Raw genomic sequence first — 121,252 nt, forward strand, 5'->3', positions numbered from 1 at the left:
ATTTGGATCTTCTCCCTTTTTCTTTTGGTTTGTGACTAAGAGTCCATAAATATTATTTATCTTTTTGAAAAACCAACTCTTTGTTGCATTACCTGTGTATTTTTTATTCTGAATTTCATTAATTCTGGCTCTGATCCTTATGATTTCTTATACTAATTTTGAAATTCTTTTTCTAATGCTTTGAGGTAGAGCATATGCTTATTTATTTGGGATCTATGTTTTTAATGTAGTTAATCAATGCAATGAATTTTCCCCTTAGTCCTGTATTCATATTGTCCCAGAGACTTTGATATGTTGTTTCACTGTTTTCTTTTCTAAGAATTTATTAATTTCTTTCCCCTTTTATTCTTTGATCCATTCTTCACTTAGATAAGAGTATTGTCTTATCTCCAGGTGTTTATATGGTTTTTATTCTTTTTCTTCCTGATGATTTTATTCTATTATGGTCCAATAGGATACATATGATTAATATCTATTTTTTTTCTATTTGCTGAGATTTTTATTGTGAACTAAAATATGGTTGATTTTAGAAAAAGTTTCATGAGCTGCTGAGAATAAGGTGAATTCAGATGTTTTGTGATGAAACATTCTGTAGATGTCTATAGGTCCATTTGATTTATAGCATTATTGAGATTGGGTATATATTTATTGATTATATGCTTTTCTGACCTGTCTATAGGTAATAGGAGTATATTGGAATCACCCAACAATATGTTGCCTTCAAGAGATTCATCTTGCAGGAAAAGACATCCACAGACTGAAGATGAAAGGGTGAGAAAAAATGTATCACTCACATAGACCTCATAAACAAGCAGGGGTTTCCATCCTCATATCAAGATAAAGTGGTTTTCAAACCAAAGCTAGTGAAAAGGGATAAAGAAGGACATTTCATACTGGTCAAGGGATTCATACATCAATAAGACATAAGAGTCATAAATATCTATGCCCCGAACAATGGGACAACTATGTATGTCAAACAAACCCTTCTCAAATACAAGAACCAAATAGACCACAACACAATAATACTGGGTGACTTTAATACACCTCTCTCACTACTGGATAGATTTTCCAAACAAAAACTAAACAAAGAAACAATAAAACTCAATAATACAATCAAGAATTTGGACTTAAAAGACATATTTAGAATACTCCATCCATCAAGAAGAGAATGCATTTTCTTCTCAGCAGCATATAGATCCTTTATCAAAGTAGACCATATGTTATGCCACAAAGCAACTATATGTAAATATCAAAAAATAGAGGCACTACCTTGCATTCTATCTGACCATAAGGGAATGAAATTAGAAATTAATGATAAAATTTTTAAAAGAAACTACTCTACCACCAGGAGACTAAAAAATACACTATTGAACAATGTATGGATAACAGGAGACATCAAGGAGGAGATGAAAAAAATTCTTAAAGGTAAATGAGAACTCCAATACAACTTATCAAAATCTCTGGGACACTATGAAGGCAGTGCTAAGAGGAAAGTTCATTGCATGGAACTCATTCATTAACAGAAGAAAAAGTCAACAAATTAACAAAACAAAATGACATTACAGCTCAAAATCCTAGAAAAAGAACAAACCAAAAGTAGTAGAAGATAAGAAATAATTAAAACCAGGGTAGAAATTAATGAAATTTAAACTAAAGAAACAAGTTAAAACATTGATAAAACTATAAGTTGTTTCTTTCAAATAAATAAATAAAATTGGCAAACACTTAGCCACTCAAACGAGAAGAAGGGGGGAGAAAACTCAAATTACTAAAATTTGTGATGAAAAAGGAAATATCATGGCAGACACTACTGGAATACAAAATACAATTAGAAACTATTTTGAAAATGTATACTCCAACAAAATAGAAAACCTCAAAGACACTGACAAATTTCTAGAGGCATATGATCAGCCCAAACTGAATCAAGATGACATACACAATATAAACAGATCAATTTCAAGCAAGGAAATAGAAGATTCCATCAAAAGCCTACCAACCAAGAAAAGCCCAGGACCAGACAGATTGACAGCTGAGTTCTATAAGACCTACAAGGAAGGATTAATACCAATACTTCTCAAATTATTCCATAAAATAGAAAAGGAAAGAACCCTTCCAAACTTATTCTATGAAGCTAGTATCATCCTGATACCAAAACCAGGCATAAACACATCAAGGAAAGAAAATTTCAGACCAATATCCCTAATGAACATTGATGTAAAAATTCTCAATTAAATTCTGGCAAATTGCATACCAAAACATATTTTTAAAAATAGTGTACCATGATCAAGTGGGGTTCATTCCAGGGATGCAAGGTTGGCTCAACATACAGAAATCAATAAATATAATTCATCACATCAATAGACTTAAAGATAAGGATTATATGATTACATCAATTGATGCAGGAAAGGCATTTGGCAAAATACAGCACCTTTCATATTCAAAACACTAGAAAAACTAGGGATGGTAGGAAGATAACTCAACATAGTAAAAGTTATCTGTGCTAAACCCAAGGCCAACATCATTCTAAAAGGAGAAAAATTGAAAGCATTCCCTCTAAAAACTGGAACAAGATAGGGATTCTCTCTTTCACCACTTCTATTCAACATAGTCCTTGAAACTCTAGCCAGAGAAATTAGACAGATGAAAGGAATTAAAGGATACAAGTAGGAAAAGAAGAACTCAAACTATCATTATTTGCTGATGACATGATTCTAAATCAGAAGATCCAAAAAACTCTACCAGAAAACTTCTAGAATTAATTAATAAATTCAGCAGAGTAGCAGGATATAAAATCAATACCCATAAATTAAATGCATTTCTATACATCAGTGATGAATCCTCTGAAGTACAAATCAGGAAAACTACCCCATTCATAGCCTCAAAAATATAAATAAATAAAATACTTAGGAATCAACAAAAGAGGTGAAAGACCTCTATAATGAAAACTACAGGACACTAAAGAAAGAAATTGAAGAAGACCTTGGAAGATGGAAAGACCTCCCATGTTCTTGGATAGGCAAAATTAATTTGTCAAAATGGCCATACTACCCAAAGTGCTATACAGATTCAATATGATTCCAATTAAAATCCCAATGGAATTCCTCAATGAAATAGAAAACGCAATCAAGAAATTATTTGGAAAAATAAGAGACCCAGAGGAGCCAAAGCAATCCTTAGCAATATGCGTGAAGCAGGAGGCCTCATAATACTAGCCCTTAATCTCTACTACAAAGCTATAGTAACAGAAATGGCATGGTATTGGCACCAAAATAGAAATGTAGACCAAAGGTACAGAATAGAAGACACAAAGACAAACCTACATTAATACAGTTATCTCACACTAGACAAAGGTGCCAAAAACATACATTGGAGAAAAGATAGCCATTCTTCAACAAATGGTGCTGGAAGAACTGGAAATCCACATGCAGCAAAATGAAAATAAACTCCTATCTCTCATCATGCACAAAACTCAACTCAAACTGATCAATTACCTAGGAATTAGACTAGAGACCCTGTGCCTAATAGAGAAAAAAGTAGGCCCAAATCTTCATCACGTGGGAAAAGGCCCTGACTTCCTTAACAAGATTCTTAAAGTGTAAGAAATAAAATCAAGAATTAATAAATGGAATGGACTCAAGCTAAAAAGCTTCTTCTCAGCAAAAGAAACAATCGATGAGGTGAAGAGTGAGCCTACATTTTGGGAGCAAATTTTTGCCACATACATATCAGATAGAGCACTAATCTTTAGGATATATTAAGAACTCAAAAAACTTAACACCAGAAAAACAAACAATCCAATCAACAAATGGGCTAAGAAGCTGAACAGATACTTCTCAGAAGAAGATATATATATTCAATCGACAAATATAAAAGAAGTTCAATATCTCTAGTAATTAGAGAAATTCAAATAAAACTACACTAAGATTTCATCTCATGCCAGTCAGAATGGCAGTTATCAAGAATACAGACAACAATAAATGTGGGCGAGGATGTGGGGAAAAAGGCACATTCATACATTGCTTGTGGGACTGCAAATTGGTGCAACCGATCTGGAAAGAAATATAAAGATTCTTTTAAAAACTTGGAATGGAACCACCATTTGACCCAGCTATCTAACTCCTTTGTCTTACCCAAAGGATTTAAAATCAGCATATTATAATAATGTAGCCACATCGATGATTATAGCAGTTCAATTCACAATAGCTAAACTGTGGAACCAACCTAAATGCCCTTCAATAGATGAATGGATGAAGAAACTGTGGTATATATACACAATGGAATATTATTCAGCATTAAAAGAGAATAAAATTATGGCATTTGCAGGTAAATGGATGGAGTTGGAGAAGATAATGCTAAGTGAAATAAACCAACCAAAAAAACCAAAGGTCAAATATTCTTCTGATAAGTGGATGCTGATCTATAATGCGGGGGGGGGGAGGGGACATGGGAAAAATGGAGAAACTGATTGGGCAGAGGGGAGGGTGGTGTGGGGAAGGGCATGTGGGTAGGAAAGATAGTGGAATGAGATGGACATCATTACCTTGGTACATATATGACTGCGCATATGATGTGATGCTACATCATGTGCAACCATATAATACAATGTAAAGTTGTGCTGCAATTGTGTACAATGAATCAAAATGCATTCTGCTGTCATATATGCTTAATTAAAATAAATTTTAAAAATAAAATGAAGAGAAAGCTAGGGAACAATAGTTATACCCACGATACGGGGCAACTTTAGTCGTGACAGTTGATGACAACTACAATTTGTCGCTTTCCTGGTGACTAAAACACTCAGGGTCACTCCAGGGGGACTGGGCTGTGTGAAATAACCACACAAGAGACAGAGATACCTTTTCCTTTGGTGGTCCTGTGATGGCTTCTCTGATTTTAAGGGTCAGCAGAAAGAGAGAGAGAGGGAGAGAGAGAGGGAGAGAGAGAGAGAGAGAGAGCATGCAGACCCCTTTTTATTGAGGAGAAGCCATTCAAATAAGGCAAGGGATCAGGTTTCAAAGGGCTGAGTCTAGCTGCCTGATGTAGGCTGTTAGCAGATTGACTGACATCTAGGAAGGCCACACCCAAAGGCAGAGCAAGAGAAAGGGACACACAAAGGGCATTTCCATGGAACATTCTATCCCAAACAGGGCAAGGGGGTAATATCATAAAGGAACAGGTGAATGTAGCTCGATCCATGGAGCTGCAGGAACGCACACCTAGTCATGAAGACACATTTTGCTACTTCGAGGGGGCAGCCGTCTGGGGCCACTTTGAATGTGGCCATATCACTGGAAGTGACCAACAGAGCCTCAACCCATCAGGGAAGGAAAATGCTGGTCACTCAGCGCGACAGCCTCCCACAACAATTCTTCCAAAAATTCCTTGCAAAGCCAAAAATCTTGGTATCGTCCTTATCATTATTTTAAAAACATTTACACACATTCATTCTTTCAGACAAATTTACTGGCTGTACTCATAACATATATACAGAGTGTCCACTTCACATTATCTCTATTGCTACTACCCTGGTCTCATTAACCTATGTTTTGTCTGGATTATTGCAGTAGTTTCCCAACTAGTATGACTCTTTCCACTACAGTATAGTCTATTCTGAAGGTATCCAAAGTCATCTTATTAAAACCATAAGTCATATTGTATCTCTCAGCTGCAAAAAAAAAATCTTTCAATAGCTCTCCATTTCATGTAGAATAAAACAAATTCCAGTGGCCTACAAGGCTCTATGTGAATAGCTCCTCATTTTCTTTCTGCTCTCGCCACCAACTGCTCTCTCCCTCATTTACATTGCCTCAGACAAAATATTGTCCTCATGTGTTTTCAGTCACACCAGGCACTGGACTGGAGAGCTTTTCTCTGGCTGTTTCTTTCCTCTGCATGGAATGTTCTTAACACATATCTTCTCAAGGCTAACTCACTTATAAGTTTTTGTTTGAATGTTACCCTCTAGATGAAGCCTATTTATTTAAAGTTACATCCCCTCTCTTTAATCTGTACCTTATACTTCTGTTCCCTAACATGCAATTCTTATCTTTCCAGGGTCCCTTATACCATGTTATTTACTTGCTTATTATGTCTAGAATTTATTTTCTGTTTCTCCTGGATAGAAAGAAACTAGAGATTTTCCGTAGTTTTTTCACCGAAGTATCTAACCACTTAGAGAAATGCCTGGCAGCTAGGAACAATGGTGTATGACTATAATCCTAGCTGTTAGGGAGTCTGAGGCAGGAGGATCACAAGTTTAAGCCTGGCCAACTTGATACCCTGTTACAAAATGAGAAGTAAATAAATAAAAATTGGGATTGAGTTTAGTAATAGAGAGACCTAGGGTTCAATACCCAGTACTGTGGGAAAGAATAACAACAACAAAAACAAACAAAGTGCCTAGCACATAGTACACATTCAGTAAATATTTATTGTTGAATTAGTGGTAATAATAATAATAACAATAATGTCAATGACCATTTAGATTTGCATAGAAATTTATAGTTTTAAAAACATATTATTTTTTAGGAGATTCTAGTCAGTATGGAAATGACTGAGGGAGGGTAACCCAATAAAACCCATTGTCAGCCAGAACAGTAACAGAATTTCCAGGGAAAGCAGAGGCCAAAGGCCTCTTCATTTGATATCTACATTGTATAAGCAATGACCATCCAAAGTTCAATTCACCCAGGCACTTCCGTGAAGAAAAGTCAGTTGGATTAAGCATTTGAAATTGAGACTATAGAGAATAAAAGAATGTTTCCAGAAATGAGATAAAAAAGGCATAAAAAAATTAACATAGCCTAAATCACAATTTCACCTAAACCTGTACCTATTAGGACATTATAATTCAGAGGATATTTTTTAAAAAATACAGAATAGAAAACTTGGTGCACTTTGAAGTCATTCAAAGATTTGAATAGATGTAGTTTATGCATTAAGAATACTAAAGGGAAAAATACCATTTTGTGAACAATTTGAGAATAACAATGAGTACAAATAGACAGATGCAGTGGAAGACTATCACCTTTCATTTCGAATGGCCTCGTTTAGTCTGTGATATATAATCTAATGATTCCTTAGTGGTAACAGAAAGAAAATACCAAACCAATTACATTTTTGAAATATTAGTAAATTTAGCCCAAGAACAATAACATTAAAATATCAGTCTCTAAATACCTTGTGAAAAACAAAGCTGCTTGAACATGCATCAACAAACAAATATTTTATTTCTCCCTAAAAAGATAAAATCTCCAACCAGAGAATAACCATTTACTTTTAGCTCAATAGCTAGAGTAGACTGTGAAGCAACTAGACAACTGGAATAGCTCCCTTGAGCAGAAAAATGGAATGCAATGTTTCATAAATTCTACCTGTGGTTATCTATCACATTTAATCAGTTTAATAAAGGGGAATAAAACCTGATTTTGCAATTGAAATGTGTGTTATGATGTAAGACTAGATATAAAGTAACTAAAATTCAGGATATAGGAATAAGCTACTTTATCTGTGAAGTAAATCTAGATGAAGAAGATTTGCAATTCATTAGAAAGATATTAATTACATCTTTATTCAGCTATAATATGGAAAATATTATAACCTAAAATATATCATCAGATAATGAATTAATTATGCCATTGTTCTTTTCACGCTTACCTTAGACTAAATTTAATTTTGGAAAGCTTTCCTTTCAAAAAATATGCATGACATAAAACTGTTTATACAAGCAATTATAAAAAACTTTATTGCAATTACCTGTATAGCAAATATCTTAAAATAAGAATTAGACATGTAGTGGTTCTTCTCGAGTTTAACAATTTCTACTCTACAAAAGCAGATATTTAAATTACAAGATTATTTTAACATATTCCCTTTAATTTTGACTCTAAAGGTTAATCTAACTGTTCTATTTATAATACCCTTTAAAACTTTATTCTCATTTTTTTCAATGGATCTCTATCCCCAACCAGAGGAACCAGATATTCAATAACTTGATAATTAACTTGGTCATTTTAAAAGAAAAATAGTTCTTTATTCTCAATCACTTAAAAATCACAACTATTGAAGATAATGAAATAAATGGAGAAAACAATATTTAACCTCTTACAATGAAGAGAAATTGTCATCAAGACAGGGTATATTTGCATATCATGATATCTAGGCGGAAATTATCCAGAGAGAAGTATAATTTTAAATGAAAAATGCGTGGCAATTAGTAAATAAACTCTGAATTTTTAAAAGCATGGACATTATAAGGGGGAGGTATTGGGATTTGTGGGCATGTAGTGGTTCTAAAGAAAGGTCATTGCCTCTTCTCCTTCGGCTCAAGTTCAAGGAAAGAGGAGAGAACGACTTGAAGGTTTTGGTGGCTATACAAAAGATTTGCATCTAGTTGGCATCTAGTTTCCTAAGTGATATCTACTCATGTCATTATGTCACTTTTTTGGCAGGGGGAGATTTGCGTATTGAATCTAGGGGCCCTTTGAACCACTAAATGAATCCCCCATCCTTGTTATTTTGTTTATTTTGAGACAGGGTCTCACTGAGTTGCTGAAGCTGTCCTCAAACTTGAGATCCTCCTGCCTGGGCCTTTGGAGTCACTGGGATTACAGGCATGTGCCATTGTACCCAGTGTTACCATCCTTCTTTGAGTTCTTGGCTCCTTTGACAGCATAGATACAAGTGACCAAGGGAGCTCAAAGAAACTATTTGTTTTATTATAAACTTTTTCTATGCTGTCTTAGAATATGTGGTGTGGTTTAATTGATTACTGTGCCCAACATCTCTGAACAGTTATGTGAGACAGAGTTGTAAGAAGTTAGTTGGGATAAAATTTGGTGAATGAACTCTCTACAGCCATTCTTGTTTGTTTATTGTGTTATTGGTATATCAACTGTGGTTGTGTATAGGATAACCATGTGGTTGTAACATCTGTACTGTAGTGCTTGTTTATGTAAGTACACAGGTATTTATGAATTAATTTAGTATTAGTTATGGATTCAAACACTGAAATGGAGTATTTACACTAAAGAATAGCATATTATTTAAAACAAGTAGAGATCATTTGTAAAAGCCAGGCACTAAGGAATTTAAAAGTAGGGAGAAATGGTGCATTTGGTAGGATATTAATGCTTACTGATAAGACTCTAAGATGATTATTTATGGAGTAAGCATTATTTTATGGAACATATATAAACATAAATATCTACATATTTGTTATGAGTCAATGATAAGTTTAGCTTTGATCTTTCTAGCAGTCAATGCAAAGCAGAAGCATATTTCACTCCCTTTGATTTGAACACCCCTGAGCAGGCTATCAGGACTCAGTAAAATTTCTGACTTGAAAATTCTAAAAACAAACAAGCAAACAACAAATAAACAAAACCAAATCATGCTAATTTAGGAATAAAATTTTCAGTAAATAGAAGATAGTAACACCCCCACTCCCGCACACCAACATTAGACTTGACTTTATTCCCAAATATAAGTCCTCCTTTTCTTCTAAGCTAATCTTGTCACCCCTGAAATACCTCTTCACTCTCAATTATAATGTTCCTTCTGGAAGGACCTTTTTACATCTTTTTACTATTTTATGATCCTCTCCTCTGCCGAATGGTCTCTGATTTACTCCTTTTGACCAAGATCAATGCCAAGTGTCATTTAAATTCTTATGGGTTTAATGAAATATTATTTTTATTCTTGGTAATGTTGCTTTGCATTGTTATTATATCTTTCTGGAATTCTTATATTTAGAATTCTTACTGGCTTTTGAATAAAAAACCTCTGTGTTAACTTTCCACTACCAAAACAAAATACCTGAGAAAATTAAGTTTTAAAGAGAAAATGTTTATTTTGATTCATAGTTTTTGAGATTCCAGTCCATAATTGTGTAGTATCACTGTTTGGGGCATGGGGCACAAGGTGGAGTAAAACTACTGATATTCTGAGTCATTAGCAAAAAGATAAAGAGGAAAAGGTTAAAGTCCCATAATCCCTTTCAAGGCTTCCACTGACCTAATGACCTCCTGCTAAGCCTCTCCCTTCAAAGATTTGACTCCCTCCCAATAGTGCCATTTTGGGGCCTTTGATGGACATTTAAGATTCAGACTACAACATTGTCAAAAGTAACTTTTGGGAAAACAAATAAAATGATCAGTCATGTAGGTATTTGGTATTCTAGGATTATTCTAATACTTGGTTAGCAGTAAAATGACTTAGTTTTGCAAGATATACACTAAGTGTATTAAATTAGTCCTCTTGGTTCCTGACCAAGAATTCTGAGAGTTCTAGAGGTTTCTTAAAGATCATTTCATGGTCTATCAGAAAATGTTGCATTTTAAAAGAAATCTAATGAAAGTTTTGCTCTCCTACAGAAAGCCCTTAGGTAGGCTAACTATAAAGTTAGATTTGTTTACTCTTGGCTAAGTTTTATCAATTTATCAGACTAAATTGCATGGTAAATAAAGCTTTTAAACTTTTATTTGCATTTGTGAAGAGAATATAAAATACATCATTGTTGATAGAAGGATTGCTTACCATTCTAATAGACCTCTTTCAGGGCTTTGTTATAGGTAGTATATACATATTGCATCTATGGTAGCTTATATTTTAAAATATGCTTCGACCCAAAGTTGCTTTCCATGAATATATATCATAATAGTAATGTGACTTTAAATTGCTTTCTTTGATAATAAGAATCACACATTTAGTGTCTTCCATATGACAAGAAGTCTCAGAAGGAACACGTTCACAATCTCATTCATCTTTAAAATAATTCCATGAGGTTGTTATTTTTATTTTAATAGTTAAGAGATAGAAGTTGAAAAGAATTGAGTAATGTGTTCAGTGCTGCTTAGTAAGGCAGAAGACTTAGAATTAGAAAGCAGGTCTGTGTAAATCCACAGTGATTACTCATTTGACTATTCTATACTTCCTGTCTATTACAAGTGAATGGAGCTACAAGCTATGATAAAATTTAGAAGGAAACACCACATGCAGGTAGAAGGGCAATCTCATTAGCTTTAAAATTCTGTAGGTTTTTTCATGGCTTAGTTATTAAATATTGCATCTTTCACAAGAAACTTGGTTTGGATTTGTTTCTGGACTCTATATTTTAAAAAATCTTTCCTTCTCTGCCTTTTTCTGGACTGAGAGCTCTTTGATTTATGAGTGATTATTTTAGCCTCATACTCTAATCAGTAATTGATTCTATCTAGAGCTTGTTTATGATAGTCTATTTCTCAGCAATGTTTACAAACTGTGTTGGTTCTGAGTGAAAACAAAGGATAGAAAGGAAACACTATATTTGGCCTCACTCTTTATTGGAGCAAGCTTTCACCACTGTAACTATGTCCTTCCATGAGTTCAGTTATTGGATGACTAACAGACCTGTAGACACATTTACTCACTACTCTGAGCTACAACCACCATTTGTTACACTAACTCTGCCTTTCCTTCTAACACTGAGCCATTATTGCTAAGAAATGAACTTCTATTTTCAAATAGAAGTTTTCATCCTGTTTCTAGCTCAACTGTTTTCAGTGTTGAGCGCGCGCGCATGCGCGCGCACACACACACACACACACACACACACACATTTGCTTTCTTTTCATATATATTAGCTTTCTTTGGGGTGATTTTTTATTATTCCATTTTATGTTCACTTTTGGCACCTTAGTTATTCTACTTTTTACAATTGTAATGATTATTCTAAGACTTAGTATATACTTGTTATTTAAACGATCTGCTTTCCAATTATATAGCACTTTGCTTAGAATACAAGGACTTTAAAGAATGTACCACAGTATTTATTTCCACTTTCCCCTCATGATCTTTTATACATCCTTTGTATATTTTACTTTCACATTTGTTTTAAACCACACAATATATTATTCCTGTTTGTATTTTAAACAACCATGTCTTAAAGTATAAAATGAGAATGAAAGTTCCTTCATATTTGTATATATTTTTACCATTTCTGATACACTTTTTTCCCTAGTATAGATCCAAATTTCCATATAGTGTTGTTTCTCACATCTGAAGAGTTTTCTTAAACAACACTTGTGCAGGTCCTCTAAGTGAATCCTCTCAGATTTTGTTTGTGTGAAAAAAAAATCTGTGTTATATTCTTCATTTTGAAACATATTTTCCTTGGTGAAGAATTTTAGGTTGACAATGTTTTGTCGTTTTGTTTTGTGCCTCAAAGTGTTCTTCCTTGAGTTTTGACTTCCATATTTTTTGATAAATACACTATCATTGTTTTGTTTGTTTCTCTATATATTATGTTGCATTTTTCTCTGGCTGGATTAAAGATTTTCTCCTCCTTCTGGGCTTCAGGGCACATACATATTTTTTGTGTGTTTGTCATTCTTTGAGGTTCCCTGAATTTTTTGGAAGTATTTGTTGATTTTCACTAATTTTTGGTTCTTGGCCATTGTTCCTTCAAATATGTATTCTCCTCCATTCTCTTTCATCCTTCTTTAGTTATACATCCTTCTTTAGTTAATATAGGATATTTGGATTTTGATTCAGAGTTCCTGAATGCTTTGTTGTATTTTTTCTCCACTACTGCATTTTTTTCTACTGTGTGTGTGTGTGTGTGTGTGTGTGTGTGTGTGTGTGTTTCCAATAGGATTTTTGGCTATTTCCAGCTGATTTATGTTTAAGTTCATTGATTTTTTTCTAAAAATGTATTTTTCTAGTATTATCTTAAGTTCATAAACTTGAAAGTTTGGGGTCCTGGATTTTCCATTTCATTTCTTATTTTCTATCTTTCTGATAAAATGTCCCATCTTTTCTTTCCATGCATATTTTCCACTCCTTTGACAAAAATATTTCATATATTAATCATAATTACATTAAACTATTTGTGTTCCTTGTGGTAACTGTTTTCCAGTTCCTATAGACCAGCCTTTGTCTTGGGTTCTATGTGAGTATGCATTAGGAGTGGGGCTTTTTCCATATGCAACTCAATTTGAACAGAGTTGATTTCTTGCCAATGTCCTATCTCCCCTCTTTGAAATTTTAAAATATGGAAATAATCATATTAAATAATCATTTGCATGTGTTTAGTATTTGCAGCTTTACTAAGGATTTAAAGCTCGATTCCAATTTTCATCTTTATATTGAGTCTCAGTCATCCTGAATGACTTCACTTCTATGACTAAACCTAATTCTTCACCTCTTTTATCCTTTGTCTTGCTCCATCTTCCTTTCTTACTATCTTCTTTTTTGAGAAACTTAAGTTGGAATGTTGACCAATAAGAAGAAAAGCCTGGAATGGTGCCACACATTTTATAAATCCCACACTAAAATGGATATGCATTGTGCCTTAGCTTCCTCTACCCAGCTGCCTCTTTCTCTCAGGACTCTCAATATTCCTGTACTCTACTTCACCAACTCCTTCCAGGAATTCTGTGAGGAATGAAGGCTGTGATTAGACACAGTCATTGACTTCATAGTATCTTTGGACCAATGCTGGATATTAATTGATCAGCTTTAACAGTAACAGCTTTTCCATGCCTTGTTTCAGATAGCAGCTCATACTCTTCTCCCATGCAGTCCTTGTGGTCTACTAAGTGTTCTTCCAATTCACAGTCTTTGTTCCCACTATTTTGCTTACTGGCATTTTATTCTCCTTACCTGGTGCAACTCCTCTATGTCCAAATAACAGTGGATGGAGCGGATTTGGGACCGGGGGCGGGGGGGTGTTTTGTAGATGAGAAGAACTTAAGCATATTAATATACTGAAGAGCAGTTGGTAGAGCAGATATAATTTGTGCAAGAACTTTGTGGAGAAGGGAGGAAATGGAGCCTAAGGTCCAGGGAAGAAATCACCTAGTTGGGAGAAGAGTATCTATGAGAAAAATAGAAATGGGAAATAGGGATAGATTTGTAAGTGAATGATAAACATGAATAGGATTTCTCTGATGACATATTATATGGGGAAAAGTCACCTGAGATTTAGAGAATGTTATAGAATGAGGATCCCAGAAATAGTGAGGAATTCTAAATATTAGTCTAGGGAAGTAGGAGACCATTCTGGGTTAAAAGAAAAGATTACTGATCAGTGCTGAGGGATTTGTTGACATTGGAAACCATAATTTTCAGCAGCACCAACTAGTTTCATGTACATTAATCAAAACTGTATGTTCATATATCCAGTTATGACTGCTCTTTTAAGTTGCAGAACCACATTTGCTACACACACACACACACACACACACACACACGGAATTTCCCTGGCTTAACATCTCCCAAAGAATTCATTTTTTCCCTTTCCCTAAACTCCACACTATTTTCTATGTTTCTAATGATGATGAGGGTGATAAAGATTTTATATCCCATCTCTCTATTTAAAAATTATTAGCTCACCTAAATGAATATTTATTTTTGGAAACAGAAATTGAACCCAGAGGGGATTAACCAATGAGCCACATCCCCAGCCCTTTTTATTTTTTATTATTTTTTTTTACTGTAAGACAGCATCTCACTAAGTTACTAAGGCTGGTTTTAAACTTGATATCCTCATGCCTCAGTCTCCTGAGCCACTGGGATTTAAGCCATTGCAATAGGCTTAATTAAATATTTATCAAGCACTGATCTAACCATGATGGGCTTACAAGAAAAAATAATTTTGGATTCCACCTTTAAAAAGCTTGTGACTTGAACAAAAGAACTATTAACAATTATAGCATCACTACTGGTTATTATGTGGGTGACCTCTTAAAATAGAGGTCAGAAAACCATATCCTACGGACCAAACCCCACCCTCTGCCAGTTATTTTATGTACTGGGAACTAAAATCCTCTCCCCACTTTTTAAAAATTAATTAATTTATTTTAATTAGGTATGTATGGCAGCAGAATGCACTTTGATTAATTGTACACAATTGAAGTACAACTTTTCATTTCTATACATCAGTGACAAATCCTCTGAAAGAGAAATTAGGAAAACTACCACATTCACAATAGCCTCAAAAAACAAACAAACAAACTTGGGAATCAACTTGCTCTTCATTTTAAATAAGACAGGAAGCAGAGCAAACTCTTTGCACACATGACAAATGTGTCTGGCATTATTTCCAGCATACCAGGAAGATTCAAAGCATTCCCAAACCCCTCATTTTTTTGTTTGTACCTAGAATTTAAATTGTTATAACTTTTCTTAAAGGTTTTGCATACTATTATAATACAAATGATCCTGAAAACAGATGCCATGTTAGCTGTTTTCAGTTAACAAACTTGTTTATACCTTAGTAGGCAGGAATGGTTAAAGCAACAGAATGAGAGGCTACAATGAGCCTTCTCAACTGCTATAGTTTAAAAATAAGTAATCTGCGAGTCATGGAAGTTAAGTGATTTACCCAGGATCATAAAACTCACTGATACAAGATGGAAGACTAAAATCCAGGTCTCCTACTTCCTACTTCAGAATTCTTCAGGGGTAGATTTGTCCATGGAGCTGAGTAAAGTCGATGCATCTTCATTTGGAAAGACAGTGGTGCTAAAGGCAGTAATGCACTTCAAACACAGGCAAGAATGATTGTTGGGGGACATTTATTTGAAGCTAATCCTGTTTGTGTGTGCTTTCTTATCTCACTAGCAACAGGACATTTTTATTTTCAACTTCTCTCTCTAGTGCATCTCTCAAGATTTTTCCTCCTTAAAATAAAACTTTTTTAAGAAACTCAGAATTCCTCCATTGAGCCTAGATTCTTCTTAATTTCCTACCGTATCTCTCACACCCACTCACAACCAACTCCAAGAAAAAAGACTCTACACTGAATAACCCCTTCTTTCCCTGTTTCATTCACTCTTCAACCTCATGTAAGCAAGTTCCCACTTGTAACTATTTAAGCTCCTCAAGCAAAAGTCATCAATGACCCCCAGAAGATCCAGTGGATATTTTTAGTTTTCTGCATGCTTAATTTCTCCCCAGGATTCAACTACTAAATGTTCCCTCATCATTAGAGAAAACAACCCCACTTGATTTCTGTAACTTTATGCTTTCTGGGTTTCCTATCCCACCATTCAACCCACATCTTCTCAAGACTTTTTCAATTCTTGCCTTTGTTTTGTTTTGTTTTAATTTTGTAGTGGGCTTTGTGTTGTTTTTCTTTTGTTTTGTGTGTGTGTGTGTGTGTGTGTGTGTGTGTGTGTTGTGGGTCAAACCCAGGAACTTGTGCATGTTAATCAAGCGAGCACTATGCCCACTCCACAACTCCTGCTCTTTAAATAGTGGTGCTCCCTAGGGTTCTGTTCTTGGTCCTCCTGTCATCCTGCTTTGCAAATTGTCCCTGAGTAACTTTTTCCCCCTTCTCTTGACTTCAACTACCAACCATGTGTTCATAATATCTCTAACTCCCACCCAGAGATTCTTCCTAGCCTCATTCAATTATTCCAATTCACCTAAATCAAGTGCCTCTTATGTGCAGGATGACTCAAATTATCTAAGGCACAAGTCTGAGCACATCATTTCCCTGATTAGAATTATTCCATGTCCCCCATATTGACAATGAAATACACTTCAAATGCCTTATGATGTAAAATGTATCCTGCACTCAAACCCTTAGCTATGCTCCCATTTTACTTCTTGGCTTGAGCAAGCCTCATCACCTCTTCACAGTCACTCTTCACCCCACCTGTGTCTAACAGCCTGCAGTTTCTTCAGATAATTCAGTCTTCTTTACACCTCCATTCCTTCCATATTTAAAAGATTCTTTGCATCTTGGATACCTGAGCTCCCTACCTGGAACATGCCTAGTAATCCTTCAAAACCAATTAGCATTTCCTCTATGAAGCAATTTCTAAACATCCCAACAAGTAGTGTTTGTAAATCCCCTCTGAACCCTTACAGCATTCTGCACTTCTCTCATAGCATATACAAAAGTCCATTACCTATGTTTTTTTTCCTTCCCATTAACACATGTTTACTTATTTACCTTTCCTTACTAGACAGAGAGCAAATTGACAAAGATGCTAACATAGTTCCCTTTATATTTGCATTGATTTGTACAGTGACACACAATTCTGTAAAATATTTACTAAGCAAAATTAATCAAATGACAAGTTAGACAAAGGATTTTTGCATATGTGATATCTTCATCCAAACAAATACTTCTCAAACACTAAGGCAGCTATGAGGGAATGTTTTGAGACAGAGGTGGGAATACCCTTTAAGTTACACTGGCATTGATGGTGCTCATACTATTCCTGCCTATGGAGCTTCTGCCTTGGCATTATATTAACAACGAAGTAGTAGAGAACTCAACTTGGCACAAAGTTGGTCATACAGATTCTGGCCTCCTCTGTGCATTACTTTATACCTCACTGCAGGTAACAAAGCCTCCTATAATTTTCAGAAATGTTTATAACAAGCCACAGCCTTTTTCTTCAAAATGGGCATGATGACCAAGAGTTGACACCACAACAATGAGTCACCATATTTCTCCAAGACATTGGAGGGTATTAAATTAAAGGAATGAGCTTAGACTTGAATCTGTCTAAATTGATATTTTGATATTTGCTACAAATAACTTTAATATTATCAAGTTTTCTTTAAAAAAACACTCAAATAACAAGAGAAACATAAGCTGAGGATACAACATTGAAACATTTTTTGCTGTTTTCATGTAAGTTATACTTATATCTAATTGGAAAACAGAGCATATGGTACAGAGAATCAAAAAGCAAGGTTTGTTGCATATATAAATAAAAGGATTTTTTCCAACATTCACTTCAAAATTTAAAATTTCCAATAACTATATAGTCAACAATCACTATAGAAATATCCTATATGACTCCTTTAAACTTGTATAATAAAATTTTGAAAATTTTAATGACTCAAACAGTTTCTTTAGGGTGGAGAAACTTTAATCAAGCTCAACAGTTTTCTAAATGCCTGTGTTCAAAATGATTGAAAACACACACCCATAAAAATTCTACTCTACATAAGGAGATATTTCCTTTGTAATCAGCATCATAATCACTGACAATTCAGGTTTATTTTTAAATAGTTGATTAAATGTTTCATTTCTGCCAACATATCCATTTTGAATTATCCTCCGTAATGAGACAGATTTATGCTTTTCAGGTTGATTTTAATTTTTTCACATTCAACTGGAAAGAAACTGAACAAATGTTCTGTGTAGGAGAAAATAGACATTAAAACAAGAGAAGTCCTCCATAGGTTTCTGGTAGAATGGGGAAAATATTATCTCCTACCTCTTTGTATAACAAAATACAGAAAACTGTATTTGAAAAATATTTGTTCAAAATATTTAGGTCAGAAAAAGCATTATGGAAATCATCATATTGATAGGTTAAGTTCTTTTACATAGATGATTTCTTCAAAATGTCAAAGTGTAATGAAATAGACAACATGATATCAATTATATTTTAAATGATTTTTTTTCAGTGTTGCAAATCCAACCCAGGGCCTCATGCATGCTAGATGTGCTAGGCAAGAGCTCACCTCTGAGCTACTTCCATAGCTCCCTGAATCATTTTTTGATGAGTACTATTAGTTATCATTCTTGAGTTCTGGATTTCTTAGACTTTCTAGCCATTTGGAAACCAGATAAACAAGTTTATTTGAAGTTTGGAAGAGGACTTCCTCTGAGGATAATTTTAAAAACTGGATAATTCTCTGCCCTGGAAATTAAATCTCAAGAACATTAGGCCTGATCCTATATCCTTTTCATTTTCTCGTCTAGATTTTCTCTTCAGGTTATCTGTTAATATCAAAGTGTCAGCTGAGGACCAGTGGCATCAGCATTATCTGGGAACTTGTTAGAAATGCTTATTTTCAACATCTTACACCTCAGAGCTTCTAGAAACTCTGGGGATGAGCCCCAGCAAATGGTGTTTTAACAAATCTTCCAGGTGGTTTAAACCCACTGAGCTAATGACTTCTTGTACCTGATAATTATCAACCCTCTTGAAATATTCCTGTTGATGTTTTAATAGTCATTTTACACTTAATATATTTGAAAAGAGATTTGAGCTTTCTCTTCCAAATCTCTCTATTTCAGCAAATGGCACTAGTCTTGATTCAACTGACTCAAGTTCAAAACTACGCCATCCTTGACAACGACTCCTGTTGGCTCACCTTCCTCCACCCTTTCCATTATAAACTCCTGTCTATTTTGCCTCCCAAATGTATTCAAAATCCACTTACTCCTCTATAAACCTTCTCCTCCTACACACTTTTCCAACCTACCTTCTAAATGTTCTTTCTCTTCCTGTTTTCTTCTTCTCTGATCCATTATTCATATGACAGAATAATTTTTAAATTCAAATCATATTATGTATGGTTAAATTCAAATCCCTTAGTAAAAGTTTATATTGTCTTTGGGTTGTTCTTGAGATAAAATTCAATTGCCTTACATAACCTAGAAAGCCTCCTATGATCTGTCTTCTGCCTTCCTCTTCTTTACCTCACAAGACTAAATTCCCACCATGCAACAAAATGTGCCAAGAACTTCTTCCACCTAGAATCCTTGATCTTGCAGTTCCCTGTGCCTAAAATGCTCTTCTCTCAGGTCCTCGAAAGGCTAGCTCATTGTCATCCCTCACTCAGCTAAAGGGATGATTCCACAGATATACCTTTCCTAACCCATTTAAAACAAGCCCCCTCCATTCTATTACACAGGTTCTTTTACAAGATCCTTCAGAGTAAATATCATACTGTATAATCACCTTCTTTTTGTGTTTATTTGCTTGTTATTGTCTGCCTATGCCACTAAACTCTAAGTTCCTCAAGAACAAAATCTTTGTCTGTTTTGCTGCTCTATTTCAGATTCCTAGTATAGTACCTAAAAATTAATACTTAAATAAATAAGGAAGCATTGTTTCTGGCTGAGCTTCTTAATGCAGCATAAATAACAATTTACTTGAAATCACAGGATAAGAAAGACATATTTTTTCACAATTTATACCCAAATGCTTGAAATAAAAATAATAATTTGAATTAACAATTTAAAATATTTGATATTGAAATAAATATGAAAAAATTATGGACTGGAACTGAACATTTACATGATTTTTTAAAACATAAAATCATGTAGGAATGTCAGGTAGCTTCAATATGTACATCTTTAGGCCTTTGTGGCATAATTGACCTTCCTCTGTTCTTAGAGAAATCTGGTAGAAAAGTTTAAAAATCACAAAAGACATGGATCCTTTGAAATCTGCTTAAAATATATCATTTCCCTGCTCCCTGCTTTGTGTAGTCTACCATCTTGTGTTTCTACTCTGGTCCTGACACCATCCTAAGTATATTTAATCCTGTTAAGAAAGCTGCAAAGTATATATCTTTAATTCCAAGAAGCCAAAGTTCAGAGAAGCTGAACAATTTGACCAATGCCAAATAGTTATTAAGTGGATGGTTCTAAAGACTACCCTCTCTAGGACATCAATGTTTCCTGAAATGTATTCTATAAACAAAATGTTCTTAGAATTTTAGAAGGAAAAATATCCAAGGTTAAGTAGCTAAGAAAAGCTCTGTAATCTTTGATTTCAAGTATTGGCAACTCTGTAGTGACACAACTACTTCCCCATACTGACATTTGGGGAATAATTGATAATGTAACTTCAGAAAACAATGCTGACAGTTATCTAATAACTTCCTAGTATCTACCCTAGATACACACTTACAAATGTCTACAAAAATAGCCTTAGGCTACTACCTCAGACCTTTCCTGACCCATCTCTATAACTCATCCCTTCTCCCTTCCTTCCTGTCTTCTTCATGGTCTATATCAAAGTGTAACAATGCCAAATATTTTATGCACTTTTTTATTTTTTTATATTCTATTCTCCAGCCCCCACTAGACTGTGAGCTCCATTGAGGGCAGGTACTTAGTCTAGATTTCTGTGTAACTTGTTCATTGCTGTATCTCCAGTGAGGCACATAGTTAGGTACTCATTAAATGTTTGTTAAATAAATGAGCAAATTATTGTAAAGTGAAGTTGTTTTAAATGTTTTGCTATTGTAAATGATATGTTCATATATTTTTTTTCTTGAATGCTTTTGTCTGTATTGCTGATCATTTTCTTTGGATTAATTTCTTGAAATTGGCATTATTAAATCAAAAAGTTTCATTTAAAAAATAGCATTGTGTACAAGAATGTCAACTGTGGCATTGTTTAGAAAAGAAAAACTATAGTAATCTCAAACCCCATTAGTGGTAAAATGGTTAAATAAACTAAAGACTATCCATGTATGAAAGAATATGTATTAGTAGTACAACAAGTCAGGTAGGCTATCTAGTTATTCTCCACTTTTTTCCCACCCTCAGAGACATTCTCTGTCTCTCTGCCCTGCACTGATCCCTAGGAGATTGCCCTCTATAAACTACATCACCTGAGCCCCACTGCAGGCCGACTTTCCATAACAGCCAATAGGAGACACCAGTAGAAAACAAGAAGTGAGACAACTCAGGCCACTTCTCACCTATTCTCTCCCTGTTTGATACCTCATTTCCGGTCGTTGATGTATTCATAACTTGAATTCCCTATGAACAGATGGCTGTCACTGTCTCGGGTAATATGATCCTCCTCATTCCCCTTCCAGATGAGATCTTCATTAATTCCTGTTTCCAATCTCTTGGTAACTCATTCCACTAAGTTAGTTTCCTCAACCCTTCACATTCCTCAGGCAGACTTTTCACTAAAGTCTCTTGGGCCATTTGAATTAGTTCTACTTCTTGCCCAAACCCTGACTGGCTATGTGTGTGTGGTGTATATAGAACCGTTCTCCAAGATATTTTATTCAGGGAAAAATGCAATTCGCAGCATAATTATGGTATAAATTAACAAAATTATTCCAAATATTTCTAGGTGCATATATGTACTTGTGAATGTACAGAAACATGTCTGGAAAGATATTTTTCAATATAATAAGACTTGGAATGATAAAATATTCACAGGAAATGGGAATGGGTTATCATGTAAGAGAGATTTTACAATATCTTAATTTTTTAAAGTGAATACATCCATGGGCTACATTTTATGTGGTCTAGGAAGTGCTTCCCCAGGACCCCTGGCTCTTAGAACTTTCTGTTTGGATTTTGGTTCCTGAAGTCTTCTAATTCTGTAACACTGTTCATGTATATTTTCTCACTCATTATTCTGTTCTGGGACCACCTCTTCATTAGTGGTCTCTTTCAGGGAGGGAAAGACATTATTTCAGTTTACCATCAAGAATCCCAAAGGGAAACCCTGGGAACATTGTTGGTCCTGTTCTAAGTGTGTCCTACTCAACATCCTAGAGCTATACTGTCCAATATGGTAGCTACTCATCATATGTGGCTCTTAAGCTCTTGAAATGTGGCTAGCTAGTTTGAAATGCACTGTAAGTATAAAATATATAGCATACTTCAAAGATCAAGTACAAAAAAACAAGAATGTAATATAACTAATGATTTTTATATTGGTTACTTGTTGCAATGACAATATATTAATAAAATTATTTTCCCCTGTTCTTTTTAGCCTTTTAATAAGGCTACCAGAAAATGAAACTTGCATCTGTAGCTTTAACTGTATTTCTATTGGAGAGCACTGTCTTAGAGAATGCCCACAGATTTTTACTTTGAGATAATGTACTTCCAGAGGGCAGTCAGGTAACTGGTAGCATAATTTTGACAGATGAACATGTGTCAGTACCTCCAGGAGGCAGTTCTTGCACCCACAGGGTAAGGACACAGCACAATCAGAGCCCTGTGCACCTTTCTTGACATCAACCTTCAGAATCTAGAAAATTAAGCTGAATTTTTTGATTGTGCTCAGACTAAGTATTTCCCCTGTTATAAATCTGGGATACAGGAAAAAGAACTTAAATGTATTGATTGAGTTAGATTTCTATTAACCACAGTTCACAGATGAATAGGACACATGCCTTGAGGAGCCAACAATCTACTAAGAAAGAGATAAATGAGTTAGTTGCCAACGATGTGCAGTGCTCAAATGTCATGATAGGCAGCTACACAGGATATTCTGAGAACAAAAAAGAAGATCACAGTAATTCACGCTGGAAAAGTCAAGGTAAGGTAGTGTGAAGCAATGCCTCATTGAGTTTGGAAGGAGTGAACAGAAATGAGCTGGCCTGAATTGGGAATGGAATTCTAGATGGAAGGAGAAGCAGGTACACACGCCTGGAGGAGAGAGAGTTGCTGGGGGAGCTGTGTAGATCCCAGAATGATTTTAGTAAGGGATTGGAGAAGAACATGGTTTTGAGTAAGAAAGGACACACACAAGACACATTACTGATCACCCTGGAATTAAGACATCATTTTTTTAATTAATAGTATAAAATAGAATAAATAATTTCATCTGATGTGTTTCCAAAAGATAGCATTGGCACATGAAAATTGGCACGGACTTGAGGCAGAGTGGCTATTTGAACTGTTGCAGTCTACACTGTAAGAATAAACTACAGCAGGATGAACCAGGATGACAACAATAAGATGCAAGTTCAATGGTCAGCACTTGGTGATGGATAGGACATTGGGAGTGGGAAGAGTCAAGAATAAAGAGTGGAACAGTGCAAGAAATCAACAAATATTTACTGTGCTCCTTCTACACACCAGGAACTCTACTCCCTTAAAACTCCTAAACAAACTATTAGCAACTTTCCAGGATCAAAACAGAGAATCAAGGGGAAAAAAATCTCAAGAGGCCTATCTTCTATATCTTTAGACACTGTTCTATATTCTACCAGATTCACTGTTGTGCAAATAAAAGTTGGTTTAATTTAATTGTCCAGTGACATTTTCTTATTATTTCAGCATTCATAATGTATAACACAAGTTCTCAATTCTCCCTTTTAGAATTTAGGTTAATGTAATGTATTTTCTGTTCCTATAATGAAAATCCTCATATTGTTTTAAAAATGATTCAATCACAAATAATCATCATGCCTTCTTCTCTGTTAATGTGAAAATTAGTTTAGTCAAAAACATCTGTCAGTTTAATAATAAGAGATTTTTAATAAGCTGCCAACTTTATAACACTTTAAATTGAGACAATAATTAAAATAAGTTGTGAAAGGAACATCTATAAATCAGGTCATATCATACAAGTAAAATTACATAAAATCTAATGCACTATTAAAATTTAATGCACTATTATAGATTATTTTTGGCATTTGTTAAGCTACAGAAAATAAATCATTATAGTATCATATAACTTAGTCAATATGAAACATTAAGAAATACACAAGATAAACATAAAAGATCAAAGTCATTCGATTTATCAAGTACTTTACAGTGTTGAAGACTATCTACTTATATAAAGTAAGTATAATTTAGACAAATTTTATTTAAAATAAGAGTGGATAATTTGCCAAAACGTGAATATAATATTCTTCTCTAAGATGAAAGTCTTTAATGTAATATTGCTTTTTATTAAAGCATTATATTTATACATAGTATCTGGGTCCCTTTTGACATAATTATACATACAAGGAATTTGATTTAAACCCCATCCCCCTCCCTGATCCTTTCCTCCATCGCCCTTTTCTCTCTCTACTGATTTTTCTTTATTAATTTTGATTGGCTCTTTCTATATATACATAAAGGAGATATTTCCTTTGGTACATTTATATATGTATACAATGTAATTCTGTTAGATATATTCCATATTTCCTTCCCGATGCCTTCCTTCCTCCCTCCAATTCTCCTATTTTGACTCCATTGTCTTCTTTATATCTTTGTGATGTTAAATCCCTTGTCTTTTTTTCTTCATTTTGCTTTAGCCTCCATATATGAGGTAAAACATTCATCCCTTGATCTTTTGAGTTTGGCTTATTTCACTTAGCATGAATTTCTCCATTTCCATTCTTTTACAGGCAAATGCCATTATTTCATTCTTCTTTATGGCTGAGTAAAATGCTGTTCTGTCTATATTTGGGTTGATTCCATAACTGTTGTGAATTGTGCTGCTATAAGCATTGAGGTAGCAGTACCACTGTAACATACTGATTTTGGTTCTTTTGAATAAATACTCACAAATGGGATAGTTGGGTCATGTGGTGTTTCCATTCCTAGTGTTTTTTTGAGGAATCTCCATATTGCTTTCCAGGTGGCTGAACTAATTTTCAGTCCCACCAACAATGTATGAATGTAACTTTTTCCCCATATCTTTGCAGCATGCATTATTATTATTTTCTTGCTTACTTGCTAATTGCCATTCTGACTCTCGACTGAGATTAACTCTTACTGTAGTTTAAATTTACATTTCACAAATTCCTGAGGAAACTTTATTTGTATATTTCTTGGCCATTTGTGTTTCTTCTTCTGAGAAGTTTCTGTTTAGTTCTTTTGTCCATTTATTGACTGCATTTTTAAAAAAAATTGGTGTTAAGTTTTTTGAGTTCTTAGTATATTCTGAATATTAATTCCCTGTCAGAGGAATAGCTGGCAAAAAAAAAATGTCTCCCATTCTGTAGGTTCTCTCTTCACTATCTTATTTCACTTGCTGAGGATTGGTATCCCACTGCTTGATTCTTGGGTTTTATTTCTTGTGCTTTGGGCATCTTGTTGAGAAGTCAGTGCCTACACCTATATGATGGAGTGTGGACCCTACATTTTCTTCTAGTAGTTGCAAGCTTTCTGGTATAATTTCTCAGTCTTTCATCCATTTCAATTTGACTTTGGAACTGCTTGAAAAATTACTAAATTCATTCTTCTACACAGGCTATACAGTTTTCCTAGCATCATTTATTGTACAAGCTGTCTCTTATCCAACGTCTATCTTTGGCACTTTTTTCAAATATCAGATGACTGCAAAAAATTTGAATTTGTCTCTGTGTCTTCTATTTTATTCCATTGGTCTTCATGTCTACTATGAGGCAAACCCCATGTTGGTTTTACTACTATAGTTCTGTAGAATATTTTGAGATCAGGTATTGTGATGCCTCTGCATCACTTTTCTTATTCAGAATTGCTTTGGCTGGATCTTGTATCCTGCTGCTTTGCTAAATCTATTATCTGCTTTAGGAATCTTCTGGTGGAACTTTTTGGGTCTTCTAGATATACAATCATGTTACCTTCAACCACTGATAGTTTGACTTCTGTTTTCCTATATGCTTCTCTTTAATTTCCTTCTCTTTCCTGATTATTCTAGCTAGAATTTCAAGGTTGATATTGAACAGAAGTGGTGAGCATGCATATCCTTTTCTTGTTTTCGATTTTAGAGGAAAAGCTTTCAGTCTTTCTCCATTCAGTATGATGTTGGCTTTGAGATTGTGGCATATATCCTTTATAATGTTGAAGTAAGTTCCTTCTATCTATAGTTTTTCCAGTGATTTTAATATAAATTGTTGTCTTTCTCTTTTCTGGTATGGTGAAAATTTTGTTTCAATCTAATAGATTTTAGCTTGTCTCTCCATGGTTTCTTCTACTCCAATTATTCTCAGATTTGGTTTTTTGTTTGTTTGTTTGTTTGTTTTGTTTTCTCAGACTTCTTGTACATTTTAGCCATGTTCTTTTTTTTCTTTTTCCTTACTGTATTCTGTGTTCTCAAATTCATGTATTTTGTCTTCAAGGCCTGAGATTCTGTCAAGGGCTGAAGGTCTATTTTCTATGCAATCTAACCTGTTGGTGGTGCTTTCAAGTGAATTTTTAATTTAATTCATTATGTATTTCATTGTCAAGAGTTCTGATTGTTGTCTTTTCAAGATTTCTGTTTCTTTATTGATGTGGTCTTTTATCTCCCTTATTTGCTCTCTCAATTCATTTAATAAATCCTATTTTAGTTCACTAAACATGTTAATGATCAGGGTTTTGTAATCTTCTTTTGAAACTTCATCCTCTTCAATATCTGTGAAGTTCTTTTCGGGGTGGGGGGGGGAATTGTGAATTTGGAAAGCGGAAGACTTGTTTTCCTGCTTCCCCATGTTTTCAGAGGTCCTGGACTTGTGCATCAATTGAGATAGATTCACAATACTCTTTTATATGCTTGTTCTTTTTAATTCTAGGATTCCTTTCTGGTTTTGGTATAGGAGTAGATGTCAAATTTTATGTTAAAGGACATAAAATTCCCCTTTGCTTGTTCCTTCTTGGGGTAGTTTTTGGTTTGACGTTTTTGTCTCCCCAATTCTTTGAGTTGTTTTGTCTCAGGTGGAGTTAGACCTTGTGTGGGGTGAGATTCACTGTTGTGTGGCTGAGTTCTGAGTATTTCTCAGCAGCAGCATCTCTATATTCTGATCTTGAAGTGTCACAATCACTTCCCTCTGCTCTGTGGGGCATGGTGGTAGGGAGACAGGAGAAGCACTAATGTCACCCACAATGTATAGTTTTGAGATATGTGCCCTGTGTCTACTTTGACATGTATAATACTAATGGTTAGCCTAAGCCTAACCCACTTCCATCATAGAAATGGTGGTGTCTGCATTTAACATAGGTGCCAGAAATACATAACTGTGGACTAGATCAGGCATTCAACATCAGCATCTACTATGTCATCTACTATATTAATAATCACAGCAACATTCCAGATGTGGTGGTGAATGCTTGCAATCCCAGCTGTTCAGAAGGCTGAGGCAGGAGGATAGAGAGTTCAAAGCCAGCCTCAGCAACATATCAAGGACCTAAGCAACTCAGTGAGACTCTGTCTCTAAATAAAATGTAAAAACAGCTGGGGATATGGTTCAGTCATTAAGCACCAGGGGTTCAATCCCCAGAACCAAAATAATAATGATGATAATAATCACAGCAATATAAGCAGGGATTATGAATTACATAATTCTACTATTGAGTGGAATCATGTTTTCTTAAGTACAGAGAAAGTAGGGTGGGAAAGTGAAAGAAAGTTTGAAATATTTTTAAAAAGTGACCAAAGGAGAGGAAAGTGGTAGTTAGCAAATGTCAGCTGTGCAGAAGAAGAAATAAAATATTTACAGCCAGATCCACCCATACCAGCCCACACGGGACCCAGGCTCACAGTAGGCCCAGGTCCACCCCTCCACCTGCAGGGTAGACACCCACCAGAGCCTAGCCTCTTGCATAGGACTGCCCCTTATGACCAGCAGACTACTAAAGGAGGTCAAGCCCAGCGGCCCAGATCCACCCACACCAGCCTGTGTGTGACCCGGCTCACAGTAGGCCTGGGCCCACCTCTCCAGAGGAAGGCACCTGCCAGAGCCCAGCCTCTGGCACAAGATGGCCTCTTCCAACCAGCAGACTACCATCGGAGCCCAGGCCTGGCCCAGATTCATCCACATTGACTTGCAAAGGACCCAGGTCCAAGGTAGGTTCAAGTTTGCCCCCCCACACACACACACCTAGGAGCCTAAGCCTAACCCACTTCCATCTTGGGACATTGCAGTCATCACCATAGCCTTTCCCATGCAGTAGCCCCTAACTTTTTGACAGCATACAGGACCTAGAAGCAGCTGCATCTCAGAGCAGGCATCCCAAAGGGAGTGTGAGGCCCACCCTTTCAGCCCCATCTCTGTAAGTCATTGCTTCCACCTTGGGGCACCTTAACTATTAACTCGAGTTGCCTCAGCTATTGCCGCCACCACCTTTAGATGCAGTAGCATTCATTGAGAGACACCAGGAGGGTCTGGAAGCCCAACATCAAGGTGAGGTACAGACAATCTGCATGGGTACTACAAGAATATAGAAAAGAAACTGTAATATCTCAGATCCATATTGCAAGAAAGGAAGACACATAGACAACATGAAAAAACAAGGGAAGAAAGTGCCCCAAACAAACCAGGATACTACAATAACAGAACCCATGGATAGTGAAGTTGATGAAATGTCAGAGAAGGAGTTCAGAAGGTTCATAATTAAAATGATCTGTGAATTAAGAATGACATAAATGAGCAAATACGGGCAAAAATTGATCACTCCAACAAAGAGATAAGAGAGCATATACAGGTAGCAAAAGATTACTTCAAGAGAGAGATAGAGACTCTGAAAAAAAATCAGAAATCCTTGAAATGAAGGATACAATAAACCAAATAAAAAACTCAATACAAAGCATAACCAACAGACTAGATCACTTGGAAGAAAGAATGTCAGATAATGAAGACAAAGCATACAATCTGGAAAATAACATTGATCACACAGTGAAAATAGTAAGAAACCATGAAGAGAACATCCAAGAATTATGGGTCAACATCAAAAGACCAAATATAAGAGTTATTGGGATAGAAGAAGGCATAGAGTTTCAAACCAAAGGAATGCACACAATCTCTTCAATGAGATAATATCAGAAAATTTCCCAAGCATGAAAAACGAATTGGAAAACTAAATATAAGAGGCTTTCAGGATACCAAATGTACAAAATTACAACAGATCTACACCAAGGTACATTATAATGAAAATTCCTGGCATACAGAATAGAATCTTAAAAGACACAATAGAGAGGAATCAGATCACATATAGGGGGAGACCAATTCATATCTCAGCAGATTTTTCAACCCAGACCGTCAAAGCCAGGAGATTATGGAACAACATATATCAAGCTCTGAAAGAAAATGGATGCCAACCAAGGTTTTATATCCAGCAAAACTAAGGTTTAGATTTGATGATGAAATAAAAAACCTTCCATGGTAAACAAAGTTAAAAGAATATACAACTAGAAAGCCTGCACTACAGAACATCCTCAGCAAAATATTCCAAGAAAAGGAAATGAAAAACAGTGAAGAAAATCAGCAGAGGGAGGTATTACATTAAAGGAAAAACTAATCAGAGGAGAAACCAAGTCACATTAAATACCAAAAATAAACAAAAATGGCTGGGAATACAAATCAAGTCTCAATAGTAACCCTGAATGTTAATGGCCTAAACTCACCAATCAAAAGACAAAGACTAACTTATTGGATTTTTTTTTAAAAAGACCTAATAATATGCTGCCTCCAAGAGAATCATCTCATTGGAAAAATCATTCACAGACCGAAGGTGAAGGTCTGGGAAAAATCATAACACTCAATGGACGGTGGAAGCAAGAAGGGGTTTCCGTCCTCATATCAAATAAAGTAGACTTCAAGCTAAAGTCAATCAAAAAGGATAAAGAAAGACACTACATACTGTTCAAGGGAAACAACCATACACCAACAAGACTTAACAATTATAAATATATATGTCCCAAATAATGGAGGTCTACATTCATCAAACAAACTCTTCTCAAGTTCAAGAGTCAATAGACCACAAAACAATAATTTTGAGTGACTTTAACACACCTCTTTCATTACTAGATAGATCTTCCAATAAAAAGCTATACAAAGAAACTATAGAACTCAATAATACAATCAATAACTTAGACTTAACTGACATATATAGAATATTTCCTCCTTCAACAAGAGAACACATTTTCTTCTCAGCAGAACATGGATCCTTCTCTAAAACAGACCATATACTCTGCCACAAAGCAACTCTCAGCAAATATAAAAAAGTAGAGACACTACCTGCATTCTGTCAGATCATAAGGGAATGAAATTAGAAATCTATGATAAAATAAGAAATAAAAGCCACTCCAATACCTGGAGACTAAACAATATGCAACTGAATGAACAATGGGTGCAGAACATCAAGGAGGAGATTAAAAATTGTAGAGGTGAATGAGAACACAGATAAGACATATCGTAATCTCTGGGACACTATGAAAGCAGTTCTAAGAGGAAAGTTCATTGCATGGAGTTCATTCCTTAAAAGAAGAAAAAATCAACAAATAAATAACTTAACATTACATCTCAAAGCCCTAGAAAAAGAAGAACAACTCTACACCAAAAGAAGTAAAAGACAGGAAATAATTAAAATCAGAGCTGAAATCAATGAAATTGAAACAAAATAAACAATTTTTAAAAATTGACAGAACAAAAAGTTTGTTCTTTGAAAAACTAAATAAAATTGACAGACCCTTAGCTATGCTAATGAAGAGGTGAGAGAAAACTCAAATTACTAACATATGTGATTAAAAAGGAAATATCACAACAGACACTGCAGATATACATAAGATAATTAGAAATTATTTTGAAAACTCATACTCCAATAAAATAAAAAATATTGAAGGCATTGACAAATTTCTAGAGTTATATAATTTGCCCAAATTGAATCAGGCTGATATACACAATTTAAACAGATCAATTTCAAGTGATGAAATACCAGACGCCACCGAAATTCTACCAACCAAGAAATGCCCAGGACTGGATGGATACACAGCCAAGTTCTACAAGACCTTTAAAGAAGAACTAATACCAGTACTCTTCAATTTATTTCAGAAAATAGAAAAAGAGGGTGCACTTCCAAACTCATTCTATGAGGCCAATATCACCCTGATTCCAAAACCAGGCAAAAACAAATTAAAAAAAAAAGATAATTTTAGACCAATATCTCTAATGAACATAGATGCTAAAATTCTGGCAAATCAAATACAAAAACATATCAAAAAGATCGTGTACCACAATCAAGTGGGATTCATCCCAGGGATGCAAGTTTGGTTCAACATACAGAAATCAATAAATGTAATTCACCACATCAATAGACTTAAAGATAAGAATCATATGATCATCTCAATAGATACAGAAAAAGCAGTTGACAAAATACAGCACCACTTTATGTTCAAAACACTAGAAAAATTAGGGATAACAGGAACATATCTCTACATCATAAAGACTATCTATGCTGGCCTAAGGCCCCAGGCCAGCATCATTATAAATGAAGAAAAATTGAACTGGAACAAGCTAGGGATGCCTTCTTTCACCACTTCTACTTAACATAGTTCTTGAAACACTGGCCAGAGCAATTAGACAGATAAAAGAAATTAAAGGAATACACATAGGAAAAGAGGAACTCAAATTGGCACTATTTGTGGATGATATGATTCTATACCTAGAAGATACTAAAAATTCCACCAGAAAACTTCTAGAACTAATAAATGAATTCAGCAAAGTAGCAGGATATAAAATCCACACCCACAAATCAAAGGCATTTCTGTATATCAGTGACAAATACTCAGAAAGAGAAACGAGGAAAACTACCCCATTTACAATAGCCTCAATAAATAAATAAATAAACAAACAAACAAATAAATACAATACAATTATTGGGAATCAACTTAATTAAAGAGGTGAAAGACATCTATAATGAAAATTACAGAACCCTAAAGAAAGAAGTCAAAGAAGACCTTAGAAGATGGAAAGATCTCCCTTGTTCTTGGATAGGCAGAATTAATATTATCAAAATGACCATACTACCAAAAGCACTATACAGATTTAATACAATTCTGATCAAAATCCCAATGATATTCCTCATAGAAATAGAAAAAGCAGTCATGAAATTCATCTGGAAAAATAAGAGACCCAGAATAGTTAAGCAATTCTTAGCAGGAAGAGTGAAGCAGGTGACATCACTATACCAGAACTTAAACTATACTGTAGAGCAATATTAACAAAAACAGCATGATATTGGCACCAAAACAGCCGGGTAGACCAATGATACAGAATAGAGGACACAGAGACTAACCCACAAAATTACAATTATATTAGACAAAGGTGTCGAAACATGCATTGGAGAAAAGATAGCCTCTTCAACAAATGGTGCTGGGGAAACCGGAAATCCATATGCAACAAAATAAATCCCTATCTCTCACCATGCACAAAACTCAACTCAAAATGGATCAAGGACTTAGGAATAAAACCAGGGACCCTGTGTCTAATAGAAAAAAAGTAAGCTCTAATCTCCATCATATGGGATTAGGCCCTGGCTTCCTTAATAAGACTCCTTTGGCACAAGAATTAAAATGAAGAATCAATAAATGGGATGGACTCAAACTAAAAAGTTTCTTCTCAGCAAAAGAAACAATCTGTGAGGTGAATAGAGAGCCTACATCTTGGGAGCAAATCTTTACCCCTCAAACATCAGATAGAGCACTAATCTCTAGGGTACATAGAGAACCCAAAAAGCTGAACACACACACACACACACACACACACACACACACACACACAAATAAATAAATAAACCAGTCAGTAAATGGGCCAAAGACCTGAACAGACACTTCTTAAAAGATGATATATAATTAATTATCAAATATATGAAAAAATGCTCATCATCAGTAGCAATTAGAGAAATGCAAATCAAAATCACTCTAAGATTTCATCTCACTCTAGTCAGAATGGCAGCTATTAAAAATACAAACAACAATAAGTGTTGGCAAGGATGTGGGGGAAAAGGTACATGCATTGCTGGTGGGACTGCAAATTGGTGCAGCCAATATGGAAAGCAGTATGGAGATTTCTTGGAAAATTGGGAATGGAACTACCATTTGACCCAGCTATGCCTCTCCTCAGTCTATACCCAAAGGGCTTTAAAACAGCATACTACAGGTACACAGCTACATCCATGTTTATAGCAGCATAATTCACAATAGCTGAACTGTGGAACCAACCAAGATGCCCTTCAATAGATGAATGGATTTTTTTAAATGTGGCATATATACACAATGGAATATTACTCAGCAATAAAAGAAAATTAAATCATGGCATTTGCTGATTAATGGATGGAGTTAGAGAAGACAATGCTAAGTGAAGTTAGCCAATCCCAAAAAACAAATGCAGAATGTTTTATCTGATATACAGTGGGGTAGGGAGAGGAAGCATGGGAGAAATAGATGAACTCTAGATAGGGCAGATGGGTGGGAAGGGAAGGGAGGGAGCATGGGGTTAGAAATGATGGTGGAATGTGATGGACATTATTATCCAAAGTACATGTATGAAGACACGAGTTAGTATGAATATACTTTGTATACAACAAGAGATATGAAAAATTGTGCTCTATATGAGTAATAGGAATTATAATGCATTCCACTGTCATGTATTTAAAAAAACAAAATCAATTAAAAATGAAATAAAGGATGTGGAAATAGGAAAATTTGGTTGTTAGTGAGGGAAGACAGTGATAAAGTGGAGACAGAGGGCCTAGAACAGAGTATGAACAAACCAGGAACTTTAAGATCAAAACATCCTGAACCCAGGTATAATTATAACCCCACCTCAGACAAGTCAAGGCTAATAATAAGCAGGTACAGAAGGAAGTAATTATTATGAAAGTACAGTTATATGAGTATACATATTTTTTAATCTGTCTATGTAATGAGTACATACATAGCCAGACCCACATACTCACCTACATGCATACAAAATAATAAAGGAAAAGAGTGAAAAGTAATACAATACAATGACATGATGTTTGAAAAAAAAATTAGTAGCTAACAATTTTAAAAAGGAATAAAAAATAGATTTAAAATATGAAGATGAAGAAAAGAACAGAAGAAAAAAATGAGGAGAAAATAAAGAATAAAAAATGAAAAATCTTGCTAAGAAATAAAGTGTTTATTTCTTTTGAGGTAGTCAAAATTGTTGGCATGGATGGATGGTATTTGGTGTTTGCTTTGTAACCCTTGGGTTGAAGAATGGGGGTTATTAAGCCCAACACCATTGTACCCCTCTCTTAATTGCCAGCCTTGAGGCCTAGAAGCAAAGTTGGTTATAGTAGATCATAGCTTCCAGTCTCCTGGGTAGCACCATTTGGGTGTAGACAAATTGTGTTTCTGTGGTGGGGGTGTTGCAGAGTTCTCAACTGAAGCTTCCAGCAATTGGGGTTAGCCTAGATTGAACTTTGAAACTCTGGGGTGGGATGGGGTTGAGAATTGACATACACTCCTTTTAAAGGAGGAATGCTGGTCTCTGCAGGATGTCTGAAACTCTAGGGTAGGTAAAATCCACTTTGGGGGCAGAGGGGCAAAACCTCCACAGGTTTCACCCTCACCACTATGAACTTGGAATGCCAGGTATCTGCCCTGGGGTGCAGATGCTCCTGGGTGTCTGCAGTAGTGCCCGCCACAGCGGGAGCTTTCTCCATTGAGATCCAGATCCTGCAAATGGTTCAGGCTAACTTTTGTGCCTACTTTAGTGTCTCTGGTTCAGGCAACTTCTGGAAATTTTAGTCATCTGCAGGGGTTCCGTTCTCTGGTCTCCTGCTCTCGGCGCTGGAGCCCCAGGAGAATGCAGATGGCAGGGGCGTGGGCGTGACTTCCCCAGCCGCGGGCACTCAGGGGACAGTGCGCAACGGTGGTCACAGTCCGTGGTTGGGCGAGGGAGTGCTTCCCTGGCAGCCAGGAGCACCACCCGGAGCCGGGCAGCTGTTTTACTTGCCCAGCATGTTTTCTTTCCCTCCAGTAGGAGTTATTTGGGGATTTGCTGTCTTTGATTTACCTTCCCGACTTGGTGTCTATTAAATTCAGCCTTCCTCCCTAATCCCCAGGTTACCCAAGTCAGTTGTTCTTTGTTTTTTCTTTTCTCTCTCCTGCAGCCAGGAGTCTCCTCCATTGGTCGGTGCTGCCCCTCCCCTTCTCTACCGCAGGCTGCCCGCAGCCTATCTGACAAATTGTTTCTTCCGCGCGAGTTTCAGACTTCTGTGACTGTCTAGATTTTTTGTTTGTTTGTCCTACAGTTCAGTATTAATTTCCAGTGAGATTCCCCAGTTACCCACCTCACTGACAGGCCTTGTTCCTGCCTTTACGTTGGTGTGGCTGGAACCAGCACCCTTCCTCCAGTGGGCCATCTTCCACTTCTCCAATAGGGCTTCCCCCCGCCCCCGTTGGGGGGCGGGGGCGGTACAGCGCATTGCACTTAGAGGCGCCCGACCTCTGAGCTACACCCCCAGCCCTATTTTGTATTTTTTTTAGAGAGGGGGGTCTTACTGATTTGCTTAGCACCTTGCTTTTGCTGAGGCTGGCTTTGAACTCGTGATCCTTCTGCCTCAGCCTCTGGAGCCTCTGGGATTTCTGGCATGGGCACAGCCTCTGGCCAATATGGCTTTTAGTGGTATTTAATTGCTAGCAAAACCCAGCAGCAAATATATGCACTAATACGAATATTTATTAAACACCTACTGTCTGGAAGATAATTTGGTAGGTACTAAAGATCCAGAGATGCAATATGAATACCTAGCTCAATGATCCTCAATGGAGGTGATTTTTGTCCCTCAGAGGACATTTTTCAGTATCTGGGGACATTTATGATTCTCATGACTGGGGTTGGAGTTGTTACTGGCATTTAGTGGTGGAGACTTGGGATGCTCTAAATATCCTACAAAGGCACAGGACAGCTCCTCACATCAAGTTATTTGATGCTAAATGTCAGTAATGCTGGGGTTGAGAAACCCTGATCATAAGACACACTTTTTCACTTCTCTCAGCTTCAGTTTCTTCCTCTGTAAATTGTGCAAAATAAGTTATACTTGTGTTATAACAGAATGTATAAGTAGTACATATTATCCTTAAAGCAAGTGTCTGTATTTCTATTATTCTTTTACCATTGTGATTCAGGAAGATAAATGGGTTGCCAAAGGACATGCTGCTGGGAAGTGCTGGACTGAAGATTTTTAACCTGTCTATAGTCTGATTCATTCAACCAGTAATTTAAGAAATATGTCCTTGGCTAGGAAATAGTCACTTTATATTATAAAATATATGAACACTGTGATAAAATTTCTCTTTGTTTTATTCCTCTTCACTATTAAATTTCTGTAACTTGGGTAAGAGTCTGATTATGTGCCCTTTTTTTAATTGTAAAAAGAAGGAAACCTCTAAGTGATGCTACTCCTAAAGAAACTGCTTTGACCTTTACTTCTTCCATGTATATTGAACTACTACATTTACAGTAACTATACAGAAGATTCCCCAAATCTCTTTATGGTTTGGGGAAAATAGCAAGCCTTATCTTGCATGATTCATCCAAAACATTACATCACAGAAATACAACATAACTTTTTCTTTTTCTTTTTCTTTCTTTCTTTCTTTCTTTTTTTCTTACTTTCTTTTTTTTTTGCCATGCTGTGCTGAGTGTTGAATCTAGGGCCTCATACACACCACACAAGTGCTCTACCACTGAGCCATACCCAGCTCTTTTTAAATTATTCTTTTTGTAGTGCTAGGGATCTATCCCAGGGCCTTGCACATGCTAGTTAAGCATTCTGCCCCTGAGCTACATCCACAACCCAACACAATTTATTAATTACCTTCCTTTTCCATTGTGTTTGAATACATTGTAAAATTTTTAATCTCTTATTTGTCTTTTTAGGAGTCAGTGAGAGACTCATTGAAAAATTCATAATTTAAAGAGTAACAAAGTTGATAATGATTTCTTTTTGGTTGTTATTTGACTGGACAGTTAGAAATTCTATAATAGCTCCATTTCCAAATGATCAAAGCTTTTAAAGAAAAATTAATCCAGATGCATTATGAACTATGATGTTTCTAGTAATTTCCATCTAGACTTCACATTTTATGCATTTATATCTGAATAGATTAAATAACTTACATTGTGTTTTAGTGGTTATGTTATGTGAATAATGCATGACATTCAGGTTGTAGGTAGAGAGGATACTACTGTCCTCATTTTGTAGTAGGTGAAAATGGTTATTATGAGAACAGATGATTGGTGCAAGGCCCTACACATAGTGAAAAGGCAGAGCCAGGATTTAAATAGATTTCTTCTTAATAGGGCTTTAAATGAAATAGCTAGGATAGTCAGACTTTGTGGTATCTAGTATCTATTCTTTTCCTGATTATCTAACTGTGAAAGTTTTGCCAGTGTAGAATTTATAAGTTCCATGAAGATTGAAGAAGCCAAACTAGGCCTCATGAATAACTTTCTTCCTTCATATTTCTTTTCATAATACTCCCTTGTCACCACCTCTCCAAATAAAAAGCAGAAATCAAATACAGTTATAACCAATGGCCACACTTAGGAACCCTGAAATCCAATGAAAATTTAGCAAACTCAATCCGTAACTTAGATTTTCTGATATTAAGAAAACAGCTCTACTAGGTGCATGCCTGTCATCCCAGTGGCTTGGGAAACTGACACAAGAGGATCACGAGTTCAAAGCCAGCCTCAGCAATAGAGAGATGCTAAGCAACTCAGTGAGACCCTGTCTCTAAATAAAATACAGAATAGGCTGGGGATGTGGCTCAATGGTTGAATACAAAAGAAAAAAAGAAAACTGTTCTCCTTCCCCAGTATTTACCATTTGTCATTTTCCATAGGCTTAAGTTGACAGTGACAATTTTTATCTGTTTCTAATTTTAAGGTTGAATTCAAAGGTCTTCAGTAAAATGAAAGATCCCTAAAAGTTTTTCAACTTACTGAAGCCCTGAGCAACTTAGTGAGACCCTGTTTCAAAACAAAAAATAAAAAGGACTGGGGATGTGGCTAGAAGTTGACTTTTTTTTTTAACTGACATCTTCAGTTCTAACTTCCTTGAACTCATATGTTAAGAAACTTTGGGCATTTTAGTCAATGTTGAAAATACTTAAAATATAATTTACAATGTAACTTTTCAAATAAGAGTTTTTGTTTAGTATACCTAAGGTATGTTTTTTGAAACATAAATTTGCATCTTATTTTCGTAATAATTTTGATATTTTAAAAATATGAGTGGATTTCCAGGAATGGAACCACAATATATGTATGTATAATCTTATGGCTGCTGGAAATAAAGGTTTGAGTTATAAAAATGTGTTCATCAGTTTTCTATTACTGTGACAAAATATCTAAAATAATCAAATTAAAAGGAGGAAGGGTTTATTTTGATTCACAGTTTCAAAGGTTCTAATCTGTGGTCACTTGGCCATGCTACTTTTGGCCTGCAGAGGCATAGTGCATGGGGCATGTAGTGAAGGAGGCTTGTTCACCTCATGTGGCCAAGAAGCAAAAAGAAAGAGACAGCACACCTTCAAGGGCACCTTTCCTATGGCCTAACTTCTCCCTATGGCCGCACCTCCCGAAGGTTCTACTTCCTAATAGCACCACGCTGAAGAGCAAGTCTTTAACACATGAGTCTTTGAGGGACAGTCAAGATCCAAATTACAGCAATGATCTTGATTTCTAACCATCAAGATGTAAAAAAGAGACGACCTATTCAAGTGATTCCAAACATTTGTCTCTGAATTGTTTTCACTAGTTACCTGAGATGGTTGGAGATTTGGTTTATTTTATTTTTTCCATTATCAGGCAATAAATAGCAAGGAACGTGGGCAGAAGCACTAAGAAAGAGCTGCAGTGAAGGATGGCATCTGGCTGTGAGGAGACTTATGAGGTAGAGCAATACCCTGTGTGTAAGTAGTCCTGGAATCATGATGTGACCAATATATGTGGCTTCTCTGTGTCCTGTGCACTCAAAGAATGAGACTGTTTGGGGTCCATTAGGCTAAGGGTGGGAACCTTCTGGCAAATTTCAGAAAAATTCCAGCAATCTAAACCTTGGATCACCATAATGCTACTGCACAGATGTGAATAGCTTTTACAGATACTTTACTTTCCATATTATATGTGAGAATAGACACATACTGGACATATTTCCCAGATCCACCCCTGGTACACCCAGCTGTGTGGACTGGAGAATCTATTCCAGTAATTATACATTTTTGGAGTATCATGGATGTTTTCATATAGGTGTACATTGTGCGATATTTAAATTAAATTAAATCTCCTCAAACATTTATCCTTTATTTATGGTGAAAATATGCAAGGTCTTTTTTTTTAGCTTTCTGAAGTATATAATAAAATTATCATTATCTGTAGTCATCCTACTGTTTAGTAGTATACCAGAACTTCCTTCTCCTATCTAACTGCAAACTACCACCCACTAATCAACTTCTTCTCAATCCTCTATTCCCTCTTACTCTCCCTGACATCTGGTAACTACCCTCCTACTCTACTTTTATGACATCAACTTTTTAAATTCCACATACAAATAAAATCATGTGATACTTGTCTTTCTATTCCTGGCTTATGTCACCTAACATAATGTCCTCCAACTCTATCTATGTTGCTGCAGATAACAGTTTCCTCCTTTTTATGGCTGAGCAGTATCCATTCTGTATATTTATTCCACTTTCTTTATCCATCATCAATTTATGGACTCTTAGGTTATGTGAGAGTGCAGATGACTCTTTGATGTACTGATTTCATTGTTTTGGGATATCCATCTGGAATGGGATTGGTGGATAAGATGGTCAGTCTATTTTTAATTTTTTTTAAAAAACCTCCATACTGTTTTCCATAATGGCTGTACTAATTTGCATTCCACCAACAATATGCAAGGGTTCCTTTTCCTCCACATGCTTACCACCTCTCGTGTTATCTTTTATGTCTTTGATAATAGTCATTCCTTTCTTTTCAACAGTTTACTCAAAAGATTTAGTTATTTCTAGAAAGTCCAACTAAAGAAGAAATAAAATGTTAATGCTGTCATTTAATAATTTGAAATGACACAATGTTTTTTATTAAGAAAGTTTTTTCATATTTTTTCGGTGCATTATAGTTGTGCACAATGGTGGGATTTGTTGTCACACATGTGTATGTGCACACAATACAATAACTTCATTTGGCCAATATTCTCCCATGTTTCTCCATTCCCTCCCCCTTCTCTTTCCCTCTCATCCCTTTCATCTATTTTACTGATCTCCCTTCTATTTTCATGAGACCCACTCCCCCCAACCTTTATTTTCCTTTTTCTTTTCTAGCTTCCACTCCACATATGAGAGAAAAACATGCAAACCTTGACCTTCTTAATTTGGCTTTCTTAAGTGGTAGCTCTTTGTGGTTACTTAAATTTTTCATGTTGAATGCTTTAGTTCCTTATATATTCTGGATATGAACCTCTTGTCAGATGTGCAATTTACAAATATTTTCTCCCACTCTGTAGCTTGTCTCTTTACTTTGTTGATTGTTTACTATGCAGAAACTTCGTAGTTTGATGTAATCCCATTCATCTGTTTGTGCTTTTGTGTCCTGTGCTTTCGAGGTCTTGTGCAAAAAAATCTTGCCCATTCCAGTCCTATAGCAATTCTTCTAATAGTTTCATATTTATTTTTGAAAATTAACTCCCTGAACTGGGCACAGTGGCACCTGCTTGTAATCCCATAACTTGGGAGGCCTAGGTGGGAGGATTGCAAATTCAAGTTCATCTTAGCAATTTAGCCAGACCCTATGTAATTTAGCAAGACCCTGTCTGAAAATAAAAAAGGCGGGGATGTACCTCAGTGGTAGAGCACACCTGGGTTCAATCTCTAGCACTAAAAATATAAAATTAACTCCCAAGAGCTCACATCCAAAATGGAGTTGTTGTGGCCTATAAACATAATTGATAATCACATACTACTATTGTGTAGGATTTAAGTTTATTTAAAGATCCAGTGAAGAGTTTGGAAATTTAACAGGGTTTCAAGGAAATGGAGCTCAAATCCAATTTTGCCCTCTACTGGATGTAAGTTTTGAAAAGGTTCTTCATGACCTAGCAAATGTCATTTTAGGCTAATACTATTATAGCTAAGCTTCTTTGAGGTTTTGGATTCATTCTGAAAGTATTATGTCACTATTTTTGTACATAAAATGAATGATAGTGACCCTTGGAATATCCAAACAATATTTTACATGTAGGTCTCAAAATTGCAAAATAAATCTGACTCAGAATTATAAGCATCAAAAGATTGATCAACAGTATTCCTGTTCTTTAAGGCCTTGAGGCCATACTGACAAAGTAGTTGGAAAAAACATGCCCCATGAGAAAAAGTAATGGTTGGATATGGAAGATGAGAGGAACTGTGATGGAGGAGGGGCAGTGATACACCTCATGTTATCTTTCTTGCTAAGCACTGAATATAATCTCTCATATTTCCTTACACCTCAAACTTCTCATTGGTTTTACCTAAAGCATTGCTTTATTCACATCCAACACAAACACTTAAAAAAAACAATGAATTCCCTTCTGCATACACTATAAATTCATTTCCAGTGTAACATTTTGTGTAGATTACAAACTTTGCTTCACAAACGATGAGAGGCAGAAAGGACACAGCTTGAGTTTTCAGTTTGCAGGTTGAGCTTGCAGCAAGGGAGGTAGAACAAAACTTCATACTTTGAAATAAATCTGATCTGCAAATCACCAAGAAAAAAGGGAAGTTGAAATTTAATAATTAAATCTAACAGGGGTTAGCATGAGGAAAAAGCTGTGTAGTTTTGAACATCAAGATTTTTGTTCAGTTCATGTACTTCCTGACTCTTAATAGATCCTGCTTATAATTCTGCATAGCATGTCTGATGCCTGGTACCATTCTTTTTTATTTGTTTGACCTGGTACCACTCCTTTTACAGATAACCCCTGCTAGCACCAATTTTCTAAGACCATATTTCTTCATCACACTTTCTGTTAGCACTATACACATTTCAGCGATGGACTCAGACATTGTTATTTTTTTCTTAATGATACCCAACCATTACTTTTTTTCCTTGGGGCATGTTTCTTACAACTACTTTTGTCAGTACAGCCTCAGAGCATTAAGGAATAGGAAAATCGTAAATGAATCTTTTGATGCTATAAATCTGAGTAATATTTATTATGCAATTTTGAGACCCAAAAGTAAAAATAGTATGAATATTTAAAGGGTCACTATCAAACAATTTTAAGTATAAAAACAGTGATATAACATTTTTCAGAACAAATCTAGAATCTTAAGGAAACTTAGTTATAGTAGGATTGGACTAAAATTAAACATGCCAGGAAATAAAGAACCTTTCCAAAACTTCCATGCAGTAAAGGGCAGTGCCATGCACAGACTTTAGCATTGGTGTATTGTTCAGGTCTGTTCTTGGGGTCAAGGGCAAAATTAGATCTGAGATCCATTTCCTTGAAACAAGAATTACAATGTCCAAGTCCACTGCTAAAATGCATATAGTGCTAACAGAGAGGGTGATGAAGAAATATGGTCTTAGAAAATTGGTGCTAGCAGGAGTTATCTGCTATTCTGAAAGGGTTTTTTTCAGGTCAAACAGATAAAAAAGAATGGGATTAGGGGTCAGACATGCTTTGCAGGATTATGAGCAGGATCTATTATGGGGGCAGGAGGAATATGACTGAACACAAATTTTCATGTTCAAAGTAATGCAGCTTTCCCTCAGGCCCCTGATAGGTTTAATTATTACCTTTCAATATTGTTTTTTCATGATGATTTGTAATTAATTCTAGAATAGTGACATTGAACCTAAGATTTTCATTTTGTCAGGGAAAGGGAAAGAAATCCCAGGACATGTTGAAGGTAAAGAAATGAAAAGGAAGGATTTATCTCTGTCAATTCTCAATCATACTTGGTGGCAACCTACTTCATTTCCAGAGAACAGACAAAGTGTTAGACCAGGACGCAAGAAAAGACCACTGACTCCAATTAAAATCAAATTAAAGCAAGCTTATTATTTCGACCGGCCCGGATGCCTCTCCCACCCAAAACCGCAGGAACAAGAAAGCAGCCACAGCTTTCCTGCAGCCCAGCTTTATAGCCCAGAAAGTTACACAAAGGGGGGTTACAGATAATAGAACTCTGACGAGCATAACACTAATGGTAGTTTACATTTTTGCTGGCCCCGATATCAGAATTTATGAAGGTCATTAGAACCTCAGAGAGGGTCGTTATCTGGCCAGGGAAGGCCAATATTTGTGAGGCATCACTAAGGTTTCAGAGAGGGCTGCTATCTGGTCAGAGAGCCAGGCATGGGTGAGTTCAAGGCACGGGCAGGCATTCCAAGCAGGTTCAGAATTTGCAGTAATTTATAGTAAAGCCGAAATTATCTTTTCATGGCTTTGTGGCAAGATGGCTCCCAATTTTAAGAAAAGATCAGGTTGGGTCTATCAAAAGGAAGGAAATATGGAATAAATTTCTTGAGTCATTTTATGAATGACCTTTATGTTGAGAAGAAAACAGATATTCGTTGTTATGCATAGCTCTACATCATAGTATAATCACCTGCCTCTTACCTTCAATTTGCCCATAATAACCTAGTAAGTCTGATGATGAAATCGTTTATTATTTGAGAGATAATATGATTCAAAAATAAGAGGTGACATCCTTTACAGAGAAGTCAAGAGGTGTTCTAGATCCACTTGTTCTCTTAGCGCTAAACTGTGTCAATTACCAAATTTCTCTGTGTGTCAGATCACTTTTATGTAAAATGAAAATGAAAAAAAATCTTCAATTGTTAGGAATCAAGTGGAAAAATCAACATGAAAGGGCTTTGCAAAATATAAAGTTCTACATTGATAAGTCATCATTTAATCCTGTTTCTGTCCCCAGAGGAAGTTAAATTTGCATTACACTAATTTATCTACTTCCTCTCAACCAGCCCTCCAAGAGAACAACTTCTGTCATTCATTTGTAAAATAGATGTCCTAAATTAGGGGTGTGGCAGACTAAAACTACTGTCAAAAAGAAGTGGATCTGTAATCACTTTGGTTAATGAGATCACATAAGGAAACAAGTTGTCTAACTGCCCTTATATTGTAGTCATACCTCATTTTATTGAACTTCATTTATTGCACTTCACAGATACTGTGCTTTTTGAAAATGTTTTTATTATGGAATTTTAGTTATACATAATGTTGGGGTTCATTTTAACATAATTATACAAGCATGAAATTTAATTTGCTCCAATTAAATCCCCAGGACTTTTCCTTTTCCTTCCTTCTCCTACCCCTTGTTCTCTTTCCTTTATTCTATCAGTCTTTTTTCAATTTATTAAGTTTTTTCAATTAGTCAGATTAACATTATAGATATATTACAATGAATTTCACCTATGTGTGTGTGTATCATGCACTGTTTTTTTTTAAACAAATGATTTGTCTTGTTAGTGACTAATATAGCCAGTGACTTTAAGTTGAAGCCAAAAGCATATTTGTTCCTCCAAATACCCTAGGGCTTATGTGAATATTGAACCTGTTCTACCTTTTCTCTATAAATGAATCAACAATGTCTAGATGATAGGAGATGTGTTAACAACATGGTTTGTTCACTATTGAGATTTACTGCTCTGAAAAAAAGATTCCTTTCAAAATATTTGTGCTCTTTAACAATACAACTGGTCACCCAAGAGCTCTGACAAAAGATGAACAATGAGGGCTGGGATTGTGGCTCAGCAGCAGAGAGCTTTCCTGGCACAGTGGGGGGGAGGGCAAGGGGGGTGGCGAGGGGAGGGGGATAGAGGATGGGAGCCTGGTTCAATCCTCAGCACCACATAAAAATAAAGGCATTGTGTTGTGTCCATCTACACCTAAAAAATAAATATTAAAAAAATGAACAATGAGATTAATGTCTTCATGCCTGCTAACACAAGATCCATTCTTCAGCCCAGGGAACAAGGAGTCATTTTGACTTTCGTGCATTTATGATTCATGGGGTCCGGCGTTAAAAAAAAGTCAACATCAACAAGTTTGAAAGAAGTTGATTCCAATTCTGATGAATGACTTTGAGGAGTTCAAGACTTCTGTGGAGGAAGTATCTGCATATGTGCTGGAAATAGCAAGGGGATTAGAATTACAAGCAATGCCTAAGATGTGACTAATCCTACAATCTCATGATAAAACATCTGTGCATAAGTAATTGTTTCTTATGGATAAATGAAGAAAATGGCTTCTTTAGATGAATTTACTCTGGAGAAGATGCTGTGAACATTGTTGAAATTACAATAACAAAAGATTCAGAATATTACTTAAAGTTAATTGATTAAGCCGCTGCAGGGTTTGGGAGGATTGACTACAATTTTGAAAAAAAGTTCTGTGGATAAAATGCTACAGCATTGCATACTGCAGAGAAATCTTTCATGAAAGAGTCAAATGATGCAGCAACTTTATTGTTGCCTTATTTTAAGAAATTGCCGTAGCCACTCCAACCTGCAGCAACCACCTCTCTGATCAGTTAGAGCAGCTTCAACATGGAGGTACACCCTCCACCAGGAAAAAGGATTATGCTGCACTGAAGGCTCAGATGATCATTAGCAATTTTAACAGTAAAATATTTTTAAATTAAGGTGTTTATGTTTTTTTAGACAATGTTATTTTGCACTACAAAGACTATAATGTAAATATAATTTTTGTATGCACCAAGAAACCAAAAAAAAAAACTTATGAGACTCTCTTAATTGCAATATTCACTTTATTGCTGTCTGGAACAGAACCTTCAGTAGATATGCAGTATGCTTTTACAGGATTTGAATTCTATGAACACCTAGGGGTTCACTATTACCATCTTCTATGTCCAATCAGTTGATTCTAATTTCTGTAATGCCACTAGATTGATAGCATCTAATAGGTGCAAGAACTCAGTGTTGTCAAAAGTGAACAGATGTCTTACACCTGGGGGTTACCAGAGATAAAAGGAAGAAAAATGAACTATTTTTATGTGGAATGAGCTCTGGTGACTCTAATATTGAAAACCATTCCATAGAGAAAATTTTCAAAGGATATACAGGGTGCTTAGCAAAGACAAGATTAAAAATTCCATTGAAAATTTAAAAGGAAGAATTTGTTTAATTGAATGGTAGTATACTGAATTCACCTTTATAGTTAAAATCACATCTCTACACAATTTACAACTGGATCTCTAGTTTAACATATTGCCCATGATTACCATATTTATCTGTATTAATTAAGGTAAACGAATTACACCTATCCCCGGTTTGCCCCGCCCACATCTGCTAATAAGCCCCGCCTTCTGCTTCGGGATTCCAGCCAATCCTGTATTTCATAACATCTTTGAGCAGAGCTATCGCGAGACTCTCGCGGTAGCCTTAGATGGGCTTTAACTGAGTGGACTTGCGCAGAATTGACGCATGAAGCCAGAGCGGGACACAGGGGGCGGGGCTCTCCGACGTGCGCGTTCACTTTGACCCCACGCTTCAGCGCGCACCCGGCAGCCGGGCACTGTGGTTTCTGGGCGCCCCTGAAAGCCGACGCTACCCATCATACCGCGCGCGTGCACACCTTAGGCGGATGTTCGGTGGGCGGCGAATGCCTGCTGGGGGTCTGCAAGAGCATTTGAGGGACCCGGGTCTAGCGCAGAGAGACTCGAGAGGCTTGGATAACCAGCCGAGGTAGGTGCTTGGGTGATGGAGGGTCAGGGGTCATAGGTTGCGGAGGGAAGACGTCTCTGGCGTCCTAGGGCCACGGAGAGAGGACTTGGGTGTCCCGGACCTCGGGAAGCGCCAAGGGCTGAAGGGGAACGGCAGCGCGAGCCTCCCGGACCCCATCCTCTTCCCAGACTTGCGGGCCTCCGGACCGCAGCAGCTTTCTCGGGGGCTGGCGCGGGGCGTGAGAAAGGTGGCCATTCTTCTCACCGTGGATTGGGGCCTGCGGTGTGCGGTGTGGGGTCGAGACCACGCTTCACTGCCAGAGGGCGGTAGTCGCGGTCGGCGGCCTCGGGGTGGCTTGTTTGCCCAGCTTGCTAGGAATGGTCGGCTGCTTCCAGCCTCGCTCCAACTCCTGTAACCTCTTTTGCTTCTTTTGGGAGGATAACTGGGTATCTTCGTATACTTACCTATGTCCCCTGGAGGCTGGCACTGGGCAGCCTCCCGGCTTCTTGGTGTGCGGGATTGTGTAGAGTTAAAGGGGAGGCAGGGACTTCCAAGTTTGTCTGACTGAAAGTTCTGTTACCTTTGGAGTTAGATTAATTACATTGCATTCAAAATCGCTCTTGCACATTGTGCATTTGTGTTAGCTGGGTTCATGAAGGAAGGTGTGATTGTATCTGATGATTGACGATCCCTGTCAGATATACATTATTATTAAATCGTGGCAAGTAAACGTGAGCTCTTTTCTCAAGCAGCTCGGCATTTGCATGAGGCAGAAACCCTAGATGTTTGATGTTTTCCTACTTGTACTTAAATTAACTTGAGACTGTCACTGAACAAAATAACATAATTTTGAAGTTGTTACTGCTATTTTTAGTTTTTCCAGTGGGCGATAGCAGGAATGATGACACTCCCTTGAGTAGAAGTGATCCATAATATCTGTACTGTCAAATTGTGGTAATACTGGATTATTAAGAGATTTCAAGTCCTTTGTAACAACTGAACTTTGTTTGCCTAAACCAACACCTTGGGCAGTGAAATGGCAAATGTATATTTCTAGTTGCCCTTGATAGCCTGAGTCATGGTCTGTTATGGATTTGTTGTAATTCAGGATTTGTTTATCATTGAATGAAGGAATAAATCATTTGGAGGGGAATTTTTTAAATTTAATACTCATTTGTTATGTTCTCTTAATAACAGTTTATTTACTTTTTTAGCAGTCCCTCTTATTTTCGTTAAAAGATACAATTTGTTCAGTTTTTTAAATTTTTCCTGTCTCATTCTGGGACAGAGATAGCAAAGAATAGTTTTCTATTCTCTGAAGTCTGATAGAATGTGAATTAAAGAGACTTCTCAAAAAAGAAATGTGAATAAAGTACTGTAGATCCTTATAATGAAGGAAGATAGGAAGTTAGAGATCTTTGTTTCACCTTGTTTTTGTATATTATTTTTATCCTGGCACTGACCTGGCTTTGGAGGTAAAATACTGAATAAGATACTATTCTTAGTCAACTTTCAAGAAATTCATAGTGAACCCTGGAGCAATTGGAATCAAGCATGAGAGACCCTTAAGTCAATTTCCTCAGTCATACATGGCAGGAAGGCTTTCTGGAGAATATAGGACAGCCACTGGGAGGAAAGTGTGAGAGGGTGTTTACATCAAAAGGCTTTTTGCATTTAAATGCAGGACAGTAAAAGTGTGACCCATACAGAAAACTTCACATAATTACATTTTACCCAAATACTAATATTTATGGAGGGTGAAAAAGTAGAACAATCAAAGGTCTGATTCAAAAGGTATGAAGACACATGGAAAAGGAAATGGGATTGGGTTACAGATGTATAGAATTTCACCAGTACTTATTAGCTGATGATTATCTTTGACCAAAAAATATCTTTGGTTTAAGACATTATCTCTGGATAGAGATTCCTTAGGGAAAGAGTCAACCAGATATATATATTTTTTTAAATCATGAATTTTGCTCCATTGAGAACTGAACAAAGGGAGAACATGCAAAAATGCCTAGTATTTACTTTTCTCTAATTTAATTATTATCGTTGATAAATAACTAAGTCTCTAATGTTAGGAAAATCAGGTTGAAATCAAACCTGTAAAGGAATGTACAAATTATATTGGCATACATGATTTCAAAGACACTGAATGGGTCTTTCCAGAGAATGAATTAGTAGTTGAAGGAATGTGTTCTTGGTATACAAGTTTATTTTAAGAAATGTGGGCACACAAAAGACAAAAATTTTAAAAATGACACATTGCTTCTATTCATATTCCATTGGCTGGAACTAGTCATGGTACCTTACTAAGCTGGGCAGCCATATCCCAACTAGTCTATACTTTGGAAGGAAAGAAATGGATTTCAGCAGGCAACTAGTTATACCGAATAAGGTTTCTCCATTTTGGCAACTCAGTGGAATAGGAAGCCTAAAACAGTAATGAGGATAGTGCCTGTGTCTTAATCCCCAGACATTCTGCTTTAATTGAATGGGTTACAACCTAGGATTTTTTTAAGAGTTCTAAATGTGCGGCTAAATTTAAGAAGCACTGATTTATGGTCCCCATCCAAATTCAGTTGTAGTAAAGTGTAGTTTAGAAGACTCTGAGGATGATAATGATAACATCTACCACATTGTGAATACATGCTAAACTTCTGTTACTGTTCTTTTGTACTCCATTTATTTATAACTACAATCTTGCTGTCATCCGCATTTTAGAAATGAGAAACTGTCATAGAAAGGTTAGTTTACTATTTCAGTGACACATAGTTGGTAAATACCAAAGCTGGAATTAGAATCTAAGATTTCAAAACTCACATTTTTTTCTGTGAGCTATATTGCTTTGCAGATGTCATTGTTTTTTGGACCTTCATAGTTTGGTTTCATAGTGTGTTATATGTTCTGTGAATGTTGGTTACATAGCTGTATACCACCCATTTATCAAAACTCTTCAAATTGTACTCTTAAAATTTTATATGAAAATCATACCTAAAGTTGATTAACTTTATTAAGTGTGTGTGATACATTTTTGGCCCAGTTTCCTTCAACCCATATCCATGCTCTTTGCCATATACAATTCCACCCAGTAAAGAAGTGCAATAGATTTCCCTACATCTTAATTTTGTATCCATCAATGTGATTTGTTTTAGGTCATGGAACCTTAGTGATTTTGATGTATGAAGCACTTTGAAAAGTACTCGTGTGACTAGATTTGTGTTCTTACACCTCAACCATTGCCATATAATTGTTCCTGAGGTACTTCTTCTATCTCAGGAGGAGAATAAAAACTACGTAAGCAGAGCCAGACTCCTCCTAGAAACCTATCTTACATCAGCCACCCTCAGGTAACCTATTGATCTGTGAGAAAAAATGATTTGCTGTTTCAAGGCATTGAACTTCGGAGTGTTGCGTTATATTGCATGTGTGTGGTGGCAGTAATTAACTGATAAAGCTGGTATAACCAAACTTACTAGGGTTCCAGTTGAGTGACTCAGTTTCACATTTTCAGCATGTGTTCTGAGGAGAATGTGACAACAATTAATGCTTAGGAAATTAGGGGCTTTCTATGTATTATTTCTCCAAGATAAAAGAAGATGGTAAAAAAGTCATTAACCATTGTCAGAGACTGATTATAATCCATCACTTGTGCATTCATAAACTAAGCATTGTCTAATGTGAATGACATTTTCATGATTGACTTAGATTAGCACTGTTTGATAAACTTTTTGCTATTTGAATGTTTTATGCCAGTAGTTACATTACATACGGCTACCAGGTACTTGAAGTGCGACTGGTGAGACTGAGGAGCTGAGTTTTTAATAATACTTTTATTTATTTTAAGTTGAATTCTACACATAGCTTGTGTTACTTAGCTGGGCTTGGTTTAGCCAATAGTAGACAAAAACTACTTCCTTGGAGCTGCTGTGGATACCATCCTTCTTTGAGTTACAGAGCCACTGTGTTCCTAAATAAATGTTCTGTCAGCAAGGAAGTGGGGATAGATCAGGAAGATAATTACTTCTGATTCTTTTATGGTTATTGGTCTATTCAGATTTTCTATTTCTTGGGCCAATTTGTTCATTGTAGATTGTTAGGAAATTATCTGTTTTATCTAGATTTTTTAAGTTTATTAGGAAAAAGCTGCTCTTAATATTCTCTGATAATTTTTAATTCCTGCATCTTTTTTTTGCTTTTTATATCAACTTTATTAAGATATAATTTACATATTATAAAATTTTATTTTAAGACTATAATTTGATGAGTTTTGATAAATATATGCTATTTATATAACCACCATTCATAAAACATTACTGTTATCCAAATCTTTCCCTCCTGCTCCTTTGCTATCAGTTACCTCTTTCCAATTTCTGGCTCCTGGTAATCACTAATCTGCTTTATATCACTACATTTTAACTTTTCTTGACTTTCATATAAGTGGAATCATACAGTATGTAGTCTTTGACAACTAGCTTCCTTTACCTTCTTTAATGCTTTGAAATTTTACCCATACTGTTGTATACATCATAGTTTGTTTTATCCTTTAAGGCTACTGAAGATTGAACCTAGAGTCTTATATGTGCTAGATAAGGGCTCTACCACTAGCCTTATCCCATCACAATTTGTTTATTTTTATCATAGAATAGCATTCCATTGAATGAATATGCCACAGTTTGTTATCTCTTCAGCAGTTGATGGATATTTGGATCGTTTCCAATTTTTTAGCTCATTTAACATTATTAGATTCTGACAAACTTTTCCAAAGTGACTGTTATATTAAAATATTTGAGAGTTCAATTTCTCATATCTTCAGTCTTTTAAATTTGAACATTCTAGTATATATAGTGGCATCTCATTGTGATTTTGTATTGACTTTATATTGTTGTAATGACTTAAGATGATGAAAACAGTTTCATGTGCTTATTTGCTACTTCTAGATCATCTTTGGTGAAGTGTCTGTTCAAAATTTTTGCCCACTTTTTTAAGATAAAATGGTATTACTCCAATTTGTTTTATTGTTTATTTGCAGGAGTTCTTATATATTCTGTAAATAAATCCTTCATCAGATATTGTTTTGCTAATATCATCTCCCATCTGTGGCTTGTCTTATTTCCATAACAGTAACTTACGAAAAGCCAAAGTATTTAATTGTAATGAAGCTTAATTTATCATTTTTAATAGTCTCAGATTTTTTGTGTGTGTGTCCTCTTTAAAATATTGTCTTTTTATTATTATTATTTTTACCTGACTTAATGTTACTTGATTTTCTACTAGGAGTTTTCAAGTTTTAGCTATTTATTCTAGTTTATCATCTATTTTGACTTAACTGTTACATATGTTATGTAGTAAGCCTCTAGGTTCACTTTTTTTTTTCATATGGATACTCATTTATTGAAAGGGATATACCTTCCCTGTTGATTGCCTTTGAACTTCTCTCAAAAATCAATTGACCATACATATGGGGTCAGTTACTAAACATTTTATCTTTATTCATGGGTATTATGTCTGTCTTTACACTATTACCACAAGGCTTATTGTTGATATAAGTCTTGAAATAAGTGTAATTCATTCAACTTTATTCTTCTGTTCCAAAATTTTTTGGTTCTCCTAGATGCTGGGCATTTCAGTATAATTTGTAAAACCAGTTTGTCAGTTTTTTTCAAAGAAACTTATTGGCATTCTGAATGGTATTACTCCAATTCAATAGATTAATATTAAGGAATTGATATGTTGATATTTTGAGTCTTTCAGTCCATGAACATAATATGTCATATGATAATTATATTACTGTACTCTTATCTATTTTTACATTTGCTGGAAAGTTTTTAGAATAATTTTTTAGATTAAAAAGTCAGTTATATCTTAAATTTGGAAACAAAAATTATAGTTACAGATACTTTTATTTCTGCTTTTTGTTTTATTATGTAGACCTACATTTCTGTCTAATATCATTTTTCTTCTGCCTGAAAACAACTTCTGACATTTCTTATAGTATAGGTCTGTAGGTAATCAATCCTTTTGGTTTTTGTCTTTTTTCATCTTCATTTTTGAAATATATTTTGCTGGGTTTAGGATTCTAGGCTAGGAGAAATATCAAAAGCAGAGATAAGACTAATCTGGAGAGATGATGCTTTTCAGCAATTTAATTATGGTATACCCTGCTGCTATTGTAGTTTATGCTTGTTGTTTTTAAGGTTCTTGTAATTTGCCCTTACTGGTTTTCATTAAGCCTTTTGGTTTTCTGGGTTGATTGTGTTCTTATCAGATTTTGAAAATTTTCTTGCATGTTTTTTTTCAACTATTTTTCTTACCTTCACTCCCTTTCCTGTTAGATTCCAATTGCATCAGTGTTAGACAGTTTTAACATTTCCTAGTAGGTCCAGGTGCTCTGTTTGTTGTTTTTAGTGTTTGTTTATCCCTTTAATTCATTTTCACTACTTGCTGCTGTTACTGTGTTTGAATCCACTCTGCTTTTTCCCCCATGCCTTTCTGTTATTGGCCTCTTTTCATTTCAGATGTAATTTTTCCATCTACATATCTTCCATTTCTCCTCATTATTGTCGTGTTTTCTTCTACTTTCTTGGACATATTCAGAATATTTAGAATAACTGAATGTTTATATCTGGTAATTGTATCATCTGTGTAATTTCTAGATCTTTTTTTCTTTCTTGTCATGGTTGTTTACTGTTTGTTTTGTTTTGTTTTATGCCTGGTGATTTTTTTTTGACATTTTGTTCAATTTTATGTTTGTTGTTTTTAAAGTTTGTTAGACTAGATTCAGAATGAACTCATTTTTGTTTTGTTTTGTTTCTGGCTGTTAGTCTAAAGCTAACTTGGGACCACTTATAAGGCAATTCTTCTGAAAATTCTACATGTTACCTCCTGTATGAAAAGGGTATTTCTGTAAACTATCCCCAGTTATGTATGAGCTGCAGGGATTGTTCCACCTGTTTCTTTTTTTCTCTGAATACTTTTCAGTTGAAGGTAGACACATACCTTTATTTTATTTATTTATTTTTTATGTGGTCCTGAGGATTGAACTGAGCCACAACCCCAGCCCCTGTTCCACCTATTTCTAGTGGTCCTTTCTCCATCTTTGACTGTTTCCCTCATCCACAAATATAAATCATTAAATCATTATCATGCATACTCAAGTGGTTCCTCTGTGTATCTTTAGAGCCCTCTGTGTGTGCACCTTCTATTTGATATTTTGTTGACGGGTTTCTGTTCTGGCGACTAAAAGGCTCAGGGGTTACTCCAGTTGAACTGGGCTGACTGGGCTGCGCAAAATAACCACACAAGAGACACAAATACCTTTTTCTTTGGAGTTGCTGTGACGGCTCCTCTGACTGTAAGGGTCCGCAGAAAGAGAGACAGGGAGAGCACACACTAACCCCTTTTATTGAGGAAAGCTATTCAAATGAGGCAAGGGGTCAGGTTTCAGGGGACTGAGTCTATCTTCATGATGTCCACTGTCAGCAGGTTGACTGACATTTGGGTAGGCCATATCCAAGGGCACAGTAAGAGAAGGGGACACACATACAAGGCACTTCCATGGAAGATTCTATCCTAAACTGGGCAAGGGGTTATATTACAAAGGAACAGGTGAGCATAGCTTCACCCATGGGGCTGTAGCAAGACACACCCATGCACGAGACACCAACCCTCAAACCCAAGAAGGGTGGGGAAAGCTCTGCCACATTTCTGTGACTGAGTGCCTTAGCACCTAACTGGGGAGTGTAACTCAGTCATGTGCAAGGTTGGTCTTCCTCGTTTTGTCTTACAAATTCTAAAATGTTTCCTTAATTCAGAAGAGACCACTGGACTCTGATTTCCTCCTATTGTTTCTGGAAACTGTCTCCTTGTAATAAGCTGGGAGAAGGGCCATCAAGAATCCTACTTCGCCTGGGATAGAGGGGTTTCCTGGGATTGACTACTTTCAGAGATTGAATGGCAAAATTTCCAGGTAAACCAGGAAGAGTCAGTTAGGTGCTATGAGATAATTTACTTGTTTCAGGGATCATTTTGACATTTGTTCTGTAATTATATTCATTCTGCTATTACTGAATCATTGACCTCCTCTCTTTCCCTTATTTTTCTCCTTCTCGGATTTTAGCAATTTAATTTGCTTTTCCAAAAATTTTTAACACCTTTTTTATAACCATATCTTTTTGGTGTTATTACTTACTGCTTCTGTTTCATGAAAACAGTATGTTTTCTCCCTAAGAAATGATGTTATTGACCATCTAGATTGTAAAGTGACTCACATTGTCCCATCTATTTCTTAGGTGAAAATTTGTCTTTTTTGTTTTTGTTTTTTTTTTCTCCTGTTGGTAGTCTCTAAATGTTTGATTGATCCTGGTGAGCTTGTCTTTGCACTTCAAATTCCCTCCTTCACCTTTCATTGCTTCTGCAGCTTGCTTTAGGGGAGAATCCAACATAGCTGCTTCAACTTGTTTTCTACTGTGTTCAATGAGAGTGAGGACTGATGAAACCCATCCATAGGTAGAGTCCATTGCCATCGACCTTTTTTTCCTATAATCAGTAACAAAAGGACATCTCTTCAGTTTAGGCAATACTCTCACTGGAAAATAGATGTCCCCATTACAGCTGCATTACTTTAACAAGAGAGAAGGTTGATATTCCATGATTGTCTGTGTCTGTGACCCTGTATTCACTTGGGTTCCACTAATAGGTCCACCACCTGGGCCTGGGAATCCTCTGGATGATGCTCCCTAATACATTCCTGCTGCCACTAAATTTTTCAGTCTTATTCCTTCTATATTATTTTTTAGAAACTTCTCAAAGTTTCTGGTCAGCTAAGATTTTCCTAGTCACTTTGTTTCGTCTTATTTTAAACAGGGCAATGTGTTCTTGAATTGTTTCTTTAAAATACATTTTTCATTCTTTCCGGGATTTGGAGCACATAGTTAGGGATGGGAGTTAGTAGGAGTAGATGACGGTAGGCTGCTTTGTGTGCTCAGTTCATCAAGAAATCAAAACACAGTTTCTTTTCTGTTCCACATTAGTCCATAATTTGATTTGTGCTTATTTTATATCCTCCCCTGAAATACAGCACAGTGCTGAGTATTTAGTGGAGACTCAGCAGATACCTGATAGGATATTTTATTTAACTTTTTTAATTGGTGCATATTAACTATACAAAATAATGGGTTTTATTTTGGCTTATTTGTGCATGCATATAGCAATTCAAAAATAATATTTTTTTTTTTGCTCTTAAAGCAAAATTTTAGTTGGTTTTGTTTGTTTGTTTGTTTAATGCATCTTCCCTATCCCCACCTCAACTACTAGGCTGGAATAGGCATTAACCATCATTATGACTTTAATTATTTAATATTTGAGTGGTTTTATATTTGGCATAGGAATTGGCTTTTGAGTGAGGCTAGTGTACATTTAGCCCTGGTTCCTCTTTTTGAAATCACCAGCATGTGTGCGCTTCTCCCTCCACTTCTTTTACTTCCATTTTTTTTTTCCTGCTTCTGTCTCATTTCTCCTGGTTGCCATCACTACCTTATTCCCAGTTATCCTTCTAATCCTATTTTTCTGCTAATCCGTAAAAAGAAATAGAGATTTGTATTTTTATTTTTCCCTTTTAGAAAAGAAGATAAATTTTTAAGGGGTTTTAAGCTATATTAGGTTCAGGTGATATTTGGTTAATGATTTGGAATCATATAACAAAATTGAAATTCTGTAGCAATGATGTGAGTTTAAATATTAATAATCTATTTCAAATAAACATTTCCAAGCTATGTGAGAGATTTACCCTCACATATTACTTATCAAATGTGGGTTTTTTAAAAATATTTTTTAGTTGTTGGTGGACCTTTATTTTTTTTATTTATATGTGGTGCTGAGAATCGAACCCAGTGCCTCATAAATGCTAGCCAAGCGCTCTACCACTGAGCCACAACCCCAGCTCCCTCAAATGTGTTTGTAGAACACATTTTACACAACAAATTGTCTTTACTAAATATATTCATTAAAGACCTGAAAAACAATTAGAATTTATTTGATACATGAGATTATGGTTAATATGTTCATTAACTGTATTTGACTTAATAAATTTTTGTTTGTTTGTTTCTCTCTGAAGATTTCATGTTAAGTTTGTGGTCTTTGAGTTTATGTTGAATTTCTCATCAGGGAATACTTACATACTAAAATCCTCTCATGATATGTCTACTGGTTTCATTTGTCTTCTAGAGTTCACATTTACCAACCAAGAGAAGGTGAAAATGAGCAACCGACAGAAACACGCTCTTCCAGTGAAGGTAGATGAAGAAAAGCAGCAGCAGCTTCGTTGGAATATGCATGAGGACAGAAGGAATGAACCACTCACCTTGACTGATGATGAGCAGCCCTGCCCACGTGCAGAATCCTCTCTTGCTGATTGCATCATTCTGGGTGACAGCCCACAGGAAGAAGTGGTTTACAGAGACAAGAGGTGTTCACAGTCTGGGAGTGTCTTGAAACTGACTAAAAAAGAAGAAACCATTGGTATTTTTTCCTCCTCTTCTGTAAAGTTGAGTATTGTGATTTCTCCCTATCATTTTGATAATTCTTGGAAAGCATTTCTGGGAGAAGTAACTCTTAAGCTTCTTCCTGAACAAAATTTAATTGAAAATTTTTCTGAAAGGAGTTTTACATTGATGAGTTCAGAGTTAAGCAATGAGTTCCTGATCTATGTTCATTCAGAATGTGAGGAGGTAAAGAAACAAGAAAAAGGCCTCAAAGAATCAATCAGCATTTGTGACAAAAGTATTCGAGTACAATCATCCTTCACTGGTGAACTGTTAGAAGATTTGGGATGGCTGCAAAAGAAGAGAAGAATAAAACTTTACCAAAGACCAGAAGGAAATCACATTATCAAGGTATTCAGTTTCTGTGGTGTCTTTTAAAGTTCTTCTATATTAGCAGTTCATTTTAAAGTTAACTTAGAAAGTCTGAAAAACCAGCAATAAGTCTCTCATTATCAAGTTTCAAATACACTTTATTTGGGGCTTTCAGTAACTACAGAAAATGTATTATAGCTAATCCTTTCTGGACCACTTTTTTCAAGTAGATCCTCCTGATTCTTCTTTCCATCTGTTTTATTATCAATGTCTTCTTTGGGTCCTTATCATCTCTTCCTTACTATAACAATCATTTAACCATTTCTGTTTCCTGTTGTACCTTTTCAGATCCTTTATCTAGTTTCTGTACATGTATACCATGCATGCAGTTCTTTCCTGTCTGAAGAACTAAGTATAATTTTTCTAATCTGCTATACTAGTTTCTCCTTTGATATGTCTTTGAGCCTCATACTCCATCACTCTTTTTTTTTGTTCCAGAAACTCCAAATTGATTTGCTTCCTACAAACACTCTGCTGTCTTTCTGAATCTTTCCATTTGCTCTCATAATTCCTTCTACCCGGATTGTTTCCTTTCCTTTCCCTAGTAACTCTTGGTGATTTGTTAATATTCTGTTCAGAGTTTATTTAATCCATTAGTGGGCTTTAAGAAACCCCCCCCTCCCAGAATCAATTTTTATTTTGATTTTTGCTTTGGTCATTTGTAGTACATTTACATTTTGGTTCACCACCCCCACCTGCCCATATTAGATACATTGTAGTGTTTGATCCAGTAATAAGGATTTCTAAACCTAACTTCATAAGAATTCTAGCATGTGTGTTAGAACCTTCTAAGGAAGTCTGCGTTTTTAATAAACTTTGGTGATTATTCTGATGCTCATCAAGTAAAGGAATTAATGACTTGGCAGGTAGAATTGGATGTTCTCATCACATTCTCCCAGGTTTGGTTTATGTTAAGGAAGTATTTTTTTCTTAAAAGCTAGACTGGTGTATCTAGCATAATAGACACTTGCATTATTGAAAATGAAAATATCCAGAGGAGATCTGGTAGGTATTTAACTAGTACTTGTGTGGGGCAAATACTGTGAATACCTTTAAAAGTGATGAAACTAAAAAAAGGGTTTTTTTTTTTCTTATGTCCTCATAAAGAATGGTATATTCCAAGTAAAACTATTTTTTTGTTAACAATTCTGTGTAGGTTGGAATTTATATTCTGGAAGCTGGCCTAGCAAAATTAGACTTTTTGAGTGATGCAAATTCAAGAATGAAAAAGTTTAATCAACTCATGAAGAGAGTGATGGAAAAGTTATACAATTTTATTATTCCAGGTAATTTTTAAAGTAAATTTTATATTGCTTTTGAATTGTGGATTTTTCTTTCAGCTCCTATACATTACAACCAGAAAATCAGGTAATGAAAATGATTTTAAAAATTTATATGACCTACATAAAACACTGTGTGGCAAAATTTTACTTATTCGAAATGCCCTTGCTGATATAATTTATTTTACTGTGTTTGCCAAAATAATATGCAAGTGGAAAGGTAGTCTAAATGGATCTGAGGTAGTTGGATTTTTTGTTTTCTTGTGCAAAATTTTATCACAGCCAGAGATTCTTGGCCAGCCTTTGTTCCACCTCTCCTTTGCAGTTATCAAGAGCTTGGTTCCCATAAAGACCGGATGACTTCACTCTGTTTCTTGGCAGAACATTGTATCCTTGGTCAGAATTGCAGTTTCAGAATTATCTGCCATTGGTGGCCAAGGGAGAGTGTGGATGATTTGGTGCATCCAACAGCACTACTGCAAAACCGCTCAAATTTCTCTTTGAAGAATTGGTAGGGCAACATTATTTCAGTTGGAAATTTTAGAACATTTAGAACATACTGGAGTATTCTAGAAATCAGTTTCTAAGCTTAGTCAATGAGTTGATTCTATAGCATATTATTTTATAATTCTGCTACTAGTAAATTATTTTGCAAGTTAGAGATTTAGTGGGGAAAAAATCTCTGGTTTCAGAATTAACAGGAATTTTTTCAAGTACATGTAGATTCTTTAAAGTTACGATAAAAATCTATAATTCTTATAAAAATAATGGATTTTGAATTTTTGGAAACATGGTTTCTAAGGAACAGTTCAAATTTAGATATTAGTACTAGATTGTAGAACTACCTAATTATACAATAATTGAAAATCCTATACAGTGTGTTCTTTTTACTGAAAACAAAAGTGAGCTGTATATTTTTGGTATAATCTTTTCGTTCTAGAGCATATTAGGTATGTCCTATGAATTATATAGACCTCTTTGAAACCAATTCATACATAAACGGTTCACTTCACCTTGAAAGAATGATATTTTTGATAAGGAATCAGCTGAAAGAAGTTATAAATTTATCAACAGAGTTTTTATCGAATTATTCATGTTAGAGTAAGCACGAGTCTTCTTGAATAGGACAGTTGTGCCAACTGAGTGAATCAAATTAATCAGATATTCCTCCCAAATTGACATTTAAGCACTTGTTTCCTAATTTGCAATTGTTTCTACCAAAAGCTTGTCCTTTTTTAGCATGAGAAATAGAATGGGAACTCTTGTCTTAACTTAATATACATAGAAAAATTAATATTTACATATGGAAACATATATATATATATATATATATTTTAAACAATAATGGAGATTGGATTCAGGGTTGTCCACCACTGAGCTACATCCCCAGTTCTTTGATTTATTTTTTATTTTAAGACAAGGTCTTTTTAAATTTTCTAGACTGGCCTCAAACTTGTGACCACTTGCCTTAGCCTCCCAAGTCCTTGGGTTACAGGTGTGAGGCCCCGTGCCTGGCCTGTCCCATTCTCTTCCCCACTACTTCCCACCAATCCAGTTCAAATCTGAAATGATGTTAAAGTGAAATAAGTTATCATTTTATAAACTTCAGAAGATATTCACAATCAGTTCCTGAGGTGGTTATTACATACCCAAAATGGGCCAATATGTTAGCTTGTCTGAAGAGTTATTAAAACAAGACCACCTTTTTTCGTCAGTGGTGAAGGGACAGATACACATAAATATTGCGATATACTGTTATATCCAAAATCTTGTGTGGGCAGAGGACTTTAATTCCAGCCAGAGGAAACAAAAGAAAGTGCCATGGGAAAAGTAGATAGATTTTTGATGAATGAAGAATTAGTAGGGATTTCCAGTTGTAAAAGACACTGAACAAGACCTGAATTGAGTGAGTGCATAGTATATTTTTAGGATAAAAATTGTGTTTGGTTATAAAGGTAAATCAAGTTGTGACTACATTGTTTTTGAATACACAGATGTGTTAGAAGAAGATGATGAAGATTCAGAGAGTGAGCCAGAGGGACAGGACATCGATGAGCTCTATCACTTTGTGAAGCAAGCACATCAGCAAGAAGCACTGTCTGTACAAGTGGATGTCCAGCATCCTGCATTAATCCCTGTGTTGAGACCCTACCAGAGAGAGGCTGTCAACTGGATGCTACAACAAGAGCATTTCAGAAGCACTCCTACTGGTGGCAAGTATAAGATGCTTAACAAAAGGCACCTTGGTTAGAGGGATTGGTGGGGGTTGGCAGTAATCATTAAGCAAAGAACATTGAAAAGATAGGATAGAATGGGTATTATTATGAACAAAATAATTTCTTAAGAAATCCTTCAAAATTGAAATCTACAAAAGTTAATTTGTGGCTTTCCTCATTCAGGAAAGTTTGGGAAGTTTTTTCTTCCCAAAATGAACACAATCTTGATTGGAATTTTTAAAAACCAAGAAATTTATTTAAATGATTTATCAACTAATAATTGCTTCTAAAATCTGATTAGATGAGAATTTTGCTATTCGTCTACAGGAAACTTCATAATTTGATGTGAAATATTAGGACAGAAAACAAATTTGTAGATGTGAGAGATACATCTCTAATTTTCTTAGATTTGCATTTTATTCTTTGCCCCACAAAATAAAGAAAGAAATAAAATTTCACCTATTAAGTATTTTCATGAAAGTAATAGGTTTATGGGAGACACACACTTTATCACTACCTCAAGATGAGATTTTTACTTGATTATAGGAAGTGTATTAACTATTTAGAATTCTTCCTATATATATTTATTTTACTTAATGTCAAACAGCTGTAATTTCTTCCAGTGTTTAAATTTATACTTTTTAACAAACTTCATTTTTTTTAACTTTTCATTTTGAACAACAAATAGCAATTCATTCCCACTACTCTGGTCCCATTCTCTTGTCCTCTACGTCCCACCCACCCAGTTCAAATCTGAAAAAAAATAACATCTGACATCGGAATTGGTTTCTGTTAAGATTCCTAATATGTGGGTTTTGTCTCCTCATTGTTTTTTTTTTTCTTTTAATTATTTGTTGAAGAAATTATAGTTCTATAAAGTTTCCCACGTACCATATTACTTTTTCTCTAAAATAAAATATTTTTTCTTTAATTAGTTTTATTAAGGTATAACTTTTATACATTAAATTGTACTGATCTTAAGGGCATAGTTTGATGAGTTTTAATAAATCTATACATCTGTATAGCCAGCAACCCAATTAAAATAAAGAACTAAAGGGTCCCCAAAGTAGCCACAAGCCACAAATGGCTCTTGAGAGTTGAAATATGATTGTTCAGATTGAGATGTACTGAGTTTAAATTCATACCAGATTTCAAATAGGAAGAATGTAAAATATCTTAATTTTAATATTGATTACGTTAAAACATTTTTTTTAGTTATATTGGGGTAAATAAAATATGCTGTTAAAACTATTCCACCTGTTGCTTCTTTTTATTTATTAATAAAATTACAAATTAAAAATTACATGTGCAGTTCCCATTGTACCTCTATCAGACAGTCCCGATATAAAGTATTGCCATCATTCTGGAAAGTTTTCTCAAACCTCAGTCATTTTTCCTACTTCAACCCCATCAGGAGGCAACTACTGTGACCACAGTTCTGCTTATTTTTGAAACAATGAATGAAATTATAATAAACATAAATTTTGGGGAGAAATACGCTTCTTTTGGCATAATGTTGAGATATATCCATCCTGTGTGAATCGATAATTCATTCTTTTTTACCATAGACCACATTTTGTTGATTAAATCCATGTGTACTATTTAGCAGCTCTTCTGTCACTTATTCTCATTAAAACTTTTCATCTTTTAATCTTTTCATTGTATAAACACTTGTTCATCTGTGTTCCTACTTCATCTGTTAATCCCTTAGGAATGCAACAAAAGATTGCTTGAATTTTACTAATAGGTAGAGGCACACTCCCTCCTTGAAAGTTGGCTTTAACAAGTTAAAATATTAAGAAGAAAGATGGTGGAAGATTCTGATGAAAACAAACTTGAGTACTTTTATGTATTATAGTTTTAGATATTTTTTACTTAAATAATCCTTTTATGACTCTCTGACCCATGTAAGAGGTCAGGTAGGATTCAGATAAATGTACTAGTGTACTAGCATATGTCTGCTGAGTTATTTTAAAACAATGGAACTTCTTGAATGATTTATACAAGATAAGGAATTGGTTATATACAAGATAGGAATTGGTTATATACATTAGGTTTTTTTTTCCTCTTAACCTTGTGTAATGTGCTACAGTTAACTTTTTCATTTTATTACTTGCTTATATGGATTTATGCTCAAAACAAAAAAAATTAAAGAATACTATTAGAAAAAAAGGCTTGGAGGGATCCTTAGTTTTTCACCCATGTATTAATTAAGTAGTTTTTCCTGATTGAGATTTCTCACCATGGGTCTCCAAAATGAGTATCCTAGGGTATCTGGACTTCTTACTAACAGAAAGAGAAACAGATTCATTCTTATGGTTATTTATTTATTTATTTATTTATTTTAGATAGTTCCCTGCACTACTTATGGCGAGAGATTGTTACATCTGATGGTTTGAAACTCTTCTATAATCCCTACACAGGCTGGTAAGGCAAAATTTTATTTGTGTGCTTGATTTAAAAATAAATGTTAAACTAGCTTGGCATGGTGGCACACACCTGTAATCCCTGTGGCTCAGGAGCCTGAAGCAGGAAGATTGCAAGTTCAAAGACAGCTTCAGCAAAAGTGAGGTGCTAAACATCTCAGTGAGACACTTTTTCTAAATAAAATACAAAATAGGGCCCAGGATATGGCGCAGTGGCCAAGTGCCCCTGAGTTCAATCCATGGTACCTCCAAAAAATGAAAATAAAAATAATTAAATGTAAAACTATATGAAATAGTAACATATGTTCTCAGTTTTGGCAGTACCCAAAAGGTCTTATTAGACATTTTTATAGATAGGATATATGTAGAATAAATAGTACTTGTCATTTTTCAGTAAATGAATACAACATAATAGACATAAGGAACTTAGTTATCAAGATTTAAAGAGACATTTTTATTTTAATAAAAGTTATTTTGTTTACTATGGGCCAGTTTTTAGATTTGTCATGAGATATATCGATTTATAAGAGTTTTAGGAATCATTAACATAATTAGTCAGTAGATATTGCCCTTTATTTTTATTCACAGATTCATAAGGGTCACAAAAGGACATGTTTTCCTTTTAATTATAAAAGAAAAAATGATGAGTATTTACCAATACCACTTTTGTTTCTGTGAACTTATTTGTTAGCCCAGGCAGTTTTTATTACTATTATTATTTTTATTTATTTATTTACAGTTCTTCCATTTATGATCTATGAATTTGAATTGTTACATGCTCAAATACAGCTTCAATAAACTTAGGCTTTTATGCATCTCGCAGTTCTCATTAGGAACATTAATTAGGAAAGTGTAATTTTATATACATTACTATGATATATTTTGCTTGATTTTTTTTTTCTCTTTAGCATCATCCGTGAGTACCCACATTCTGGGCCACAGTTGCTTGGTGGAATCTTAGCAGATGAGATGGGTCTTGGAAAGACAGTGGAGGTTTTGGCTCTTATTCTGACGCATACTAGACAAGATGTCAAACAAGATGCTCTCACTCTTCCTGAGGTAGGAGGAGTACTGTAGTGCTTTGGAAAGTGAGGGACATATGTTCTCAAAAGGCATCATTTGTTGAACATATGCTTGGCACTCAAATCAACACTTTCTGTTCACTCTGTGGCTAATGATTTATATTAGTGGTTAGTTAACTTCAAGTGGGCACAGAGAATGGGATGTTTGTGACCTGGCAGGGTTTTCTCAAGTGATGTTGGCCAACTAGGAAGAGGATATGTGATCACTTACCAAGCATCCAAGCAGTTGGCAAGGAAACTACTACTGACTCCTTAAATATTTTGTTACTACTACAAAGATCCACATTAACATTAAATATCTTAAAATTGCTATTTTAAAAAGTTAATCAAATCTCAGATATGTAAATTTTAGATTTTAATAATTAGAACTTTGTTAAAAGATATAGGTAGCTTAGTAAATAGATTGTTAGATGAAATAAACTCTTAAGTCCTTGTCCCGAAATATGTACATATTTTTAAAAATAATGGCTAATTGTAGGTTCTGAAATAAAAAATAAGGTTTATATGTATGAATAGTGTATTTAGCCCTTTCTTTCGTAATTATTTTCAGCTGTTTTGCATTTTCTTAATGGAAGGAGTATTAATTTTAATAAACACTTCAGAATACTGGAAGCAAATATGTGACTACTGAATGTTGTTTGTATCAGGGAAAAGTGGTGAATTATTTCATCCCATCACATTGTTTTGGAGGAAAAGTAAAAACCATGGAAACCCAGAATATGGAATTTGAACCAAAAGAAAAAGTTCATTGCCCCCGTAAGTATGATATTTCTTAAAATGCCTTCTTAAAGTGATTTTCATAATAGTTCTTAGAGATATCTTGTAATTGTTATGAATAATTGTTTCTATAGTTGTTTATACATTGTATAAATGGGCTTAATTACAAGTCAGTATCTTAAGAAAAAATTTTAAAATATTAATTTGTTCGACTTGATCCAGGTAGTTCTTGCTTAGTCTCTTTTGCTTAAATTTCTTTAGCATACAATTTGAACCCAGCTTTGTTTATTCACAAGGATAGCTATATTAGGTTCTTGTTAGCAAATGAGTGTTTCCCTAACTAATGATAGCATATACTAAGTAATTATGAGAAAGTCAACACTTTCTGTTCTTTTATAATTTTGAATTGATTATTGTATTTTAAGACTAATAAATTAAACTTAGTAATTCTTCCCTACATTATTTCTGTTGCAGTGATTTTTTTCTTAGTATATTGAGATAAATTTTTTATTATATATTCTTCAGAGTATTACTGTATAGTAATAAATCTTTGATTTATATTTTTCTTAACACAGTCCTTAATGTAGCTGAACTGAGTTTTATTTCCCATTTCACTTTTATTTATTTTGACTGAGTTAGGATATTCTTTTGCATTTAGCTACGCGGGTAATGATCCTGGCAGCTGTGAAAGAAATGAATGGGAAAAAAGGAGTTTCAATCCTTTCCATCTACAAGTATGTCAGTTCTATATATAGATATGATGTTCAGCGAAACAGAAGTCTTCTGAAACGGATGCTGAAGTGTTTAATTTTTGAAGGTCTTGTGAAACAGATTAAAGGCCATGGTTTCTCTGGGACTTTTACATTGGGAAAGAATTACAAGGAAGAGGACATATGTGATAAAACAAAAAAACAGGTACCAGAGCATTTATTAAATACATATATGTCTGTGTGATGTCTTATAGAATAAGTTGACAAATCTCATCTTGACAATGACAAAGAAGCTCTCATAGTCTAAAGATTAAAAAAAAAAGCTAGTTAAAAAAAGTAGAAACTTGGTTTTGGTTATCATTAAATCTAGAGGAGAATTCTTAGCACATCGCAAGTACTCAAGTAGATGTGAATTATAAAATTGTTGATTAAACATAATACAGAGTTTTGGATCATTTCTCTCTTCTCATCATGCTGCTGTCATTGGTTAAAATGTTTGTGCATACTTTAAAAAATACTTATGATACCTAAAATTAACATATTACATTGTATACATTTCAAATCTTTTATATGAAATTCTCATTTCCACGTTATCATCTTATAATTTTTGCATTTGGTTATAAAGTTGATTTCATTGATCCAACAATTTCAATGTGATTTTAGGAAAACAGAGTATTTGCCAACAAATGAGTAAAAGACTAATGATAACAAGTCAAAATAAGCCATCGGCTTGGTTACTATAAAAGAAAAAGTAGGAAAAAAATTTGTTTCCTACAGTAGATAGTGTATAGTGTTATCCCCAAGTGGTATAGAAGACTGGAGTTAACTGCTTTTATCAGTCCTGCTGCCACCAGAAAAAAAAAAAAAGTCCTCTAGTTAATACCATTGATTCTGTGTTAAGTATCCTAACTCCTCTTTGATCTTAGCTTCCTCCAAGCAGTGTCAGAACTATCTTGTCACCTACCTGTTTGTCACACTCCCCATACCATGTATTATACACCCTTATAAGGCATTGCTATTGCATCATTTTTTCTTTACTATCCTGAGACCTGTTAAGACCAGGGACCAAATAATTGCAAGATGACACAGGCAGAAAATGGAAAGGTAGAAGGAATTTATTTTTTAATTTTAGTGTTTAGTAGATTAACTTACTTTTTTTAGAACTTGGTTCTTTTGTAATTGCCTGAGTTTGGATATGTACATTTTATCGACTTAAATATACACATATTATAAGAGATTAATATCAAAAAGTCATAGCTCTCTTTATTCTTCTGATCTTTATTCCTTGCAAATTGTACTGTACAGGAGTAGATCCTCCTCCTTGGTTCCCTGCAGACTACTGAAAAGTAGATTAGAAGCTATTTATCAGGAATGATTTCTCCTCAGGAAAAAAGACTAGCCACTGAATTTTTTTGTAAAGAATGTACATGAAGTTGTGAGTTTAATTTCAAAAATATAGCTGTGTTCAAATAAGGTAATTAAATTATATTTTATTCACAGACAGTAGGAAGTCCAAGGAAACTTCAGAAAGAATCCAGGAAATCAGGAAACAAGGACACAGATTCTGAATATTTGCCATCTAACACCTCTGATGATGATGATGATCCTTACTATTATTATTATAAAAGCAGGAAAAATCATACTAAATTGAGGAAAAAGCCTATTCCATCAAAAAAAGAAAAAAGTCAGCTTAACGTCAATCCTGATTCACAAAGTCACCGTCCAGCCTCTAGTGAATCTGGAATTACTGATATTACTATGTCTGAAAGTACATGTGTATCCGAAGTCAAGCAAGAACAAGAAACAGAGGACCATGCTCAATCTCTGAACCTTACTGATAATGAGATGCCACATTCTAATATTGTGATTCCCTATAATACCTCTGATTATCGCTTTGAGTGCATCTGTGGTGAACTTGATGAGGTAGACCGTAAACCTCGTGTGCAGTGCCTGAAATGCCACCTGTGGCAACATGCAAAATGTGTGAATTATGAAGAGAAGAATGTAAAGATTAAGCCGTTTTACTGCCGCCACTGCCTTGTTGCAATGGATCCAGTATCAACAAGGGCAACTCTGATCATTTCTCCAAGTTCCATCTGTCACCAGTGGGTGGAAGAGATAAACCGGCATGTGAGGTCATCATCTCTTCGAGTCTTGGTGAGGCAGTGTGGGCTAAAGAGGGATAGAAAGATGTAAACTTTTGTTCTTTGTAACAGTTTTTGTAATCTTTTTTTTTAAATTTATCCCTCAAATTAACTTATTGGTATATAATAGTGATATTAAATCAAAGCTTTAAAAGGAAACTGAAAATAAAATATAGAACAGGGGACTATCTTTCTGACCTAAGAATCTCCAGAGTCAGAAGCACTTTGAGAATGAAAATGTGAAAGCTTTTTAAAAATTTTTTGACCATATAAATGAAAAAGAGTTGGTTTAAGCATTTATACTTTCAGAGAGAAATACAACCCAGAGGCAGCATTATGTAATTGCAGCTATCTGTCTGATCTGTGACTTTTTAGCTCTGGAATCATTCTCTGAAGATTTTTTTACCTATGCAGAAAATATTTATTGAGCATCTATTATATGTCAAAAATTGTACTAAGTTCTGAAATGGTATGTCACAGACCTGATATGAAGATTAAATGATATGATAAAGTACAGACAAATAGTAAATAGTCATTTTGTTTACTAACAATAAGTACTCTTCTCTACCTTTGTTCTTTCCATGCAAATATTGTAGCTTTTTTATATTTCAGTCACTATCTAGGCATAGAAGAAAATACAGTAATAAAGAAAGCACAGTTTTTGCCATTGAGAAGCTCTGTTCTGTGTGGATAGGGAAAACTTTGGATTGAGTCTTACCTCTTTTAGTTTTGAGTAAACCACTTAATGTTTCTATGTGTGGCATGGGAGTAAGAACAACAACTAATGGAATTGTTATTGAAGTTTGAAGATAATGCTTAGCATAGTGTCTGAAACATTAAAGGCATTTTGTAAATAATAGCTCTTACTTTTTCATACCATTATGTTCTCACACAGCTCTTGTTTCCTGCTACCTACCTATCATGTTATTCCTTTTTCTTTTTCCACCTGCAAGAACTCCTAAATATTCTTCAAAGTATACCTCAAATTTTAATTTCTCTGAATTTAACTTCTCAGCCACAGAATAGTTATGTAGTATATATTATATTATATTTTAATATATATTATATAATATTATATAATAGAATAGCCACAGAATAGCACTGTGATGCTAACCCATTTACTTTTGTTATAGGTCCTTTTACATTGCTCATGTTATTTGTCTTCCACTACACTGAAATGTGTCCTTCTTTAGACAGGTATTCAAATCTGTCTCATAGCATGTATGATCTTTGGCAAATAGAAAGGGCTTGGTAAGGATATGAATAAATGAACATTTCATTTGTCTTCAAGTTTTTCTGCAATAACTGTGTTGGTGCTGATTGTTTCTTTAGGTATATCAAGGAGTGAAGAAACATGGCTTTTTACAAACTCATTTTTTGGCAGAGCAGGATATAGTTATCATTACCTATGATGTTCTTCGTTCAGAACTAAACTATGTTGATATCCCACATAGCAATAGTGAGGATGGGCGTCGCCTACGGAACCAGAAGCGCTATATGGCCATTCCCAGCCCCCTAGTAGCTGTGGAGTGGTGGAGGATTTGTCTTGATGAAGCCCAGATGGTTGAATGTCCTGCAGTAAAAGTAAGAGTCTGCAAAATCATTTGAGGACTGGGGAAGAAAGGGAAACGGAATTAGGTGTACTTAAAATTAAATCCTAATGTATAGTTAACCCACAGTATTGATATTAGTTGAGAGTTTTCTGTTAAACATCCTACATTTCTTTTTCTTATGTGCTAGAAACCTTTGGAATTATTTTAATACTCCATGAGTCATTGCTTTATATGAAAATATTCATAAATATTTGGATAAGATGTCAATCTGATGCAAATCAACTAAACTGTATTTAAGGACTTTTTAAAGAATTTCTCCTGACAGGAAAGTCTACCATACTGGTTCTGATAAGCCAAAGTTGACTTTGGCAGTTTGGTTTCACTTGTCAAGAGATCAGATATTTACAAAAATATTCTACTTCAGAGGTCAGAGTTTTGATTCCACCTTTATCATTTATCTTTATTTTGTCTGCTCCCTTTGACCAGTCTTTAACCTGAGCTGAATTTATGTATAATGTTCCCCTACCACAGAGGTTTACATTTGGAGTGTAGTGTAAGAGATGTATTAGTCTTAAGATTTTTTATTCTCTGCATACTTAAACTACCCCTGCAGTTTAGGGTGGCACCTGGCAACCTTCCATTCAAGACAACAACTGTATTGGAAGATGACCCATTGATGACATTCAACATTGAGCATGATAATTGTTAAATAAAAGCCAGTATGTCCCACCTGAAGTATAGCTTTACTATGTTCATGAGTTAATGTATGCCTGACTTCTGTGTTGTTCCTGTGACTTTTTTCCTTTCTTTTTCTTTCCTATTTCTCTCTCACCAGGCTGCAGAAATGGCCCAGCGTTTGAGTGGAATTAATCGGTGGTGCATCAGTGGCACTCCAGTGCAGAGAGGATTGGAGGGTAGTGTATATCACACATTTTACATATATTTGAAAACTGTTTTTGAGGGGGAAAATATTATCATGCCTAAGTTTTGTTAAAATCTATACTTTAAGTGAATGTGTATTTAGAGTTCACTCCTAATAGCTTCAAGCATATATCTTTCAAATAGAACTTGGGTTATTTTTCTGTTTTTAAAGAAATTGCTTTATTGCAACTATTGTACTTACATTACAAATATAGATACTGGTCTGAAGTGGGTTCCATAATGGTAGGTAGAAAATAGAAAGGATCTGACCAAAAAGAAAGCAGGGATAAAAATTAATTGCATTTGGCTGCCTTATTAAAATAGGAACCATAATGTTCATTGTCTGAATTCATAAGTAGTGAGATTAAAGTTATACTAATTGTAAAAGTTACAAAATACTAATAGCTTTATACTGCCATGGTATATTCATATACTATTATCCCCTCAACCATTCTTATGTTTCTTCCCTTCCACACACACATTGTAATCTCACTCCTGTTTGTTCATAGAAAACCACCACATTATTGAAGTCTTTATTCAAGTTGTGAATATTTAAATTTGAAATTTTAAGTAAATGTTATTTTATATAAGAAATTTCCTAAAAAGTTATCATTAAAATGTAGTAAAAATATAAAATTTAAATATACCTAGAGTCCAGTAATATTTATTCATTTTTGTTATGGTTTAGTGTTTTGATTTTGGTCTTCCCCAAAATCTCATGTGTGAAACTATGCAAAAAGGTTTAGAGGAAATGCTGGGGTTATAAGAGCCTTAACCCAGTCAGTGGATTAATCCCAGGATGGAATTAACTGAGAGGTAATTGAAAGCAGGTAGGAGGTGGCTAAAGGAGGTGGATCATTGTGGGAGTGCCTTTGGGGTATATATTTTGTATCTGGCAAACAGAGCCTCTCTATGCTTCCCGGTCATCATGTGACCTGCTTCCCTCTGCCACAGTCTTCCACCTATGGACTTAGACCTCTGAAACAGTGAGCCCTCAAATTAACCTTTCCTTCTCTAAAGTTGTTCTTGTCAGGGCTTTTAGTCACAGCAGCAAAAAGGCTGACTAAAACAAACTTATCTTTCTGAAAATTCAGGGTTTCATAAGTTGCATTTGATTTGAACTGTATAACTTTTTATTGTGCTAAAAAAACTTCTATTATTATGACCTGGAAAAAAAAGTGGGTTTTTTTTTTAGTATTTTGAATTTTATTGAGGTATAAATGACATAATAAAACTGCTTAAAATGTAAAATTTGGAAAGTTTTTGCTTACGTACATACCCATGACTCTCTTATTTCCACAATAAAATAATTATACCCAAAATATCCTCATGACCCAAGTCACCTAAAAAAAGCAGCTTTTTTGAAACTTTCTGGAATTTTGCTTGTCTTTCCTCTTTGCTTTCATACTCTATAGCTTCTTTAACTTGATATATTCTAAAAATCGTATTTTTTTTTTAGTCGTTATATTGAGATTGTTAGTTTGCCCGTGACTTACTATGTTATATCAGAGAGAGAGGAATAGAAAATTCTGCTCAACAGAACATAAACCCCAAAGACACATCCCTAAGAATCCACCTCCTCCAACCACTTCCTGCTTAGAGTAGTATTTGCACACTGATTGGGTTAAGGCTCTCTTAACCCAGTCATTCCACCTCTAAACCCTTTTGCATTGACTCACACATGAGCTTTTGGGGGACACCTTACATCTAATCATAACAAATGTCTTCAGATGTTGCCAAGTATCCCTTGGGGAGCAAAATTGCACCCTTTCACGTCTGTCTCAGTTGAAAACCTAAACTCATAGAGATAAATTATACTTAATGATCTATTAATTAGCAATAACTAAGAAATCTTAACAAATCTCAAATTGGCCACATATTGAACAAGGAAATGAAGGTAAAGTGTTTTCATTCCATAATTTGCCAGGCCTTTACTGTGTGGCTGATAGCCAGCTGAAATACTGTCAATCTACTTGCAAAGTCAAGTAGGCAAGAAAACTGCCTACACTTCAAAGCTTGGGAATATCTAAACCTAGGTTCACATCATGACTTATTAATTATATGTTTATAAACAAATTGATTAAACAGTCAAATCTTTATTGTCCTAATTTGTAAAATAATGTGTTTTCCATACAAATTATAATAAAGAATATAAAGCACTTAGTACGCAGTACCTGGCAGATGTTAAATATTCAGTGAATGATAGCTGCTTCCACTTTTGCTTTTGTTTTTATTTTTGACTTATGTAGTCATTTATTTATTTTAGTTTCTTTGAAACTGTTGACTTTTGAATAAGTTCTTTGTAGTGCATTTATCATTTCATTTAGTTTCTGTGACGTATCATGGTGAACATAAACAGGCAAAGTCTCCCATATTATTGAGCTTATACTTTAGATGGGAAGATATGTTTATTAAATACTTACACAAAAATTAAACTGTAATCAAGATAACTTTCACCAATGAGAAAATTACAAAATTCTAACTAACACAGGTTTTATAAAGAAGATATCATGTGCTAAGGATGCAGAAGGGAGTAACAACTGATCTGAGATCCAAAACATAAGCTAGGTTTAGAGGCAAAGGAAGAATTCTCTGTTGTAGAGGAACAGGAAGAAAAAATATATGAAGATCATAAGGTAGCAGGAGACCAAAAGAGGATCAATGTGGCTAGAATACAAACAGGGGGAAACATGTATTAAGATGCTGAGTAGGTGGGTATAGATGGAATGGTAGAAAACTTTGTAAGCCATAATAAAGAACTTTACTCATTTATTTTTCTTAAGAAAAGGAGGAGCTATTGAAAGAATTCAACACAGTGGTTTAGGGACTTTTGTGGCTAGTTTGTATTTCAAAAGAACACTAGTTGCAATGTGGAGAATGGTTTAGAAGACTGGCAGAATGAATATTAGGATGTCAGTTGATTGGCTATAATAAATAACCTAGACAAGTTATGCTAGCACTTTGGATTTAGACTAGGGTTGTTCTTAAGAAATAATGAGCAGTAGATAAGGAAAAAAACAAGACTTGATGATAGATAAGGAGATGCTGAGATTTCTGACGTGTAAATCCACAGATGGAGACAATATTTACTTCTGAATAATACTAGAAGAAAGGCATATTTGGGTAATAGATTGCAAATTTGATCGTGGCAAGTAGAATCCGAGACACTTTTTTAGACCACAAAGAAGGAGTAGCAACATCTCTAGCAATTAGAAAAATGTAAACCAAAACTACTCTAAGATTTCATCTCGTTTCAGTCAGAATGGCAGCTATTAAGAATACAAACAGCAATAAGTGTTGGTAAGGATGTGGGGAGAAAAGCACACTCATATATTGCTGGTGGGACTGCAAATTGGTACAACCAATATGGAAAGCAGTATGGTGATTTCTTGGAAAATTTGAAATGGAACCACAGTTTGACCCAGCTATCCTACTCCTCGGTCTATACCCAAAGGACTCAAAAATAATATACAGTAGTAAAGCAGCCACATCAACGTTTATAGCAGCACAATTCACAATAGCTAAATTGTGGAACCAACCCAGAGCCCTTCAGTAGATGAATGGGTAAATAAACTATGGTATATATACACAATGGAATATTACTCAGCATTAAAAAAGAATAAAATCATGACATTTGCAGCTAAATGGATGGAGTTGGAGGATATAATGCTAAGTGAAGTTAGCCAATCCCAAAAAACCAAATGCCAAATGTTTTCTATGATAGGAGGATGCTGATCCATAATGGGTATGGTGGGGGTGCATGGGAGGAATGGAGGAACTTTAGATAGGGAAAAGGGGGGGAAGGAGGGAAAGGGAGGTTGAACGGAGGTAGGAAAGACGGTGGAATGAGATGGACATCATTACCCCCAAGTACATGTGTGAAGACATGAATGGTGTGACTCTACTTTGTGTACAACCAGAGCCATGAAAAATTGTACTCTATATGTGTAGTCTGAATTGAAATGCATTCTGCTGTCATATATAACAAATTAGAATAAATAAGTAAAAAAGAAGGAGTAGCACATGGGTAATGGGATTGATTTGAGCTAAAATATAAATCTAGATTTCTGCATATAGACAGGTGATATATCAATTCTTTCAGATGTTACTCATTCCCAAAAACCATGAAAGTAACTTGATTCAACTTAAGTATTTGTTGTTTATCTTCAAAAAGATATTATAGGAAGGGTTATAGCATTTTTTTAAAGATAATTTTAATGTCCTTTGAAGAGAGTACATGCTCCTTGTTAAAAATATATGTATGTGCATGTATACATATATATGTGTGTATATATGTATCTATCTATCCATATTTATAAAACAGAACAGAAGCATAAAGCAAATTACACTCACTCATACTCTTCATTTGAAGACAAAACCACCTTTAGTATTTTCTATATAAATATTTTTATATTTGCACTCATTGATTGCATAATTTTTGTTAGTTCCCCTGCCACACACCTGATATTTTATCCTAAGCAGTTTTTATATGTTAAAATATTCATCACAAATAGATAAGTGGAAAACTGCTTATTAGGATATATTAAGTAGGGGAAAATACAATACAATATTGAATGTGCCCAGTCAGGAGATATATAAGAATGACCATGCACTAAAGCTCAGAATGGAAGGCTTGCTAGATCAGAAAAGAACAATAGTTGTTTTATGAGGGTACTATGGTTTATTTATTTTTCTTTATTTAACATTTTTATTCTATAGATGTTGCTATGAATTACTGAGTAAGTCTCATCTATATTTTTTATTATAGTCTTAGGCTTTTCTCTGAGATTAGGAGGAATTTTAGATAAGAGTATTCTCTATGTCACCTATGTGTTTTAATTCATAGAAAATACTTTGAGCTTTGTAATGTCTATGAGAGTACTTATTTAAAATAGTAACAAAGTATTTAAAAGTTATTCTTAGTGTGATTTTGGCTTTTTTCTTTTTAGATCTTTTTGGTTTAGTGGTCTTTCTTGGTATTGAACCTTACTGTGTCAAACACTGGTGGGTTCACCTCCTCTATCGTCCTTACTGCAAGAAGAATCCTCAGCTCCTCTACAGCTTTATTGCCAAGATACTGTGGAGGTCTGCAAAGAAAGATGTGATTGACCAAGTATGTTTTCATCAGTTAAGGGTATTAGTTAAAAAAAAATGGAGTTGGGATGAAAAGTTTAATTTTCAGGTAAAGTCTTTTTATTTTAACTCCTCATTACAGATCCAGATACCACCTCAGACCGAAGAAATACACTGGCTCCACTTTTCTCCAGTGGAAAGACATTTCTACCACCGTCAGCATGAAGTGTGCTGCCAGGATGCCTTGGTAAAACTCAGGAAGATTTCCGACTGGGCCCTAAAGCTCAGCAGCCTGGACAGAAGGACTGTCACCTCCATTCTGTATCCATTGCTGAGGCTCAGACAGGCCTGCTGCCATCCACAGGCTGTTCGTGGAGAGTTCTTGCCACTGCAAAAAAGGTTTTATTATCAATTTCCTTATCCTGTGGTTTATGAGATTGTAAAACAGACAATATTTAAGCAGTTACCACAGTTTTATTCAGGGACTTAAAATTGAGTTGTCAAGTTATTTTTAGTCATATAGTGGTTTTTCTCTGTATGAAGTCTTATTTTTGAATGAGAATCTAATAAAAATGATTTTATGTTTTTTAAAATTTATTTTAGAATTAGGACCATTGTTGGGATTTTTTTAGTTGTTGTTGTTTTTTTAATTGGAGTTCTTTTGGCAGTACTCCAGATTTAAAAGGCTTTTGTTTTAATTGTATTTCTTAGTTTCCCCACATCAGGGAATTACACTGCCATTGAATAGTTTCTTTATAATTGTGCTAGCTCTTTGATTTTTTTTCCTTCCAAAATCATTAAGGAATTTCTGTCCATAATACTCTGTCACCCCAGCAATATTTTTGCAAATCAGACTGTACTTCAGAAATGGCCTATTTTTAGCACTGGCATAAAAAAGAAACTCTTTTAGGTGTCATAGAGATATAAAGAGGATGAGATTTTGTTCTTGCCTTTAAGTAAATTATAGACAAATAGGGAAAGTATCAAAGATTATAGAATCTTCAATATAAGGCATATATGATAAATATCATAAAAAATACATACAAAGCCCTATGGAAACAATTTTATTGCATGGTGAAAATTCAATAGCTTTCTGGTGGAAGTGACATTTGACCTTATTCTTGAAGGATTTTTTTAAATTACATACTAAAAGATATAAGGAGATTAATTAATTTTAGAGATAGGGTGCCACTGAATTGCCTAGGGCCTTGCTAAGTTGCTGAGGCTGGCTTTCAACTCATGATCCTCCTGTCTCAGACTTCTGAGCCACTGGGATACAGATGTATGCCACGGCGCCTAGCATTCAAATATATCATATTCTATTTTGTATTTGAGGAATATTTTTCTAGTTCCTTTCTCCCTTGACTAAATAGGGAAAATTTTAAAGAATGATGGGATCAGATAGAAGAAAGTCTGCTTTTAGAGTACAAAATAATTAAATTAACAAGCTATAATGGTAAAATGGAGCTAAAGAGAAAAATGCTGTAATGGTATCATATAGACTCTTTGTAAGAGTCCTGTGATATTCATCTTGCATGATGTAACTCTCCCACTGAATTAATAGTTGGGATTTCATTTCTAGCTTTTAACAATCTGCCTTTTCTTTAAGCACGATGACAATGGAAGAGCTACTGACATCTTTGCAGAAGAAATGTGGAACCGAGTGTGAAGAAGCACTACGGCAACTAGTTTGTGCCCTCAATGGCTTAGCGGGCATCCACATTATTAAAGGTAGAAGGTGATTGCTTTGTTATTTCTGATTTTTCAGATACCTTCTGAGGAAGTTTAATTATAGCAGAACCCACCACCCCAAAAAAAATACACACTACTGATTGTAATTTAAATGTTCTCATTTAAGTTACAGAGAGCAGTTATGCAGGATGGTTCATAAATTTTAAACATTTACAAGTGTTTTGTCTGAACAATTCCACTTTTGCAAGTTTTTTCTTGTTTTTGTACAGAAATTCAGATATGAAAAAAGATATGGCAATAAGTTGATAATCTTAGTCTTTTATAGTGAACAATTAAAAACAATCAAAATGTCTAGAAATAGAAGACTGGTTAAATTTTGACACATTCATAGGAGTATTGTATATTGATTTTAAAATTTATAAATAAATTCAAAATTTATTTATAAATTTGTTTTTCCCATAAATATATGCCTGCAAGGAATGATGGTGGTATATAAAGTGTCAGATGTTTTGGATCTTAAATTCGTTCAGAAGGTGACCAATATGTGCGCATGCGCACACACTGACACAATGCATATAATAGAACTGCAGTGAGAAATAGACAAATACATAATTGTAGTTAAGGATTTCAGCATCTTTCTCTAAACGTTTACCAGAGTGTAGATAAAAAATAAGTACATAGACAAAACTGTTATTCAGTTGACCTAATGAAGACTTATTTAACACTTTACCCAACCAAAGAGTTGCACATATTCTTTTTGGGTATACATAGAATGCTTACCAAGGTCAGCCATTTTTGGGGCTGTAAAACAAGTAAATAAGCCAAGGATTCAAAATCTTTCGTGCATACTCTGTGACCACAGAGGAATTAAATTAGTTATCAGTAAGAGAAAAATAACTAGAAAGTCTTTAAATATTCGGAAACTAAATAACAACTTCTGAATAATCCTTAGAGTAAAGATAAATCAAAAGCTAGGCTAGGATGTATTTTGAAGTGAATGAAAATAAAATATCAAGGTTTGTGAGATGTAACAAATAAGTAATTAAATGGAAATTTGTAGCACTAAACGTTAAAAAAATTTATTCTTGTTATATATTGTTATAGTTCTATTTTTTATTAGTTATCAATCTTTTATGTTTCCTAATTTATAAATTAAACTTTACCATAGGTATATATGTATCATAAGTGTACAACATATATACATATACACATACATATATGTATACCATACGTGTGTGTGTGTAGTATTCTTAGGGCTCAGTTCTGTATGCCATTTCCACCCGGCACTAGAAGTGAGGGGCCAGGTGTCTTGGACTTATCACCAGCTGATGAATGGAGAACAACTTCAGCATAGTGTTAAAGTTTGTTTTAAGGTATTTCATGATTAATGTTAGTTCATTCAACTTTCCACCAGTAACCTTTTGTGTTAAATGTGAGGGTTCTCATACCCTAGTCTATTGAGTCACAGAGAAAATTTACCATTACTCTCATTTACCCAGTAAGAAATAAATCATGCAGAGAAATTTGTAATTTCTATAGAATACAGGTAATGTTCTAACCCTATTTGATTAGCCTGTCCTTAGTTATTAGTTCTTCTGCATAATGGAAACAGAGCTGTGAAAGTGTCTATTATTACCTTTATTTTTCTTTTGGTCCTAGGGATTTATCCCAGGGGCATTTTACCACTGAGCTACATCTCCTGCCTTTTTTTTTTTTGGAGACAGGGTCTCCCTAAGTTGCCTAGAGCCTCACTACTAAATTATTGAGGCTGGCCTCTAATTTGTGATCCTCCTGCCTCAGCCTTCCAAGCTGCTGCATGTGCCACCACACCTGGATAAATGTTTCTTGTTATCTTGCATTCTTGGGTAGAATTAGAAGGACTCTCCAAAGCTGTATAGAAACAGCTCTAGACAAGAATTGAAAAAGATGTGGCTTCTTATCTGCTGCAATTGTAATCTGTGAACTTGGGCATATTTTTCAAAATTTCTGAACCTTAGTTTACTCAGTAAAATATAGATAATATAGTAAAACATAAATAGTATGACCTACATTGCCTCTCTCAGAAAGTATTGTTCTCAACCCATTAAGTCCCATTGTCCAGATGTGGGACACCCCTAAAAACTTAAATTGAGCAACACATATTCCATTATGGTAACTTTTGAAGTAAATGATTTTAGAGTTATATTCTTTTGAGAAAAGTGATAGGTGAACGATTAGAGCATTCATATGTGTGAAATATAAAGGATCTATAACCTCTACAATATGACTTCCAACCTAATTGAAAGCACTTATGTTGATTTCATTGAGATATTTGCAGAATTAAAAACTTTGGACCTAATAGATTAACACATACACCTTCGTAGCAAATCTTCCTTCTTGGACATTGACTAGAAAATCTTAAATTTATCAAGTGATTGCAAGTTTGTATTTTCTCTAGTAATTCTTAATCATTATCATCATCAGTATTGCCAGCTCAATTGCTAATTTTGTCCTGTGGCTATTTGGTATTTCAGCCATCTATCTAAAATCATCTCTGCCTTAAAATTCATGGGGAAAGAGTAAATAAGGCAATTCATTATTTAAAAAGAATTGTTTTGAAAAACAATAAACTTTGCTTTACATCAACTTTGAAATAAATAGTCAAAAATAGGGAAAATATGTGTTATATCTAATACTAGCTTTTCCCAGTGCCAAGTTACCTGAATAATTATAATTAAAACTTTCAAATTTCATGACTATCACAGATGAGGAGTTATGTGTGCTCATCTTTGAAAATATATGAATAATCAATGTACTGTTTAAAATATTTTTAGATCATCAAAATCTCAAAATCTGGCATCACATCTGAGAAGTGATTGTTTTTCTACACGCAAATCATATTACACATTATATTTGCCAATTAATTAATACACACACACACACACATACACACACATATATATGCTATTTGATTCTTATAATTGCTCAATGATTAGAGTATTATCTTCATTTTACTTAAGAAAACATTCAGATAACCTTAGTTGCTTTCTCAACATTATAGTTAATCACTCACAGAGTGAGCCCTGGACTTTTTATTTCAAACCAAGCAATAATTTATTATTATGCTAACATCTCACCTTCCTTATAAAAAGAATATTTATAAATTTCAATATTATGCTGTCTATAGTAGGTTGAAACTCACAGCCAAATGTTTTTAAATGCAAATGATATAGTACTTACAGATTGTTACGGTAGTAAAAATAAATTTCAGCTTTCCCATCTTCATTTTAAAATTACTTTCCTTATTCTATGTTATTATAATTAAAAAACTTAGTGAATGAATTTCCTGTCTTTGCCTTTTTGCTTGGCTCCCTCTCAGATTTTATTATTGCCTTTCCCTGCTGTGAACTTAGGGCTATAAAAAGAAAAAAAAAAAAGGTTCTTCATCTGATCATTTCAAACAGTCAGGATTTAGCAAGATCAGTATGTAGTTGTATCCTGCTCCTCGAAATACAGTACTGTTGCTAGACAGAAATGACACTACTACTCCTTTCAGTTTTTACTGCATTCTCTCTGGAGTTCCTTGTTTTTCTTTGTATGAAATTATAACATATTAATGCTAATTATTAAGAGAAATCCCTATCAGAAAGTTCATTAACATAGGATATATCCATTGAATTTATTATGATAAACTGAATTATAACAAATTTTCTGCTTTTAGTTTGTATTACTTAATAGTATGTTGTAAACAATATCCTTTTTTAAAAGAGCATTTCATATTTAACTGACATGATTTAGACTTTTCTAATATAGAGATGTCAGCGAAGATTTCACTTTTTAAAATGTGAAAAAAATGTAAAATTAATTTCAAATTCTAGAAAGATTTGCGTGTATTATATGCAGTCATACATAGTAATATATAATGCATTTTCTTAGGTTCTCATTGACTATCGTATTTAACATCAGATGTTATTCCCATAATGTGCTTTCTACAAATATTTTTTAGAGAAAATGAACTTGACCAGTATGAAATCTTCTAGTGTGTTTACTAAGAAATGTTAGTGCCATCATGTGGCTATGAATATTTTCAAAATCAACTTAAATTTGTATAATATATTGAGTATGACATGTTATGTATGTTCTTCATAAAGAAAGTATATCATTTTAATAAACAAAAGGTATTATAGTGATAGTTCAAATTTAGCAGATTATATTATAATCTAGTCACTATACCTTCTTTAAAAAGTATAATTATGAAGAAAGAATTATGAAGGAAGAATACCATAAATGATATTATCAATACTAATTGAATCTGTATACCCATTGACTCTTAAAAAATAAAAAAATTAAAATTAAAACCTCACTGAAAGAATGATTACTCCTACACTATATGACTTTACTATTATAAAAATAGTCTTGCTCATTGAAGGGAATAGAAATTGGTAGACTCTGCAGTACTATGAAAATAATGTTTTGGAAAGCTTTATGTTAAGTAACTGCTAGAACTAGATATAAAGCAATAGCTTAAAAGCAAATGTTTTGCTTAGCACTTTGTATGTATATAATACTCTGAACTATTCACTTAAAACTTGTTAAAATGATAAACTTTATATTAACAATGTATATTTTACAACAATTAAAACATATTTATCAGCTTTAACAACAACAAAAAAAAGAGAACCAACTAAAAAAAATCATTGAAGTATATATATCTCTATAGGAAGCTTGTGGCTAGCCTATGTTCATATATGAATACATGACCAGTGTAACTCCACATCATGTACAACCACAGAATGGGAAGTTATACTCCATGTATATATATGTAATATGTCAAAATACTCTCTATTGTCAAAAAAAAGAACAAAAACAAAAAATCTTTTTTAAAAAGCCTAAGTCAGAAAAAAAAAGAAAAGCTTGTGGCTATGAAGACATCCTAAATATATGATATACATAAAAATAGTTCAAAGTTTTAGGCAAAAAATGCTAGTATATGTCATAATCAGGGGAAAAAACATTCTTGGCAAACAACTGGAACAGGTGGAGAGATTCCACCTTTTTTTCTACTTTATCATTTTGCCACTTAGATTTTTATTTTAATTGTATTTAGTTCACCAATTCTAAATCCCCAAGCAGCAAATAAGTTATATTTTTTTATTCAAGCTACCAGAAATGTTTTATCTTTCCTTTTAATGTCAACAGTTTTTCTGTAAAGAGCCAGACTGTGAATATTGTAGGCTTTGAGAACTCAGCTTTACTATTATAGTGCAAAAGCAGCCTTGGACAGTACGTGAGTGAGTATAGTGGGGTCCAATAAAACTTTATTCATGGACCCTGAAATTTAATTGCACTTAATTTTCATACATCACAAAATATTAACAATTTGATTTTTTTTTAAACTGCTTAAAACAGCTCAGTGGTAGAGTAACTGCCTAGTATGCACAGGATTTGATCTCCTCATCGTAAAATATTTTTTAAAAATTGAAGTGTAAAAATTATTGTTACCTAATAGATCCTATAAAAATACAGAAGGTTAAATATAACCATGGACTGTATTTTACCATCCTATCCTTCTATAGATACTTTTTGAATTTCATTATTTGAATGAGCTGCTGATTATAAACAAAAGAAAGCTAACATATATGTCAGACTTAAGTGACCAAAATTGGAAAGATTTTTAAGTTTAATTGCAGATTATTTTGACCTAATACTGAAAACAACAGTATCGAGAGGAGGATAGTTTTTCCTGAAAATTATGTGTGGATTGATCATAGTATTTGATATATTTGTTTATAAATGCATTATTACTAGAAATTTGTCCTCAATTTCAAATCATATTGACTTTTAATTGGCATCCCTAACTTAAGAAGAAGAATATTATTTGTTTAAATTAAATGTTAATCCAGAGTTTGTTTATCAGTGTAATTTTTAAAAACATTGTGAATACATTTGTTTTTCTTTCTTTTTTAATACTGGGACTATCATTCATTGCCAGTTTCCTTTAGTTAAAAAAAATGTGTTATAGGACTGTTATGTGGCTTAGTGGGAAAGCACTTGCCTAGCATGCTCAAGGCTCTGGGTTCAATCCCCAGAACACACACACAAAATTATAATTATTAAACTATATATTTTAAAATAGATGTTTTTAGATGATAGATAACCAGATGACACTGGGAATTAAGTATGTGACTTTGTTGTTTTAAATATATTTTAATTCTTTAGGTGAGTATGCCTTGGCAGCAGAACTATACAGAGAAGTGTTGCGTTCGTCCGAGGAACACAAAGGAAAACTCAAAACAGATTCACTCCAAGTGAGTAAAATTAAAGGTTTCAAACATATATTCTATTTATTTATTATACAGATTAAGTTTCTGAATGTTTTAAGTCATAATCATTATAGATGAAGCTCACAATTCATTTCATTTAATGAGCACCAAGGTGATTTCTGTTTATATGAAAGCTTGAGAATCACTACTATGCCATCTGCTTGGGCCAATTTTTGACTGAAATCTGACTGAAAAATCTATAACTTCTATCAGAAAAATAGCTCAAATTATAAATCTGAGTAGGTCAGATTTATCATTTTCACATATCAGCATCAACATATTTATTCACAGGCTCTTGTGAATAAAAAAGAAAGAAAAGGAGTTACACTCCTCAGTGGAACTGACAATATTAAAAACTTATCCAGTAATCTTTTAATTTTTCGAGGCCTTTTAGGGGGATTTGGAATTTCAGTTATTACATTCATTTCTCTTTATTGGTTCTGTCCAGTGAATCTTAGACAAGTTTATCTAGTTAACTGGGAAATAAAAACCTCTTTTATTAATCATGGCAAATTTGGGCTTGAGTCCTAGGCATATTGACTTCTTTGTCATACAGAATAAAGACCTTGGGACTTACGTGTTCACATTCCATGCACTGAGAGGCATTTGGAGAAATGTGTGGAGTATAGGGGGGAAAGAAAAAATTAAAGTCTACTTATATTCCACATGGATAAGATTACAGAAAGCAGGACCTGGGCCTTGAGAATGTGTGTTTACCTCTTGAGAGAAAGAGAAAATATAAAGATATTCTCCTCTTGAATAAAGAAAATAAAAGTAGGGCTGGGATTGTGGCTCAGTGGCAGAGCACTTGCCTAGCATATGTGAGTCACTGGGTTCGATTCTCAGCACCACGAATCAATAAATAAAATAAAGGTCGATTGACAACTAAAAAGTATATATATAAAAAAATTTAAAAATAAAAGTAAAGAGTGAGGAAGAAGTTAACAAAAATTTGTACCATCACCTATAATCTGAGCCAGACAGAATGAACCTTTTTAAAGTCTCCAATTACCAGCACCAAATCAGTTTTCCTTTAGCTATCATCCCAAGTGAAATGAGAACTTAGCAGCTAGAAGCTGCCTTCACTTTTATTTCTTCTCAGAGCCTTTGTCTAACTAGACCTAGACTCCATATAATCATGGGAAGTGTATAACATATAATGTAGTTTTCTTCTTATCTTTGTAACATCTTCACTTCCAGCTCTTCTCCTTTTTAGCCCTTAAGCTCAACATGTACAGGTCACAACCCTGTTTTCTTATGTGTTTCATTATCCTTATTTTTATCATACTATAATTGCAAGACTCATTCAGAATGATTTTTCAGGAGAAAAGGAACCAAGTTAGTACAGTTGACTTTTTTATTCTCCTGAACATTTTACACTTCCATGTATAGACAAATGCATGTATAATAGGAAAAAAAAATACTTGCAATACATATTCTACTAAATGTATAGCTATACTGCATGAAACTTTTTTTTTTTTGGTACCAGGAATTAAATCCAGGGGTGGGGGGAGTTTAACCACTGAGCCATTTCCCAGCCCTTTTTAAAATTTTATTTAGATACAGGGTCTCACTAAATTGCTTAGGGCCTCACTAAGTTGCTGAGGCTGGCTTTGAACTTGTGATCCTCTTGCCTCAGCCTCAGGCATATGCCACTTCACCCAGCTGAGACTTTTTTTAATTAAATAAAATTAATGACATTATTATTTAAGACTGATGGAATTTTTCTCAGAAAAAAAAATTGTACTCAGATTGTTTTTAGAAGGAAAGTAGATGATGTGATCTTAATGTGGTATTAGTACCTGTTTACCATATAAATAGTAGGTCCACTGCATTATGTGTTGTTGTGTGTTTATAGAGACTTCATGCTACCCATAACTTGATGGAATTGTTGGTAGCTAAGCACCCAGGAATACCTCCTACCTTACGAGATGGAAGGCTTGAAGAAGAGGTAATTGGTATTTTGAGTTTTTTTTTTCTTCAAACTTTCTGCTCTATCTGGTTGATACTCCTAGGGCATGCAACATTTAAATAAATGAAATCATTTTTCCTTTGCTTCAGTGTTAAAAATTTTATGACAGTAACTGCATGTGGCAGAGAATGGCAAAATTTCAAATTATTTTTCTTCTCTGCTTTATCTGCTTGCAGATTATGTAACAAGGTAACTTTCTTACAAGCTTGTCATAGAAAGAACATTGACAAAAAATAAAGAACACTTGATCTCATGACATCTACAGTATAGTATACATAAAAACTTTTGTTCTTTCTCTACTTTGTATATTATCGTTTTTTTTTTATTTTTTTACTTGTAATTTTTTAATTTATTTTAATTAGTTATACATGAAAGTAGAATGCATTTATGGACTTTGATCTATCATACATAAATCGGGTATAATTTCTCATTTTTCTGACTGTTCATGTTGTAAAATCACTGTGGTCATGCACATGTAAGGTAATAGTGTCTGTTTCATTCTACTAACCTTCCTATTCTCATATTCCCTTTCCTTCCTTCACTCCCCTCTACCTAAAGTAACTCTATTCTTCCCTACCATCCTCACTCCTGTATTGTGAATTAGTATCTGCATATGGTTTTTTTTTCTGATTGGCTCTTTTCACTTAGTATGATATTCTCCAACACTATCCATTTACTGGCAAATGCCATGATTTCATTCACACACACACACACACACACACACACACACACACACACACAAATATATATGAATATTACGTTTTCTTTATCCATTCATCTATTGAAGGGCATCTAGGTTGGTTCCATAGTTTAGCTATTGTGAACTGAGCTGCTATAAACACTTGGCATAGCCACATCACTATAGTATGCTAATTCTAAGTTCTTTGGGTATAAGCCAAGAAGTTAGATAACTGAGTCAAATGGTGGTTCCATTCCAGGTTTTCTGAGGAATCTCCATACTGCTTTGCAGAGTGTAGTTGCATCAATTTGCAGTCCCATCAGCAATGTATGAATGTATATTTTTCCCCACATCCTTATGGTTGCCTGTATCTTAATGATTGCCATTCTGACTGGAGTGAGGTAAAATCATAGTGTAGTTTTGATTTGCATTTCTCTAATTACTAGAGATGTTGAACATTTTTTCATCGATATTTGTTCATTGATTGTATTTCTTCTTCTGTGAAGTGTCTGTTCAGTTCCTTAACCCATTATTGATTGGGTTATTTGGTTTTTTGGTGTTAAGTTTTTTGATTCTTTATATATCCTAGAGATTAATGCTTTATCTGAGGTGCATGTGGTAAAGATTTTCTCCCATTCTGTAGGCTCTCTCTTCACATTATTGTTTCTTTTTCTGAGAAGACACTTTTTAGTTTGAATCCATCCCATTTATTGATTCTTAATTTTTCTACTTGTGCTTTAGGGTTCTTGTTAAGGAAGTCAGATTCTAAGCCAACATAATGAAGATTTGGGCCTAGTTTTTCTCCTGATAGATGGGGTCTCTCTTCTAGTGCCTCTGTCTTTGATCCACTTTGAGTTGAGTTTCATGCAGAGTGAGAAATTTAAGTTTAATTTCATTTTGTTACATATCACTTTCATTTTTCCCAGCACCATTTGTTTTATAGGCTATCTTTTCTTCAGTGAATGTTTGTGGTACCTTTGTCTAGTATGAGGTAATTGTATTTGTGTGAGTTTGTCTCTTTGTCTTCTGTTATAGAACAGAAGACAAACCCTAACCCTAACCATTGGTTTACGTGTCTGTTTTGATGCCAATACCATGCTGTTTTTGCTACTGTAGCTCTGTAGTATAGTTTAGGCTCTGGTATTGTGATGCCTTCTGCTTCACTTTTCTTACTGAGGATTGCTTTGGCTATTCTGGGCCCCTTATTTTTCCAAATGAATTTCATGATTGCTTTTTCTATTTCTATGAAGAATGTTGTTGTGATTTTAATAGGAATTGCATTGAATCTGTATATCATTTTGGTAGTATGGCATGGCTACTTTGACAGTGTTAATTCTGCCTATCCAAGAGCATGGGAGATCTGTCTTCTAAGATCTTCTATTTTTTTTTTTCTTTAGTATTCTGTAGTTTTCATTGTAGAGGTCATTCACCTTTTTTGTTCAGTTGTTAGAAACCAATGGTAAAATAAAAAATAGAAGCTATTCTAACAAACGGAGACTAAATAATACACTATTGAATGATGAATGGATAGTAGAAGAAATCAAGGATGAAATTTAAAAATCTTAGGTAAATGAAAATACCAATAGAATATATAAAAACCTCTGGGACACTATGAAGCCAGTACTAAAAGGAAAGTTTCTGCATTGAGCTCATTTATTAAAATAATAAAAAGTCAACAAGTAAATGACCTAACATTACATCTCAAAGCCCTAGAAAAAGAACAACAAATCAACATCAAAAGCAGAAGGTAGGAAATAATTAAAATCAGAGCTGAAATTGAAACAAAAAAAATAATTGAAAAAATTGACAAAACAAAAAATTGGTTCTTGGGCAGGGACTGGGGCTCAGTGGTAGAGTGCTTGCCCAGCACGTGTGAGGCACTGGCTTTGATTCTCGGCACCACATAAAATAAATAAGTAAATAAAATAAAGGTATTGAGTCCATCTACAACTAAAAAAATATTTTTACAAAATTGGTTCTTTCCACATATTGGAAAACTTGAACAGCATAATTTTATGTTTTCTTAGTTCTGAAGATTGGAAGTTATAAAACAAGATATTGGCGGGTTTCTTTTTTCCTGATGCTCCTTTCTTTGGCTTTCAGGAGGCTTCCTTCTCACTACATCCTTGCATGACCTTTTCTTCTTGCTTATAAATCCTTCGTATATCTCTCTTTTGACATAGGAACACCACTGGTCATATTGGATTAGGGTCCCAGCCTTATGGCCTTCTTTAACCTTCCTTGCCTTCCTCCAAATGCAACCACATTGAGAGTTAGTCCTTCAACATTTGAATGTGAGAGTAACACAGTTCAGTTCCATAATACCTTTGCTACTGTATATTTTCAAGTTTTATTTTTAAACTGTAGAAGCTAAGAAACTTTAATATTAAAACAGATAAATAATTCTGAAAAGTGTCCTTTGCCTCATACTTTGAAATATTAATGCCCTCTCCTTTTTTTCTAATTAAAAAAAATATTTTTTGAGGGAAAAGTCTTTTTGGACTTTTTAAAGAAAATTAAATCCACCATAGTAAGTTATTATTTTTTTGAGACCTAGTTTTTATCTATTTCCTTTTTTTAACACAGGCCAAACAGCTACGAGAGCATTATATGAGCAAGTGTAATACAGAAGTTGCCGAAGCCCAACAAGCTTTACAACCTGTGCAGCAGACCATACGAGAGCTCCAAAGAAAAGTACACTTACAAAAATGCAGTGTTTCTTGCTTGTGTTTGTTTTCAGATATCATTTGGGTTTATGTTTTGTTTAGGGAGAAACTTGAACTTTCTTATTCACTTTGGAACTCCTAGCACTTTGTACCTTGACTGTTCCATATACCTTATTTTACAGTTAGTATGTCTTTGTTGAATGAACTGATACATAGATAAATCGGTTATTTTGAGGTTCTGTTTTGTTTCTTTTAATCTCTAGTGGGTTTTCTCTTACCTTGGTATCTAAGACGTTATCTTTTAGGGAAAGTAAGGAATTCTATAACCCCATTTTGATCTTAGATGTGTATTTCCAAAATCTTTTAAGATGTTAGAGTATTAGAACCACAGATCTTTTTCTCATACACTATGTGCCATTTGTCCTTTCTAAAGTTTCACTATTATAAAATCAGTAGCAAAGTCAAAAGAGAAGTCTACACAGATATATTTTTACTTATCAATTCTTTAATCAGTTGTTCCACATTTTATTTTTCCTAATAATTATTTGATATTAGGCATATAATTTTGTTAGCTACAGTCATTGTAGATTATTTATTCAGCAGAATCTAGTTCAATTGGTCAAAGAGTAGAATGAAGGTTTTCTTTGTTATGCTAAGAAAGAGACCCCTGACCTTTTCATTTATATAGAATACATACTTGATTTTCATTTTGGTAAAGTATTTTTTTTAAACTCAGCTTTGTTATACAAGTATATTGTATAAATTCTCATTCATCCAGGGTAGTCAAGGAACAGTTGTTATTTTTCTATCTTCAAAAGAGGCATTTACCCAATGTGTATAGATTATGCATATTTGTCTCCTTTTTTGTAATTCCTTCGAGAATAGCATTTATTGTTGCTTCCTTTGAATTTCTCACATCAGCCTTTCCAGGGATGGAAACATAATGAATATTTTTTAAAAAATTAATTGATCAATATTATGATTTTTACAGATTCATTCTAATTCTCCTTGGTGGCTGAATGTAATCCACAGAGCAATAGAATTTTCTATTGACGAGGAACTTGCTCAGCGAGTACGAAATGAAATAAACAGCAACTACAAACAACAAACTGGAAAGCTTTCTATGTCAGAAAAGTAAGAAAATGGTATAAAATAGAATAATTATATGAGTAATCACCCCAGCTGTTCAGATCATTTGGTGTTAGGAGATGCATTTAAATATCAGAACATATTGTGGTTATAGCATCTGGTTTTACATTTTGTTAGGAGTACATTTTAAACAAAAATTAGTTATGTCTAAAATAGAGACCTTTTTTCCCATATCTTAGTCATTTTTAAATGCTCTCTTTTTATAGTGTTTTAAAAATCTTCTTAAAATATTTTCTTTGGATATACCCAAAGCCAGATTCAAGCAAAATTCTGAAATAGAATTTTGTTTTGGAAAATTTCATTCTTGATGTCATGATTTCCCTGTGTGATTCACAGTGCATCAAGTGCCATGGTGGCCCCGGTTTTATATTATGGAATGACTTGTTCCTCCCTTTCTTCCTGTCAACACGTACAATTCTTTAAGGTCTTCAGAGATACGTTGGCCTATTAATCTAATGATTCTTTCCAAAGTTGCTCTTTATCAAAAACACCTTCAGTGGTTTTAATCCAAAAAATGTGTCCCTCTAATGTGGGAGAAGTGTTTGTTGTGGGCAGAACCTTTCTGGCACCTTTTGTATAGACAACCTAACATTCTTACATCTTGAGTATTAGTAGATACCATTGAGTATATTCCTACAGAAATCTCAACCAAGTGTGACGGGTAAATGTTACACGCAATTGTCTTAATACTTTGCTGGCAACTGTTTTCTGAATTTAAGAAAATTGACCTTTCATTCTGTCTTTGTGTTTGATGTGGTGCTGGTGATGGGAATCAGATTCCATGACTGCAGAGGTCATCAGTTCTTACTTACAACCCAAATGGAAGAGCTGAATAAATTCCAGAAACTTGTAAGAGAAGCTGTAAAAAACCTGGAGAAACCTCCATCTCGAAATGTCATTGAGTCTGCAACAATCTGCCACCTCCGACCAACCAGACTTCCTCTGAACTGGTAATTAAAGAAATCATACAGTAAATGACATTGTTCCATGAAGCTAGAGTTTATTAAGACAATAATGAATCATAAAAATATTGTTCATTTTAATTCAGACAAAAGTAGAAGGAGATGTGTTATTAAGAAAAATAAGGACCATGCACTAAAAGCCATCTAATTTTTTTCTAAAATAGCACAAAATGATAATAAAGAAAAATTGAAGTACAAATACCAAACTTCTTTTAGAAATTATCTGATCGCCTATTATGTTTTTGAATATTTCTCTGATAATCTGTTTTTCAGTTGTGTCTTTTGTAAGGCTGATGAATTGTTCACAGAGTATGAATCGAAGCTATTTTCTAACACGTAAGTTTTCTGTTTGATTATTACCCATCAGAAAATTGAAACATTTTATGAGATTTAGTATTTGGTTATAAGGCTATATTTCTACTATGACTTTTCTTATATTTTTTCTTTTATTTAATCAATGTAGTAAACCTTTAGCATTTGTTCCTTTGAGCATGCTGATGCTCACTTTTACCTAGGTAGATGTTACTTGTTAGTATTCATGTCATGTAGCAATGTGTAATTAATAGAGGGGCAGATGAGGGGGGGTGGTAAGATTCCAAACTGTGGAGTATAATGAATTTGAATTCAAATTCCTGCCCACTATTATGAGAAAATTATTTCTCTAGACCTCAGTAGACTCATTCATGAAATGAAAATACCCACAACTCTTCCTTCATTGTATTTTATGAATATTAAATATAACGAACAACTGTTTAGCAAAGTGCTTAGTACATTTTTATAGGTTAGGAAGTATCTTATTAAAATGTTAACTCTCATTATTAATACCCTTTCTTCAGCAGAGCCTTTATTCTTGTATTGGGGATTAAGCTCCTTAGTACATCTAGCCCTGGCATTAGCAAATTTAACCATCTATCCTTTTTAAACAGGAAAATTAAGGAAAGGATAAGTTCTGATTGCCCCCCCCCCAAAAAAAAGTGATTGACAATATATTTTTAGATCATATTGGTTTGTTTTGTGTCTTTTTTTTCTGTGTCATTAGTGGTAGGTCAGTTTATGTTTTAATTCTCAGAGGGAAGCTTATAACCTGAAATTTAGAGACATTTTTATTATTCCAGGTTATTCTCAAGAAACACTGGACAAACTTGATTCTTCCAGGATTTTTAGAGTTGCTATTATTTTTCCAGAGACATTCAAGCATGATATTGTAGATATGATATTGAGAGTTATAGAAAAATTACAGACCTTGCTTCCCTATTCGTTCTGCCAGTTTTACTGATCTATAATGCTTACAACCCATTGACAATAGTTGCTATTGTTTTTGTTTAATATTTTCAGAGTCAAAGGTCAGACTGCAATATTTGAGGAGATGATAGAAGATGAAGAAGGACTTGTGGATGATCGAGTACCTACCACCACCAGAGGTCTTTGGGCAATAAGTGAGACAGAACGTTCTATGAAAGCAATACTATCCTTTGCAAAATCACATAGATTTGATGTTGAATTCATTGATGAAGGAAGTACTTCAATGGATCTCTTTGAAGCATGGAAGAAGGAATATAAGGTACAGTATTTAAAACTATTTATAACTTTTAAACTAGACCCTAAAACTTGCTCCCAACTTAAAAATTCTTCTCTACAATAATAGTATGTGCTACTTTTCTTTTTCCTTCTCCTCAGTTTTTCTGAGTTTGCTTTAGAGACTGGAGGTTAATCATAATTTCTCTTTCCCTAAGATGTAATTATTATAATATAGAATAATAAGTAACTCTTAAATTCTTCTTACTAGATTATTAAACTAAAACTTGTATGAAACCTTTTATTTAGCTGTAAAAGTATTTCATTCTATTCTTGGTTTGATCTTCTTCTGCTATTCTGTGAAACTAGAGTAGTGGGATTTATGTTTTTTGTTTTGTTTCATTTTGTTTTGTTTTTGCTTTGCTCCGAATAACCAGCAGCAGCATCAACCTTGAATATTAGGAAACGTAGTAGATGTGTTTCAAGCTACAAGGTTGCAAACCATTCTTATGGATAAAGTATAAATATGTCTTTTGTGTACATATTTTAATAATTTCATTATATTAAAACTCCATACTTGATATTCTAGAGTTCATTAATTTTGAATTATTCTTTATATTGAATTTGCTACTCATTATCTTACTTTGCAGGTGATGTAAGTAAGGAAAGGCAAAGTGTTTCATTTATTTATAATGTTATATTTCCATGTTATCTATTTTTTTTAATCTAAAGTTCTTGATTTTTAAAGCAGAATGAAAAGTTTTATACAGAAAGAGAAATTTGAAATATCTGTTCATGCATTTGAAAAGTTGGGGAATGGTTGTGGTTTTTTTTTTTTTTAACAATTATCAGTTTAATAATTTTCCTCACACATTATTACTATAAATACAAAGCACATTAATGGTTAATTATGGTAAGCCATGGAAGAACACATTATTATACAGTGTCTGACTACTTGCTGTACTTTTTCCTTTGGGCCCAGTTTGGCCTCATGTTCTGTGTCCAGAGGACTGCTTATCATGCATATCTTCAGATCTTTGTGTATATTTCCTTCATAAGTTTGTAGAATAAACTGTTTCACAAAAAAGTAAATGGATGAACTACTGTTAAACACATCAAACTGGATCTTACCTCAAAATGTTACTAAAAAAGCATGTCAAAATTTTTATACTGATTGATGTCATTTCTATTAATTTGAGAAATGTATATAACCAGATTTCAGGAATACATATTTGTAGTATTATTTTGGTGGAAAGTCAGGAATAATAATCTTCTTAATGAAGAGTGATTATTCCATTGTTTGGTATTGAAGGAGGAATATATAAGGGAAAAGTGATACATTTAAGGCTTTCCAAGGAACTTGCATTATTTTTTTTTTCTTAAATTGAATGGGAGGTACTCAATTGTATATTTTATTTTTCTTATTACCATATATAGATATTGTTTTGAATATGTGAATATAATGAAAATATTTTTTAATTTAAAAAAAGGTAGATTTTATCAGTCTAATTTTGATCTATAAAGCCCTTTGGTCCTACCAAGAAATCTGAATATTCTGTTCCTAAGAATTTGAAGAAACAGTGTCACGGAGATTATTCGGTCATCCTTTCTTATTCTAGATAACTAAAAGAATTTCTTTATCCTTAGACACTTAATGAAGCAATGATGATGTCTTAAGGTCTCATTGAGGGCTTTCTACTCAAGGCACATCTTGATATTTTTAACCAATCTTATTATATGATTTAGCACTATCTTCGTCTTTTTTTTTCTTTCAGTTGCTTCATGAATATTGGATGACTCTAAGGAATCGTGTATCCGCTGTTGATGAACTTGCAATGGCTACAGAAAGACTAAGAGTTCGAGATCCTAGGGAGCCAAAACCAAACCCACCAGTTCATCATATCATTGAACCACATGAGGTAAAGTGCGAGTAAATCCCAGAAAAGGGTACAACAAATTGATGTCATAATAGTCTTAAGACCCACAGAAGAGATATAATCAGAGCAGTGATCTCTGAGTATATATTTAATCTGTATTCAGTTTGTACAATATGAAGTTGCTTTGTAGGTCAAAATGATCAAACATTAGCAATTTTACATTTGATACATGGTTAATAGTCACTATTTTGGGGCATTTTATTTCTCTCAAAGTTGTGCATTCATCTCTTTTTGAGCACTTGCTCTGTGTCATATCCTGTGGGTATTCTTGGTCACTTTTTTTATGTTTTATACTACCTCAGTTTTATTAGAACTAGAAAAATCTTCCTTAGTGTTTTAGTCCTCCTGACTTTGTTGTGACCAAAATACCTGACAAAAACAACTTCAAAAAATAAAGTTTATTTTTGCTCACATTTTCAGAGGTTAGTCCATGATGGGCTGACTCCATTGCATTGCTCTGGGCTCAATGGAGGCAGAACATTATGACAGAAGGTGTGGTGGAAGAGCACTACTCTCTGTTCATGGCAGCCCAGAAGCAGAGAGAGGAAGGGGCTGCCAGAAACGTGAACCCTTTCATCATATGCCCCCAGTAACCCACCACCTCCAGCCACTTCTCACCTGCCTATAGTTACCACCCAGTTAGCACCTTCAAACTAGCATAGACTAATTAGGTTATAGCTCTCATAATCTAATCACTTCACCTCTGAATATGCCTTCCTTAATACAGGAGCTTTGGTGGATTACCTCATATACAAATCATAAAACTCAACATAACTTAAAACTTTCTTTTGCAGTGCTTTCTTTTACTAATAATAGATGGATATTTAAAACTTATCCTCTAATAAGTCCCTCCTTATATCTCAGGATTCTCAGAACTCCACTAGTCTTTTCTATTTCCCATTAAAAATATTCTTTTCTATATAATTTATTTTTATCCCTTGTATGTGTTTCTATAAAACTTGGAGATTCTAACTTAGTAAATCTTTAAAATAATCATTATAATTATCTCTCCTTTAAATATGAATTCTCAGTAAGATTTTGTTTAGAAACAAATTCCCTGTTATTTGAATTCTCCTTTCTGTCTACTATATTTTATTTGGAGGCAGGAGTTGGAGATTTTTCCCTGCATATCCCTCCATGTAAACCAATGTATTATTTAATTTTTTTTCATTCCATGAACGTATTATTTAAAAAATACACCTAAATAAAATTTGGGTTGGTTTCCATCTAACTTCAGTATCTTGTCAGTAATTTTGTGTTTTGTTTGTTTGTTTTTTAATATTTATTTTTTAGTTGTAGTTGGAGACAATACCTTTATTTTACTTATTTTTATGTGTGCTGAGGAAAATCCAGGGCCTCACACGTGCTAGGTGCACACTCTACTGCTGAGCCACAACCCCAGTCCCAGTAATTTTGTTTTATGTAGCAAAAATGAAGTCCTTTCAAAATACATTATCTAGTATACTTTTTGTATATTTGAGTTTAAATACATGAATGGGTTTTCTAAAACAGGATATGTTTATATTATTGAGAAGATTTGTACATCATGTTTAATAGTTTAATTAACTTTCTGAGAGAGGACAAAGCAGCTTTTCTGTTATTTGTTTTCAGGTAGAACAAAATCGCATTAAACTACTAAATGATAAAGCCGCTGCTACATCACAGCTTCAGAAAAAACTTGGTCAGCTTCTTTACCTAACTAATTTGGAGAAGGTATTGTTTTTAAAAGATTCTATTTTTTCCTCATACTATATTATTATAAATTATTTTAGTGACTCTTTCCATTTAAAATATTAGTCCTGTTAATTAATAGTACAGCTTTTCTAAAATTCATCTTTTGTTTATGTTACTTATGAGTTGAAACACTAGCTATCTTGGCAGTAGCTTCACAGATCATTAAAGAAGATTATATCTATGGGAATTATAATTAACACAGGGGATTTGAAATACACTATGTGGTGAAAAGCAATGTACAGAGACTATGGTTCAAAGCCTTGAATAGAAGTGTTACAACATAACTTCTCAATGAAAATTTTTATCATATAACATTTATATCCATTCATTGATACTTAATATATATTTTTAGTTTATTTGAAACTGTGAAATAAGTTTAAAAAGCTAATATCATAAGATATGGTAATACTGGTAAAGTTCAATTATTTGGTATATGTCATAGCATTTTATGAATTGTAGTCCAAGTATTATATCAAACATTGATGACTTAATAGGTCATTGATAAATATAATTTTTGATAATATTAATTCAAGAATTCATGGTTTTCAGTAGACAAGCACCTATCAGAACTGGTTACTGAATAAAAATGCTTTTCTTTCAGTACTATAACAGTGACATGACATCTTTAAAATGCTGAAAGAAGAACCTGCGAACTTAAAATTCTATAGCTTAGAGAAAATATCCTATAAAAAAATTGTGAAGTAAAGTATTTTCAGTTAAATAAAAACTAAAAGAATTTATTGCCAGTAGATTCACATTACAACAAACATTAAAGAAGATTCTTTAGGTTAACAACAAATTATCTAAGTCTGAAGGATGGAACTTTCAGGAGGAAGGAAAAGCAAGGGAAAGCTTAAATATTAAGTAAACATAAAAGAATATTAACTAAAGCAACAGGGCTGTTGTGGGATATGTGGCATATAGAACAAATGATAGCACAAAGGAAGGAGATAAGAAGAGGTAAACTATCATAAGATTCTTATACACTTTAAAGAAGTGGCCAAAATATCTCTAAGAATATCAAACATGGCCAGTTAACACAGACTGCCACACCCAACAACTACAGAATACATCTTTTTTTTTTTTTTTTTTAGGTGTGCTTGGAACATTTTACTAAAGTTGACTTAATTCTGATTCAAAACAACTCTTAAAATTTTCAAAGAATAAGAAGTATGCAAGGATATATTTTCTAACCAAGGAGAAATTCAACTAGAAATTAATAATGGAAAGGTGACTAGATAAATCCCCAAATTGGAAATTAACACAATTCTAAATAACTCATGGCTCAAAGAAGTTAATGGAAATTAGAAATTATTCTGAACTAATTCAAGGTGAAAATATGTGATAATATGCACCTAAGGTATTCTTAGAGGAAAATTTCTAATTATTTGTTTTTTTATTTTAATTGATAAATAAAAGGGAAACTTACAACTTTAAATCAGAGATCTGCAAACTACCAACCACACATACGACAAATCCAAACCAGTACTTGTTTTTATAAGTAAAGTTTTACTGGAACACAGCCACAGTTTGCCCATTGTCCGTGGCTGTATTTCACACTGTAGTAGCAGTGTTGAGCAGTTGCAATACAGACCATATTGGCCTATAAAGCCAAAAATATTTACAGTCCAGCTCCTTACACAAAATTATGCCAACTCTTTCTTCAAATATATTAGAAAAGAAGTGACATCATGAGTTATGGTAGATTGCTTACAAATTGCTACAGTAAAATGTTCTACATTATATATGCCCTTAAGCAGTCCCTTCCCATATTGACTCTAGATTAGTCATCTTACTTTTGACCGGAGATATAAGCAGAGACTTAAAAATTCCATGCACATCAGGGTTCCCCAATCTTCTTGCTCTTTGCAACATGGAGACCATGTGAAGAAGCCCAGATTAACTTCCTTGAGGAGCTGAGCCCACAGTTCTGCATTCCCCCAGGCAGCTAATCCACCAGCTGCCAGAAATGAGGATGAGGCCATCCAGGACTATTCAGCAAAAGCCAAGCTACCACATCCCCAAAGTACCCAGGTGGCCTGTGGAGTCATAAGAATTACATGTTTATTTTAAGCCTCTGCATTCTCAGGTGGTTTGTTACATGTTATGTGACACAGAGATCAATAATTATCAGGTAATAATTCAGCTCTTCACCTTTGATAAATGCCTGCATGCTCTCATTTTATTTAGTGGAGTTATTTTGAATCCTTAGAGATACTGAATCTACATAATTTAGCTTTTTGTTGTTGTTATTGCTTCACTACTTGTAAGCCAAAGGATGATTATTATAAACATTTAACTATGTGGTTTTTGAAACCACATATGAAAACTGGTGATCTTTCTAATTTACTTTTCTTTTATGTTTTTCTCAGTTTTATAATTTGTCCATTTTGTAACTTTTTGAAATTTTTTTCAATTTTTATAATAATTTAAAGAAATTTTTGAAAAGCTATTATATTTTGATATAATTTCCAAGCATAGAGATCTCACATCATTAATATTTCTGTTTTTCACAACATATAAGTGTCTTATATATGGGCTGCCAGAACATAATGGGTTAAGGCAACTAGAAAAAGGATGCTGAGAAACATGTAGTATTAGTAAGGGGTTTTGTTACATAACTATGTGCTGCCTCTTCCCATGTCTCTGATCCTATGCCAAGTGGATATGCATTACAAGTGCACATTTTCTTCATAATTTTTAAAGAGGATTTATTTCAAAAATCTAAATTATATATTTTTAAATAATTCATATTTCTTTATAACAAAATCTAAAACTAAATTTTTGAAAATTTAGTTACATCATATTTTGCCTTTATGTTCTACCATAATCACAAATATAGTAACATTTCTTCAACTGTAATAAAAAATTGTTTCTTTTTTTGTTCATACCTTAAATAATTTTTTTTGGTAAATCCTAGGAATGATAGTGTTAGGTAATATATAAAGTATTAGATAATCTCAATTAGATTATTTTATTGCATTTGCCAGCATTTACTTCTAGAAATGAATTGAAAAGCATCTATCAAGTAGGTTTTAAGTCTAAAAATGTCACTAACGTATTTTTGGATTCTTCTCTTGCATAGTCTCAAGACAAAACATCAGGAGGTGTTAATCCAGAACCTTGTCCAATTTGTGCTCGACAGCTGGGAAAACAGGTGAAATGTCACATACACTTATAAAAATGATTATGATTTTCAATGGTTTCTATATGCAATCAGTCAATCAGTCTTTCTTTCATGATTACTGTGTGAAAGACAAGTATTACCCATCTCTTTAAGGTTAGGGTATTAAAGTTTCATGATTTTGAACATATTTCCAAACACGAAATTGTTTCCAAGTCATTTAATTTTGCTGGATGACCATAGTTATTTGGTAATTGTACAGAAATATAATGCATCGCAGATAAATTTACTTATGAAGGTAGTACTGAGGTGTAGTAACATAGCTGTTACTTAATATTGTTAATATCTTATAATCCAGGCTTTAAAGTGCAAATAACATCACTTCTACAGGAATTTAGATGTGCTTTTTAGAAGGCAGCCATAGTAATTAAGTACACTTCTTTGTGACTATTACATACAAATATGTATAGACATGATGGCACCATATAATTATTCTCTAGGAGGCTCAAATTTTTATCCTAAGTAGGATAAATCACTGTATACAATATCAGAAGGTTCATTACTTTTCAACATTTTAAACATAAGCCTATTACATTTTAAACATAAACCTATTTAACAAATAAAAGTATCCCCCACTGTCCTCCCCTTTATGGAACTTTGGAACTGAAATTAAATATATAAATTCCATGTTCTAAGCAGGAATAATCAGGAAGTAAGGGCCTTTTAGTTTTCAAGATTTAAATAGAAGCTAGATTCTCAAAGGAAACTTTAATTATAAATCTTAATAGGATAGGTATAACATTGGAAACTCGTAATACTATACAGATATTGATGACTTCTGACAAAAATCAGTGATAAAAATACTATGAATAAAAGTGAAAGAGGCTGAGCAAAGTAACACACTTCTATAATCCCAGCAACTCTGGGGGCAGAGGCAGGAGGATTGCAAGTTCAAGGCCAGTTTCATAATGTAGCGGTACCTTGTGTCAAGATAAATAATAAAAAGTTTGGGAATGTAGCTCAGTGGTAAAGTACCCTCAGTTCCATCCCCAGTACCAAAAAAAAAAGATGGGGGGAATATAGGGATGGGGTACAGGGTAGTGGTAGAGGATATGCCTAGCATGTGCAAGACCCTAGGTTCAATCCCCAACACCCAAGAAAGAAACGGGGAATGATAGGGAACATAACATAGAACAGTCTTTTTTGTTTTTAGTTTTTGATGATATTCATGTAATTGTATTATCTACAAAAATTATTTCCTTTTTAATCTTTAACATTTTCAGTTTTTAAATTCTTTCACATTCATTATTCCATTCACTTCCTGTGAAAGTCAGGCCTCCTACACCTAAAAGAACATATTGGATTGCAAAACTGACATTTCGAACTCTGTTCATACCCACAATCTGTGGGAACTCTATCCTTTCTTCTTAGTTTCCCAGTTCTCCTCCCTCTGTAATTTAGGTCTATTCAATTAGAATCTGTCCGAGATAGCTCATCTGTATCTGCTGATTCAGGAAGTATTGCCATTTATTGGTTCTTATGTTTCAGATACTTCAGTCAGTCTCATGACTCCTAATGTGGGTGTCTCTTTGATTGCTCTGTTACTTATTTATTCTGAGCTCTCAAGAGTCACAAAAGTTCTCTCAAGTATCCTTTCTTGCCAGTGGCACTACAGATACATAAGGTACTGGATAGTGCTGCTGTGTATCAAGCAGAAGTGGTAATGAGATAGCTCCTTAATTTTGTCCCAGCCTCCTGAGGAGTCTGACACAACCCCTTGAGAGCAGAGGTACAGCTGAAAAGCAATGAGAACAGTATCAGCCAACCAAACACAAAATCATCCCTTTCCTTTTCTATTATTGTTTTAAAAACCAGGCTTATCTCCCTCAATTTTTTTTCTTTCCTTGGTGTGACTCTTTTCCAAGAAGCTTCTTAGACCTTCTACAAAGTATGTTGGGGGAACCTAGCCACGTATTTTCTTTCTATGCAGATTCATACATATCTATATCTTAGAAAAAAACAACTAAGAACTAAGGAGCCTTGTACTCATGAACCCCGTTTTTGTTGTTTTTGTTTTTACTTGGTGAAAAAAGATGTTAAATAAATTGCATAAAATACTGTAGCTTCTGGAGTTGACACCTAGATTAAATCTAATGCTCTTCTACACCACTATTACCAAAGAGGTACATATACTTTATGACATTCTCCAGAGATTCAGAGAGTATTATTTTTCTTTTCTTTAAATAGGATAAGGATTTTCTGAAAAATATTTTTTGTTGTTTGGATCTTTTTTTTTTAATGTATCCAGAACCACTTTTAAAATTAATCTGAGATGTTAATCTCATTTTCTATATAAATTCTTTAATATACAAAACTATAAATCTTATTAATAAATTGAAAAGGATATATTAAGTACTTTGTCTCCTAATTAATGTTGTTCTGCTGTAATATCTGCTGTTAGATTGGTAAGAATAATTTGCATTTTTTCTAAATCTGAAATGAGTACCAGTTTATTACAAAATAATGGTAATTGACTAGGGTCAGTAGAACTAAACACTATAAAAGCTTACTCCCTTGTGACAAAAAATAATTAATTTTAAAGTACAACTTGGATTTTGTATTTATAGAATGTTAATATTGTAGAATATTTAGGAAGCAAAATCATGAGTCACTTCATTTGTTGTATTTATAGATTGAAAACATGTTTAATAGCATCTTACGAAGGCTTTTTTGTGTGTTTTCTGTTTTAGTGGGCAGTACTAACTTGTGGACACTGCTTCTGTAATGAATGCATTTCTATTATTATTGAACAATACAGCGTGGGGTCTCACAGAAGCTCCATTAAATGTGCCATCTGCCGCCAGAACACATCTCACAAAGAAATTTCCTATGTCTTTACCTCTGAGCAAGCAAGCCAAGAAGAGGACATCCCTGTGAAGGTAACGTAGGTCAAGAGCATGTGGAAGCATAGTTAGAGCAATAGAATATGAATCAATATCTGATCAAGGTGAGCATTAAAATCAGAGTGTGGTGGATATGTAGAAACCACTGTTATCCATAAATCTACTGCCTAAAACTTCAGCTTTGCCACCTACATTTTTGTTGTGGAAGGAACACAACAATACTTATTAAATCATGGTTAGCAGTAGTCGTCACACCCACTATGGCAGACAAGAATTCCAGTTCCCTATTTTATCTACACTAATTCCATTCACTACATATGAGATAGAACTCTGGTTAAATTTGAAATTTATTCAAAGAAGGTTTTTTTCTTCATTCTTTTATTTAACTGTGGATACCAGAAAAAAAAGCATGTGTTCAACCACATTAAAGGAAAAAATAGATTTGTTATTGATGGCAATTGTTGCTATGGGAAAGATATAGTATGTTTTTAAACACCATGGATGAATATTTCAGAGTACAACCAAAATTTGACTTTATTTTCCTAATTTTTTCTCATTCTTCCTTCAGAATATTTTTTATAAATTACTAATTTGAGATACAAACAGAATCTGTAATTGAACTTTCTTTGTAGAATGCTTATTTAATGAAAAACCTTTACTAGACATTTTGTTCCTTGTTTTTGTAAAGTATACTTTTTTCAGTTTTTTCTAACTTGGACAAAGGGCAAATCAATTTGTAAATAAACCGAGGAATATGAGCCTCAAGGATTAGTTTAGAGAATGCTGGAACTAACTCTAGCAAGAAGTTAAATTTTGTTCATTAATTCCTTCTCCTTCAAGGTTCTTGATACTCTCTTCTCACTGATTTTTGAGGATGTGTTTTGTGAATAGTTAATTACAAATTGAACTTTACTGCCAGGAGTTAGCCAGTTCTTAAGAGTGCTCCCTCCTAAGAAAACTACAATTGAATTAAACAATTTTTAATTGCTAGGGTTTCTTTTTTGTTGTTTTTGTTGTTATTTTTTCCCTACTTCTATTTGTGTAAAACCTGAAACTATCATTAACAATGCTCTTTACTGTGTTGGAATAAACAGAATCCCAGGGTTGGAATAAAATTTTTATTCCTTCATTTATTTATTCATTCTACACATATTTATTAGATACATACTGCATGCCAAGCAGTGTGCTGGACCTTACAGATGCAGTATTACATGCATGAATAAAACAGATGGTGTTGCTGCTCTCATGGATTTAACAGTTTGGCAGTATGGGGGAAGGTTTGAGTTGGGGCAAGAAGCACTGACATTAAAACAGATTATTCATGTATTACACTTATGATAAACACTAAAAAAAAAAGCAAATCTGGCTTTTCTGGGGGAATAACTTAAGAAAATGATAAATGATACAGTATAAATGGATTAGCTAACATTGGAAGAGGTAGGGAGTGATCTTATGGGGAGGAGACTCCCAAATAGAAAAAAAAATGTGCGCGTGCGTGCACACACACACACACACACACACACACACAATATATGAAAAGACCTGAGAAAAGAATGACTCAAATAAACTAAAGACTGCAGTGCAGAAAACAAGAATGAAAATTTGAATGGCCCAAGCAGGGTGAGGCATTGAAAGGTCACTTGAAGGTTTGAGAATTTTATTTCCATATAAAGCCATTAAATGTTACAAGCAAGAAAGTATAATGATTGGATTTAGATTTTTAAGGGATCCTTCTTGCTGAATATGGAAAATAGACTATCAGGGATAGAAAAGATTAGAGTAGGAAAAATTGGGGGACACCAGTTTATGAAGTCACAGTAGTCATATTGGTGATTTCAATGGGTTGATGGTAGTGGACATAGAGAAAAATAAGTATATTCAAGAGATACTTAAAGTTAGTTAGTAAAATAGAATGTTGTAGGCATTGGTAAAGAAAGAAATTTAATAAATGATCCCCCAGTTGCTCATGTGAAAAATAGGTGACTAAAGTTATAGTTTCTGATAAGGTATTTAGACACATTATATTTGAGGTTTCTAATGTTGAAGCTGAAGTTTGAATGGGATATGGTGGCACGTAATCCCAGAGGCTTGGGAGGCTGAGGCTAGAGGATTGCAAGTTCAAGGCCAGTCTCGGCAATTTAGTGAGGCTCTAAGCAATTTAGCAAGATACTTCTTATCTCAAAGGTCTAGAAATGTGGCTCAGTGGGGAAGCATCCCTGGGTTCAATACCTAATACTAAAAACAAATAAATAAAATATGAATAAAGAGATGAAAGTCTGAAAAAAAAAGCCTGAGCAAGAAATAGAGACACAGGCAATCCCAGAGTGTGTGCTGTTTACAGAGACCTCAGGAACACACTGCTTCAGTAAAGAGATCACCTGTGTCCAGTGGTAATGAAAATGGATCATCTGCTTATAATATGGATTTAAAAAGCTAGTGGAGGTCATTGGTGATTTCTAAAAGAACTCAATATGGTGAGGGGCAGATGAGGAGAGATTGACGAGTGAACAGGAGGTAAATAAATGGAAAGAGAAAATGCCCACTATTTTATACATTTAGCTGTAAGAATTATAAGCAAAGATATTTCTTTTGTTTTGTTAAATTTTTTCAGCATGTTTAATCTTCAGTTTAAAAAAAAAGAAGGCTGAAGATAGAAAAAGAATAATGTGTAGTATAAGTTTTGTGAAAAGATAGGTAGTGGCCAGGCACAGTGGCACATACCTGTAATTCCAGTGGGTTAGGAGGCTGAGGCAGGAGAACTGCAAGTTCAAAGCCAGCCTCAGCAAAAGTGAAGCAGTAAGCAACTCAGTGAGAGTTTGTCTTTAAATAAAATACAAAATAGGGTTGGGGATGTTGCACAGTGGTTGAATGCCCCTGGGTTCTATCCCTGGTACCCCAGAAAAAGAAAAAAGATAGGGAGTGTGTTGATATATAAGAGAGAAGACAGAGATCTCATTGAAGTCAGGTAACAGCCATAGGTTAAGCTGTTGAATAAAAAAAAAACTACTAGGGTAGGAGTCCTTATCTGAGGAGGGGAGAGTTGAATTAGTCATTTCAGAGAGAACGGGTATTAAGTACCATGAATGTGATAGTGGAAGTAAGTGACCCAAGTGAGGTAAAGGGAAAAAGTGTGTGTGTGTGTGGGGGGGGTGTCTAGAAAATAAAGTGGTGAGACTTGGATGTTGGATGGGTTACAACCCAAGTATATAGTATATAATATCTAGAGTTCAGAGAGCTGAAGATTATAAGTTAGGCACCAGAGTTCTTCAGCGAATGAAAGGTAGTGTTCAGTAGTAAATGGTATCAAAGATAAGATAAGTTTGTTGATCTTAAAGCACAGGTTCCATGGGGCACCAACAAAAGGTTCAGGGATAGAAACAGAACAGGGTATAAAAGAGGTAAATAAGCAGGGGGAACTGGAGAACAATAAGGGAAAAACCACATGGGCAAGTTTTATATTTAAATGAGAGGATTATGACTTCAGAATCATCTAGTCCTGTTCTCTGTGAACCGCCTAGATAAGTGTGTATTTTTAAGGCACATGACAAAGAGTTTCAGAGTGAAGAATCCAGTGATCAGCCCTTTGGTGGTGCGTTTGTCCCATTCACCACACATAGAACTACTCTCCTGCCCAGTCCCCCCTACCACTTTCTTCCCACTCCTATAGTTTTCTTTTCTTTCCTTCCCCTAAAGATAATCTGTCTCAGCTCTGTCTTTCTTTTCTGTCTCTTCAGCTGGCTGCAGGCATCCCAAGGGCCTCAGATGGCTTTCATGGCTAAGAAGCAGCAGTTCACCTTTAGGTGGTGAAAGCTTTCATTACAGTTCAAGGAACTAGCATGAAGCAGAACTGCTGTGTCAGGATTCACTGAGTTTGAGGAAGTAATTGCTATATCTACCAGTAAACATCACAGCCTCTGAACTGAGTCACTGAGCCCTTCAAACCCAAACACCTGTTCACTTGTGGCAGGTTTCCTAGACACCCAGAAGAGATCAGGACAGTTATATTTTTTGTCCTGTTGGGACAGGGATATGAGTGTTGAAATCTACTTCTTGTGCTCTCACTTCTTCCTGTCTTTACTGGGTATTAGTGAACACATGAATTAATAGAAGCATCTTACTAAAAAAAAAATAGAAGATTTAGAGTTTATACTAGATTTAATAATTTCCCTCTTGTCATAGATGGATATGTACTTGCATTTCCTTTTTATTAATGCATCACTGAATGTTGTACCATTATGCAAACAAGTTTTATCCCTCCTCCACTTTTTCCACATTGCTTTTCACCACATTTGTGTTTGCTGCTTGTTGCCTGTTCTATCACCATTCATGTCTGCCACTTCTGCCATCTGCTGTCACCTCCTCTGACTTCTGTCACATTTCTGCCCTACTGTCTGTCACTTTCTCCTTGAAGCATCTGTTTATTGTATTTTCAGACTTCACCTCACTCTTCTTTCTGAAACTTCTTCATTAAATGGTCATCACTCTTAAAGTTGAGGAAGAAGTCATTATGTATGTAAAATAAACACGAAACTATATAAATAATTAAGGCAGTATTTTCACATTTTAGAACTATTGGTTCAGACTCTTCCGAAACCTAAATAAGGGTATTTTTCGTTTATACTATTGTTAATTACCATATTCCTGTAATTCAATAAACTTTTTTTTTGTTACTTGAGATATTACTTCCTTTTGATGTAGGCATTAATTGAAATAAATTTTCCTCATAGAACTGCTTTTTACTGCAGCCCTGAAGTTTTGGTATGGTGTTATTTCCATTTTTGTTTGTCTCAGGTAGTTTAAATATTTTTCTTTTAATTTCTTTCGACTCATTTGCTTTAATTTCTTTTTGATTTATTTGTGTTGCTTAATTTCCACACACCTGTGAATCTCCCAAGATTTCTCCTGTTATTGAGTTCTAGTTTTATGTTATTATGATCAGAAAATATACTTGATATGATTTCAGTCTTCTGAAATTTGTTAAGACTGGTCTTATGACTCTATCCTGGGAAAAGTTCTGTGTGCATTTGAAAAGAATGTGATTTTGCCACCACTGTATGGAATAGTCTGTGTATGTCTATTATGTCCACTTTGTTTAAAGTTAATTCAAATGCTTTCATATTGATTTTCTCTCTGTATACAATCTGCCTGTTGTTTTAAGTGGGGGTATTCAAATCCCCTACTATTACTGAGTTGCAGGCTGTCTTTTCAGATCACTTAATAACTGCTTTATATTTTTATATGCTCCAGTGTTGGGTACATATATATTTATAATTTTGATATCCTCTTGATGACTTGTTTTCTTTATCATTATAAAGGACCTTGTTCCTTTTTGCAAACTTTGACTTACGTCTTTTTTGTCTAATGTAAAGACAGCTACCCTGCTCTCTTGGGTTTCATTTATGTGGCATACTTTTTTCTATTCCTTCACTTTCACTCTTTAAGTGTCCCTACAGATAAAGTGAGGCTCTTGTAGGCAGCATGGAGTTGTATCTAAGTTTTAAAATTCATTCATTTAATTCATGTTTTTGATAGGAGAATTTAGTCTATTTTTATTCGAGATAATTATTGGTAGGTAACAACTTGCTAATGCAATTTTACGTTTTTTTTTTTTTCTGGTTGTTTTGTAAGTCTTTTGTTTCTTTTTTCTTCTTTTGTTATCTTCTAATCATTTTCTGTGGTGGTATTCCCTGAATCCTTTCTTTTTGTTTTGTGCAGCTACTATATTACTGTTTTAGTAAGTCTTTATGCTGCTGTGGCCAAAAGACCTGGCAAGAACAATTTTAGAGGAGGAAAAGTTTATTTGGCGTTCACAGTTTCAGAGGTCTCATTCCACAGAATCCCTCTTCATTGCTCTGGGCCCGAAGTGAGGCAGAACACCATGGCCTAAGAGTGTGATAAAAGGAAAGCAGCTCAGAAAATGGCACCTGGAAGCAGAGAGAGACTTCTCTCACCAGGGACAAAATACATACCTCAAATGCACACTGTCAGTGATTTACCTCCTCCAGCCACACCCTACCTGCCTCTAGTTACCACTCAGTTAATCCTTATCAGGGGATTAATGCACTGATTAGGTTAAGTCTCTCATAACTCCATCATTTCACCTCTAAACTTTCTTACATTGTCTCACACATACGTTTTTGCTAGTTAACTCCTATCTAAACCATGGTGTTCGGCTCCTGGACCCCAAAAGCTCATGCTTAGCTCACAATGCGATTTAGTCCATTTCCAAGAGTCCCAATAGTTTTGACAGTTCCAGCATTTTAAAAGTCCAAGTCTAAAATCTTTGAGACTCAAGGCAAACCCTCAGCATGAGCCCCTGTAAAAATAAAAAAAAAAAAAAAAGTCACATACATTCAACATAAGTAAATCTTTCCATTTGCATGGAAGAAATAGGGGCATAGAAAGAAGGGATTGGGACCAAAGCAAGATGGAAATCCAGATGGGAAAACAAATCCTGGAGTTCTGTGTCCTGCATCTGAAGCACATGGCATCATGATGTTTTCTCCAAAGGGCTTGTGTAGCTCTGCCCCTATGGCTTTGCTGGTTGCAGCCTACGTGGCCTCTCTATTGGTTTGCTTCTGCCCAATTTCTGTAGACTTCCCCAGCAGATATTCCATGTTACTGGTATCTTTTAGTCTTGGAACTCTTCACTGCTTCTTTGCCTTCCTTCCCACATCTCCACACATTGCCTACTCAGAGATGGCCTGCAGGGACTCAAACCTTGATGCACTTTGCCTGGCCTCCCAGGCCTTCCTTTGAAATCTTGGTGGAAACCTTTGTGACTCCCTAATTCTAGCATCCTGCATTCCTGCAGAACCAACACCACATGGTTGCCACGAAGGTCTGTTTTTGCAACCTGTTTGAGCAGTTGCCAGGCCTCTAAGGACCACAGCTGCAGCAGTCTCTGAGTATCTGAGTGGCTGAGCATGGTGAACACCTTTCTAGGACCCTCTGTGCAAGCAGGGTGCCCCAATGGTCTCTTCTCAAAGGAATATATACTTTTATATCTTTGAGCCTGAGATGGGTGTGGTCTTGCCAATACTGAAATACCCTCAAGCCATCTTTTCTGTAATTTCTGGGCAAAATACTTAGGAGCATCTCTTTAGTGGCTGTAATCTCTTTAACTACCACAACTTCCTTAGTCCCAGTTTTACTTGCAGTTTTTTTTTTTTTTTTTTTTTGCCAAACTGCAAATTTTCGAATCTTCCTGCTCCAGATTATCACAATAAATATGACTAAAAACTGCTATCAATATACATGCCACCATCTGAATATTATGCTGCCTAGAAATTTCTTCTGTCAGGTTATTTGGTCCGTCATCTTTAAATTCAGCCTCACAGAAAGTCTTAGAACAAAATGCAGACAACTTCTTGGCCAGAACATAACATGAATGGCTTCTAGTCCAATTCCCAATAGAGTCCTTCTTTTCCTCTGAAACCTCATAAGCGCAGTCTTTATTGTCCACAGTCTTATTAGCATTCTGGTCTTCTGAGCTCCCATAAGAATCACCTATTAAGCTTTTCCAACTTTTCAAAATTCCTCCCACAAATTAAAAAAAGCTCCCAAAGCTTCTGAATCACACGGTCAGTTTAGTCATCGTGATGGCCACACTCTTGGTACCAATTTCTGTTTTACTCATATTTTTCACTGCTGCAAACAAGGGAACTAGCAAGAATAAATTTAGAGGAGGTTTATTTGGTGTTTATGTTTTCAGAAGTCTCAGTCCACAGTCAGCCAGCCCCCTTGCTCTGGGTCCTAGGTGAGGTGGAACATCATGGCAGAAGAGTGTGGTAGAGGAAGGCAGCTCATAAAATGGCACCTGGAAGCAGAGAGAGAGACTTCTCCTCTCACCAGGGACAAGATACGTACCTCAAATGCACACTCTCAGTGATCTACCTACTCTAGCCACACCTTACCTGCCTCCAGTTACCACTCAGTTAATCCTTATCAGGGGATTAATTCACTGGTTAGGTTGTCTCATAACCCTATCATTTCACCTCTAAACTTTCTTACATTGTCTCACACATGAACCTTTGGGGGACACCTCATAGCTAAACCATAACACTTACCATGGGGCTCATATATAACATACTTACACCAGGCTATTCTAAGCTGAAAACAACTTTAATTATCTACAAAAACTCTACACTTTTACTCCTTCCTCACAATTTATCATTTTAGTATCAAAATTTGCATATCTTTGTAAGTGGTAGACCTTAACAATTTATTGAAGCAATAGTTGTTTATAATAGTTTCCTCTTTTAACTCTTATGCTTGAGATAAAAATGGTTAATATACAACCCTTAGAGTATTAGACTGTTCTGAATTTGACTATGTGTTACTTATGTGATAGAACATTATATCTTCCTAAGTTTTATCTTATTAACTAGCAATATTTTGCATTAGCTTCAGAAATTCTGATTAGAAATGATTAAGGTAGGCCTAGTGGTGTTGAAATCCCTTACCTTTTGTTTGTCTGTTAAAGTCTTATTTCCACTTCATTTATGAAGAACAATTTTAATTAGTAAAGTATTTATGGTTGGCAGCTTTTTTTCGCCACCTGCACTTTGGATATATCAGCCCACACTCTTGTAGCTGGCAAAGTTTCTGATGATAAATCTGCTGACAGCCATGTTGTCATTCAGTTATATATGATATGTTACTTATCTCTTGCTGCTTTCAGAATTATTATTTTTTGCCTTTGATTTTTGATAGTTTCATTACAATCTGCCTTGATGAATGTCTCTTTGGGTTGCATTTTATTGAAGTATTTTGTGTTTCCTGTACCTGGAGGTTGATAATTATCCCTAAGATTTGGGAAATTTTCAGCCATTATTTTCTTAAATGTGTTTCCTATGCTCACTTCACTCTCTTGTTTTTCCTATTATGTGTGGGCTGGGGCTGTAGCTCAGTGGTAGAGCACTTTCCCAGCATGTATGAGACCATGGGTTCAATTCCTGGTACTTAAAACAAGACAAAAAAGTGCAAAAATGAGAACAAATCCTCCTAATATGTGAATGTTAGTTCTCCTGATGATGTCCCATAATTCCTATAGGACTTTCTTTCTTATCTAATTGAAAAATTTCTATCTTCATGCTCACTGGTAAGCTGTTGAAGCTTCCTGTTGAATTCATTTTAATTATTATGCTTTTTCTCCAAAACTTATTTCTGTTTCTTGACTGAACTTCTCATTTTGTTCTTGAAATTTTTCCCAAATTTTATTTAATTTTATACTTGTATTTTTCTATAGTTCCCTGAACTTCTTTCAGAAAATTATTCTGAATCCTGTGCCAGTCATGTAATAGATCTCCATTTCTTTAGTTTCAATTACTGAGGTTTTATTAGTTTCTTTGGTTGAGTCATAACTTGTTTTTTAAAATCTTCCTAGGTAGTCCTTGATTTCTAATTTTTATTAACCAAATTTGTTTCTATTAGCATGAACTATTGTCTACTTACATTTTGCATTTGAGATTAATTCATCAAAATGGTTCAGTAAACCAAAAAAGATTTTTAAAAATCTTTAAATAATATTTTATGAAATTCTTATTATGATTTTCTTACTAGACATCATTGTTTTATTTCTTAACACTCTATTCAAATCTTTGTGTGCAGATTTAGAAAGCTTGTAAATGGTTCTATAATTGAATTGGGTATGTTTTAACTATGATCTTCCTCCTCACAGTATATATAAAGATGGATTAAATCTCTAATCCTACAGATTAGGAATGATGGAAACTTTGTCTGGATACCTGTGTAGCTGGAAAGAATTACATCTTCATGGTAATTCTTGACTTTAGTTTCCTGATTTTGCTCAACTTGGCAGATGTGTATTTTTGTGGCTCTGCCTATGTTGCTTTGTTCAACATCAAGTCAAGAAGTTTCATTTCAAGTAACATTTTCATTAGTGGACAACATTAGTTAGCTTTTTGTCTCTGTGAACAAAATACCTGACAAGAACAGCTAAGAGGAGGAAATATTTATTTTGACTCACAGTTTCAGAGGTCAGTACATGACCAGCTAACTCCATTGCTTTGGGCCCATGGTGAGGCAGAACATCATGGCAAAAGATTGTGGTACAGAAGTGCTGCTCCTTTCATGGTGGCCAGGAAGCAGAGAGAGAGGGAAAGGGATCACAGGGAAATTGCATCCTTCTAGGACATATCCCCAGTGACTCACTTCCTCCCGTGCCTCACCTGCCTACAGTTACCACCCAGTCATTCAAACTAGGTGACTGACTAGTTTCTAGCTCTCATAATCCAATCATTTCACCTCTGAACATTTCTGCATTAGCAAAGGAGCTTTGGGGAGATACTTCATTTCCAAACCATTACATGGACTATATACTCTCCTTTTACACTAGAATTCTGTGTGTAAATGTAGTAGGTTATATTAAAAGTTGGAGAAGAGAGGAGCGGAATATTATAAAAGTGCAGACAACTTCTAATTAAATACTAAAATGCCTGCCCTTAACTGTGCTATTACATAGTTTGCTAGCTGGATCCTCTCCTCTTTCATTTCTTTCTGCATCTCACCTTTTCTTCTCCTCTCTAATATCTATATCCCTTTCATTGTCATCTATTTGCTTAATTGTACCTCAGATTTCTATTCCATTATACAAGATAATTAGACTGAATCCAACTCTACAACCACACTCAGTGGTTTTTTGCTTTTGCATTTATAATTTATCAAATTTTTAAGCTGGAACAGGGTCCACTTTTTCAGAGAGACAGTAGCTAAATAAAATCTTTGTGTGTGTGTGTGTGTGTGTGTATGTGTGTTTGTGTGTGTGTGTGAGACTTTGTTTTGTGTTTTGTTTTGCCATTAGAGCAGAATATCAAAATGCCCAAGAGTTTGTAATACTGCCTCAGGTTCCTGAAACTTTATGTATTAACAGTTTCTGAGGTAGTAACAGATGGGGCAGCACGAGAGAGATCAGATTTGAGTGAATTGGTAGCTAAAATTAGAGATTAATGTGTTAGGTTTAGAACTTATATTCATATGCTAGAAATAAAAACTGTAAAGTAATTAAACTCTGAAGAGGATATATTCAAATAAAATAACATGAATTATAATTAGACATTTTATTTTGCTTAAGGAAAGTATACTTATCCAATAGATATTACTTATTCAATATAATTACAAAATTTATGACTATAAAAATAAACTTATTTTAACCTGAATCTTCAAATTCAAAGAACTATTTAATGCGTTCTGAGTTTTTAAAAATTCTGGATTTCTTTTTTTTTTTTTTTTTTGTGGCTTTAATTGGAGTGCTAGAAAACATGCTTCTTACTTCTTCATATATTCTATTTTGTTTAACTCAACTTCGTCTTGATGAACAGATAACACCATGGTCAAAGCTGCTCTCTGGAAATGATTATTTTTGCTTAACTAATTCTTTTCTGCTTTTTAACCAATAATGCAAATTGGTTTATTTCAACTTAGTAAGATGCTTGTATGTTCATTTTTATTTTAAATGAATGAAAATAAATAACTGACAATGGTTAGGTGCAATTTGGATTGAAAATTCTCTCCCCTCCCTCTCTGCTAAAAATTTAGTTGTTTAAGTACTGTCACAATAAATACAAGTGACTTTTTTTTTAAATAAACAGAGTGCTACATATTGTCCTTTTAGACCAGTGCTCTGGGACAGAAACCTAAACATCTGCTAGTCTGTATGAGAAAAAAAAGCTAAGATTTATTTAATTATTTATTTTTGTGGTGCTGGGGATTGAACCTAGGGCCTTGTGCATAGAAGGCAAACACTCTACCAACTGAGCTATGTGTCCAGCCCAAGCCAAGATTTATTTTTTAATTACACTTTTTATTCTCATGAACTGAGGGTTCACATGCAGCTGGAAGAAATGATATGAATGCTGTGTCCCTTTACCCGGTTTCCTCCTTCTGGGTAAAGGGACATCTTGAAGAGCTATAGTACATTATTACAGCCAGATATGTCTATTGATCCAATCAAGAGAATATTTTCACCACCACAAGCATCCCTCATTTTGTCCTTCTACAGTGAGACCCTCTTTCCTCCTTCCTCCCCCTTAATGCTGGGCAACTTCTAATTAGTTAATCTCTATCAATTTTTCATTTCAAGAATGTTATATAAATTGAATAATACAGTTTGTAACATTTTGGAAATGGCATTTTTGGTTGCATGTATTAATAGTTTATTTCTTTTTAGGGTCTAATAATACTTCATGATATAGATGTACCACAGTGTGTTCATCTACTCACCAGTTGAAGGCTCTCAGGGATGTTTCTGTATTTTGGCTGACATGTATAATTCTTTTATAAACATTCATGAACAGTTTGTATGTGTGTGTGCATGAATATGTTTCATTTATCTGGGAAAAATGCCAAGAATACAACTGAGCTGTATGGTACTTACAAGTTTAGTTATTTTTTTCAAGAAACTACCTAACATTTTTCCAGGATGACTCAGCCATTTTACATTCTCTTCAGCAAAGTATGAGTGATCCAGCTTGTTTGTATCCTCACATCCAGCATTTGGTGTTGTCTATTTTTATTTCAGCCATTCTCATAGGTGTGTGGTAATATCTCATTGCAGCTTTAGCTCACATATCTCTATAGGCTTGTGATATTGAACATCTTTTTGAAGCCAGATTTAAAGTTAGGTAGTCAGTGTAGTTAGGTAAATCGGGTCTAATATCATATCGAGTGAAATCTAAAATGGAGGCCATGCTGAGAATGATTCCAGAAAAGCAGGACAACTCATGGAATGTTAATGAAGTCCCAAAGGCCCTAGGCCAAAGTCCACCCCAAAGAAATGTTAATGGAACCCAGGAAACAGCCCCCAACAGATTTGGAGATAGCCCATCCCAAGAAGTGATAATGAAGTCCTTCCTGCCCAGATTTCTTGTTTGGCCCACCTGTGTCCCACCCCTCGGGCCTTTCATCCCACATTCCATCACCAAAACTATAAAAAGGGGAGACAACCGCACTTCCACGGATTCCACCTCTTGGGTCCCCTTCTTCCTCCGGGAGAAGTCTTTTCAGCTGTCCTTTAATAAACATCTAATTTCTACTCTGACCTTGCCTAGGCGTGCTTCTTTGGTGTTATTCTTAAACATTGGGGAAGCAATGTCACCGGTCAATAGCGGTAACATTTTCATCTGCTTGTATTTTCCCCATATTCTGAGTTGTTTGTTTTATTACTGCTGTTGTTTTGAGAATTCTTTATGTACTTAAGATACTATACATTTGTTAGATATGTGGTTTGCAAATATTTCATCCTAGTCTATAGCTTGTCTTTCTTCCCTGAACAAGGTTTAATGCAAAGTCAAAGTTTTCAGTTGTGACAAAAGTCAATTAATAAACTTCACTTTCATGGATTGTCTTTTAGTGTCAATTCCAAGTAGCTTTAAATACTGAAGATGTTCTTCTATTTTTTTTTCTACAAGTTTTATCTTACATTTAAGTTCATATTCCATTTTTGAATTAATTTTTGCATAAGGTGTATCATTTTTTAATAAAAATAACTGACATATGCAAATTTGACAAATTAGGTGAAATGTACCAATTCAATGAAAACAACAAAAATTAACACAATTTGTCTAATTGAATATCCTTATAATTGTTAAGGATATTTAGTACATAATATTAAAACTCTCCAGGAAGAAATCTCTAGCTCTGTGGGGTCTGTTTTCATTATATTTCTTGTAGCTTTTACCCACTCTCTCCTTTCATTGTCACTCTTGTTAGAAGTTTTTAAATTTCATTGATTGTTCTAATGAATCAACAGTCTATTTCCAATTCCATTATTTCCATTCTTATCTTTATTTCCTCCTTCCTGTTTGATTTGGGTTTATTTTGCTCTTCTTTTTCTAATTTCTGAAGTGGGAAGCTCCTAACTAAGCTACATTATCAATTTGAAACTTTTCTTCTTTTCTACTAAATTCATTTATTGGTGTAAAATTTCCTGTCAACATTCGTGTAACTGTGTCCCACAAACTTGGAAATGTTATGTTTTAATTCTCACTCTTTTTTGGGGGGGGGGTATCAAAGATTGAACTCAGGGCACTTGACCACTGAGCCACATCCCCAGTCCTATTTTGTATTTTATTCAGAGACAGGGTCTCACTGAGTTGCTTAGTGCCTTGCTTTTGCTGAGGCTGGCTTTGAACTTGCCATCCTCCTGCCTTAGTCTCCTGAGCCGCTGGGATTACAGGCCCTCACCACTGTGCCTGACTAATTCTAACTCATTCTGATGTATTTTTATTGCCTTTGAAACCTTATCTTTGACCTGTAGATTATTTAGAAGTATGTTGTTTAGTTTTCTCGCATTTGAATATTTCCCTATTATCTCTTTATCATTTATTTCTAGTTTAATTCCACTGAGGTCAGAAAACACACTCTGTATAATTTAATTATTCTAAATGTTGAGGTTCTCTTTTGGTCCAGACACGTTCCATGTACACTTGAACATGTGCATTCTGCTATTGTTGGCGGTGAATGTTCTGTAAATGTTAATTAGATACTGTTGGTTGATGGTGGTGTTGATTTCTTTTACACCACAGTTGATTTTCTATTTGTTCTATCAGTTGTTTGGAGTGAGGCTTTTGAGGTCTCAAACCATAATTCTGGATTTGTCTTTCTCTTTCAGTTCTCTGTTACTTGCTTTACATATATTAGGACTCTATTATTTAATCTATATACATTTAAAATAGCTTTATCTTTTTGGTAAATTGATACTTTTAAGTCATATAATTTTCTTATTAATTTTCTTTGCTTTGAATTCTGTTTTACATGATATTAATTTAATCACTTATGCTTCCTTTTGATTAATGTTTGTATGATACAGTGCTTCCTTTTCACCTGCCTATATAAAGTGAGTTTCTTCCAAACAGCATATAGTTGGTTCATGTTTTCAAATTCCACTGTGCCAATCTCAAATTTTAATTGATGTATTTAGTCTATTTATATTTAATGTAATTATTAAGGCTTAAGTTTGCCATTTTATTTTTTGTTTCTGGATGTTTTTTGTTTCCTTTTTTTTTGCGCCTTCATATATGGCATGTATGGTTCATACTTGAACAGTTTATTAGAATTTCATTTTTATTACTTATATTAACATTACATCAAATTTGACTGGTGTCATCCTTTTGCCAGTTTATGTGAATTGTAGAAAAATTACTTCCTTTTTTATCCCTTTGTTCTTCCCCTCTTACATTGTCATTGCCTTACATATTTCCTCTGAATGTTTTTTCCCTAGTGGCCCAAGATTTCTTTTACATGTATTCAATAAGCCATAGATAACCTGGCAAAAATTCTCTTAGTTTTTTTTTCATTGAACATGTTATTATTTTTTTATTCCTGAAGGATATACTCACTGGCTATAATACAATTCTTGGTTTATAGTTCTTTTCTTTTATTATTTAAAAAATATGATACTTCCTTTGGCTTGAATGGCTTCTGACGATGAACCTGCTAACACTGAAATTGTTTTACTCTTAAATTACTCTATTTTCAGGATTTTTTGTTTTTCATTTTTAGAAATTTGATTATGATACGTGTTTGTATGTATTTCTTTGGATTTATCCTGTTTAGATTTTGGTCAGCATTTTTAGGTTTATTCTTCTTGCCAAATTTGAAAAGTTTTAAGGGGTTATTTCCTCAAGTATTTTTCTGCCCTATCATCTATTCTGCTCCTTCTAGGACTCCAATTACATACATGTTAAATCTTTCATTATAGAATCACAGTGCCTTCAGGCTCCTTTTTTTTCTTTTTTAGTCTATTTTCTCTTTGATTTTTTTCTGGGTTTGATTGGGTAGCTTGTATGATTCTATCTTGAAATTTGCTGATTCTTACTTGTGTCCCCTTCCAGTTTGCTCTTGAGTGCATCCATTAATTTTTAAAAAAATTTTAATTATTATACTTTTTGCTTCTAAAATCTCCATTTGGTTCGTCTCTCCACTTTTATTTCTTTGCTGAGGCTTTCTGGGTTTTCATTTATTTGAAATGCATCATAATGGATGGGTTGTTGAGGCTTTCAAAAATCTTTTCCAGATAGTTTTAACATCTCTATCATCTTGGTATGGACATCTTCCAAGCATCTTTTATTCATTCAGTTTGAGATCTTCATCATTCGTGACTTTCAATTGAAACCTGGACATTTTGTGTATGAAGTGACTCTGGATGTTATATAAACCTTGAATTTTTGACTTGGTTCTTCTGACACTGTTCATCTGAAATCCAAGGGTGCTATTTCTGTGCCGAGATTCCTCACCCAGTGTCCACCAATAATCAAAGGAATTGGACTTCTCATTACTACTGAATAGGGTGGAAATTCTAAGTTTCCAATAAGCTCTCAATGATACCTCCCTGGCTGAGAGATGGAGAAATGCTTGTTACTGCTTCTAACCTGGCCTCCATTGTTGGTGGGAGTTGGAGGGTGGTGAATGTCCTGACTCTCTACTAGGTTCCTCTGACGTCTCTTCAGTGGGAAGGGGAGGTGCACCTTCATATTGCTAAGGGAAGTTGGTAATTCACTTCCCGACCTGGTCTCCACTGATGCTAAGGAGGATTTTGGAAATCTTGGTTCCCTACTTGGTTTTCTTTGTCATTGCCCAAGTGAAAGTCTAGGCTCCACTCATGGCTTTTGCTGGTGTGGGTGGGTGTTAAGGCCACATTGTACTGATGGTATCTGACTGGTGCAGAAAATTATTGAAAATATTTTAATTTTGTTGGGCTTCTCCTTTACTTTTCCTTTGGCTAGAGAGAATAAAGTTCCCTTTGCATTTTCTTTTGTTTGTCTCTATATATGTTATCAGGTTGCTGGTTTTTCAGATCCAATTCTGTGTACATAAGGCAACAGAAAACACTTTAGTGAACTTACTATTATCTTGTTCCTTAGGTTACAATGTCCCTGGATGATTTGACTTCTCTTTGTTTTTCAAAGTTGTCTTATTTTTTATTTACTGTCTACTGTTTTTAGCTGTTCTGGAAGGAATAGAGAAAATTATATTTACTCTATAGTGATGAGTACAGAAATCCCCTAAACAAGATTTATTTTATTATTCATCTTTGATATTTCTTTAGACTTGGGAAAAAGAAGACAATGATTCATCCTCTAAAAGACACTTTACAAAATAGTTTCTATATTCTAGGTTACTATATATGAAAGATATATGTTGAACATTGCATAAAATATGTACGTGTAAAAGTTAGTATTCAAAAACTAGTTCTTTTTTTTAGTTTTATTGATCTTATTTTTTTAAATACATGACAGCAAATGCATTACAATTCTTATTACACATATAGAGTACAATCAATTTTTAATATCTATGTATACAGAGTATGTTCACACCAATTCAACTCAAAAACTAGTTCTAGCAATCAAGAAGTCTTTGGAAAACAATGATACACAAAATATTTCTCTTGAATATTTTAATTTACGTATATTTGAGTTCCTTTTTTTTTGTGGTGCTAGGGATTGAACCTATGGCCTTGTGCATGTGAGGCAAGCACTCTACTAACTGAGCTATGTTCCCAACCCATGAACTCCTTAATAATTATATTTATTTAAGAGATATTATTTAAATTGTCCTTAGTTTATTTTATTGATCAGAAGGGAACATAGATATTCTTTCATTAAAATAATAAAATATTATGATATTCTTTTAATTACCAACTCTTTTTAACAAATCCAATCAATTTAGAATAGTTTTGAGTAAAATAGTCCCCCTCTGTCCAGTTCTATTTCCAGATGTAACCATTGTTAATGCCAGATATGCATCAATTTGGTTTTTAGTCTATGTTTACATTTTCAGTCATGCTCTACCTTTCATTTACTCCTACTTTTCCTCTCCAACTTCAACTTTTGTAAGGTTATCCTTATCTATCCAACTCTTAAATGTAGAAATGCTTTTGGACCTTGTTTTATGTTCTTTTCAGTCAATATATATATTTCCTTTATGACTCATCTATATCCTTAACTCAATTCCCATTTATACTCAGATGGCTCATAACTTTATTTTTTAACTCAGATGTGGTCTGAGTGTCAAGCCAGTAATTCTATCTCTATTTAACATCTCCTTTTGGACATATCACAACTCAACATTCTAAAACCAATTTCTTCCAGAATTTGTGCCTCAGCATATGTTACTACCTACTGTCTATTGATTTATATTCATTACAAGTTCAGGACTTGTTATTGATTCCCTTTCTTCTCCACTTTCCCATGTCTCATTATTCATCAAGTCCTATGGCCTTTCCTGTGTGAATCTACCTAATTCTTTCTGTTTCTACTAACAAGCTTTCATTATCCCCTCCTAGGACTAATGTAGTAGTTTCCTAAATGCTCTCTTTACTTCTGTCTCATTGTTCTTGAGCCAGTTTTTTATTCTGTAACCAGAAAGTTTTTTTCAAAATAAAAATTTGGTCACACACATGCTTGATAAAATTTTCAGAATTTTAAAATGGCTCTTACTGTACATACCTAAATCCTTACCATGACCTAGCATAGTATCTCTTACTAAATGTATGGAGGAGTGAAAGTATTTACATAAAGTATTTGCTATTAAAATAATATTGGTATAAACATGTATCTCCCTGTGTATTTTTACTCTTGCTACTAATTTTTTTGGATATACTTGTACAAGTGGGGTTAATAGTGTGGTTTGACTATCATCTATTA

At 34.4% G+C, this 121,252-nt stretch overlaps 1 protein-coding gene across 6 annotated transcripts; it reads left to right on the plus strand.

Annotated features, from left to right (window-relative positions):
• The first annotated feature begins 46,800 nt into the window (after nucleotides 1–46,800).
• Nucleotides 46,801–106,575, plus strand: LOC308634927 (E3 ubiquitin-protein ligase SHPRH-like). 6 transcript variants are annotated; one of them, XM_081269123.1, is made up of 27 exons: nucleotides 46,801–46,935; nucleotides 50,197–50,267; nucleotides 57,142–57,809; nucleotides 58,987–59,116; nucleotides 61,105–61,327; nucleotides 63,679–63,753; nucleotides 64,661–64,811; nucleotides 65,482–65,590; nucleotides 66,210–66,466; nucleotides 67,762–68,418; nucleotides 69,738–69,989; nucleotides 70,794–70,872; nucleotides 75,829–75,992; nucleotides 76,095–76,351; nucleotides 77,562–77,683; nucleotides 83,843–83,931; nucleotides 85,805–85,897; nucleotides 89,184–89,291; nucleotides 90,255–90,397; nucleotides 91,189–91,362; nucleotides 91,648–91,710; nucleotides 92,710–92,935; nucleotides 94,665–94,808; nucleotides 96,438–96,539; nucleotides 99,646–99,717; nucleotides 102,435–102,623; nucleotides 106,322–106,575. In XM_081269123.1, the coding sequence occupies exons 3-27, from the start codon at nucleotides 57,174–57,176 to the stop codon at nucleotides 106,364–106,366; spliced, it is 4,560 nt and encodes a 1,519-aa protein (XP_081125249.1). In that variant the 5' UTR covers nucleotides 46,801–46,935; nucleotides 50,197–50,267; nucleotides 57,142–57,173; the 3' UTR covers nucleotides 106,367–106,575. The 6 variants fall into 6 exon arrangements, 5 of the variants coding, with proteins under 5 accessions (XP_081125249.1, XP_081125248.1, XP_081125251.1 ...); XM_081269124.1 differs by lacking the exon at nucleotides 46,801–46,935 and adding an exon at nucleotides 46,949–47,161; XR_014019114.1 differs by lacking the exon at nucleotides 50,197–50,267 and having other exon boundaries at nucleotides 102,503–102,623.
• Nucleotides 106,576–121,252: the final 14,677 nt, after the last annotated feature.

Source organism: Spermophilus citellus (assembly GCF_964194105.1).
Source record: "Spermophilus citellus genome assembly, chromosome: 16".
Lineage (NCBI taxonomy): Eukaryota > Metazoa > Chordata > Mammalia > Rodentia > Sciuridae > Spermophilus > Spermophilus citellus.

Excerpts from the sequence above, each read along its gene's own strand:
- LOC308634927 (XM_081269123.1), top strand. The coding sequence starts at position 57,174 with ATGAGCAACCGACAGAAACACGCTCTTCCAGTGAAGGTAGATGAAGAA. Across the intron at positions 61,328-63,678 it reads AGCACTCCTACTGGTGGCAA|TTCCCTGCACTACTTATGGC; the intron begins GTATAAGATGCT and ends TATTTTAGATAG. Across the intron at positions 68,419-69,737 it reads CATCATCTCTTCGAGTCTTG|GTATATCAAGGAGTGAAGAA; the intron begins GTGAGGCAGTGT and ends TTGTTTCTTTAG.